At 37.1% G+C, this 144,179-nt stretch overlaps 1 protein-coding gene and 1 pseudogene across 1 annotated transcript; both read right to left on the bottom strand.

Moving 5' to 3' along the window:
* Nucleotides 1–22,413: 22,413 nt before the first annotated feature.
* Nucleotides 22,414–23,444, bottom strand: LOC114219705 (L-lactate dehydrogenase A chain pseudogene; annotated as a pseudogene).
* Nucleotides 23,445–80,637: 57,193 nt separating this feature from the next.
* NXPH1 (neurexophilin 1) lies at nucleotides 80,638–141,460 on the bottom strand. The gene is made up of 4 exons (XM_088018364.1): nucleotides 141,309–141,460; nucleotides 137,369–137,546; nucleotides 116,353–116,421; nucleotides 80,638–81,399 (listed from the first exon to the last, which is right to left on the bottom strand). The coding sequence occupies exons 1-4, from the start codon at nucleotides 141,458–141,460 to the stop codon at nucleotides 80,638–80,640; spliced, it is 1,161 nt and encodes a 386-aa protein (XP_087874490.1).
* Nucleotides 141,461–144,179: the final 2,719 nt, after the last annotated feature.

Raw genomic sequence — 144,179 nt, 5'->3', positions numbered from 1 at the left:
CTGAATTGCATGCTATCTGCACCCTCAATTATATTAGGTGTTGCTAAAGCACTTTCTAATGAGGTTGTACCAATCTATATTTACAATGTGTAGGAGAGCTACTATTTGTTTGTTTTTAAAAAGGTAATTTAGGGCGCCTGGGTGGCTCAGATGGTTAAGCGTCTGCCTTCGGCTCAGGTCATGGTCCCAGGGTCCTGGGATTGAGTCCCGCATCGGGCTCCCTGCTCCTTGGGAGCCTGCTTCTCCCTCTGCCTCTCTCTCTCTCATGAATAAATAAATAAAATCTTTAAAAAAAAATAAAAAGGTAATTTATTTTTTTTAAATTCAATTAACCAAGGTATAGTACATCATTGGTTTTTGATATAATGTTCAATGATTCATTAGTTCAGTATAACACCCAGTGCTCATCATATCACGTGCCCTCTTCAATGCCCATCACCCAGTTACCCCAACCCTCCACCCACCTCCCTTTCTGCAACCCTCAGTTTGTTTCCCAGAATCAAGAGTCTCATATGGCTTGTCTCCCTTTGATTTCTTCCCCTTCAGAGATACTATTTTTTCATAAGCTCATCAACATTTGAAACTGTCAGACTTTTTTGCTGGAGTTGAAAAAGTATCTCACTGATGTCTTATTTTCATTTTCCTGTTTTTTATTGAGAATACATATATTTTCATATTTATTGTGCATATAGGTTCCTTTTCTTTAGATTGTCTCTTTATATCTTTTGCCCATTTTTCCCTTGGCTTGACTCTTGCTAAATGCAAGAATCTTTATATATTCTGGGTCTTGCCGTTTTGGGGGTCCCAAGCATTACACATTTCTTTTCCAGTCTCTGATTTATCCTTTAAATATGTGTACATGCCCTTTTTCTTGGGGCAGGGGGAGGAGAAGGCTTAAATGCAAATTATTCAATTGGTTATAAATTACCCATTTTTCTTTTTGTTTAGTTTTTGTTTCTTTGTTGCTTTGTAATTATTGAGGTTGGATAATCTGAGGCATTATTCTCCAAATGTGGGCATAGAGTTTGAGTCATGCTAGCATCAAAAAGGTACTTAAAAATCATTCTACAATGTAACAAACACAGGAAAATCATTTTTTTTCAATTCTGTAATCTAATTGTATATCTGTTTTTTCCTTCTGTATATTATATAATCTTTGAAAATCACTTTTTTTTCTGGGACAAGAGAGGATCTGCTTACATTAATGACAATCTAATTTTAACTCAGGGAACTTTCGCTAAGTGAAATAAGTCAGAGAAAGACAAATACCATGTGATTTCACTCATATGTGGAATTTAAGAAACAAAACAAATGAACAAAAAAGAAAGAGAAAGAGAAAGAGAGACAAAAAAATCAGACTTGAATACAGAGAAGAAACTAGAGGTTGCCAGAGGGGAGGTGAAATAGATAAAGGTTATTAAGAGTACACTTACCGTGAGCACTGAGCAATGTTGAATTGTTGAATCATTAAACTGTACACATGAAACTAATATAACACTATATGTTAAGTACAGTTCAGTAAATAAATCATGAAAATACATTAAGAAATAAAAAAGGGACTTCTTCATTTTTCTATAGAACCTAGTAAATCAGACCTGTGTATTGACTCAACTCTAGAGGTTATAGTGTCAACTACCAAAGCTGGTTCCAAAGAGAGATAAATAATTTCTTGCTAAATAACATTTGTAATTATAGACCTAAGATAATAATCAAATAGCATGTGTCAAGATCTGTGCTGATTATCAGCAACATCATAATTTAATTCCCTGTCTCACAGTACCCTTCCATGAGCTCAGTAGTGGAAAGGGAAAGTTTCCCCTCTCAAAACACCTAGCATTACTCCCAAAAGCAGCAAGCAAGGGGAAATAAATTTTTAAAAGAGCAAAAAAATGTGAGTAAATGAAAAATTCTTTTTATTCCCCTACTCCAAATCATTTATCTTTAACATATCAAAATCTAAGTGAAAATAATGAATATGTAACAGCCTTAAAATGTTCATGCACTTATTTCTACTAGAAAGGTATTCCATGAGAAAAATATGGGTAATAACTTAGGTATAAACTTTAATATATAATAAATAATAGTTAAATTATCAAGTGATAATTTATATGTACTCTTATAATGGCTACATGTATAGCTTAACTCTGGTTCTGGGCTTGAGATAACTCATGCAGATCTCAGACTCCACACCCACATTTGAAGGTCAGTCCTTTTCTTTTCCATGTTGAGAGCATCCCATTTCACTCTGTGATTTTTCTGGTGCAAATGAACAGATGACACATATGAAAATAGTCCAAGAACCCAAAGGAAAACTAGCAACTGAGCAAACGGTGACAAAAACCAAACTGAAGAAAAAAAATATATAACCTATTTATTATGGGATGTTGTTTCTTATGATAATGGGAGGCAATAGTTAGAAATTATACAATATGAAAAAGGCCTTTTTCAGGGTGCACTTATTTAATTATTTCTCAAAATTTTATTAAATGCCTACCACAAGGTAGACACTGTTCTCATACTCATGGTTCTTAAAAGTCTGTTTGGGATATGGACAGCAAACATAAAAAAAAAAAAAAAAAAACCTATGTAATAAGACAGTAAAATGTGTTATGAGGGGAAGGAAGCCAAATAAGAGGGGTGGTTAGTGCTGAAATAAGGGTGAAAGTTGGGAGGGTGTCTTAAATAGGAAAAGGATTTCTACTCAAATAAAATTTGAGCAGAGATATTTGAAATATGTTTAAGATGCTGAATATACTTAAGAGACTGATGACAGTTGGTAAAATATCCCAAGATTCTGTGAGCAAAGATATGACTACCATGGGTAGGCCCTGTTATCAGTGTCAGTTTGCAGAGTTTAAATTTAAGGGCTTTTTTTTAAATGTGTCACTATATTAGCAAACCAAAATAAAACTTAAATGGCGTATCCTATAGCCATCAACTCTCTCCCGTAACAGGATGAAGGCCACTCCCACAGTTTTATTAATTCTACATTTTTGGTGTCCACTGAAGAGGTAAAAAGGAAAGAGGTGAATGGGGTACTGATCTACCCTTCTCCCGCTCTTCATTATGAATTCTCTGAAGGTTCTGTTTGTAAACATAGTAGAAATAGGGAATTAGGAAATTGATACGAAGAATGGGTTCAAAAATATAGATCATTTTACAGATTTTTTTTTTAAAAGACTTACTCATTTTGAGAGAGAGAGAGAACACATACACAATGGGGAGAGGAGGGAGAGAGAAATTTAAGCAGACTCCATGCTGAGTACAGAGCTCAAAGTGGGGCTCCATCTCATGACCCTGAGATCATGACTTGAGCCAAAACTGAGAGTTGGACCCTTAACCAACTGTGTCACCCAGGCGCCCCTTTCTAAATTGCTTAAGATGAAGTTTATGCTTATGACAAACTTTGACATCTTGCCCTCCTACTGAGAAAAAAAAATGTTTCCATCTGATCATTGAATGATAAGCAGAATTTCCTAAGTGAGGTAGGAGGCAGACAAAGTTTGGGGACAAGCATTTAAGCAGAGCAAACTGAATACACAGAGGCAAGCCTCTATGAACATCAGGAAATGTTTGAAGAGTAGCCAATTGTCCTGCATTGCCAGTGCACTGGATGCCATGGGGAAGGTGGTATGGAGAAGTAGCCAGAAAACATTTCCCATAGGCTTTCTTAGACTATTCTAAGGTATTATCACTATTCTAAAGGTAATGGAAGACCACCAAAACATGTAAGTCAGAATTTAAGCATACTGAAATACTAGAAATGATGATGATTTTCATAGACAATAACAAAGAGAAGAGAATATATTAATATATTTGATAGATAACGGGAAATAGAAAAGTGAGGAAGAAGAAGAATTTTAGAAGAAAAAAAAATCTTCCAAATATTTGCTCTCTAACATTGGATGAATAAAAGCACTTGGCAGAAGTGGTCAGGATGGCAATACCTTCTCTGGTCTGCAATAGACAATTCCTTATAGCTTATGTTACATATTATGGTATTTTATACACTAAATGTTTTAAATTATTATTTCTTTATTTAACTAAATTGAGGTATGTAATTCAATTATAAAATTGAAGGCAGGAGTGGTAAGGGGAATGAAATATTAATTAGGAAGTATTTCCCATCAACCACTTGTTCATGGTTAGATCAAACACATCTAATAATTTCTTGTTAAATTCATCAGTTTTCATTAGAAGAATAATTGTAGCTGGTAAAAGGTAATGGTTACAGCGTGTTACACAATTAACACAGTGTGAAATGAACTAAAATATGTTCTTTATAGCTGATTTTCTGAAAACACCAGATACTGGGTTTAGGATATATAAAGGTAAGATTCTTCCAAACACTATCATTTTGTTATATCAAATCAAGTCTTATTTATATTTCAATTGAAAACTAATTCTGGCATTTAGACATTATAAAAATTGATAATGTTTTCACAGATAACTCAGGGCTAAGGGAACAAAATTTAATTTTTGTAAATGATCATGATGTATATATAAAACACCAGAGGAAATAGCTTAGATCCCTGTCGGTAAATCTGGCTAAGAGGTCAAAACCTAAAGTGTATATTTCAACCCTGGAAACTCAGGTCTTTGCTTTCTATTTTAATGTTTTTTTGTTTATAAAGTCAATGTGAGCTCATTTGAAAAATATGTAAAATAATAATACTGAGAGGAAAATATAGTAATTATTATTGAAATATGGCTTTAAAGCTTTCTGGTATATTTTGCCATCTGCTGTATTATATTATGTGGTATTACAAATGTTATATTGTCCATATAAGTATATGTTACATCAAGAGTGAATCTTTATATTTTATTGTAACTTTTTGTATTCTAATATATTTTATTGTTATATAATTTAGATACAGTATAATACATTGATTTTAAATGTACAATTTGATTATTTGGGCAATATATACAATAGTCTAAACACCACCACAATCAAGTTATAGATTTTCAACACTTCAAAAATTCCCTTTAAGACACTATCCCAGTCATTACTCCCACCCAAACTCCAAGCTCTTGGCAACCTGATCTGCATTCAGTCACCAGAGATTCATTTATGCATCATGCAGCATGGACTTTGAGCCTGACTTCTTTTGCACACAATAATACTTGATATTCAGGGGCGCCTTGGTGGCTCAGTCGTTAAGCGTCTGACTTCGGCTGAGGTTATGATCCGGGGGTACTGGGCTCTAACCTCCCTCAGGCTGCCTGTTCAGCAGGAAGCCTGCTTATCCCTCTCCTACTCCCCCTAATTGTATTCCCTCCCTCGCTGTCTGTTGAATAAATAAATAAAATCTTTAAAGAAAATAATACTTGATATTCATCCATCTTGTTGCACATATCAATTGTCTTTTCCTTTAATTGCTAAAGAGGATTTTATTGTATGGGTAGAAACAAATTTGTATATTCATTCATCTTTTGAAACTTCGGGGTTGTTTCCTGTTCTTAGTTATTGTAAACAAAGCTATAATGACATGTCAACATATGTTGACATGTCTTTAATATTCTGGGTAAATAATCAGAAGTAGAATTGCCCCAGTTTTATATGTTCGTGTTTAACTGTTTTTAACCATGCTAAATTAGTATTCAAAGAGACTGAACTATTGTATATTCCTAAAAGCAATGTGTAAGAGTTATAGACACTTGGAATGAGAGGAAAGATGGCAGAGTAGGGAACCCTATTTCAACTGGTCCCCGGAATTGAGCTGGATATCTACCAGACCACTCTGAGCACCCAAGAAATCAGCCTGAGATGTAAGAAGATCTGGATCTCTACAAACAGAATATCGCAGGCGGTTGGTTTTGAGGTCCGAAGCGGGGAGCCGTGATTCTGCGGGCAGATATCGGAGGATAAACGGCAGCGGGAGGGTGCCTGGCCATGGGGATCCTACACCGCTGGTGAGAGACAGCCTCACTCACTGGGGATGGGGCACAGACTCGCAGACATGTAGTGGGGAAAGGACTTTAGGGCAGCCCCCGGGATGGAAACCTGGAGCAGCGGGGTTGCGCGTGCGAACTGGGAGCGACTGGTGGTTTTAGAAGCACACTGGCAGTTTTAGAAGCACAAAGGGCAGAGACGTGCCCCAACCTAGAGGCAGGGCTGGGAGTGCTGTGGAGGGGCACACAACCCAGGATGCTGCAGTTTATAGCAGCACAGACAGAAACGGAGACAGTGTGGCCTGGAGAGCTCACTGAAGATCAGATTGTGATGTCTCTGCTCTGAGGCAGAGGGTTGGAAACAGTCTCTTCCACTCTGACTCTCGGAAGAGACGCGGAAAGCCACCAGGGAAAGCCGCCAGAGAAAAAAAGCCCCCAAAACTGATTCCCACTGAGCCCATTCCCTGCCACAGGGGGGCAGGGCAACTCCGCCCAAACAGGGTTGCCTGAGTAACAGTGCGGCAGGCCCCCCCACCCAGAAGACAGGCTGAGAAAACAAGAGGCCAGAAACCCTGAGGTCCCTAGAAAACAGGTGCATCTTGCTTGGGTTCTGGTCAATAATTTGGACTCTATACATTCCCTCAAACACCCATCAACAGAAAGACTAGGAGGAGGAACCCCCCCAAAAAATAGAAAAGACTCAGAGATTATGACTTATGCTGCAGATTTTCAAATGGATGCAGATATAACCAAGATGTCAGAGATGGAATTCAGGCTAGCAATTGTGAAGACAATAGCTAGAATGGAGAAATCAATTAATGGCAACATAGTCTCAAAGGGCAGAAATGAAAGCTGAATTGGCAGAACTTAAAAATGCTATCAATGAGATCCAATCCAATCTAGATAATCTAACAGCTAGGGTAAGTGAGGCAGAAGAACGACTAAGCGACCTAGAAGACAATATAATAGATAAAAAGGGAAAAGAGGAGGCCAGGGAAAAACAACTCAGAATCCATGAAAATAGAATCAGAGAAATAAGTGACATCATGAAGCGTTCCAATGTCAGAATAACTGGAATCCCAGAGGGAGTGGAGAGAGATAAAGGACTAGAAGATGTATTTCAGCAAATCATAGCTGAGAACTTCCCTAACCTGGGGAATGAAACAAACATTCGCATTCTAGAGGCAGGGAGGACCCCTCCCAAGATCAAGGAAAACAAACCAACACCCCGGCATGTAATAGTAAAACTTGCAAATCTTAGAACCAAGGAAACCATCTTAAGGGCAGTTAGGGGGAAGAGATTCCTTACGTACACAGGGAGGAACGTCAGAATAACGTCAGACCTATCCACAGAGACCTGGCAAGCCAGAAAGGCCTGGCAAGACATATTCAGGGTACTAAATGAGAAGAACATGCAGCCAAGAATACTTTATCTGGCAAGGCTGTCATTTAGAATGGATGGGGAGATGCAGAGCTTCCACGACTGGCAGAAACCACTAAGCCGGCCCTGCAAGAAATATTAAGGGGGGTTCTATAAAGGGAGAAAGACCTCAAGAGTGATATACAACAGAAATTTACAGGGACAATCTATAGAAACAAGGTCTTCACAGGCAACATGATGACAATTAATTCATATCTTTCAATAATCACTTGCAACGTGAATGGCCTAAATGCTCCCATAAAACGGCACAGGATTGCAGATTGCATAAAAAGACAGGACCCATCCATATGCTGCCTACAAGAGACTCATTTTGAACCTAAAGATACATCCAGACTGAAAGTGAAGGGATGGAGATCCATCTTCCATGCCAGCGGATCTCAAAAGAAAGCTGGGGTAGCAATTCTTTTATCAGACAAATCAGATTTTAAACTGAAGTCTGTAATTGGAGACACAGAAGAACACTATATCATTCTTAAAGGGTCTATCGAACAAGAAGATCTAACAATTGTAAATATCTATGCCCCCAACATGGCAGCAGCCATCTACATAAGCCAACTGTTAACGAAAATAAAGGGTCATACTGATAACAATACGTTAATTGTAGAAGACCTCAATACTCCAATCTCAGCAATGGACAGATCATCTAAGCAGAAAATCAACAAAGAAACAAGAGCTTTGAATGATACACTGGACCAGATGGAACTCATAGGACCTCATTCCACCCTAAAACGATAGAATACTCATTCTTCTCGAGTGCACATGGAACTTTCTCCAGAATAGACCACATACTGGATCACAAATCAGGTCTCAACTGATACCAAAAGATTGAGATTATTTCCTGCATATTCTCAGACCACAGTGCTTTAAAACTGGAACTCAATCACAAGAAAAAATTTGGCAGAAATTCAAACACTTGGAAGCTAAAGACCACTCTGCTCAAGAATGTATGGGTCAACAGAGAAATCAAAGAAGAACTTAAACAATTCATGGAAATCAATGAGAAAGAAAGCACATCAGTCCAAAACCTATGGGATACTGCAAAGGTGGTCCTTAGGGGGAAATACATAGCCATCCAAGCCTCACTCAAAAAAATAGAAAAATCCCGAATTCACCAACTAACTCTACACCTTAAGAACTAGAGAAAAAGCAACAAACGATGCCTAAGCCACGCATCAGAAGAGAAATAATTAAAATTAGAGCAGAGATCAATGAATTAGAAACCAGAAAGACAGTAGATCAGATCAACGAAACTAGAAGTTGGTTCTTTGAAAGAATTAGTAAGATCGATAAACCACTGGCCAGACTTATCCAAAGAAAAGAGAAAGGACCCAAATTAATAAAATTATGAATGAAAGGGGAGAGATCACGACTAACACCAAGGAAATAGAAACAATTAATAGAAATTATTATCAACAACTATATGCCAATAAACTGAGCAATCTGTATGAAATGGGGGCCTTCCTGGAAACCTATAAGCTGCCAAGACTGAAACAGGAAGAAATTGACAACCTGAATAGGCCAATAACCAGTAATGAGATTCAAGCAGTGATCAAAAACCTCCCAAAAAACAAGAGTCCAGGGCCTGATGGATTCCCTGGGGAATTCTACCAAACGTTCAAAGAAGAAATAATACCTATTCTCCTGAAGCTCTTTCAAAAAATAGAAACAGAAGGAAAACTTCCAAACTCATTCTATGAGGCCAGCATTACCTTAATCCCCAAACCAAGCAAAGACACCATCAAAAAGGAGAATTTCAGACCAATATCCCTGATGAATACGGATTCCAAAATCCTCGACAAAATCCTAGCTATAAGGATCCAACAATACATTAAAATGATCATCCACCACAACCAAGTGGGATTTATCCCCAGGATGCAAGGGTGGTTCAACATTCGCAAATCAATCAATGTGATAGAACACATTAATAAGAGGAGGGAGAAGAACCACATAGTCCTCTCAATTGATGCAGAAAAAGTATTTGACAAAATACAACATTCTTTCCTGATTAAAACTCTTCAGAGTATAGGGATAGAGGGAACATTCCTCAAGTTCATAAAATCCATCTATGAAAAACCCACAAAAAATATCCTCAATGGGGAAAAGCTGAGAGCCTTTCCCGTAAGATCAGGAGCACGACAAGGATGCCCACTCTTGCCGCTATTGTTCAACATAGTACTAGAAGTCCTAGCAACAGCAATCAGAAAACAAAAAGAAATAAAAGGTATTCAAATTGGCAAAGAAGAACGCAAAAATTCTCTCTTTTCACAGATGACATGATACTTTATTTGGAAAACCCAAAAGACTCCACCCCCAAATTACTAGAACTCATACAGCAATTCAATAATGTGGCAGGATACAAAATCAATGCACAGAAATCAGTTGCTTTCTTATACACTAACAACGCAACTGTAGAAAGAGAAATTAAAGAAATGATTCCATTTACAATAGCACCAAAAACCATAAGATACCTCGGAATAAACCTAACCAAAGAGGTAAAGGATCTATACTCTAGGAACTACAGAACACTCATGAAAGAAATTGAAGAAGACACAAAAAGGTGGAAAAACATTTCATGCTCATGGATCAGAAGAATAAACATTGTTAAAATGTCTATGCTACCCAGAGCAATCTATGCCTTCAATGCCATCCCAATCAAAATTCCAATGACATTTTTCAAAGTGCTGGAAAAACAATCCTAAAATTTGTGTGGAATCAGAAAAGACCCCGAATCGCCAAGGAAATGTTGAAAAAGAAAAACAAAGCTGGGGGCATCATGTTGCCTGCTTTCAAGCTATATTACAAAGCTGTGATCACCTAGACAGAATGGTACTGGCACAAAAACAGACATATAGACCAATGGAACAGTATAGAGAACCCAGATGGACCCTCAACTCTATGGTCAAATAGTTTTTGAGAAAGCAGGAAAAAACATGCAAAAGAAAAAAGACAGTCTCTTCAATAAATGGTGCTCGGAAAATTGGACAGCCACTTGCAAAAGAATGAAACTCGACCATTCTCTAACACTATACACAAAGATAAACTCAAAATGGATGAAAGACCTCAATGTGAGACGATCCATCAAAATCCTAGAGGAGAACATAGGCAGTAACCTCTTTGACATCGCCTACAGCAACTTCTTTCAAGATACATCTCCAAAAGTTAGCAAAACAAAAGCAAAAATGAACTTTTGGGACTTCATCAAGATAAAAAGCTTCTGCACAGCAAAGGAAACAGTCAACAAAACAAAGAGGCAACCCACGGAATGGGAGAAAATATTTGCAAATGACACTACAAATAAAGGGCTGGCATCCAAGATCTATAGAGAACTTCTCAAACTCAACACCCAAAAAACAAATAATCAAGTCAAAAAATGGGCAGAAGATATGAAAAGACACTTCTCTAAAGAAGACATACAAATGGCTAACAGACACATGAAAATATGTTCATCATCATTAGCCATCAGGGAAATTCAAATCAAAACCACATTGAGATACCACCTTATACCAGTTAGAATGGCAAAAATGGACAGGGAAAGAAACAACAAATGTTGGAGAGGTTGTGGAGAAAGAGGAACCCTCTTACACTGTGGGTGGGAATGTAAGTTGGTACAGCCACTTTGGAAAACAGTGTGGAGGTTCCTTAAAATTTGAAAAATAGAGCTACCCTATGACCCAGCAATTGCACTCCTGGGTATTTACCCCAAAGACACAGATGTAGTGAAAAGAAGGGCCATATGCACCCCAATGTTCATAGCAGCAATGTCTACAATAGCCAAACTGTGGAAAGAGCTGAGATGCCCTTCAACAGATGAATGGATAAAGAAGATGTGGTCCATATATACAATAGAATATTACTCAGCCATCAGAAAGGATAAATACCCAACTTTTACATCAACATGGATGGGACTGGAGGAGATTATGCTAAGTGAAATAAGTCAAGCAGAGAAAGTCAATTATCATATGGTTTCACTTATTTGTGGAACATAAGGAACAGCATGGAGGACATTAGGAGAAGGAAGGGAAAATGAAGGGGAGGGAAATCGGAGGGAGAGATGAACCATGAGAGACTATGGACTCTGAGAAACAAACAGGGTTTTAGAGGGGAGGGGGAGGAGGGAGGGGGGATTGGTTAGCCTGGTGATGGGTATTAAGGAGGGCAGGCACTGCACGGCGCACTGGGTGTTATACAAAAAATATGGATCGTGGATCACCACATCAAAAATTAATGATGTATTGTGTGGTGACTAATATAACATAATAAAAATTTTTTTAAAAGTTATAGACACTCTACATAATCACCAAAATTTGGTATTCTCTTTTACATTTTAGCCATTCTAATATGTATAGAGTGGGATTATGTAGTGGCTTTAATTTGCATATGACTAGTGGTGTTGAATATCTTTAATGTGCTCATAAGTCTTCATATATTTGCTCAGGCAAAGTGTCTGTTCAAGTGTCTGTCTGTTTTTTATTGACATGTTTCTTGTCTTCAAGTTGTAAGAGGTCTTTATATATTCTGGATATAAGTCCTTTATCAAAAAAAATATATTAAAAATATTTTCTCTCAGGGGCACTTGGGTGGCACAGTTAACTGTCTGCCGTCAGCTCAGGTCATGATCCCGGGGTCCTGGGATCGAGCCCCGGAGGGGAATCTACTTCTCCCTCTCCCTCTGCCCCTCCCCTGACTTGTGTGCTCACTTTCTCTCTTTCTTCCAAATAAATGAAAAAAATAGAATAAAAAATAAAAATATTAGAGGAGGAGCAAGATGGCAGAGGAAGAGGAGACGTAAATTCCATCTGGTCCCAGGAATTCAGCTAGATAGTTATCAAACCATTCAGAACACCTACAAACTCAACAGGAGAGCAAAGAAAAGAAGAGCAGCAACTCTGAACAGAAAAGTGAACACTTTCTGGAAGGTAGGACATCGGAGAAGTGAATCCGAGGCAATATATGGGAAGATAGACCACAGGGGTAGGGAGCCACCTCATCCGGCTACCGGCAAGAGATAGAGCAGTGGAGCGCAAAATCAGAACTTTTAGAAGTCTGCTCCAATGAGAGACTTCACTCCAGTAGCTGAGCAGGGGGAAGAACCCTTACTGGGACAGTGTACTCTCAAGACCCTCGGGTTCACAGGAAAATGGGGTGTGCCTAACTGCGGCAGAGTTCCCAGGTATCGGAGCTGGGAAGCCAGCTGCAAAGACAGAGCCAAGGAGTGGGCTCTCAGGTCAGGGTTGCCATAAACTGTGATCTGCAGCACACTCAGGCCACTGCTCTTCCAGCAGGGACCTAACAAGCGGCAGATCCAGGGAGACTCCCCTTCCTCCCCCGGGGTGGGTGGCGTGGGAGCTCACTGCAGGGATCTGCTGGGGTTTAGTGACTCCAAACAGGGTCGTGTGCCAGAGACAGAAATGCTCAGTCACAGGCTGGGTGAACATGGAGTCCAGCCGGAAACCGGGGAGACAGGAGAGATAGACTGCTTTTCTCTGGGGGCGCACTGAGGAGTGGGGCCCCGAGATCTCAGCTCCTCCAGGGCAGAGCTTGGGAGGCTGCCATTTTCACTCTTGTCCTCCAAAGCTGTACAAAAAGCTTGCAGGGAACAAAAGCTCCCAAGAGCAAACCTGAACAAATTACTTAGCCTGCACCCCCGGCAAGGGTGGGGCAATTCTACCTCAGGCAAAGACATTTGAGAACCACTGCAACAGGCCCCTCCCCCAGAAGAACAGCAAGAACAACCAGCCAAGACCAAGTTACCCACCAATAAGGACAGCAAAACTCCAGCACTAGGGGAATACAGAATATAGAATTCATGGCTTTTTTTCCCCTGATTCGTTAGTCTTTCAAAGTTAATTTTTTTTATTTTTCTTTTTTCTTCTTTTTCTACTTTTTTTAATTTTCTTTTTCCCTTTTTCAACCAACGTTTTATCAATCCCTTTATTAAAAAATCTTTTTTATTTTTTATTTTTAGAGTCATATTCTACCCCTTCATTGTAGTTAACCTTATTTTTAGTATATATATAAGTTGTTCTCTCTTTAAAATTTTGGGATACAGTTTCTTGTAACAAAATATACCCTAAATCTCTACTATACGTCTTTGTTCCAGTCTCCTGCCTGAACACTTTCTGTCCTTTTTTTTTTAAATTTCTCTTCTTTCTTTTTTCCAACAACATTTTATCTTATCAATTCCTTTTATTAAATCTTTTATAGGGGCACCTGGGTGGCTCAATCGTTAAGCGTCTGCCTTCAGCTCAGGTCATGATCCCAGGGTCCTGGGATCAAGCCCCACATCGGGCTCCCTGTTCTGTGGGAAGCCTGATTCTTGCTCTCCCACTCCCCTTGCTTGTGTTCCATCTCTCACTGTGTCTCTCTCTGTCAAATAAATAAATGAAATCTTTAAAAAAAACTTTTAAAATTTTCATCTTTACATTCATATCACATCCCTTCATCGTATTAACCCTTATTTTTGTACATATGTAAGTTTTTCTTTCCTTAAAATTTTGGGAGGCACTTTCTTCTAACAGACCAAAATACGCCCAAAATCTACTGTGTGGCACTGATCAATGCACCAGCCTTATCATATTTGATCATATTCTGTTTTTTGTTTTGTTTCGTTTTTGTTTCTTTTTATCTTTTTATCTTTATTTTTTTCTTTTTTCTTTCTTTCCCTTTCTTTTCCCCCAGTTTCAGGTCTTTTCTGATTTATTTAGTATATGTTTTCTCGGGACGTTGTTACCCTGTCAGCATTTTGTTCTCTCATTCATCTATTCTCCTCTGGACAAAATGACAAGATGGAAAAACTCACCTCAAAAAAAAAGAAGAGGCAGTACCGACTGCCAGGAACCTAATCAATACGGACATTAGTAAGATGTCAGAACTAGAGTTCAGAATGACAATTTTAAAGATACTAGCTGGGCTTGAAAAAAGCATGAAAGTTATTAGAGAAACCCTCTCTGGAGAAATAAAAGAACTAAAATCTAACCAAGTCAAAATCAAAAAAGCTATTAATGAGATGGAATCAAATGGAGGCCTAACTGCTAGGATAAATGAGGCAGAAGAGAGAATTAGTGATATAGAAGACCAAATGATGGAAAACAAAGAAGCTGAGAAAAAGGGAGATAAACAACTACAGGATCACGAGGGCAGAATTCGAGAGATAAGTGATACCATTATATGAAACAACATTAGAATAATTGGGATCCCAGAAGAAGGAGAGAGAGAAGCAGAAATTATATTGGCGAAAATTACAGCAGAGAACTTCCCTAATGTGGGGAAGAAAACAGGCATCAAAATCCAGGAGGCACAGAGAACCCCTCTCAAAATCAGTAAAAATGGTCAACACCTCGACATCTAATAGTAAAACTTACAAGTCTCAGAGACAAAAAGAAAATCCTGAAAGAAGCTCGGGAGAACAGATCTGTAACCTACAATGGTAGAAACATTACACTGGCAACAGACCTATCCACAGAGACCTGGCAGGCCAGAAAGGACTGGCATGATATATTCAGAGTACTAAACGAGAAAAATATGTAGCCAAGAATACTATGTCCAGATAGGCTGTCATTGAAAATAGAAGGAGAGATAAAAAGCTTCCAGGATAAACAAAAATAAAGGAATCTGTGAACACCAAACAAGCAGTACAAGAAATATTGAAAGGGGTCATCTAAGCAAAGAGAGAGCCTAAAAGTAACATAGACAAGAAAGGAACACAGACAATATACAGTAACAGGCACCTTACAGACAATACAATGGCACTAAGTTCATATCTTTCAATAGTTACCCTGAATGTAAATGGGCTAAATGCCCCAATCAAAAGACACAGGCTATCAGACTGGATAAAAAAACAAGACCCATCAATATGCTGTCCGCAAGAGACTCATTTTAGACCTAAAAAAAACCCCAGATTGAAAGTGAGGGGGTGGAAAACCATTTACCATGCTAATGGACACCAAAAGAAAGCTGGGGTGGTAATCCCAGACAAATTAGATTTTAAACCAAAGAATATAATAAGAGATGAGGAAGGACACTATGTCTACTTAAAGGGTCTATCCAACAAGAAGATCTCACAGTTGTAAATATCTATGCCCCTAACATGGGAGCAGCCAATTATATAAGCCAATTAATAACAAAAGCAAAGAAACACATCGACAACAATACAATAATAGTGGGGGACTTTAACACCCCCCTCACTGAAATGGACAGATCATCTAAGCAAAAGATCCACAAGGAAATAAAAACTTTAAATGACACACTCTACCAGATGCACTTCACAGATATATTCAGAACAGTCCATCCCAAAGCAACAGAAGAATGTGTAGTCCTGGAATGGAACATTCTCCAGAATAGATCACATCCTAGGTCACAATTCAGGTCTCCACCAGTACCAAAAGACAGGGATCATTCCCTGCATATTTTCAGACCACAATGCTTTGAAACCAGAACTCAATCACAAGAGGAAAGTCGGAAAGAACTCAAATACATGGAGACTAACGAGCATCCTAGTAAAGAATGAATGGGTCAACCAGAAAATTAAAGAATTTAAAAAATTCATGGAAACCAATGAAAATGAAAACACAACTGTTCAAAATCTTTAGGATGCAGCAAAGGCAGTCCTAAGAGGAAAGTATATAGCAATACAAGCCTTTCTCAAGAAACAAGAAAGGTCTCAAATACACAACCTAACCCTACACCTAAAAGAGCTGGAGAAAGAACAGCAAATAAAGCCTAAACCCAGCAGGAGAAGAGAAATAATAAAGATCAGAGCAGAAATCAATGAAATAGAAACAAAAAGAACAGTAGAACAGAGCAACAAAACTAGGAGGTGGTTCTTTGAAAGAATTAACAAAACTGATAAACCCCTGGCCAGACTTATCAAAAAGAAAAGAGAAAGGACCCAAATCAACAAAATCATGAATGAAAGAGGAGAGGTCATAACCAACACCAAAGAAATACAAACAATTATAAGAACATATTATAAGCAACTATATGCCAGGAAATTAGATAATCTTGAAGAAATGGATGCATTCCTAGACATGTATCAACTACCAAAACGGAACCAGGAAGAAAGAGAAAACCTGAACAGACCCATAACCACTAAGGAAATTGAAGCAGTCATCAAAAATCTCCCAACAAACAAGAGCCCAGGGCCAGATGGCTTCCCAGAGGAATTATATCAAACATTTAAAGAAGAATTAATACCTATTCTTCTGAAGCTGTTTCAAAGAATAGAAATGGAAGGAAAACTTCCAAACTCGTCTTATGAGGCCAGCATTACCTTGATCCCAAAACCAGACAAAGACCCTATCAAAAAGGAGAACTACAAACCAATATCCCTGATGAACATGGATGCAAAAATTCTCACCAAAATACTAGCCAATAGGATACAACAGTACATTAAAAGGGTTATTCACCACGACCACATGGGATTTATTCCTGGGCTGCAAGGTTGGTTCAACATCTGCAAATCAATCAATGTGATACAACACATTGATAAAAGAACAACAAACATATGATCCTCTCAATAGATGCAAAAAAAAGCATTTGACAAAGTACAGCATCTTTTCTTGATTAAAACTCTTCACAGTGTAGGGAAAGAGGGTACATACCTCAATATCATAAAAGCCATCTATGAAAAACCCACAGTGAATATCATACTCAATGGGGAAAAACAGCTTTCCCCATGAGGTCAGGAACACGGCAGGGATGTCCACTACCACCACTGCTGTTCAACATAGTACTAGAAGTCCTAGCCACAGCAATCAGAAAACGAAATAAAAGGCAACAAAGTCGACAAAGAAGTGAAACTCTCACTTTTTGCAGATAATATGATACTTTATGTGGAAAACCCGAAAGACTCCACCCCAAAACTGCTAGAACTCATATGAGAATTCGGTAAAGTGGCAGGATGTAAAATCAATGCATAGAAATCAGCTTCATTTCTATAGACCAACAAGACAGAAGAAACAGAAATTAAGGAGTCAATCCCATTTACAATTGCACCCAAAACCATAAGATACCTAGGAATAAATCTAACCAAAGAAGCAAAGGATCTATACTCAGAAAATTACAGAATACTCATGAAAGAAATTGAGGAAGACACAAAGAAATGAAAAAACATTCCACGCTTGTGACTGGAAGAATAAATATTGTGATGATGTCAATGCTACCTAGAGCAATCTACACATTTAATGGAATCCCTACCAAAATACTATCAACTTTTTTCACAGAAATGGAACAAATAATCCTAAAATTTGTATGGAACCAGAAAAGACCCCGAAAAGCTAGAGGAATGTTCAAAAAGAAAAGCAAAGCCAGTGGCATCACAATTCCGGACTTCAAGCTCTACTACAAAGCTGTCATTATCAAGACACTATGGTACTGGCACAAAACATAGACACATAGATCAACAGAACATAATAGAGAGCCCAGAAATGGACTCTAAACTCTATGGTCAACTAATCTGTGACAAAGCAGGAAAGAATGTCCAGTGGAAAAAAGACAGTCTCTTCAACAAATCATGTTGGGAAAACTGGATAGCCACGTGCAGAAGAATGAAACTGGACCATTTCCTTACACCACACACAAAAATAGACTCAAAATGGGTGAAAGACCTCAATGTGAGACAGGAGTCCATCAAAATACTAGAGGAGAACACAGGCAGCAACCTCTTCGACCTCAGCCGCAGCAACTTCTTCCTAGAAACATCACCAAAGGCAAGGGAAGCAAGGGCAAAAATGAACTATTGGGACTTCATCAAGAGAAAAAGCTTTTCCACAGCTAAGGAAACCTTCAACAAAACCAAAAAGACAACTGAGAGAATGGAAGAAGATATTTGCAAATGACATTATCAGATAAAGGGCTAGTATCCAAAATCTATAAAGAATTTATCAAAATCAACACCCAAAAAACAGATAACCCAATCAAGAAATGGGCAGAAGACATGAACAGACATTTCTGCAAAGAAGACATACAAATGACTAACAGACATATGAAAAAGTGCTAAACATCACTCAGCGTCAAGGAAATACAAATCAAAACCTCAATGAGATACCACCTCACACCAGTCAGAGTGGCTAAAATTAACAAGTCAGGAAACGAGAGATGTTGGCAAGGATGCGGCAAAAGGCGACCCCCCTCCTACACTGTTTTTGGGAATGCAAGCTGGTGCAGCCACTCTGGAAAACAGTATGGAGGTTCCTCAAACAGTTGAAAATAGAGCTACCCTATGATCTAGCAATTGCACTGCTGGGTATTTACCCAAGGATACAAATGCAGTGATCCAAAAGGGTACGTGCACCCCAATGTTTACAGCAGCATTGTCCACAATAGCCAAACTATGAAAAGAGCCAAGATGTCCATCAACAGACGAATGGATAAAGAAGAATACATAATATTATATTGTGTGTAGATACACACACACGCGCGCGCGCACGAATATTATGTGGCCATCAAAAGGAACAAAATATTGCCATTTGCAACGACGTGGATGGAATTAGAAGGTATTATGCTAAACGAAGTAAGTCAATCAGAGAAAGACAAGTATATGATCTCACTGATATGAGGAATTCTTAATCTCAGGAAACAAACTGAGGGTTGCTGGAGTGGTGGGAGGTGGGAGGGATGGTTGGTTGGATGATAGACATTGGGGAGGGTATGTGCCATGGTGAGCATTGTGAATTGTGTAAGACTGATGACTCACAGACCTGTACCTCTGAAACAAATAATACATTATATGTTAAAAAAAAAAAAAAGAATATAGTAGGAAGGTAAAAATAAAGGGGGGGGAATTGGAGGGGGAGACAAACCATTAGAGATGATGGACTCTGATAAACAAACTGAGGGTTCTAGAGGGGAGGGGGGTGGGGGGATGGGCTAGCCAGGTAATGGGTATTAAAGAGGGCACATATTGAATAGAGCAGTGGGTATTATACACAAACAATGAATCATGGAACACTACATCAAAAATTAATGATGTAATGTATGGTGATTAACATAATAAAATAAAATTAAATAAATAAGTAAATAATTCCTCTCAGTATGTACCTTCTATTTCACTTTTCTTAATACTGTCTATCAATAATCAGGTGTTTCTATTTTAATGGGGTACAATTTTACAGTGTTCTTCTATTAAGAATTGTGCTTGTGCCCTGCCTAAGAAACTGCTGCCTTCATTTTTTTCCTGTGTATTCTTCTGTAAGATTTATAGTTACAGATTTAAAATTTAGTTCTATAATCCATTTTGAGTTAACATTTGTATGTACAGTTAAAGTTTTGATATCTCCTCAAATAAATTATAAACTTGTTTCAGGGCCATTTTTAAAAATTAAAAATAAAGTACTTCTAAATAATATGTGGTCAAAGAAAAAAGAGGTAAAAAGAAATGAGCTATCAAGCCATGAAAAGAAATGAAGGAATCTTAAACGCAGTCCTTTTGCTAAGTGAAAGATGCCAATCTGATCAAGTAATATGCTAAATGCTTTCCACTATATGCTATTGTGGAAAAAGAAAAACTTTGGAGACATAAAAAGATCAGTGTCTTAATGTTCACTGGTCTTTTATTCTTTAGTGTATAATATGCTATTAATCCAATTTAGTGAAATTTTAATTTTGGACACTGTATTTTCCATCTCTAGAAGTTCCATTTACTTCCTTTTTATATCTTCCTTTTTTAAATTTTTATACATCCTATGCATAACACCTTTTTAATACTTTTGTCTGACAAATTCCACCATCTTAGTAATTTCTTTAACTGCTTCTATTGATTTTTGTCTTGATTTTGCATTATATTTCTTTCTTTATATATTTTTAATTGGACAACTGCTTCTCTCCTTAAATCAGCAAGATTCATAAAATCGGCATGGATTCTCCTTTCTTATGCTGCCACCCAGAAATTGCCTCTAGACAGTAAGCCTGGTCAAAAGGATGGCCCAACATATTTCTCTTCTCTCAGGGAATCTCAGTTCTGTGCTACCTGGTGTTTGAAAACAGTGGTTTGGTTTCATATCCATTTTTTTCTACATTTTTCTTTGGAGAGGGTAATTGCATACTAGTTATTTCCTTAGGGCCAGAAGCAAAAGTACACATTTCTTTCTTTACTCAATTCAACACTATAAATATTTTTTTCTATTATATGAGTTAGGAATTGAACTTGGCTACAAATAACAGAAAACCTAAGCTACGATGGTTTAACCATGAAAGGATTCTTTTGTAATGGGCAGAAGACACGAATAGACATTTTTACAAAGAAGACATACATATGATCAACAGACACATGAAAAGATGCTCAACATTACCCATTATCAGGGAAATGCAAATCAAAACTACACTGAAATATCACCTAAAATCAAAAACACAAGAAACAAGTGTTGGTGAGGATGTGATGAAAAAGGAACCCTAGTGCACTGTTTGTCAGACTGCAAACTGGTGCAACCACTGTGGAAAACGATATGAGTTTCCACAAAAAAGTTAAAAATAGATCTACCTTATGTTCCAGTATTTGCACTACTGGGTATTTACCCAAAAAATACAAAAACACTAAATCAAAGGGAGACTGGCATCCCTATGTTTATAGCAGCATTATTCACAATAGCCAAATTATGGGAGCAGCCTAAGTGCCCATCAATAGATGAATGGATAAAGAAGATGTGGTGTGTGTGTGTGTGTGTGTGTGTGTGTGTGTCTGTGTATATATTATTTGGCTATTAAAAAAAGAAATAAAATAATAATAAAATAGAAATAGAAAAAAGAAATAAAATCTTGCCATTTGTAACAACATGGATGGAACTAGAGAATATAATGCTAAGCAAAAGAAGTCAAAGAAAGACAAATACCATATGATTTCACTCATATATGGAATTTAAGAAAAAAATGAGCGAAGGAAAAGAAAAAGACAAACCAAGAAACAGACTCTTAACTATAGAGAACAAACTGATGGTTATCAGAGGGGAGGTGGGTGGGGGGATGTGAAACAGGTGATAAGGATTAAAGAGTACACTTGTTACAATGGCACTGGGTGATGTAAGGAATTGTTGAATTACTATATTGTACACCTGAAACTAATATAACACTGTATGTTAACTATATTGCAATTAAAAATTTTTAAAAGAGCAAGAGTTCTTTTTTCACACAGCTAGAAGATCAGAGACAGGCAAAATAATTCTGTTATGCCAGACCCACAATGCCAACACAAATATAGGCTCCTTAGAAAATACGACCACCCTCATTATTGCTGTCTTGTGAAGAAGGCAAAATGGTTGTTCTACCTTCATCTTTGTATCTGTGTTCAGGAAATGAAGGGGAAAGACAGATGGTAAGTGCTAACTGAATGTGCTCCCACCTAGAAACTTCTCACATCTCATTGACCAAAATTATTTCACATATCTACCGCTTGGGATAGGGAAAGCTAGGAGGTATAAATCTGTTGAAACCCAGAACATTGTCAACATTTCCGTATCAAACAGAACAATCTGGAAGCCACATTTCATTAAATATTCTACAACATTTGCAATATGTGGATTGTATTCTATAGTATAGAAATACTATAATCTTTTTTTTTCACCATTCAAAATTTATTTGGTATTTTAGTTGGTATGACACTTAGTTGGCTGCATTGTCTTTTTACATTATATGGCCATGTACACTATATTCTGACATACATAGTATACAAAGTAAGATCCTTTAGGACAGTTATGCACAATACACGCAATATTGAATTTATACACTGGATCCCAGAATGTGACTGACTGGAAAAGATGGACTAGGCATGTTGGGTGTTGGGGGAAGGAACCTGAAGTGACAGAACACACAGTAAACACACATCTGGTGTGCAGAGCAACCGCAGCTCTGGCAGTGGAGCCTCTGAGACGGTGGGGCTAACTTACGTTAACCAATTTAGGGCTACAAAGACAGGTATCATCCAGTACCAGGATACAGCTGCAGGGTTTGGAGAACCATTCCTATTTGGAACTTTAGGAAACTGACGTTTTTTCTTAGGCCATTTTAATATTACTTGAGTAACAGATCAGATAATAAGGACAATATACACAACCTCCAACTAAAATCCTGCTATAGTCTAGACAGTGAAGTGGTACATTAGAAAACTTTTAAAACTGCAGCTCCTTTTGGATCCCCCAAAGTGTATCTGCACTCTTCTTCAAACGGGCTTCCTCCTCAGGAGTCAGAGTCACCTTCACAACATCTGAAATTCCATTCTGTCCCAAGATGCAAGGGACACGAAGGAAGACATCATCTTTAATTCCATAGAGACCCTTAATCATGGTGGAAATTGGATGCACCCGCCTAAGATTCTTCATTATACTTTCGGCCAGATCTGCCACAGACAGTCCAATGGCCCAGGAGGTGTAGCCTTTCAGTTTGATCACCTCATAGGCACTGTCAACCACCTGTTTGTGAACCTCTTTCCACTGTTCCTTATCTGCATCAGTGCCTAAGTCAGGGTGCAGATTCTTCAGAGAGACACCAGCAACGTTCACTCAACTCCATACAGGCACACTGGAGTCTCCATGCTCCCCAAGGACCCACCCGTGACAGCTTAATGGGTGAACTCCCAGTCTTTCCCCCATTAGGTAACGGAACCGGGCTGAATCCAGATTGCAACCACTTCCAATAACACGGTTTTTGGGAAAGCCACTTATCTTCCAAGCCACATAGGTCAAGATATCCACTGGATTGGAAATGACAAGCAACTTGCAGTTTGGGCTATATTTTACGATATTAGGAATGATGAACTTAAAGATGTTCACGTTACGCTGGACCAAATTAAGACGGCTTTCTCCCTCTTGCTGACGTGTCCCAGCTGTGATAATAACCAGCTTGGAGTTTGCATTCACATTATAATCTTTGCCAGAGACAATTTTTGGTGTTCTAAGGAAAAGGCTGCCGTGCTGGAGATCCATCATCTCTCCCTTCAGTTTGTCTTCCATGACATCAACAAGAGCAAGTTCATCTGCCAAGTCCTTCATTAAGATACTGATGGCACAAGCCATGCCAATAGCACCAACCCCAACAACTGTGATCTTATTCTGGGGTTATGTTCTTCCTTAAGAAGATTCTGAATCAGCTGATCTTTGAGAGTTGCCATTTTGGACTAAGAACCAAAAGGAATCAGGAGTGCACGTCGGGCAGGCCGAAATACTATAATCTTAACTGACTCCCTACGATTCAACATTTAGATGTCACCTCAGGTCTCAAGCATTTTTTAAATTTTTTTAAAAATTTTATTCTAATTCTTTTACTTATTATTTCTTTGAGAGAGAGAGCACATGGATGCATGCGTGAGGGGGGGAGGGTAGGAGGGGCTGAGGGAGAGAGAATCTTAAGCAGCTACACCCCCAGCATGGAGCCCGATGGGGCTCGATCTCATGACCCTGAGATCATGACCTGAACCAAAATCAAGAGTCAGACACCTAACTGACTGAGCCACCCAGGAACTGCCCCCCACCCGTTTTTTAAGAGGGCAATAAGTACAGGTGGTTTATATATAAACTTATTAATTATCAGGAAATGAGAAGCCATAGTAGAAGTGAGAGAAAAGATTTTCTGGGGTTTTTCCTCACTCCTTGTCTCCTCATGTCAATGAAATAAATTATCTGCCTTTCATAATGATTTCATTTTTAAAGAAGTATGATAACCATAAGAATGAAAATTAGTCAACACACTTAATTCTAATCAGGTGGATAAAGATATAAAAAATCGTATCACTTTAAAGGTCCCAGACAATCCAAGATAGGATAAAGTATATTTTCTACATATGTGCTAAACTGCACAAATATCAATCATAGAATCAGTGAACCACTGAAGCAAGCAGTTCATGTAGAAGTAGCTTATCAATGCAAGCAGTTACTATCCAAAAAAATAGAGATAGCATACTCACTGGTACTTGTCGGATCTTCAAAGGTTCCATAATTTCTTTCTTGTTGACTACATTTCTTAGTATTTGTAATGAAAAATTTCAGTGGTGTACAAGTACATAAAACCCCAGAGACTATAATTCTGCAATGAGAATAAACATCTTAAAATCACAAAAAATAGAATGGGAATTAAATAATCAAGCCAATTACAAACTCAGCTTTTCTTATCTGAGGCTCAGAAATCAAAGCCAGTTTAGAGAATTTAGGTACTACTATAAATTTTTCTCTATTCTGCATAGATTTCCTATAGAAGTCTGAGAGATGAGCAAGTTGCAGCATTGCCTTATAGTGCCTGCTACATTTCCTGGCAGCTGAAATAAAATGAGTCAAATCTTGACGGAAGGACCCCGAAAAGGTTTCAGACATGCTATTTGTAATACTCATGAATGATTAAATACAAAGAGAATACACTGAATTCTACTATACTTGCTCTTGCACATTCAGACTCAGCATTAATGCTGTTGTAGGCCAAATGACATCACTTGCATATATTTTGAGGTATGCTCAGAGCCACATCATTTGGTCTGACAAAACTACTTCACTTAAAACTGCTGACCATGCATTGAGTATATTTTTTTTTGGTCTTTGACCATCCATGATGGCTTAGTTTAGCTATTATTCCTGAGTAATAGAGTCTTTTTTTTTTCTTGTTTTCTTTATATTTCCTGCCATTTTTAAAAATAGTTTCAAGGTGAAAGCATCTGTATGGCAATAGGTCGTCATCTATTACATTCGCAAAGTTATAACCTGCTGTTTTAAGAGATGTGGTGGTATTTAATGGTGTTTAGAGACTGGAGGTTAAACTTTAGTTGAGATGAAGTCAAAAACTGCCTTTTTATTCATTTACCATAAGAGGGAGATGTTCATGAATCATACTGTTTTCACTGCTCAGGTTGTGAACATATATGTTGTGCAATGACAATCTAATTTAGCATTTAAGAAGCAATTTCCATATCTAACTTATTTAATTACATAGTTAGATATTTTCCTATTGCTAAGTCAATTCCTGCTTTGTAATGCCTTTGGTAACTATCTTTAGCATGACATTCATGCCCGCTCTGATCTGACCCGTTTCTCTCTGTAGGCTCATTTCTTAACACTTCTTCCTCCCATGAAGTTGCTGTCAGTATAATGGTTCTCTCCTATGTTTGAATCTTTGATCATATTGCATCTCCTTCCTGAAATACTTACCTTATCTTGCCTGCCCAAGCCTTGTGAAGACCTACTTGTCTTTCTGTATTCTGGTGAAGTTTTACTCTTGGAATGAAGCCTTTTATGGTTAGCCTATGGCCCATCTTAATAAACTGACCATGTCCTTCCTTGTGTTTTGCTTAAAACTTAATAAATGCCTCTTGAGGGGTACCTGGCCAGCTCAGTCTATTAATTCTCCGGGTCATGAGTTCAAGCCCCACACTGGGCATAGAGTTTACTTAAAAAATAATAATAGTAATAATAATAAAATAAAAAATACTTTAATATAAAATAAAATATTTTAAAAAATGAATGTCCCCTGAGTAAATGAATTAATATACAAAGAAATCATATTTGGGACATAGCACTATCTTAAAATAAGTCTGTAGTTCCAACTAGATTTTTTTAATGTAAATTTCTGCTTCCAGGAAATTTTCAACAATTTTTAAAGAATTTGAGTATCTTTCATGTGATAGAATGATGATTTGCCCAGTGTAGATTCAAATTAAATATAAGACATGATGTTTATGCCTAAAAAATTAAAAATGTAATTGAGAAGACTAGCCTACAGCATGGTTATTGTTAATTGTTCCAAAATATCAACAGTATAATGGGGCTTTAAAATATCTAATCACTAACATCTGAAATAATATATTCCAAAATATTAAGGGACTTTCTGGGTCATATAATCATGGTAATTTTAGTTTTATTTTTCTCTATAATTTTCTAATTTTACAGGTTTCCTTCATTAAGGATGAATTATTTTGTAATGTTCAAAAGATAAAAATACACTTTCTGACAAAAAAAATGTAAAAGTTAAAAACATCACCATTTTAGTAATGCAGATTTGGAGCTGGAAAACACAAATTGATAAACAATATTTGGAAAGGCAATTTGGCAATATATCAAGGCACATAAAAACTAAATCATACTATTTGACACATAGTTCCCCACAAATATACTAAAAGTTATAAAAACAGAACAATGTCCATTATAATGTCGAGTTATAATAACTTAAGAAACAGATGCAACACTAATGCTCCAAAATAAATGAATGATTTAGATTATATCATTTTGTTGAATTAATCTGCACTCATTAAAATAATAAAAACTACAGAAACACAGAAAAACATTAAACACTTAAAAACATCATATTTATTGTAAACTATGGCTACAATAATATAAGGTAAATGTTGGTAAAGATGAAAAATATGCAAAATAAAATATAAAGTTATAGAAGGTGCTGTTTTTGTTTTTAAAATGTTTCTCTTAATGTCATGATTTTGTTGTTGTTTTATAACTTGATTACTATAACTTTAAGTAGAAAGTGAAGGAAACTATGATGCAAATAAATCATTTTCTATTTTATTTTGTATTTTCAATGTAAATTTTAAATTCCTTATATATGAGCTGTGTTCATATTTAATGCAGAAATCAATGTCACATATCCAATTTGTACTAAGTTTAATATTACCCTATATTGTAATATTGCCATGCACATGGTATTATAATATTTAGAGCACTCCATTTTATTTTATGTTTATTCTACGATCACCTATCAGACATTTCATGAGTGTATTTTGTGTAACGGACATAAATATCTTCAAATAGAACCACCAAAAATTTCGCTAGGATATTTTTCATGTTCTCTCTCAAAATCTTACTACATTATCGCCTATAACTTCATCTCACTTCCTGGTTTATTGAATCTTAATCCATTATCAAATTTGGGAGAACTCCATTGTTAAAAATTCACTCATTCCTTATACTGTCTGGCCATTATTTTGGTTATCTCTTAAGAAAGTAAATTTATAGAAATAAATATTTGGCTGTTCTTGAACAAAGCGAGAAGAGTCACAGAATCACTTCTGTGAAAGCAGGAAAGCAGACAGCCCTGGAAACCTAAGAGACTGAGACTAAGAACCTGGGCCTAAGTGTCTCTTTGCAAAGCGTGTACACATCTAACACCGGACAGATAAAACTGGACAGGATGACAGATGAAGGGAAAATTCCCCAGTGGAAGAACTGTTTCCCCACTCTTACCGAGCAGGTGTACTGAAGACAGAAGAGATCAGAAGCCAAAAAATTCAGGAATTTGCAAATTGAACAGGTGAAAATGTAACTGGTGATAATTGAAAGCTAATTATCGTCAGCTAGCAATTGGCAACCAGGTGCTCTGAGTCACCTAAAAGGCAAAGCAGGGAGGACTGCGAAGAAATTTGCTTTTGGCTCAGATGAGATAAATGAATTTCCTGACTCAAGTTTCAGTATTGGAAAATGGTTAGTCTGTCTGTTGCTGCTATGTTTTAGCGTGTCTAGGAGCTAACCACCAAAGAGCAAGTGTTGCAAAGCTAAGTAATTATGGTTTGTGTATAAGAAGTGCCTTATATTTTTCTAAATTGCCTTTTTCCAAATAAGTAAAGGCAGAAATATAATAACCGCCAAAGCCACATCTGTTGGCTGTAGGCCATCCTGGGAGCATAGCTTTACTATTTAAGCAGTGCTAAATACAAAAAATTCTAGGAAACAAAGGCTCCAGGCCTATTGATACATTTTATATATTCCTCACAGGCATTTTTTTTAGAAGCTGAAGATTATTAGATAAAGTTACGTATTCAAAGTCATAAAGCTAGGAAACAGTAAATTTAGAATTTGTACTCAAAAATTCCTGATTCCAAAGTCCATGTCTTTTATTATACCATCTTGCTTTTTGATGGAAAATTTCCCTTGCTTAAAGCACTAACAGGCTTGCGGAGCCTGGGTGGTGGAGTCGGTTAAGCCCCCGACTCTTGGTTTCGGCTCAGGTCATGATCTCAGAGTCATGAGAGCGAGCCCCACATCAGGTGCAGTGGGGAGTCGGCTAGAGATTCTCTCTCTCCCTCTGCCCCTCCCCCCTGCTCTTTCACACACTCTCAAATAATCTTTTTTTTTTTTAAAGCAGTAACAGGCTTTCTTTTCCACATTAACTCCCTGTAACTCCAAATATCCCAAATTATAGGGCATCCCAATATTTTTAGTATTTATGTTTAAGTATCACATTTACATAGGAAAGCATACACATCATAATTATATTGTTCAATGAATGTACATTCCATGAATGTTCAGTGAATGCATCCATCTAACTCTGCCCAGGCAAGAAGCAGAGCAGTAGTAGCAGCTCAAGAGATTCCTTTGTTCCCCTCTCAGACACCACCTTTCCCCTCAACAGTAATCAGTGTCTGGACCCTAAAACAAGACATGTTTCCTTCAAGGAACTGAATTTTATACAAATGGAACAATACAATTTGTACACTTTGTTTCAGCTTTCTTGTCCTTGCTTTGGGGTTATAAATAATGTGTTCATATTCACTGCTATCTAGTATTCCATTATATTAATATATCACAACATATTTATCCATTCTACCTTTGGTGAACGTTGAGATGGATTCCAGTTTTTTAGTCTATTACTATTAATGCTGTGAACACTTTCTTTAATGAACATACGTATGCATTTCTGACAGTTACGTACCCAGGTATGTTACTATTGAGTCATAGGGTTTGGCTAGTTTCAGGTTTTCCAGTTTATCAGTTCTCCAAAATGGCTGTACCAATTTACACTTCTACCAGCAATGCATGAGAGTTTCAGTTACTCCATAACCCTGGCCAATTCCAAGTACCTGTCATTTAGTTTTAGCCATTCTGGGAGGCAGCTGGAGCTCACGGATTTCAACTGATACCTAATGAGGTTAAGCCCCTTTTCATATCTTATTTTGACCATTTGAATATTGTCTTTTGTAATGTACCTGTTTGAGTATTTTCCCCAATTCTCTTATTGACTTATAGAAGACCATTATATATTCTCAATAAGAGCTCCGTTTTGCCATATAATAATGACTTTTGGTGAAAAAAAGATTTCAGTTTTATAAAAGTGTAATATAGCTTTCAGTAAAAAGAAGCTTGGGTTTTTTCTTTTAGACTTATTTATTAGAGAGAGAGAGAGTGCAAGAGAGCAGCAGAGGGAGAGGGAGAATCAGACTCGCTGCTGAGGAGAGAACCAGACTGGGGCACGATCTCAGGACCTGGGATCATGACCTGAGCTGAAGGCAGATGCTTAACCAACTGAGCCACCCAGGTGCCCTGAAAAAAAAACCAAAATGTTTTAATTTTATAAAAGTATAATATAGCTTTCTTATTTTTAAAACTTAGGCGAGGTACTTTCCTCTATATATAAGAATTCTTTGTCTGCCCAAAGCTGTAAGTAGGCTCCCTTACGATCATTTTTCTAAAATTGTTCATCATCTCTTACATCTTGGGGCACTTGGGTGACTCAGTCGGTTAAGCATCCAACTCTTGGTTTCAGCTCAGGTCATGATCTTGGGATCCTGAGATCAAGACTGAATCAGGCTCCACACTCACTGTGGAGTCTGCTCTTCCCTCTCCTTCCCCCTCTGCTCCTTCCCCCACTCACCCTCTCTCTCTCAAAAAAAAAACAAAAACAAAAACAAAAACAAAAAACTATAATCTCTTACCCTCTTTAGAAAATCTGTAGAATCTCTTTATCTCTTTTCTTATTACTGATATTGATGTTGAAATTTTATAGCTCTTTCCTCTCTCCATTTGCCTTGCTAGAACTTTGTTAATTTTATTGATCATTATAAAGAATTATTGGATTTCTTGACCCTCTCTATTTTAGGTCTGCTTATTATTTTATTGATATTTGCTATGATCTTTATTATGGTCTTCCTTCTATCTTCTTTAGGTTTAACTTGCTGTTCTTTTACTGATGTATTGGGATGAATACTTATTTTTATTCTTATTTTTAATATATTTATTTAAGGCTATAAATTTTTCTCTTAGCCATCATTTGCTGCATTCTACAAGCTTTTAAATGGTATTTTTTCATGATCTTTCAATTAAAATCTTTTGTAAATTTCATTATTATTTCTTTAACCAATAGCTATTTTAGAAGAGTACTGCTTAACTTAGAATTTTTAATTTATCTTTATTTCCCTCTTTTTTATTAATTTCTAGCTTAATTTCAATGTTAGAAACCATAATCTATAATATTTCAATTCCTAAAGATTTATTAAAGCTTGCTATATAAACGCTATGGGGTCAATTTTGACAAAATTTTCAAATGGCCTTGAAAAGATGATGTATTTTGCAATTGTTGGTTACATAACACACATATTTTTCTGTTTATGTGTGTATATATTTATTTAACATATAATTATATGCTTGTATATAAGATATATGAGTAAACTTGTATATTATATAAACTTGTATTAATATAATTACATACTTGTTCATTACATTCTTATTTTTTTAAAGATTTTATTTGAGAGAGACAATGAGAGAGAGAAAGAGAGACAGCATGACGGGGGAAGGGCCAGAGGAAGAAGCAGACTCCCCACCGAGCAGGGAGTCCAATGTGAGACTCTATGCCGGGACTCCAGGATCATGACCTGAGCCAAAGGCAGTCGCTTAACCAACTGAGCCACTCAGGCGCCCTGTTCATTACATTCTTGAATATTCAACACACTTATCTTTTATCTGCTTATTCTATCATTTTTTAAAAGAAATACATTCAAATCTCAGACTATGATTATGGATTTGGTTAATTCTCTCTTACTTTATATGTTTTGAATACATGTTATTAGGAATATGTGAATAAAGAATAACATGTCTTCCTGATATATTAACCTTCTTTTACTTTAAATTATGCCTCTATCCCTAATGTGTCTTAGTTTAAAAATCTACTTTTTATGATATTAGGTAGCTGTACTAAATTGTCCATCTCTAGAATGTGTTTTAGCTTAAAAATCTACTTTTTATAATATGAGGTAACTGTATTAGCCTTTTCTGGTACCTTTTATAGTTTTACTTTTAACCTTTCCATGACTTTAAATTTAAGCTATCCCTCTTATAAGCAATATTTAAATAATTTCCATTTTTTTATTTAGTCTGGCAATATTTTTAATTATAGTATTTAGTCAATTTATGTTTAATGCAATTATTGATCATTTAATGTTTAAATATTACTATTTCATATACACACAAACACATCTGTATATATCCATATATAAATGCCACAATGTATATATGTATTTTTAAGATTTTATTTTATTTTATTTTGACAGAGAGAGACCCAGCAAGAGAGGGAACACAAGCATGGGGAGTGGGAGAGGGAGAAGCAGGCTTCCCGCTGAGCAGGGAGCCTAATGCGGGGCTCGATCCCAGGACCCTGGGATTATGATCTGAGCCGAAGGCAGACACTTAACGACTGAGCCACCCAGGCGCCCCAATGCCACAATATATTATTTTTACTTTGATCATTCAGTATTTATTTGACTTTACCCACACAGTTAATCTTTCATAAGTCTTATACAATTTGGTAAATCTCTCAATGGCTTCAGATTGTTTTTGAATTCAGTGTTACTAATTGTTCTTCCTGGGATATTTGGTCTGATACCTTATACTCTACCAAAGCTAGTAAACTGAAAAGTAATTTATGAACTGCAAGCGGCACCAGGGACTCACTATAGAAAGAAGAATCAGCAGTATCTTAAAAAAATAGAACTCATTTAAATATTGGAAAGATTTAACAGTCAAGCCATGGATTTTATATTATTTTATTTATTTTTTTAAAGATTTTATTTGAGAGAGCGAGTGAGTGAGAGAGCATGAGCGGGGGGGAGAGGCAGAGGGAGAGGGAGAAGTAGACTCCCCACAGGGAGCCCGACGTAGGGCTTGATCCCAGGACCCCGAGATCATGTCCTGAGCCAAACGCATACACAACCAACTGAGACACCCAGGCACCCAAGCAGAGGATTTTAAAGTAGAGTTTTGCCTGCAATTAAAGTAACTGTGCAATTTCTGACCCAAATTAAAAGATCTCACAAAATAGAATTTATATAAAATTTGTGGACAGAATATTCACTATGAGTTTCTCTAGAACCTTCCTTTTTTCTATTTTTTAGAACATGTTTCTATTCTAATTTAAAAATACATTTGTCCTAATTTTTTCCAGCCTCAATGAAAACTGTATTGTACTTCCATCTTAAATTTTCAGGGGCGCCTGGGTGGCTCAGTCGTTAAGCGTCTGCCTTTGGCTCAGGTCATGATCCCAGGGTCCTGGGATCGAGCCCTGCATCAGGCTCCCTGCTCAGCGGGAAGCCTGCTTCTCCCTCTCCCACTCCCCCTGCTAGTGTTCCCACTCTTGCTGTCTCTCTCTCTGTGTCAAAAAAAAAAAAAAAAAAAAAAAATTTTTTTTTCAATTACTTATGAACATGTTTCTGTAGTCCCAGACATACACCTTCATATAGCATATTATATTGTGTTGATAATGTTGCCAGTCTTTTGTGCTAGGCTATAAGCCTATCATAAGAGACAAAACCATGCTACATATTCTATATCCCCAACACTTAGTACAATAGGACCTCCATAAACATTCAGCAGTTTTAAAACCTTTATGCATAAATAAGATGAAATCAGAGAGGGAGACAATCTTAAGTATAGGAACCAAACCAAGGGTTGCTGGAGGGAGGTGGGTGGAGGGATGGGGTAACTGGGTGATGGCCATTAAGGAGGGCACGTGATGTAATAAGCACTGGGTGTTATATGTAATAGACGAATAACAACTCTACCTCTGGAACTAATGATACACTACATGTTAACTGAATTTATATACAATAAAAAAAATTTTTAAAGAAAAAAATAAAAAACCTTTAAGCAAGGATAATCATCAAAATAAAATATTTTGCTAAATTATTAAATATTTTTAGGTAATTTCTCCATTTATTCAAAACTACTTGTTCAGGATTGGGCACTGAGTATAGATAATTCCTTTGAGAAGATGCGCCACAAAAGGTTGTTGTTATTTTCGGGGTTTTTGTTGTTGTTTCAATGGTGGTGATCTGAACATGCTTAACTGTCACTGAAAATAATCCAGCAGAGGAGGAGAAATTGGGAGCAATTTAAAAAGAGTAGGAAAATAAGCAATAGCATACAGTTTCTGAGAAGACAGAAGGAGTTACTTTAGACTTAGCCAGGAGCACTTGGGCCAGCTGTCCCATTGTATAGGAGAAGAGGATAATGGGTAGAAAAACAATTAATTTTGAGAATTAGTTCTCTTTTGTCCATCCCTATTGCTTTTGTTCCCATGTATAGAAAGTAAGATAATACGCTGACACTAAGGAAGTCAAATTGGGAGTGGGATGGTGGACATTAGAGAATTGAGAAAAGTGGAGAAACTTTAAAATATCAATATGGAGGAGCGCCTGGGTGGCTCAGTTGGTTAAGCATCTGCCTTTGGCTTGGGTCTTGATCCCGGGGTCCTAGATCAAGCCCTGAGTCGGGCTCCCCACTCTGCGAGGGGCCTGCTTCTTCCTCTCCCTCTGCCGGTTGCTCTTCCTGCTTTTGTTCTCTGTCAAATAAATAAATAAGATCTTAAAAAAAAAAAAAAAATCAATATGGAGGGTGGGAGGATTGGCCAGAGAAATGAACCAGGATTGCTGAACAATACTAAAAGTTGAACTGAAGTTAAAGGTAATGAATTGATAGAAGTAGCCATGTTTTAGTATATATTTTCTCTAAAATCTTTGTGCTACCTGGGCACGGGTACAAATAAAGCAGACAGCTGGTTCATTCAGAAATGGGATTTTGCCAGAGAGGTGTAGCAAAAGGAGAGGGAAAAGGAATGATGATATTAGTGAGAGTTTTTTGTTTGTTTGGTTTTGCTCCTGCTTTATGTAGTAGGCCTTGGGATTTAAACTGAGTATGTGGGTGGTAAAGAAAGATGGAAGCTGGTGAACTGGGAAATGAGGCAGGGGATGGAAAGAACTGAAAAGATCTAAGAATAGACATCATGAGAATTATTGAAGAAGTAAACTGGAAAGAGAGATTTGGGCCAGAAAGTTGAATTCTTGACTTAGCAATTATAGGATGGAGAACTTATGGGACAAGATATGACTATGGAAGTAGGTTGTTGAGGTGCAGAGGAAAAGGCAGTAAATGGAAATGAAAAGGTCAATGGACTGACAAGTGAAAGTGGTCTACCTTCTATATAGATGTAAAACACTTGAGATTATGGAGCTCCTGTAGTTCAAAGAGAATGAGCCACTCAGCTTTACTCCTGTACTCTCTACTGCTTCAGACATAACCTCTGTGGAACCCGTAATATCAAGAGCTTAAAAAAAACATTTCAATTAGTAAATGATCTTTCAGATTTTTTTTTTTAATTCTTTTCCCTTGTTTTCCTGTGAATGTCAAAGTAGACAACTGTTCATTGGAGAGGGTATCATTTAGGGAGGGTAGATCCTGAAATGAGACCACATGTGAAACCACAAACACATAAATCCTGTGAGAACCAGTTTGCATATTTTCATTGTTGAGCCACTACTTCAGGATCAAAATGACAGTTCCTATCCAGCACCAGCACCTCTACTGTTACTTCACCCAAAGCTAAAAGTGGTGTGAGCAGAAGACCATTATCCTTCACCCCCAGGTATAACCCTGGATCACCTACAGAGGAAAGAAAACATTCCTGTACCTATAAATCCTCATCATTACATACATACTAAAGGGAAGAAACTTCAGAAAGCTTTTGGCCACATGAAAGGGGATGTGTTAAATGGGCTGAAGTTTAGATGATTTGTTTTTGAGACATTTATATTCTCATTATTAAGGAAGCAAAGTAATAGACTAAAGGTAGAGTTTGTGAAAAAAGAAGAAAACAGAACAAAGAGAAACAAGACAAATAACCACTTCTGAATTGCTAGCAGAAGGTGAGGAAAGGTTAAGTACCAAGCAGTTTCCAGGAAAGTTTCATAGAACTAATTCAGCTTGTTCTACTTTGGCGGAGGAAAATGCAGGTCTCTGTAACCACGCCAACCATTTGGGAAGAAGAGTGAGTCCTCTTGCTCTACAGACAGTAGGTCACAGATATGCCAGGTAATGCTGGATTATTTAAGGGTTCATTATCTTCTTCATGAGTTTCCCCTTAGATCTTTTCCTTATTCGTGTCTATGGTTTGGTCATTTCACTGCTTATTAGCATCTAAATTAAAGAGTTGAAATTTAGGTTAAGTTGAGATTTATTAGATGCTCTGAGGGAGGAAAAAAAAAAAGGTGGGAGAGTAGTATCAGGTTCAGGAATAAGGCTCAGCTGGGCCAATTATTTTCTTCCTGCTCCATGCTCCCTTCTTGAAGAAATTCTCTATTCTCTCTTCTTAGACATCCTCCTCTATACACCCACTGAGTGGACACTGTCTCATGTGACCTAGCCCCCTGGCCTTAAATGATGGAAGTGGGCTAATAGTCGACTCAAGATGAACCAATTAGGATTTCTTTCCTGCAACTGTAGAATTGTGTTACACAGACATCAGCCATTTTTTTAATTTTATTTTATTATGTTATGTTAATCACCATACACTGCATCATTAGTTTTTGATGTAGTGTTCCATGATTCATTGTTTGCGTATAACACCCAGTGCTCCATGCAATATGTATCCTCCTTAATACCCATCACCAGGCTAACCCATCCTCCCAGCCCCCTCCCCTCTAAGACCCTCAGTTTGTTTCTCAGAGTCCATAGTCTCTCATGGTTCATCTCCCCCTTCGATTCCTCCCTTCAGTTTTCCCTTCCTACTATCTTTTTTTTTTTTTTTAACATATAATGTATTATTTGTTTCAGAGGTACAGGTCTGTGATTCAACAGTCTTACACAATTCACAGAGCTCACCATAGTACATCAGCTATTTTTTACTGGGGACTTGACTGAAGAGATTACATCCAGTCCAGAGTAGGGTCTCCCATTCACACCTAAACAGAGCCAGTCTTTAGACACAGGATAATTGAAACAAGTACATGGAGAGAAGCAGGGCTTAGAGACCATGCAGACCTGGGGGAAGAAATAGCAGAATGACTGACTTTTCGATTCCTCATTCTTATAGCTCACAATACCTGCTAATAACTCCTAAGTCTAACTCCTTTGCAAAAAACCCTCTCACTTTATTTCTTTACTTTTTTAAAGTATTTATATTCCAGTTAGCTACCATACATGTACTATTAGCTTCAGGTGTACAATATAGTGATTCAACACTTCATACAATACCTGGTGCTCATCACGACAAGTACACTCCTTAAACCCCCATCACCTATTTCACCCATCCACCGCCCACCTTCCCCCTGGTAACCATCAGTTTGTTCTCTATCGTTAAGAGTTCGTTTCTTGGTTTGTCTCTTTTTTTTCCCCCTTTGGTCATTTGTTTTGTTTCCTAAATTCCACACATGAATGAAATCACATGGTATTTGTCTTTCTCTGATGGACTTATTTTGGTCAGCATACTACTCTCTAGTAGTAGTAATAACTCTCCATGTTATTTCTTTACTTTTTAAGTAAGTTGAGTTTTATTCCTTGTATCTCAAGAAGCTTTATATATACTTATGTATGTACATATGTATGTGACTGGAGTACTAAGCCAACTTGGGGCCCAACCAGTATTTGTGATAAAAATAAATTACTTACATGTATCAGGAAATGATATTATGTCATATATGAACTAAAGAGTCACTGAAGATTTTATTATATATTTATTATATATTTATTATATTTATTATTACTTATATATATATGAAAAGTTGAAAAAGTGTTTTAAGGGGAAAGAATCTGACAGCTCTATGAAGGACGAATTGGAGGAAATGTCTGAATATTTGATTAATAACACTGATATACTCAGCACAAGGTGGCTTTAGATTTGATTTCATAATCAGCTGCATATTTCACTTTGGGAAAAATTTAAATTACATTACAGAGAGAAATAAAATTTGAAAGACATAAAAGATATAATTGAAGAGGTAAAACAAATCTACCAAGGAAGAGAGACATGAGCAGGAAAGGAGGCGTCTTTATCACTGAGACTACGACCTGAATCCCAGAGACATACACCTTCTTGCCTCACCGCAAGCAAGATCACCACTATTTGGATGAAAAAGCAGAGAAAAATTCTGATCTTTGGCTCCAATCATGAATTATTAATAGCAAAAAGAAATGTTACCTACATTGACTACACTATTGCAGTACACCCTTCACATCCCAATGTCCATTCTCCAACACCACCATTGCTCCAGTGCCAAGGCCCATAAATCCCATCACTGAGTCATATAATCTCTCTCACACACTCATCACTACCATCACCAGCATTTGCACCACCACCACGTGATGTTGAATGCTACCCCTCCTAACCATAACAACGTGCCTGACAGGATTTGACCTATGAGGTCCTTGAATAAGATTTAACAATGATCGTCACTGCTGACAGGATAAAATCTCAATTCTTTAACAGGGCATGCAAGGTTCCTTGTGATCTGGCTCCTGCTCACTTCTCCAGCCTCATTCCACACCAATCCCATACACTATGGCCTTGTTCTAACTCATCTCCATTGTCATAACTCAACATACTCCCTGTCACCCTGTCCCATTGCACATACTGTACATTCTACCTGGAGTGTTCCACTGATTCAGCTCACCAGGCCTATTAGCCACCCTTAAAAATTCAATTCAGATTCACTTCCTCTGGGAACATTCATAAATTGCCATTCCCTTCCTCCTCTTGGGAGACTGGGCAAGGCATAATCGCCTATTTATTGTATTTTCTCCTCTACTTGACTGCAACTTTTTTACAAGAGGGACTTTGACTTTGCGCTCTATCCTTCCAGTATCTATTTTGATGCCTAGCCCATAAGATATACATATCAGTTTGATGGATATTAATTTAATTAATTTCTGTTTGGTTTTGATAGCTAATATCTTTAACAAACTCACTTTGGGCCTTCTATTTAGTAGGATTACAATTTAGCTAAAAGCTGTTTGGGTCTTATTTTGAAGCTGACTTTTTTTACTGGATTATTTTTAGTCATAACAACATGTATTATTGATATTAATGTCCTTCATGATCCAGCCATTCATCTGAACTTTGCTCTAGAACAAAGTCTCTCTGCGCAAATGAAACATAGTTTTTAAACGTTAACGATATTTTAATAAGGAAAGATAACAATTCTATACAGGACAAGAAATCTACTCATTAGCTTTATAATTCTAACATTTTAATTAGCAGCAGAAGTAAAAAGACACAGCCTTTTTTATTTTGCCTGGTTTTATTTTGCCCATAGGATACTGTTACTCTTTCGGAGAGGCAGTTTTGTTTGTATTAGCATATCCTGTCAGGTGTCTAAAACCCAACTCATTACAGAGTTTTGCTAATCTTGGGAAATTCTGCTCCTCATCTTTATTAAGAAATGCTCTCCCAGGAAAAAGACTCCCAAATAGAGAAATCCAACATTAGATGCAAAGCAGTATAATTCCGCTCAAGATGGCCTTGAAGATGAAGCTCATTCATGGATTTTAGCATCCATGAAATTGAAGGAATAAACATACCTTGAAAATGGTTTTATTTTCTTTTAGCAAGCAGGATAGTACTTTCTTGCTTTGCTGCTTCTTGAAAGTTTTTGGATCTTCAAATGGCATTAAAAGCTAGAGAACGGAAAACAAAAACTGCAAGCAATTGCCCAGCTAATGTGTGCCTCGGATGAAAAGTCGGGGAAAAAGTAGAACATCTTCAAAGAATGTAATCAGCTTGAAATGAGTGATAAAAATTCGAGTATCTACCAGTGCAAATTTGTACAACAAATTGCTATCAGCCACGTATGGCCTAGGAACGTACCGGCTATTTTCAAATCATTTTGACTTTCAATAGAAAAAATAATCACAAAGACCTCAAAAATATTTTTTCAGGTTTTTCAATACCTAACATATATAGATTTATGCAACATTCATAAACTTCAAGTAAATTCTCTTCTTAACATAGTTATCCTTTTAGTATAAAACTTAAACCATTTTAGAGTAGCATTTTCAAAGTAAACTGGTGGGATGATAAGTGAGGTTTCTCAAAACAAGAAAACATTAAAATAAAGATCTGAATAAACTAGATTCTATGTTCAACAATATTCAGAAAACTGAGTAAGCAAAGCTAAAGAGTTTTCTTTATTGTTGAATGCCTTGCGCAGACCTTACTGGATCAACATGCATTGTGAACCTACATGAAGGAAATGGTTTTCCAAACTCATTTGACCAGTAAATCCCGAAGTACCACAAGAGATGACTCTTCCGCAACATTTCCCTAATAGAAGCCATATTAAATTATTTGTGACCAAATGGTAATTAAAATCACACAATCTTCACTGAATTTTCCCTCTGTGTTTATTTCACATAAGTTGCTATTAAAGTGTACTGAAGTGATTCAGGGACAGCCAATCCTCAATATGATGTCAAGAGACTTCTTAACATATGGTCTGACCTGTTGGCTTAGAAATAAATAATATCACTAATGTTGGAAGAAAATAGAAAATTTCCATGAGGTCCGTTCTGACCAGCATTTTCACTATTTAACTCCACAGTTCACCTCTTACCCAAATCTACTTCCATTTTTTCCAACCAGATAGTGGAGATAATTATTCTCAATCCAACTCTATTTTGGCCCTAAAACTCTAGAACTCTCAATCTTAAACCACTCATTTAGTAACAAGATCCCCACATTACTCAAAGATACATAATGTTCTCATCTCTCCAGATCTACTAAAGTCCTTGTAATGTCCCTGTAATGTCACCACAGAATAACCACTCTCTTCTAGAATATGACTAGATGGGCACTTAAATGCAGTTAACTTGTCTGTTTGTATCTCACTGGTTTTGTTGTTGATTTTTTTCTTTCTTTGAGATTTTAACTTTAGAATAATGTAAGTCCTAAGAGGGTGGGGCTTTTTTGTATGTCATACAAATCAATGTATCCACACTGCCTAAAACAGTGCCTAGAATATATTAGATAGTATAAAATATTGTTGGGTTAATGAATTAATTTTAGAAAATAAATTCGCTTATCTCTGTGATGTTTGAAACCTCTTGTATTACAAAAAAAAGAAAAATTGGCAGAGGCAAGGGAGATTGGCCATTCTGATTTTACTCAACATCAGTTGGATCATTATTGAGTTCCCAGGCTTATATATAAATTCTGCCCTTTACAACTATAAATCTTATGCCAACTGGTATCACCTTGCCCTTTGAAATACAAATAAAATTGGCTTTTGTCAACCAAATGTGAAAGAGTATCTCAACTTTTCTTAAAATTTTGGGGGGTTTATATCCCTCCTAGTCATCACTGGTGTCAGGTTCTTTCCTCTTAATTGGTTCAGTTTGTCTTGCTGTCCAATATATATTGTTCCTTTTCTTCACTGAACCACTCCATACTGGAAAGCATCTTGATTCTTTCAGTCTCCAAAACAGCCACTGAAATAAGGCTATGTGTGCAACTGACTCTTACTGGAGATTAGAGTCAATGAATGAGATTTACATCACAGCAGAATAATGAAAAGAACTGAAGACTCTATCTCAGCTCTTAAAATTCCTTTGGGCACCCCACTACAAGGAATGTGCAATTGGACATTCTTTTTACAGATCCCTGTGTTCACATCAGGTCACCCTTCCCTGTCTTGCTACTTATTTCTTATGCAGAGATTTGAATGCAGGGATTAGTGTGATTTTATCCCATTGCTTTCTGAGAATTTAAATGAAAAATTCTCAACCAAACTCATTTTCAAACATAATTTTTCATTGTTGAACACTGTCTAATTCCACCTCTCCTCATACCATCTTCAGATAAATGCTCATCCAGGGCTCTAGCATAAAATTTGGAAATGGACTTCTGGGAGCCTGAGACTTGTTTGGAGATGGATTTTTACTTGCCTCAGGACTGATGGAGGTGGAGCCATAAAGAGAATTGAGTCATAGTCAAGGCGGAACTTTTCAGAACATTCTTTAAATGTCCCATTTCTTTATTAATCCATTATAAAATCATGCAAACATTTTCTAACAGCATCTTTTTTTTAGCTAAGTTTATTTTGCCTTATGAAAGGATAGAAAAGAAAATTTGGAGTATGGAGAAAAATAAAAGAAAAAAATCACCCTATTAGCCTACCTTCAAATAGGACCACATTAATCATCTTGGTATATTTTATCCCATTCCTTTTTCCATATAGGTCTCCTTTAGGCAAAGTTATTAAACCTTTTATGTAGATTCACTGACAAATTCTACTTTTTCACTTATCTTAAGCATTTTCATAACTTTTATATTTTTAACATCTATACAATAGTTCAACAAATATATTATAATTGACTTAATGATTCTCCAAGAACAGATTTATGTCCCATATTTTTCCACTGAAAATAACACTTCACTAAACATATCTATACATAAAATTTGTTCAACATTTACGATTGTTTTCTTAGGACTCATCCTCAGAACTGAAATTAGTAAGTCTAGAAATAACATTTTTAAGGCTTGTGATACTTATTGCCAATTGCTTCTGAAAAGGTTTTATTATTTTTTCACATTATTGTGTTTAAAACTTTACTACTTCAGCTTTTTTTAATTGATCTGAACCAAATATTTGCTGCTACCAAGGCTGTTGAACTTGAGAATACCAGAGCTGACACAAAGCCTGGATGTGGCATGAGGTCAGTGGAGGCATCTTACCTCTTCCTCTCTTTGACTGGCATGACCCCTCTCTTAGTTACAGAACAGTCACCTTGCAGGCTGTTTCCCAGTTACTAACAAAACATTGTATTTTTAAATGATGGTCTTTGGGGTCCATTGTTTATCTTTGCTAGGCTATACAATGATACAGTTTTCTTTTGTAACTTATTTCTAACAGCAAAATTATACATATTTACTGTGAAAAACTGGAAAAAATATAGAAAAGTAAATGGAAGAAATTCTTAATTACTTGTAGTGCCACCAATTAGCAGTAATCTCTCTTAACACTCAATACATGTCCTTCTGAATGTTTTGAAACACACAATGGTACATTCACAGCACTGCTAACAACACATCACAATAACCAGGACCATATTACACAAAGAGCCTGCAATTCTGAGTTGTTCAGGTAACATTCTAATATGAGCCTTTCTCATGCCATTACATACCCTTTGAAAATATGAATTTAAAAGCATGTAGTATTCCACAGTATTGATATACCATAATTTATTTAACAGTTCTGTTATTAGACATTTAACCTTTTTTCCTTTTCATTTTACATGGTCTTCTTGCATGTTAAAAGATGTAATAAGGGTCCTTGTACATTAATCTTTGTATGGAATCCAAATTACTACCTAAGGATAAATTCTTAGTGAAGAATTTTTGAGCCAAAGTTTATGAGCATTTTAAAGCAAATTTCTGAGCCAAAGTTTATGAGCATGTCAGTACAGACTTTCAAACTGTCCTTCAAAAGGTTTATACCAATCTATGTTATGTGTTCTGTTACAAGAAGGAAATAGATGGCAAAAATATAAAAAATGAGTAAAAATTAATGAAAATTAACTAATATTTAATAACACCACACTATAAGCATTTGGAGAAGTACTTCATAAAAGCTAAAAAACGCAAATATGCAAAAATACTTAACATTGAGTCTGAAAAAAATTTTTTAAAGGAAGCAATAAGAATTTCTTTAATTTTTAAAAATAAAACTAAACCAAGAGATGCTTTCTTATACACATATTTTTGTCTTGTTTTAAAATTCATTACAATATGTAGTACTTTTCTTCCATGTCATTTTTAATATTTTTTCCTAAAATTATTCTGAAAAAATTTATATAATAAAACAGGAATCTTGGTCTTTGTGGACAAAATTATACTGCTTAATCCATTAAAATAAGCAAAGTGAGTATAGCTTCAAAATGTATGAAATACTTTTAACATCTCAAGATTACAATTTATATACAAGAATGTATATTTTAACAAAACACTCTTTCAAAGGAAAGGAGAAGGAAAGTTTTCACAGAGCAAGAGGTGCATATATCATCTGATACCACCTACATCTCTTCACTCCTACCTGTTCCTAATCTCTCCATGCCCCTTGCCCCCTGGCCACCACAATATACTTCCTGGTATACCAAGAGCTATTCCTAGGACAGCATAAAGAATGACGTCAGCTATTAGCACAAAGTATCAGAGCTTTTCAGTGATTAAACACTAAGACCTCTCATTCTATAACTAAGAAACCCTTAATGGAGAGACACACAGTGTTCTCAACCTTCCTGTGAAGAATGCACAATGAGAAACTATTCAGCAGCAAATACGAACTATTCTTATGGAAAAGGAAAGATGAATCAGGACAGGAAGCCAAGAGTCCAGAGGAAGGAGCCAAAAGCCTAGAAACCCACTCCCAGGAAGCAGAACTGGACCCTAGATAGAGCTGTCAGCATGCACCCAGCTTTCAGAATTGCTTGGAACTGAGGAGGAGCAAGATGGCGGAGGAGTAGGAGACCTAAATTTCATCTGGTCCCAGGAATTCAGCTAGCTAGGGATCAAACCATTCAGAACACCTACAAACTCAACAGGAGAGTGAAGAAAATAGCAGCAACTCTCTCAAAAGAGAAGCGACCACTTTCTGGAAGGTAGGAGGTGTGGAGAAGTGAATCTGAGGCGATATTCGGGAAGATAGACCACAGGGGGAGGGAGCCTCTATCAGCCAGCTACCGGCAAGTGATAGAGAAGCAGAGCACAAAATCAGAACTTTTAGAAGTCAGCTCTGCTGAGGGATGTCACTCCAGTGGCTCAGCGGGGGGTGGAAACCTCGCTGGGACAGTGTGGTCTCAGAACCCTCGGGATCACAGAAAGACGGGGGTGCGTGAGTGCGGCAGAGCTCCCAGGTACTGGAGCAAGGAAGCTGGCCACAAAGACTGAGCTGAGGACTGGGCTCTCAGCTCAGGGATGCCATAAACCATGATCCGTGGCACAGTCAGGCCACTGCTCTTCCAGCAGGGACCGAACAAACAGCAGATCCAGGGAGACTCCTCTTCCTCCCACTGGGGAGGAGCAGCGTGGGAGAGCACCGCAGGAATCTGCTAGGTTTAGAGATGGCAAAGATTGACTGCTTTTCTCTGGGGGCGCACTGAGGAGTGGGGCCCTGAGATCTCAGCTCCTCCGGGGCAGAGGTTGGGAGGCCGCCATTTTCACTCTTGTCCTCCAAAACTGTACAGAAAGCTTGCAGGGAACAAAAGCTCCCGAGAGCAAACCCCAGCAGATTACTTAGCCCGACCCGGTAAAGGCAGGGCAATTCCACCTTTGGCAAAGACATTTTAGAACCACTGCAACAGGCCCCTCCCCCAGAAGATTAGCAAGAACAGCCAGCCAAGACCAAGTTTCCAAATCAACCAGGGGAATACAGCACATAGAATTCCTGGCTTTTTTTTACCAAGATTCTTTAGTCTTTCAAAGTTAATTTTTTTAATTTTCTTTTCTTTTTCTATTTTTTTTAATTTTTCTTTTTCCCTTTTTCAACTAACATCTTATCAATCCCCTTTTTAAAAAATCTTTTATTTTTCATTTTTAGAGTCATATTCTATTCCTTCATTGTAGTTAACCTTATTTTTAGTATATATATAAGTTGTTCTTTCTTTAAAATTTTGGGATACAGTTTCTTCTAACAAAATATACCCTAAATCTCTAGTGTATGTCTTTGTTCTAGTCTCCTGCCTGAACACATTCTCTCCCTTTTTTTTTCTTTAAATTTCTCTTCTTTCTTTTTTCAACCAACTTATCAATTCCTTTTATAAAATCTTTTATAATTTTCATCTTCACAATCATATTCCATCCCTTCATTGTATTTACCCTTATTTTTTACATATATAAGTTTTTCTTTCTTTAAAATTTTGGGACGCAGGGGCACCTGGCTGGCTCAGTCATTAAGCTTCTGCCTTCGGCTCAGGTCATGATCCCAGGGTCCTGGGATTTAGCCCCACATCGGGCTCCTTGCTCAGCGGGAAGCCTGCTTCTCCCTCTCCCACTCCCTCTGCTTGTGTTCCTGCTCTCACTCTCTCTCTCTGTCAAATAAATAAAATCTTCAAAAATAAATAAATAAAATAAAAAAATAAAATAAAATTTTGGGAGGCAGTTTCTTCTAACAGACCAAAATACACCCAAAATCTAGTGTGTGGCACTGATCTATTCACAAGCCTGATCCTATTGATCATATTCTTTTTTTTTTTCTTTTTCTTTTTTCTTTCTTTCCTTTTCTTTTCCCCCAGTTTCAGGTCTCTTCTGATTTGTTTAGTGTATATTTTTCTGGGGTTGCTGTTACCCTGTTAGCATTTTGTTCTCTCATTCATCTATTCTCCTCTGGACAAAATGAAAAGACAGAAAAAATCACCTCAAAAAAAAGAACAAGAGGCAGTACCAACTGCCAGGGACCATATCAATATGGACATTAGTAAGATGTCAGAACTAGAGTTCAGAATGATGATTATAAAGATATTAGCTGGGCTTGAAAAAAGCAAGGAAGACACTAGAGAAACCCTTTCTGGAGAAATAAAAGAACTAAAATCTAACCAAGTCAAAATCAAAAAGGCTATTAATGAGGTGTAATAAAAAATGGAGGCTCTAACTGCTAGGATAAATGAGGCAGAAGGGAGCATTAGTGATATAGAAGAACAAATGATGGAGAATAAAGATGCTGAAAAAAAGAGATAAACTACTGGATCAGGAAGGGAGAATTTGAGAGAGAAGTAATACCATAAAGTGAAACATAAGAATAACTGGGATCCCAGAAAAGAAGAAAGAGAGAGAGGGGCACAAGGTATATTGGAGCAAATTATAACAGAGAACTTCCCTAATTTGGGAAAGGAAATATGCATCAAAATCCAGGAGGCACAGAAAACACCCCTCAAAATCAATAAAAATAGGTCAACACCCCAAAATCTAATAGTAAAACAAGTCTCTGCGACAAAGAGAAAATCCTGAAAGCAGCTCAGGACAAGAGGTCTGTAACCTCCAACACTAGAAATATTAGATTGGCAGCAGACCTATCCACAGAGACCTGGCAGGCCAGAAAGGACTGCCACGATATATTCAGGGCACTAAATGAGAAAAATATGCAGCCAAAAATACTATATCCAGCCAGGCTGTCATTGAAAATACAAGAAGAAATAAAAAGCTTCCAGGAAAAATAAAAACTAAAAGAATTTGTGAACACCAAACCAGCCCTAAAAGAAATATTGAAAGGGGTCCTCTAGCAAAGAGAGAGCCTAAAAGTAACACAGAGCAGAAAGGAACACAGACAATATACAGTAACAGTAACAGTCAATAAAATGGCAATAAAATGGCACTAAATTCATATCTTTCAATAGTTACCCTGAATGTAAATAGGGTAATGCCCCAAGCAGAAGACACAGGGTATCAAATTGAATAAAAAAAACAAGACCCATCAATATCCTGTGTGCAAAAACTCATTTTAGATGCAAATACACCTCCAGGTTTAAAGTAACGGGGTAGAAAACCATTTACCATACTAATGGACATCAAAGAAAGCTGGGGTGATAATCCTTATATCAGACAAATTAGATTTTAAACCAAAAACTATAATAAGAGATGAGAAAGGATAATACATCATACTTAAAGGGTCTATCCAACAAGAAGATCTAACAATTGTAAATATCTATGCGTGTAACATGGGAGCAGCCAATTATATAAAAGCCACTTAATAAGAAAATCAAAGAAACATATCGGCAACAATACAAAAATACTAGGGGACTTTAACACCCCCCTCACTCAAATGGACAAATCATCTAAGCAAAAGATCCATAACGAAATAAATGCTTTAAATGACACACTGGACCAGATGGACTTTACAGATATATTCAGAACATTCCATCCCAAAGCAACAAAGTACACATTCTTCTCTAGTGCACACGGAACATTCTCCAGAGTACATAACATCCTGGGTCACAAATCAGGTCTCAACTGGAACCAAAAGATTGGCATCATTCCCTGTATATTTTCGGACCACAGTGCTTTGAAACTAGAACTCAATCACAAGAGGAAAGTCGGAAAGAACTCAAATGCATGGAGGTTAAAAAGCATCCTAGTAAAGAATGAATGGGTCAACCAGGAAATTAAAGAAGAATTTAAAAAATTCATGGAAACCAATGAAAATGAAAACACAACTGTTCAAAATCTTTAGGATGCAGCAAAGGCAGGCCTAAGAGGAAAGTATATAGCAATACAAGCCTTTCTCAAGAAACAAGAAAGATCTCAAATACATAACCTAACCTTACACCTAAAGGAGCTGAAGAAAGAACAGCAAATAAAGCCTAAACCCAGCAAGAGAAGAGAAATAATAAAGATTAGAGCAGAAATAAATGAAATAGAAAACAAAAGAACAGAACAGAGCAACAAGACTAGGAGCTGGTTCTTTGAAAGAATTAATAAGATTATTAATAAACCCTTGGCCAGACTTATCAAAAGAAAAGAGAAAGGACCCAAATAAATAAAATCATGAATGAAAGAGGAGAGACCACAACCAACACCAAAGAAATACAAACAATTATAAGAACATATTATGAGCAAATATATGCCAGGAAACCAGATAATCTGGAAGAAATGGATGCATTCCTAGACATGTATCAACTACCAAAACGGAACCAGGAAGAAAGAGAAAACCTGAACAGACCCATAACCACTAAGGAAATTGAAGCAGTCATCAAAAATCTCCCAACAAACAAGAGCCCAGGGCCAGATGGCTTCCCAGGGAATTCTACCAAACATTTAAAGAAGATTTAATACCCATTCTTCTGAAGCTGTTTCAAAGAACAGAAATGGAAGGAAAACTTCCAAACTCGTCTTATGAGGCCAGCATTACCTTGATCCCAAAACCAGACAAAGACCCTATCAAAAAGGAGAACTACAAACCAATATCCCTGATGAACATGGATGCAAAAATTCTCACCAAAATACTAGCCAATAGGATACAACAGTACATTAAAAGGGTTATTCACCACGACCACATGGGATTTATTCCTGGGCTGCAAGGTTGGTTCAACATCTGCAAATCAATCAATGTGATACAATACATTGATAAAAGAAAGAACAACAAACATATGATCCTCTCAATAGATGCAGAAAAAGCATTTGACAAAGTACAGCATCTCTTCTTGATTAAAACTCTTCACAGTGTAGGGATAGAGGGTATATACCTCAATATCATAAAAGCCATCTATGAAAAACCCACAGCGAATATCATACTCAATGGGGAAAAACAAAGAGAGTTTCCCATAAGGTCAGGAACACGGCAGGGATGACCACTATCATCACTGCTGTTCAACATAGTACTAGAAGTCCTAGCCTTAGCAATCAGACACCAAAAAGAAAAAAAAGGCATCCAAATCGACAAAGAGGAAATCAAACTCTCACTCTTTGCAGATGATATGATACTTTTCGTGGAAAACCCAAAAGACTCCACCCCAAAACTGCTAGAACTCATACAGGAATTCAGTAAAGTGTTAGGATATAAAATCAATGCACAGAAATCAGCTGCATTTCTATAGACCAACAAGACAGAAGAAAGAGAAATTAAGGAGTCGATCCCATTTACAATTGCACCCAAAACCGTAAGATACCTAGGAATAAATCTAAACAAAGAGGCAAAGGATCTATACATGGAAAATTATAGAATACTCATGAAAGAAATTGAGGAAGTCATGAAGAAATGGAAAAACGTTCCGCGCTCCTGAATTGGAAGAACAAATTCTGTGAAGATGTCTATGCTACCTAGAGCAATCTACACATTTAAAGCAATCCCTCTCAAAATACCATCAACTTTTTTCACAGAAATGGAACAAATAATCCTAAAATTTGTATGGAACCAGAAAAGATCCCAAATACCCAGAGGAATGTTCAAAAAGAAAAGCAAAGCCGGTGGCATCACAATTCTGGACTTCAAGCTCTATTACAAAGCTGTAATCATCAAGACAGTGTGGTACTGGCACAAAAACAGACACATAGATCAATGGAACAGAATCAAGAGCCCAGAAATGGACCCTCAACCCTATGGTCAACTAATCTTCGACAAAGCAGGAAAGAATGTCCAATGGAAAAAAGACAGTCTCTGTAACAAATGGTGTTGGGAAAACTGGACAACCATGTGCAGAGTAATGAAACTGGACCATTTCCTTACACTCCACACAAAAATAGACTCAAAATGGATGAAAGATCTCAATGTGGACAGGAATCCACCAAAATTCTTGAGGAGAACACAGGCAGCAACTTCTTTGACCTCAGCCACAGCAACTTCTTCCTAGAAACATCGCCAAAGGCAAGGGACGCAAGGGCAAAAATGAACTATTGGGACTTCATCAAGATAAAAAGCTTTTGCACAACAAAGTAAACAGTCAGCAAAAACCAAAAGACAACCGACAGAATAGGAGAAGCTATTTGCAAATGACATATCACATAAAGGACTAGCATCCAAAATCTATAAAGAACTTATCAAACTCAACACCCAAAGAACAAATAACCCAATCAAGAAATGGGCAAAAGACATGAACAGACATTTCTTCAAAGAAGACATCCAAATGGCCAACAGACATATGAAAAAGTCTTCAACATTACTCAGCATCAGGGAAAACCAAACCAAAACCTCAATGAGATACCACCTCACACCAGTCAGAATGGCTAAAAAAACAAGTCAGGAAATGACAGATGTTGGCGAGGATGCGGAGAAAGGGGAACTCTCCTACACTGTTGGTGGGAATGCAAGCTGGTACAGCTACTCTGGAAAACAGTATGGAGATTCCTCAAAAAGTAGAACATAGAGCTACCCTACGACCCAGCAAATGCACTACTGGGTATTTATCCCAAGGATACAAATGTAGTGATCCAAAGGGGTACATGCACCCCAATGTTTACAGCAGCAATGTCCACAATAGCCAAACTATGGAAAGAGCCATGATGTCCATCAACAGATGAATGGATAAAGAACAACACAATGGAATATTATGCAGCCATCAAGAAAATGAAATTTTGCCATTTGCAACAACGTGGCTGGAACTAGAGGGTATTATGCTAAGCGAAATAAGTCAATCAGAGAAATAAAAGTATCATATGATCTCACTGATATGAGGAATTTGAGAAACAACACAGGATCATAGGGGAAGGGAGGGAAAAATGAAACAAGACGAAAATGGAGAGGAAGAGAAACCATAAGAGACTCTTAATCTCAGGAAACAAACTGCGGGTTGCTGGAGTAGAGGGGCAGTGGGAGGAATGGAGTGGCTAGGTGATGGACCCTGGGGAGGGTAGGTATTATGGTGAGCGCTGTGAATTGTGTAAGACTGATGAATCACAGACCTGTACCCCTGACACAAATAATACGTTATATGTTAATAAAAAAAATTTAAAAAAAAGAAAAAGGAAATAATCTTTCTTTTTGGAGAAATTAGCAAGGAAACTATTTACCTAGAGTAACATAAAATGGTATAATTTGATTAAATCCAAGTTCATTAGCATGAAAGATACATTCTCAATATTGCACTAGGTTCTACTGGCTTATAGTAAGCCATCAGGGAAGTATGCGTTCTAGTTAAACAAGACTGCACAAATAACAAAGAGTCCCACAACATAAAATCATATGCCAAAAGAAATGGCTCAAATATAAAGGGAAGAAGAAACTGGGTAATTTGCATGTTTTTCAGTTCAAGATAGACAGTCAACTCAAATTATCCAGGAGTGAAGAATTTTTGAGTACTGTGCTTTGCAACTTTAGAAAACATTTCCATGTGTATGTTTACCGTTCTCCTCAGAGTAGTCCACACATCAATCTTGCTACTAATCCAGATGACAACACATTATTCCTTTAGGCACTAACAACTTCATTTCTCACTGGAAAAAAAAAAAATGTATTAAAATAACTAATTCTTGGACAGACTCCAGTGAAGCAAATAGTTGTGGTTTTCTTACTCAATCTGTAGATAATTTATAGCAAAAGATACCTTTACTAATACTGTGGCCAATGTATGGTCTATTGCAGAGAGAATAGGAAGGTGTAGTGATATTTATTAACTATAGCTAAAGTTTTAGAAACAGATAGATGCATACTATCATTAAATGTCATCCAGATATGTCTGTGTGCACATTTACTATAATACATATGGACCTACAAAGAGAAATGTGTTCTTCCAGTCATCAAGGATATACCCATTTTATACAAAATGACAGCTATCTAAATCATATGGGACTAAAAAACTACTTATTACCTACACTGAAATTACTGTTGCAAAAGGCCTATGAATGTTCAGATTTACAACTTCAACATGGGCAGAAAGATGGATATACTAAATGAATACCACTACTGTTGACTGCATAGGTGATGTTAATATGATCTAGGATCACAAACACTGATTAAATCCAGGATTTCAGAGTAAAAGCAAATTTAGGCTACACCACCCAAGTTAGGCATCTAGTCAATGCATAATTGATCTGATAATGGAACATGCTTCTTCCTTTCTCACTCTGGCTAAGGAGATCAAACCCATTATCAGTCTCCAGGCATGTGGTTTATATAAAAGAAAGTAGCCAGCTGCTCATTCTCACCTGTTAAAATTTGCTGAGTTCAGTTAAGAGTTGATCATGTTTTTTTGTTGTTGCCATTGTTTTTTGGGTTTGTTTTTTTGTTTGCAAATAATAATAAAATGGAGATCTCATCAGTAATCAATAACCTACCATTTTCAGTGTTTCTCCAATTGAAAATTCCCTTGCCTACTTATTTTTTTTGCACTTCCCAACAGCCTATTAAGCAGATTCTTTTAAACATGACTTTACTGCAAGTTTCTAATCTTGCTCATAACCTAGGCAATAAAGGCTTAGGGAATGGATTAGGCATTATAGCCTAAGATGCCACTTATATCCTTAACCTGTATAGATTGTCTTATTGCAGACAATTTATGCAAATATTAATCTGGGGCCAAATGGACAGTAGGCCAAAGGTTTTCATGTATGGCCGCACTTCACTTGAACAGCTTTTAAGAACAACTGATGCACAGGTTCTATCCTCAAGATACTCATTTAAGTGATGTGAGGTGGGGGTCTGAGTATCCCTATATAATTTTTAAAACTCCCCTGTCAAATCTAATATGTAGGTGGTTGAGAACTGCTGGTTTAGACTAAAGGTGCATTTATGGACACATAAACATAAGTAGTGAAAAAACAATTATTTATGAATAACTTCAGCTCAAGGACCTTCAGAAGCCTATTGGCTTGCTTCTGTGAACTTTAAATAAACAATATGTATTGTCATTGACATTACATTTGTATTCTTAGGGGTTAAAAGATACCCTGTACTAAAATCAATCAGAACAGTTAGTGTTCAGGGAGTATCCACTTCATGTAAAGCACCATGTGAGGTTATTCTATAAACTTTATTGTACTCAATCCTTATAACCCTCAGAGGTAAATTTTATTACATCTATTTCACAGATTAGGAATCTGAGACTCAAGAGAGGTAAAACGATTTGCACTAAGTGAAACCAAAAGAACTTAAAAAGCAAATCCATACAGAATATCTTTCCCAACATCCCTCTCCTTTACGATTCTATCTCTAGTATCGCAAACAAAAACTAATTTGGCTTCATATCTACACATTGTGGACTCAAGTCAACACAGGTCAGAGTGTGAGAACTGTCCTCCTCAACTAATTAATATAAAGAAATAAATGCTGACCAGATTGTCTGTATTCCAGCTTTAAAAAGATGTCAATAATGGAAGCAAACTTTAAGAAAATATCCTCAAAACCTTATATTAACTACTTTCTCTCCCTCTTGGTAGACTTGAATCCAAAATGAGATGCTTCCTGCCTGCTAAAGAGCAGTAGAAACAGAAAGATATTTAAAGCCATAAATATGCTTTGGGGTGATGGTTTACAGGATTTACTCGCACATAAATCACCTCAGAAACAGAATGAATCCCCATGCATTTCCATACAATTTTCAGCTACTAATAAATAGCAACCCTGAGCAAAAACACTCGTTTTAAAAAAAAGTGAAAGAACCCAAGACAGTAGAATCCTTTACTATCAGTTGATACACAAAATTTGTTCAGGTATAAAAATCTTTCCTCCAGGCAGAATGTTTCACCAGCCTAGCTTCAGCTAAAGGGGATGTTTCACCCATAAAATGTCATGCAAATGAGTAGAAGATGAACCTCTTATGAGTAAAGCCCTTAGCACTGAAGTTATCAAATCACTTTTAGAGAGATTGCATTATCAAGTTATCTCATTCCTGTTTCGCAAAAAATAGCCTTTCAGAAATCAGGATCAGGTTCATGTTTATTTTCTTCACAATCTCCAATAAAGAACCTCTTATAGAGTCGTTTTTAATATACTGGTTAGTGAAAAAATATGTCAATGAAGCCTTTATCTTGAAATATCAAGTGAAAGAGAAAATTTTCTAGTATTTATGGAAAAGTGATATTCTTCTATTCATACCATGCCAGAATTTTTCTAGAAAGTTAATACACCTCAGCACCTTATCTCAAAGTCAAAGAAATGAACTGGATTCAGGTTCAAGGAAAGCATCTGGCACAAACACACTGTACTTCCTTTTTTTGCATGAATCATTAAGTCATTAATCCAGAAAGAGAAAATATGCCTAAAACATTTATTCTCAAGAATGTTAATTTCCTCATTATTATGAAAATGCTGAAGTTAGCTTTGTTTGTTCTTTTTCTTTTCACTTTTCAATTGACTGCACTGACCCATGTACATGGACTCTGCATTGTATTTAATGAGAAATAACACCACAGCGGAAAGACTAACAGAGGAGGGGTCAGAAGTCTCATGTTCAACTCCCACATTTCTTGAGACCTGTACCTTGATCCAATGATGTAACCTAATACCTCAATCTCCTCATCTCTCATATTCTGATATTAGGGCTAACCTGAGAAGACAACTCTGATAACAAAATAAAATAACATACAGGAAAGAATTTTAGAAATTGAAAACACTATTTTCCAAAGCATGATCCAAAGAAAATTGGTCCCATGAACTAGTCTATGAAAGAAATGACAAAGGTCAAGTAAGTTTTGAAAATGTTGTAAGATTAACAATTTCTATTTAAATTTTAAATATTTTAAGAACTTCTATAGTCGTAGTGAGGAAATCTTTTAGCAAAACTTTTAGCCCAGTATTTCCCCAACTAATGTGACCATGCTATCTTTTGACTGTGAGTGTTTTCCTTTACAGGTGCAGCTATAGAGTATAACTTGGAAAATGATGTAGAGTACATTATAAAAAATACTGTGATACTTTTAAATTAGGATTAATCTAGAGCAAAGTCAAATTTCAGTTAAATATATTATTAAAATTGTTTTACATTCACTGATTAGAACAAAGGTGACACCCAAAATGTAATAACCAAATTTTAAACACATAAAAAATTCTCAGTTTAAGAGATGTTTTGATATGTGATTTCCCTCATATCATCATTATTATGAGTGGTTATAAAATAAATTATTTTCTTCATTTTGTTCTAAACAATTATAACCCCCAACTGTTTCTTTTAATGGGGGAAATATAAGATCAACTTATTCACGAATCTCTCCAATCTTTTTTTTTTTAATATAAACCCTATAAAAGAGAGAACAGCTCTCCCCTGCCACCACTCCAATACAAATCCACAGGGAAAAATCTATCTACTCCTAGCCTTTCTCTGCTCCCTCCTTATTTCCACTCCTGAGGAGCAGAATGGTATACCCAATAAGTAATGGGAAGAATCACTGGGCACACTCAGCTCAGCTCCACCTTGCTTCTATTTGAGAACAGCCTTGACTTTTAAGAGCAGGAATTCTTCTCAGCTTACTCAGTCTTTCTTGGACAGGCTGTCTGTATGGAGAAATGTACTGCCCTGACTACTAGATACATCAGCTTAATTCTGGGCTGTGAACATCACATGGATTTGGCTCTAACAATAAATCGCATCCTTACAGAGAGTCACTATCAAAGAGAGTTTATTTTTTGACCTCCAAATTCATTTTTTAATTTCTCAAATTGTATAAAATCTGAGTAGAAAAAAATTATGCTATTTTGGGAGTCTCTCTTATCAACCCCAACAATCTCACAAATTCTCATCAAATCCTAAGCTAAAAAGAAAAATAAAAGTTATCTACTTGCTGCACAAAACATGCCCAGAAATGAGATACTCTTGGAAGAGAACATCAGCTTCATACTAGTCTGATACTTTATTTTATTATGTTATGTTAATCACCATACATTACATCATTAGTTTTTGATGTAGTGTTCCATGATTCATTGTTTGCATATAACACCCAGTGCTCCATTCAGTATGTGCCCTCTTTAATAACCATCACCAGGCTAACCCATCCACCCACGCCCCTCCCCTCTAGAACCCTCAGTTTGTTTCTCAGAGTCCATAGTGTCTCATGGTTCATTTCCCCTTCCAATTCCCCACCCTTCATTTTTCCCTTCCTGCTATCTTCTTTTTTTTTTTAACATACAATTTATTATTTTCAAGTTGAGTCTTCAAAGTACTTTGAACTGATTAGGAAAATTCTTTAAAAAAATCTCTATATAGATATATATAGTGAAGAGGTTCAGGACAGTCTCCTCCCCCACCAAATGTGCCATTTTGGCACACGGATTATTTTGAGCTGAAGGCAATCCAGACCCTGGGGGCTCAAGAGAAACTTTTGCCCCTGTCTTAACTATACAGAAGAATCTCAATTGGAAGTCCTTTCCAGAAAAAGGGTTATTAGTATAGATAAATTTTATCTGAGTGACCCATCTGTATGGCAGAGCAAGCACCTAATTACCAAACATCTGCTCTTCTTCTTATTGTCCTGTGAATTACAGTCCTTTCTCTGAAGTTCCAGACCCCCACCCCCTTCTCCTTAGTTCAGGAGGACATATATACCTTACTTTGCTTGACTGTTTTTGGAATTCCCATGTCTTTGTAGATTCCCTATACATATGCTATTAAATTTGATTTTTCTCCTATTAATCTGTCTTATGTCAATTTGATTCTTAGTCCAGCTAGAAGGACCTTTGAGGGGACAGAAATTCTTGCTCCCTGACACTAGATATCTAAATATATTGATATGGAAATACAAATAGAAAGAGCTCAGTAAGGTCACTTTTTTCCCTACAGGAATATCTTAAGTCTGAGATTCCGCAAAATCTTTTGTTCTTTGTCCTAGAACCAAGGTTGAATGCCTAAATTAAGGTTTCCAGTTAGTGTTATATCTTTCAGAGTATGCTCAGTTTATTTTTATGCCGTTTCTAGTCCCGTATGAAACAATTACATCTGCTCACCTAAAAGCCCCGATTGGCTTCCTTCTTTCCTAATCTCATTTTTCCACTTCCCAAATAAATACTCAAACCCTTGTTGCAGGATCTGCTGAAGGGTGAACATATACTAGAGTGCCTTCCCATGCTATCTACAGGCAAAATATCTTATTTCTTTGCCAGGGTTAGCAAAACAATATACCTTACATATTATATCATGCTTATATCATGCTTATATTATATATTGTATTATACTATGAAATATTATAGTACCAATCATAGGATATAAGTTACTTTTACCCCTCTACAATATGTCAATTCTTTTTTGTTTTTCTTTTTTTGGAGAAATAGAGAGAGAGGGCATGCGCAGGCATGCAAAGAGGGAGGGGAAAGGGGCAAAGGGACAGAGAGAATCTCAAGCCGACTTCACCCTCAGTGCAGAGCTTGATATGGGGTTCAATTTCACGACAGTGAGATCATGACCTCATGACCTAAGCTGAAATCAAGAGTCCAATGCTTAACTGACTAAACTACCCAGGTGCCCCTACAATGTGTCACCTCTTAAAAATATTCATCTTGGTGCTTTTAGAACCTAGTAAGATACGTGGAACACTGTATATGCTCAGTAATTATTTGTTAAATGAAATTTTAAAAATATAATGGCAAAAAGGCAAAACTATGGAGATAGTAAAAATATCAGTGGTTGCCAAGCATTAAAGAAGTGGGAGGAATAAATAGGCAGAACAAAGACTGTTAAGGCGGTAAAAATACTCTATGATACCATAATAATAGATATATTATCTTTATAACATTTGTCCAAAACCATAATATGTATAACACCAAGAGTAAATCTTAATGTAAATTATGGACTTTGGGTGATTATAATGTATCAGTGTACGTTCATCAATTATAACAAATGCACCACTCCAAAAAGGAAGGGATGTTATGTATGTGGGGACAGGGCAATATAGGAAATCTCTGTACTTTTCCTTCAATTTTGCTGTGAACCTTTAATTACTTTAAAAAAAAAGCATTCATAAAAAAATTTAAATACAACTGCAATAAATAAAGAGCTTAGTATTTGAATTACTATTTGATCTTTTCAATACTTTTTTTTTTTTTTTTTTTGAGAGGGAGAGAAAAGGCAGGGAGAGGGAGGGGGAGAAAGAAAATCTTAGGCAGTCTCCATGCCCAGTGTGGAGCCCTACGCAGGGCTCAATCTCACAATCCTGAAATCATGACCTGAGTCAAAAATCAGGAGTCAGACACTTAACCAACTGAGCCACTCCGGCACCCCATGATCTCTTCAAATATTTCTAATAAAGTGAGGAATTATTTACATGTAAGAAAAAATACATATCTTCTGGGTAAAGCTAAGCAGTGGCTAAAAAACAGCATACTATGCCAAAATTATAATGCCTTCCCAGTTAAATCTGTGGTATTTCACAAACTATTTTTATGTGAAAATCCATATGTTTCTTAAAATAGGTCTTTCCATGCAATTTATGCACTTAAGGTGAAAAAAAACACTAAAAAATAATAGTTTATCTAATTTTCATAGCACTAAAGGTTTATATTTTGCACATTATGCCCTAGTACAGCTAAAGTAGGCTAGGTACAGGTTCCTATTCTAATATAGGCAAATGCTAGAGTAAATAATCACCTTGAGGGAGAAAAAAGCCACAACCTAGTTGTGTCAAACCTCTGCCATTGCTAGTGGGGATTTAGTATAAATGTTATATCATGGCCCCTTGATTCGGAATAAGGGTATAATAAAATGCAAGTGCATTTCGAAATGCTAGTAATTCAGATACTACTGTATAACATTACGTACCTAGGTCATCACAATTAAGTATTTCATGTGCACATTATTTGGAATAAACTGCTTATATCACCTTCTTCAAATACAAACTCAGAGTTCTCTATAAATTTAGTTTTCAACTTTTTTCAAATTTATTCTGCTTTAACATATTTATTATTATTATTTCTTAGTCTAGTTGACACACAATGTTACATTAGTTCCAGATGTACAACTTAATGATTCAACTTCTCTGTATCCTATGCTGTGCTCCCCACACGTGTAGCTACCATCTGTCCCCACGCAATGCTATTAAAATATCATTGACTATATTCTCTATGCTGTGCCTTTTATTCCCATGACTTATTCATTCCTACAGAATTTAATGAAAGCATCAGAACAAATGTGAAGTGTAAAAACGTGATTCAGAAGAAAGCATCTTCTACAAGGAACGAAAATCTTCAAACTAGCCTTTGCTTCTCCAGTTTTCTCAAAAGATATGATGAGGTAACCTTCTGCAACAGAGGTAACACATGCAGGAACTGAAGCCTGAAGCCTATTGGGGATAACACTCTCAAAAGCTGGGGGTAAAGGTTTTTTTATTGAAGGAGAAAATGAGGAACACATCACAGTACTAACTGTATGGCTATCTTTAAGGAACAGGGTAAAAATAAAGCCATAGGTAAGTCAATGATAAAGGGATAAAAAAAAGTACACTATAAAAATGCTAATCAAAGGAAAGATGGAGTGGCTATATTAATTTTTTAAGTGTACTTAAGATTCCAAAATATTACTAAAACTATAGAAGGATATTTCATATTGAAAAAGTTTTAATTTTTCAGGAAGACACAACATTGTAAGTGTGTATGTACATAATAATTGAAATTCAAAATACATGCAGCAAAAAAATGGTAGAAATGAGAGACAAAATAGATAAAACTAAAATTAATAGTTTCAGTCTTCAATACTCTTCTATCAGCAATGGAAATAAGTATACACAAAATTGGTAAGAATACAGAATACTTAAATAGTATCAACCAATTTGACAGAACTGACATTACACAACAGTGTAACAAACAATAGCAGAACACATATTCTTGTCAAGTACATGTGAATCATACACTAAAATAGACCATACGTTGACTCATAAAATAAATCTCAGTAAATCTATAGAGATTGAAATTATGTAAGGTATATTCTCTGACTGCAATTGGATTAAAGTAAATATCAACAACAAAAAAATGTTTGAAAAATCCACAAATATTTGGAATTTGAACAACGTATTTCTAAATATACTGTGGGCTCAAAAAAGTAATGGAGAAACCCAGAAAATATATTGAAATAAGAAAAAAATGAATTCAAAACACATCAAAATATACAGACATATAGATCAAAGGAACAAAATAATGTCTAATAGTAGACCTCATGTATACTTTCAATTAATTTTGGTAAAGTTATCAAAATAATTCAACAGGGAAAAGGTAGTCATTTCAATAAATGTTGCTGGAAAAACTGTATGTTCATGTGGAAAAAATATTTCAACTCTTACCTCACACCACACACAAATGCTAACTTCAAATGCATTATAGATAAAAACCAAAAAGGCTAACACTATAATACCTCTGGAAGAAAATAGAGAGAGTAGACAAAGATTTCTTAGGCAAGATACCAAAATTCATTCACCATAAAAAATGACAAATTGGATTCTGCTCTTCTAAAGACACTACTAAGAAAATGAAAGGCAAGCTAAGACTGAGAGATATTTGCCATACATATCTCTGACAAAGGCTTGTAGTCAGAATAAATAACTTCAGGGGCACCTGGGTGGCTCAGCTGGTTAAGCAACTGCCTTCGGCTCAGGTCATGATCCTGGAGTCCCAGGATCAAGTCCCGCATCGGGCTCCCTGCTCAGCAGGGAGTCTGCTTCTCCCTCTGACCCTCCTCCCTCTCATGTGCTCTCTCTCTCTCTCTCTCTCTCATTCTCTCTCTCAAATAAATAAATAAAATCTTTTAAAAAAAAAGAATAAATAACCTCAACTTAATCATTTAAAAATGGGCAAATGTTAGCAGACACTTCACAAAATGAAGATATATATAAGTAGCAATAAGCATCTGAAAAGATACCCAGCATCAAGAGGGATCCTGAGGGAAATACAAATTGAAATTAAAATCATACCCACTAGAATTTCTAAGATTAAAAAGAATGACAAAACCTAGTGTTGGGGAAGACAACTGCAACTCTTATAGACTATTGGTGGGAATGTGAGATGTATAAAAGCACTTTGTAAACCAGTTTGTTCTTTTTTTCTTAGTAAACATATCTTTATCATGCAACCCAGCCATTTTACTCTAAGGTATTTACCCAGAAGAAATGGAAATGTAGGTCCACACAAAGGCGGTTCATAAGTGTTCAAAGCAGCTTTATTCAAAATATCTAAACACTGGAACCAACTGAAATTTCCATCAACAGGTGAGTGAATAAGCAACTTGTATTATCTCTACACAATGGATTACTACTTAGAAATTAAAAAAAAAAAACTATTGCATCATAGAACACACCATTAATGAATCTCAAAAAACATAATGCAGAGCAAAGGAAGCCAGGCAAAAAGACTACACGCTGTATGATTCCTTCTATATCAAATTATAAAATACAAAAAACTACTGTCTAGTGAGAGGGCATATTAAGTGGTGGGGAAGTGAAAAAAGGCATGAGGGGATGTTTTAAGAGTGAACTATACACCTAAAATTATTGCACTTCATTCTATGCAAATTATACATCAAAAATGTGATTCTTAAAATCTATATTCATAAAATATAAATTTTATATTTGTGACTGAGAGCAAGCATCATGATCAAATAAAAGTTTTGCCATTTACATTTGTCTTAATGTGAATTTTGCAGAAGCATTTCCTGAGACAAAGATTTGAATGAAAGTAGTTTATACTGGAGGTGATTATAGGAGGCATCAGAAATGGAGTGAAGAAGTGAGGGAGGGAAGGGAAGAAATTCAATAAGATGTGCTCCATTAAGCAAATTATTACTGAGGGGTTTGGCAAACAAGTGTACAACTCACACATATTAAAGTTATCCCACCTGAAGATCGGTGGTTGAGGGCTCCTCTGGTCATCGCTGGAAGCCTGTGCCTGGGTCCCTGCAGAGCATTATTTCCTGGGCACTTCTTGCCTGCTGTACAGGTAGCATAGCAGGGGCTAGTAAACAGAGAGCCTTCTGGAAAAGAAATGCAAGGGCTGGCAGTTGAAAGTTGAACTAATACAGGCTGAAGTGCTGAGGGGAGTAGGGATTTGGATGGGACCCTGTCAGTGCCGCTGCATTACGAGAAAAGAACACCCAACAACTCAAAGCACATTGCTGATTCAGAAATTTTAGCCATATAGATAACTAGAGTTAAAGACAACTTTGGATTCTTTATTATTTTATTTCCACTTTGTTTTCAAGACCAGCACATTTTTTACAACAATAAAGACATAAGCCACAGGAACTGACCACAAATTTGAAATTCAGGTTTATGCCATTTGAATATGATGGAAAATGTGGAATATCATCAAATTTAGTCATCACCAAATTAAATACACAACAGTGTAAAGAGAAGACAAAATAGGAACCCAATTTAGAAATATTCTAATTCTTCTAATTATTCTTTCCTGCCATGGTCTTTATTTGGCAAAGAACTACATCTTCCCCCATGATCAATCACTAACAGCAATATTTTTAGGGATAAATATAGTATTTAAGACACTTAACTGAACTACCAAACTATTATTATGCAACAGAAGAACACTAAATGTTATCTGAGAATCCTAAGAGAATTTAAATTCCCACATAATGAAGTGGAGCAATTAGACTTGTTATTGCTTTGTTTTGTTTTTTAACAACTTGAGGAAATTTAGCATCAACCATTAGAGCCATAACTGTCTATTCAAACTCCACATATATTTAAATTTCTAGATGAATATGAATTCTACATATTTAATCTCCAGGCACAATCATTTTGAATCAGTTGTCCCACTACAGTATATCTAAATGAATTAAATACATTAGCCAGTGCACAATGACACACCCAACTACACAATCCATTTTTTTTTCTAGCCGTATGAATTATTACAGCATTTCCATTTTGTAATTTGTAGAGTCCATCTCAGTTTTCAAAGTTGTGATTGCACATTTCTAAAAAACCTGAGCTCTGGTCTAATGTTAGTACTCACAGATTTTGAAGTTTTTTTGTAGATTAACAGATAATTCCGGTGCCAACACCTGATTTTCAAGTATGTCTCAAATATGTTTGCAGACATTTTAGGATGAGATAAATACTTTCAAAATTTAAATTATTGTTTTATTTGTTCAATTTTTTTCAAAGGCTTAAGATAGATACATTAAAAATGTTCTTTCTTTTCTAGCCACATTAAAAATAAATTTTAAAGTTGCAGATAGTTAAATATAAAATAGATACACTTTTAAAGTAAACCTACGTAACATCTTCCTAAATTTCCTTTTACTGATTGACAGCTTTGGCTCCACCCATCAGATCACAATTCTTGGTCATCCAATTTTGTTGCTCTTGAACTTATTTACTTTAAAAACTCCTTTTTAAATATGATGGAGAATAGGATCTCTCGTCCAAGAAAGAGGAACATACACATAATTTGGGGAGTTTCTTAGCCTCCATAAAAGCCACCTCTGGAACCCCTGCCCTATTTGCGGATTATATGTAGGTCTGCTTTGACGTGAATTGGGTATCATGGGTTTAAAATTGAACATGAAGAGATTTATATGTTATACTTTTCTATTTACTTACTCCTTCCAATTTACATAAAGCAATTTTTCTCTCAAATTTTCAACAATGGATTATATGAAGTCTTATACTATGTGAAAGAGTTCTTTGTACATTAAAAAAAAAAACACCTAAAGAAACTATGCAAATCTCACCATGCTTCTAAGAACAATAAAAGTAACTGTCAGAATGAACTAAAAGCAGCTATACAGATTTTAAAATATAAAATCAATTCTTTCCCTTCCATGAGTTCCAAAGAAATAGAGCAAACTTACTAGTTAACAGAGGTCAGAAGGTGCATGTGTATCTGTAACTTCTAGTGAATTGGAAACGTTCTAAAATGTTTGTTTTTATGGACAAAAAAATAGGGCATCATTGACTCCTCTCTTTCACACATCACAACCAGTCCAACAGTCAATCCTGGGCTCTACCTTTGGAATATATCCAGAATCTAATGATTTCTACCATTATGGTCTAAATCTGAGCCTTCATTGCCTCCTACCTGCATAATTACAGCAGCTTCATGCCCGGTATCCCTGCTTCCACTCTTCCCCCAAATACTCCATTCTCCATAGTTTGGTCAGAGTGGTCCATTTAGAACATAAGTCACATCTTATCACTCATCTGCTCTAAAGGCTCTGAAGGTTCCTTTCACATTTATTCATAGGTAAAGTTGAATTCCTGCTTCCTTTCTTAGCTCATCTTCTAAGATTCTCTCCAGTGCTCACTCTGCTCCAGCCACTCTAGCTGGTTTGCCTTTGCTTAAAAGAATACAAAAAAAAAAAAAAAAAGAATACCAAACGAGCCTGTGATTCAGGTATTTATGAGTGCTTTTCCCTATCCACGAAATGCTCTTGCCATTAAATACACATATGACTAGCCCCCTCACTTCCTTCAAATGTCACACAGAAGAGCCACTTTTCTAAAACAGCAATACAAAAAATAAAAATTAAATTTAAAAAACCAATAAACCTCTGTACCCTCTCTCTGCTTTGTCTTCATAGCACCTATTATACTAGACATACGATATATCTATTAGGTGAGTGCTATCTTCTCCCACTAGATTCTAAGATACATAGGGCATGGACCTTGTCTATATTGTTCCCTGCTGTATTCTTAGGACCTATACCAGTGTACGATACATAGTAGACATTCCATAGATATGTGTCAAAGAATAAGTGAGTACTTGTCTGAAAAGTTACACAGACCACTCTGTACCACTGCCTCTTGGCCTCCTTCATGTTCCACTCCAGAGGCCCTGGAGCCACCTCCTTGGAAATTTAGGGATTCTTGGGACATATTTGCAAATCATGACTCTAGTCTAGAAACACTATTTTGCAGATACATAAGTAGGAGCTCCCAGGGAGAATGGGGGAAGTATAACTGGAATGTGATAAAAAGAGCATTAGACTTGAAGCCTGATGAATTAGGTTCAGTCCTATTCTCACTGCAGGGCACTTCCCTTGGCAGGGCCCTATAAGATATCTTAAACATTCTATTCCTTTTAGTGTGTCAGTGTTTGAAATCAATTTCTACATTTAGCCATAAACTGTAAAAATGTGAATGAAAAAGGGAGGAAAAACAATGCTTAAAGGTGTGAGTTGAGAGGTGCCTGGGTGGCTCAGTCAGTTAAGCATCTGCCTTCTGCTCAGGTCATGATCCCAGGGTCCTGGGATGGAGCCCCACATCGGGCTCCTGGCTCAGCGGGGAGCCTGCTTCTCCCTCTCCCTCTGCCTGCTGCTACCCCAGCTTGTGCACTCTCTCTCTCTGTGCCAAATAAATAAAATCTTTTTAAAAATAAAATAAAAAATAAAAAAAGGTGTGAGTTGAAAACATTACCTTCTACCTATCTCCTTCGCGTTTCTATAATTATCCCTTTAATCCAAAACCATTATTTATAAAGATTATTTAAACCAATATAAAGTTAAGGACCATATTGGATGGAAAACAACATAAAGGTCACAAATCCTCTTTCTTTTAGTAAATCCCTTTGTCCTTAATGTAGGTATCTCCATATTAAAACTTCTCTGTTTCAGAATGAGTATACTAACATTGCATGTTTCATATACTATATATCAAGAAATTGTATTACATGAGTGAAATAGTATCTAGCAGATGTTAATTTCAAGTCACATAATCAACTGTGGAATAAATGTAATTTTACCTTTCTATAACCTAATTTTTATCTTATGCCCAAATTCTACCATATGGAGAACACTAAAATCTCAGCCAACTGAGGATAATTTCAATCTATCTAGGGGTTCTCCCAACCTGTTCCCAAGGTTGCATAAAACTCATGGGGCATGTATAATGCCACGGTGTTGGCAGGAGATGGTACCTGATTCCCAGTCATTATCAGTTCACATTGGCCTCTCCTGAGACACCTATCCCATCTGGGCTCCAGCAGCCAGGTCTGGGTAGATTGCTCCTGCATACTATACTCCTCTCCACCTCAAGGCCTTGTGGTTACACTGGGGTCTGCCAAGTTTATGACACTGTTGTATAAAAGAGAAAACTTTCTGCTGTTCTCATGACACTTTTTATACCTCATTCCTGATGGCCTAGATACCCCATACAGCCAGCTCAACTCTGAAGCAAGTTTTGCTGCTTCCCCAGATTCCATTCCAAAATGAGAACCTATTGCTCTCAGATCCTCAAGCCGAGAGCACAAGGCTTTTTCCCATGATATAATAGAACTCAAGCCAAAAGAAAACAAAACAAGAAACAAAGAAACTCTTTCGGTGAAACCCAGTAGCCCTGCTAAATTTTTTAAAATAAATTTGAAGGAGCCTCAAAGGCCTGAATGTGGGAAGCTATAGTTGCCCAAGTCAAGGAAAGCCCACATGGTCCAGAGAAGTAAAGAAAAAATTTGCACCTGCACCCCAATGTTCCACATTAGCCAAACTATGAAAGGAGCCAAGATGCCCTTCAACAGATGAATGGATAAAGAAGATGTGGCATATATATACAATGGAATATTACTCAACCATCAGAAAGGATGGATATTTACCATTTGCATCAACATGGACGGAACTGGAGGGTATTATGCCAAGTGAAATAAGTCAATCAAAGAAAGACAATTATCATATGGTTTCACTCACACGTGGAATATAAGAAATAGCACACAGGATCATAGGGGAAGGGAGGGAAAACTGAACGCGAAGAAATCAGAGAGGGACACAATCCATGACAGACTTTTGACTGGAAGAAACAAACTGAGAGTTGCGGAAGGGGAGGTGAGTGATGGGTATTAAGGAGGACACATGATGTCATGAGCACTGGGTATTGTATGCAACTAATGAATCATTGAACACTACACCAAAAACTAATGATGTACTGTATGTTGGATAACTGAATTTAAACTGAAAAAAAAGAGAGAAAAAATGTGTATAGAGGCTTGAAAGCACGTACTTAAAAAGGTCCTGCATGAGTAATATCTAACAGATATCAGGGAAAGAAAAAAAGAGAAAAATCTATGAACTAAAGAAAATAAAGAATTCCATTTGTAAATGCAACTACTCCCTTAGTTTTTTATAACTTATGTAGAGTAAAATATTAGACATATTTTAGACTTGAACACAAGTTTTATTTTAATGATAAATTCAATTTTCCCTAAAATTTGGGGGAAAATAAAAAGGTAGATATCAGGGTCAGTTAACAATGAAGGAAGCGCTCATAAATTATTTATAACATGATAAAATTTGAGCAGGACTCTAGTTAAATCAATGGAGTATAACTTGCCTTTATACAGTGCTTTCTCTTAAAGAATATATTAATTTTGAACATGAGCACAACATGAGTAAGAGAAAAAAATCGAAACAAGTATCACGGTTAATAGAGGGCAGGGGTACAACAGGCAAAAATATTAAGATTACTCCAATTCCTGTTTTGTGTATAAAGCTGGGTCTCTAAACAACTTGAGGAAGTAAAGCAAGAAAATGGCTATAATCCGTTGGTGCGTTTGTTCTAAGAGTAAGATATGACAAAGAAATAATGAAACCTGTCCGAAAAGAGGATTGAGCAATCCTTCCAAATCCTCCTAACCAATTAAATTTTATGTAGAAAATACCATCAAGTGTTTTTGTTTTCCCTTTGTGAAAAAAACCTAATTCAAAGCCTGTAATAGCAGAATTGCAGAAAGACAAATGATGAAAAAGCATAGAGTTGACTGAAAATCGTATTAAAAGCACTTGACTTATTTTTGAGGAAAAAAAAAAACTAAAGCCATGTTGCTGAAAATTTCCTAAACATACAGTAGGATTTCCCTGAAAGGATTTCCTAGGCAGAGGCTAGGTAATTCAAAATTAGATTATAGCACTGTTCATCCCTGACCATCAGATTTCATACTCATCAAGCTCAAAGACACTTCTGCCCTCAAAACAAGAATGATTTCACAAAAAGTGACTTCGGAAACCACACTGGCTACCACAGTAGATTGGCATAGACAAGCCATTGCAGAGCTGGTTTCTGCCCAAGCCAGGGCCAGGGCTGAATTTGCCACAGGATTCCGAGGCATCCTTAAGCTTTTGTTGAAGAAGAACAAATGGATTAAATGAATTATTCATGTCTTTTCCATATAGTATACTCTGCCTGTGTTCCTATTAAATGCGCTAATTTCGCATATTTTTGTTCTGCAATTTGAAAAAGAACAAAAAAATGGGAGTAATAAGACTAACAGTTTAAAAGGTCGCCTTTTAAACTCAGGGCGCCTGGGTGGCTCAGTCGTTTAAGCGTCTGCCTTCGGCTCAGGTCATGATCCCAGGGTCCTGGGATCGAGCCCCGCATCGGGCTCCCTGCTCTGCAGGGAAGTCGGCTTCTCCCTCTCCCACTCCCCCCTGCTTGTGTTCCCTCTCTCGCTGTGTCTCTCTGTGTCAAATAAATAAAATCTTTAAAATAAAATAAATAAAAAGTCAGGCTCTGGAGCCCTAGAGATGGGATCGCACTCCTAGATGTTATCACTTAAGAGCTGTGCCACTTTGGGGGAGCCTGGGTGGCTCAGTCAGTTAAGTGTCTGACTCGGTTTCAGCTCAGGTCCTGATCTCAGGGTTGTGAGACTGAGCCCTCTGTGGGGCTCTGGGTTCCGCATGGAGTCCGCTTGAGTTTCTCTCTCCCTCTCCCTCTGCCCCTCCAGCTCATGCTCTTTCTCTCTCAAATGAATAAATAAATCGAAAGAAAAGAAAAGAGAAAAGAGTTGTGCCACGGGACTGGTTAATTCATGCCTGGGGGCATCAGCTTCCTCATCGCAACAGGGGCCCTGACTAGAGGGCTGTAGAGCACAAATGAGGGAGGGAGCACATTGAAACTTCTCAGCACAGTAAACGGCTCATCGTTAAGTGTTCAATAAATATTAGCCATTACAAGGGACTTGCACCCCTATCTCTTTGGGGTGAAGGGAGCAGTAAGAGAAAATAACATTTGCTTACCTCTCTGAAAAAGTTCCCGGGCAGGGTCGGGTTCAAATGATGACACAGGAAGCTCCCGAACTCTCCTCCTCCCACAGACACTGAATTACTGCTGCCTATGGAACAATTTCCTCTGGGAAAAAACCCTCAAAACTAGCCAACTAGCAGAGCCACTCCTGCACACTGAGAAAGGAGAGGGAAGCCACACTGAAGAGAGCAGGAGAGGCTCACACACAATCTCACCATAAAGCCCACCCCGGCATGGCGAGCCACAAACCGGAAGGAATGCAAAATCTGGAGTTTCTCTCTAAGGAGCTAAGTTTTATACCTCAGGGCGGGCACCCCAATTTTTTAAGAACTGCACTGAGACACGAGCCTCCAAAACATCCAACCTGGAAAACGACCAGGCTTGCCTCTGTGAGACCCACAAAGCTGTGCGAACTGAGGAACGACTCTTAAAGGGCCCGTGCCCCGCCTCGCCTGCTCCAGGGCCCAGCACAGCGGGAGCCGTGTGAAAAGCGCCCAGACTCTGTGTGAAAGAGGCTCATTGGCTAATGTTAAAGCACGGGCCTGAGAGGCGGAGATACTGTCTGGGACGGAGGGTAGTGGGAGCCATCTTTACACTCTCCCCCTGCCTTGTTGAAGCTGGCGGGCTCCATCTTTTCTTTTCTTTCTTTGTCCCCCCCCTTTTTTTTTAACTTACTAAACTGAAAAACAAATGAAGACCAGCCTTAAAAAGTCCCTGAAGACTTCCAATTATAGAATGAATAAGTCACAGGGATAAAAGGTACAGCATAGGAAATATATTGTAACCGCATTGTATGGTGACTAATAGTAACTACACTAGTGGCAAGCCTAGCCTGACTATAGACTTGTCAGGTCACTGTGTTGTACACCTGAGACTAATGTAACATTGTGTACAGCTGTATGTCAATTAAAAAAAAAAAAAAACCTCCTTGAGCGGACAAAAGCAGTTTAGTCATACAAACAGAGCTTACTTTAGCTTATTTTGCAAAACTAACCTATCCTGAGTCATTTCTTGCTTATGCCTCTGAAAATCATAAGCAAAATTTAAACTGCTTCCCAAAATTGATATGAGGTAACCACTAACCAATTCCCTATCATTTAAGAAAATTTGAATACCAGTCTCTGAAGAATAAGCGGTCACTGCCTTCTCACTACATAAGCTGCTTTATAACAATATACCCTTGAGCCTCACTCCACATTTTGGTTTAAGTGTTCCTGGTTTGTAAACTTTTTGGTGTGTGCATAATATACTAATTAATACTTCAGTAATTCATTGTTTTTACTTATGTTATTTCTGAACTTTTGACAGTTCAAGGCATCAGAAATGGGATCCAAAGAGGACCCTTCAATGACTCAGGCCAGTGAGCAAAAAGGTGTTGGTATCCGCAGAGGCCATTGAGTTCACTGCTTTCTTGCTGACCCTGGAGTTTGAGGGTAAGTCTCTTTGACCCATGCTCTGCTCTCTTTGCGTTTTGAGCTCTCCAACTTTATTATGCATGACTGTATTTTGTTTGATGAATTTTCTTGGTAAGCCACCCTATTCTGTTCAAAAGTGGGGAAAATACATGATTTGGAATAGCTGTGTTTTAGAATAGCTATGAAGGAATAGGTCGCCTCATATTTAAGACATCTTAGGGAATCTAAAGGCAAAGATGGACTCCACCTAGTCTAAAACACTTTCTTCACCTCTGTCAAATTCCTGCTTCCACAGTGTATACCTAATATGAACCAGGATCTTGTACCTTTTTAGAGAATTAGGGAACTTTGGATAATTTGGAATTGTAGTGGAGAAACTTTAACTTATGTAAGTCTGTCTTAAAGGACATCCTTGACAAGAGAGAGTGTCAAACCTCTCAGAGAAAATGGAATGCATTCTTTGATTGGTATCCAGAAGCTTCTAAAAAGATGAAATGACTCCAAAAATAGCTTTAAAAGGATTCTTACACAATGCAAATAAAAATCTTTAGTAATCAAATTTGGCCATCTGAGCAGGTAACCTTAACTTCTTTGTTCATCTTCTGGAAACACAATTTGGATCCAAATGTTCTTTTATAAATTAGTAAGTTATGTTATAGCTAAAATTTTAGAATGAAAACTGTAAGATCTCTATGTCTGTAGGTTTATGTATGTCAATGTACATATATATGTATATATTATAGATATGTGATGTTTTTCTACCTCAGATGGTATTGCCAAAAATTAATCTATAAAGAGATCTATTTAATTGGCTTTGAGAAAAATAAAAGTTTATATAAAGTATTTCTAAAACTATCAGAAATGTACTAACCCAAATGTTTTTCAAGTTCACGTGATCTGAGACAAACTTTGATAGATAAAAGCTAACTTAAGTTTGTTGATTTAATAAAAACAATAATGTCTTCAGAATTGTCAACATTAATGTAAGGCAAACATACAACATTTTCTACCTGGGTTTAACTAGGTAAATAAGCTCATGCTATCTATATTACAAAATTTGTCAACAAAAATAAGTTAAGATGAGCTATTTGATGTCTAATCCAAACATAATTGTTAAAAGCAAGTAATTCAAATAAATGCAAATAAAATTTTATGCTGTTAAAATAAATAATATTGATTTGATGGTCATTATCAAAATTATTTCCAAATAAAAAACATTAAAATGTTAAACATAAGTTTATCTTCTTTTGTCTTTTTTAAAATTTTTACAGAAAGAAGATATTTGGATCTATTAGTAAACATGATCTATGTCACATTGAAAAATTTACTAGAGAAAGAATATACTTCAGAAATTAGTAAATATATTTATAAATTTGCCAGTCCACAATTGCTTCCTAGCAATTAAGGATTCTAGGATTAAGAATTAAAATATGTAATAAAACTATTAGAAATAATAAGGGTAAAAGAAACAATGGTGTATGAAAAGTAGGTAAGGAAAATAGTATGTTTTTTTGGATAAGGAAAGGTATGAAGAACATGAGGGGTTTTCTGGGGGGAAGGAGAGGAAAAAAGAAAATAACTTTGTCTTAAAATACAATGATTGTTCCAGAATGAAAAAGGGGGGTGGGGCAAAAGATGAATGGACATTAAAAAGTTGTAGAAGGTTTGTGGAAAAGGAATTTTGAGAGAGAAATTTTATGTGTGGTCAAGCTAAGATTGGAATGGATTTATTTAAATTTTTTGGAAAAGGAGTTTTAATATCAAAAGTGCACTGGTATAAAATTAGAATTTGGTTTTCTCTCTGTTAAAAGAACAAATTTTTCTTAGATTATTGGTCTGCTCTTAATAAGAAATTTATAAACAAAGATTTTTCTTTAATGTAATCTGCCTAGGAAACAACGATTCTGTGTCTTTTCAAAATACTTTGTGTTCAATGTTATCTTTATCAGGTTTTTGACTACTTAAACAAACAAAAAATGAGTCTTCTCTATTAAAAGAGCTAAGGTGTTTGTTTTGTTTTGTTTTTTTACAGCAATGTAACTTTCTGTATTTGACTTAGAATCTTTTGACACTTTGGCTGAATGGATAACTAAGCATTGTTTCACAGTGACCTATGATCCTATTTGATCAAATGTTTTGAATCTTTTGACATTTTTAGCGAACTTCCCCAAATCAAATTCTAAATGAAGTCTTTTTGCCCTTGAGTGAACTTGGGATTTTCTAGAGGGTTCCTAGAAGATCTCAAAAGAGTTGCTCTCTGTCCTTATAAAAAGAGAAATGTTAATTTCTTTAATCTTATTTGTTAAATTTCATGGGAAATGTCAAATAAAAATAATCTTAGATCATATTTATATGGGAGATTTGGGTAATTAAAATAAGTCATTCAAAAATTAAATAAAATTCCTAAAATCCTGATGTGTTCCAGGTATAATGTTATCAGTTAAAATTTTACTTATTGCTTTACAATGTATGTCACAGAAATAACCAAATTTCCTTATCAATCACATTATAATAAGCTCACACCAGATCTTCAACCATGGTCATTTTTAAGTCTTTTATCATCTATTTCAGTTATTGTTTTACTCTGATCTTTTTGCAAAAGCGTTCCTACAAAGTATTTATACCTTCAAGGAGATTCTTAGAAAAGACTGACAAGCACAGGATTCTGATAACTTTAAGATCATAACACTGAAACTGGGTTAGAATTTCTAAAATTCTAATAGAAAACTGATTGATTCATAAAGCTGCTAACCCAAGATGAAGCAAAATAATTAATTATAGGAGACTGAATCAACTGATGGAGGTGATTGTAATTTTTATGACTTCATTTACAACATTGCTGGTTCTTTAGTGCTTTGTTTTCCAGATTTAAAGACTGACTCATGGAGAAATAGAAAATCTAACAGACTGATTACTACTAGTAGGGAATTGAATCAGTAATCAAAAACCTCCCAAAAACAACAGTCCAGGACCAGATGGCTTCACTGGTGAATTCTACGAAATATATAAAGAAGAATTAATACCAGTCCTTCACCAGCTCTTCCAACAAATAGAAGAGAAGGAAACACTTCCAAACTTGTTTTATGAGGCCAGCATTCCCCTGATGCCAAAACCAGGCAAGGATACCACAAGAAAAGAAAATTACAGGCCAGTATCCTTGATAAACATAGGTGCAAAATCCTCAGCCAAATATTAGCAAACTGAATTCAACAATATATTAAGAGCATCATATACTATGATCAAGTGGGACTTAATTTCAGGGATGGGAGAATGTTTCAACATCTGTAAATCAGTCAAAATTATATACCACACTAAAAAAATGAAGGATAAAAATATGACCATCTGAATAAATGCAGAAAAAGCATTTGATAAAATTCAGTATCCATTTATGATAAAAACTCTCAACAAAGCGGGTATAAAGGGAACAGCTAATACTCAGTATTTCCCCTAAGCTCAGGAACAAGATAAGGATGCACATTCACCCCAATTTTATTCAACAATGGAGGTCCTAGGCAAGAAAAAGAAAGAAAAGGCATCCAAGTTGGAAAGGAAGAAGTAAAACTGTCACTATTTGCAGATGACCTGATATTATATATAGAAAACCCTAAAGATTCCACCAAAAAACTGTTACAGCTAGTAAGCAAATTCAGTAAAGTAGCAGGATACAAAATCAACATACAAATATATATTACATTTCTATACACTAAGAACAAAATATCGAAAGAGAAATTAAAAACATGCCATTTACAATTACATTTAAAAAATACTTAGGAATAAATTTAACCAAGGAGATGAATATTCTGTACACTGAAAGCTATAATCTATAAGACATTGGATGAAAAAAACTGAAGAAGAATCAAAAAAATTGAAAGATATTCTATTATCATGGATTGGAAGAATTCATATTATTAAAATGTCCATACCACCCTAAGCAATCTACAGACTCAACATGATTTCTATCAATATACTAACAGCATTTTTCACAGAACTAGAAAAATAATACTAAAGTTTGTGTGGAACCACAAAATACCTTGAATAGCCAAAGCAACCTTGGGAAAGAACAAAGCTGGAGGCATCACACTCCCTGATTTCAAACTAAATTTCAAAGCTATAGTAATCAAAATCATATTAGCATAAAGACAAGCACATAAATAATGGAAGAGAATAGAGAGCCCAGAAATAAACCCACACACATTTGGTCAATTAATTTATAACAAAGGAGGCAAGAATATACAATGGGGAGCATACAGTCTCTTCAATAAATGGTGCTGGGAAAACTAGACAGCTACATGCAAAGGAATGAAACAGGACCACTACTTTTCACCATACACAAAACTTAACTGAAAATGGATTAAAGACTTGAATGTAAGACCTAAAACCATAAAACTCTTAGAAGAAAATATAGGTGGTAAATTATTTGACATTAGTCTTGTAATGATTTTTTTTGGATCTGACACAAAAAACAAAGGCAACAAAAGCAAAAATAAACATGTGGGACCACATCAAACTAAAAAGCTTCTGTGTAGGAAAGGAAATCATCAACAGAATGAAAAGACAATTTAGTAAATAGAATAAAATATTTGCAAATCATATATCTGATAATGGGTTAATATCCAAAATACACAAAGAACGCATACAACTCAATAGCAAACAAACAAAAAATCCAATTAAAAAATGGGCAGAAGATCTGAATAGAAAATTTTCCAAAGAAGACATAGAGATGGCCAAAAGACACATGAAAAGATGCTCAACATCACTAATCATCAGGGAAATACAAAGCAAAACCACAATGAGATATTACTTCATACCTGTCAGAGTGGCTACCATCAAAAAGACAAAAAATAACAAGTGTTGGCAAGGATGTGGAGAAAAGGGAACCCTCATACACTTTTGGTGAGAGGGTAAATTAGTGCAGTCACTATGGAAAACAGTGTGGAAGTTCCTCAAAAAATTAAAAATAGAACTACCATATGATCCAGTAATTCCACTTCTAGGTATCTATCCAAAGGAAATGAAGACAAACTCAAAAAGATATATGCACCCCATGTTCGTTGCAGCATTATTTATTTATAATAGCCAAGATATGGAAACAATGTAAGTGTCCATTAATGGATGAATGGATAAAGAAATTGTGTGTGTGTGACACACACACATACACACACACACACACACACGCATGCAATGGAATGTTATTCAGCCATAAAAAATAATGATCTCTTGCCATTTATGACATGAATGGATCTTGAGGGCATTATCCTAAATAAAATAAATCAGAGAAAGAAAAATACAGTATGATCCCCCTTATACTGGAATCAAAAACCAAAACCAAAAACAAAAAACCAAGCTCATCGATACAGAGAAGATATAGATTGCCAGAAAGAGGCAAGGGGTGGTAGACAAAATGGATGAAAGGGGTCAAAAAAGTACAAAATTTCAGTTATAAAATAAACAAGTCATGGGGATATAATGTACAGCATGGTGATTATAGTTAATAATACTGTATCACATATTTAAAAGCTGCTAAGAGTAAATCTTCAGAGTTTTTATCACAAGAAAAAATTTTTGTAACTATGTATGGTGATGGATGTTAACTAGATTTATTGTAGTGATCATCTTGCAATATATACAAATATACAATCATTATGTTGTACACCTGAAACTAATATAAACTTATATACCAATTATACTTCAGTTTTTAAAAAAGTCCACGAAATATTTCCAACCTGATTAGGTGATGTCACTTGGCCATGCTTTCTAACTGAAAACTTTCATAAGTTGCAAAAAAAGAAATTAATTTTAAAATTGGGTTTCAGAAAAGTGACAAAGTGAATTTTGGCAGTAATAGAAACAATGGCAGATATTTTACTTGCGAAAAATTACTTGTTTGGCAATAGCACATTCCAACAACTTTCTTGCATTATTTCTTTAAACAGTCACAATCTCAGTGGCCAAGTTTACTTCTGTGTTTAAATAAAGGAATTTGACCATCAGAGATCAGTAACATTCTAGTTGTCTCTTTGGAGCCCTGACAGAGAAGTAGGAAAGAGGAAGCTAGCTGCTGCCAGGTGAGGATGATGTGAGCAGTGCTTTAGCTGTATGTCTAAGTCACTAGTTAGAATTTGGGAGAATCAACACCTGGCAACTCTAAAGGCACCACCAACGGCAATAGCCACTCAGCCCCCTCTCCCCCCCCCCCCACAGGAGGTCTCTAAGCCTTCTGAATCCATCACTTCTGGGACCTTTAGAGTCATCCTCCAATCCATCAGTGATAAAAGGCATGTTCCTGCAAATGTAGAACCATAAATATTAAAGTGCTTTTGATCAAACTTGCGGCACTTGGCCAGCTGCTTGACACTGGTAGTCTCCTAATTTTAGACTATGTCACTAGACTTTGTTCACACCAACAACTTGAAACTAAAATTCTCTCATGAGAATAGTGTTCTTTGCCACCCTAGTAAAAAGTAGTTGTAAATTTGTTACTTAAAAATATTTCTGATAGTATTGGATATAAAACACAATGATACACAACAATTTTAAATTAAGGAATGTTTTCTTTATGCTCTCAATCCCTGAAATCAGTCTTTGGTATGCATGGGACTCCTGAGAAAAGCCTGCTGTAGCAACCAGCTTTTCAGGATTCAATTCTGGCTTAAAGATACTCAGTTTTTGTCTCCTATAAACTAGGTAAATAGTAATCATCTTTTAAACACATTCATGTTTTTAAATTTTGTATTTTTACTGCATCTACTAATTTGCATTTTATTTAAATAAAAATGTAAAGATAAATAATATATATAAATAGGTAAATAGATTGATAATTGAATAAATATCAATAAATATCTGAAACTGGTACAGCAGCCAAAGTTTTCAAAGGCTTATAAACCCAGCCATTTGAATTTGCTTCAGGCTAAAACTTCGCATTCAAAGTTGATGATGGAGATGCAAATTGCTTTTCCAAAGAGCTGTTTATATTGGTTAAGCTGTTTCTTACATGTAAAACAGTGGGGAAAAGGGAAAAGACAGAACACTTTCTCAGGCTTCTCGTGATTTCTTTTAATCTATTCTGTGCAAAAATATGGCTTACAGTTTATTGCTGAAATGTAGGAACATGAAGAGTCCCAGTCCACGGTTTTAAACTTAACAAGTATCTCAATTACTTGCAGAATAATTACTTCCAGAACTTTAATACTATTCTATTAACAGTTATACCCCTTCTACTCATGCGGAGAAATTCTAACAAGAGCCAGGGACTCAAAAGTGCCCGACTGAAACCATGCCATGACAATGCATTATTTTTATCATAAGTAGATAAACCAGTAACTCATACCATTTTTCTTCCATGAGGCAAGAGGCTGCAATATTTCCTCATAATAATTTCAATTTTACTAAAATGTTTCTGAAAAGAACAACAGGTAACAACAAACCCATGTTTACATCAAGTGCTATCTATTTCCCCCTTGCAGGGTTTTTTTTTTTTTTTTTTCTGTATCTTAGCAAAGGGGTGAAATAGTATTTAAGATTCTAGAGAAGATGATTTTCTTAGTGCAACTTAAATTTAATTTCTCCAAATAACAAATAGATTTCTAGCATAATTAAAACTTAACTAACTAGTTTGTTAAATCAACAAGTTGGTCTAATAAAGTTTTAATCTAAACCTTAGAATCTTCATATTCATCATGATCCTTGTCCAGAACAGGAAGAGTATATTGGATACAAAGTCCTACATCATCATGACTTTCCTATATTACAGATGGAGGTGTTGATGATGTAGCAATTTGAGTAAGTGTGTACAGGGCCAGAAAAAAAGAGTACTGAAAGTTTGGATTTTAAGAAATTGAAATTCTTGTTGGAAGTTTGCTACATTTTCTTTTTCTTTTAAAGAAAAACTACAGAAAAATAATTCAAATTCATTGGATGTTTGTTAGGTATGGTCTGTATGTTTATAAAAATGTAAAAGCAACATTTCATGGGGAGGTTAGAAAGCAGGGCAGATGGGTGGAGACTGAAATGTATTTTTATCTCATCTTGAATTTTGAATTAAAAAAGGAGATTAGGGGCGCCTGGGTGGTTCAATGGGTTAAGCATCTGCCTTCGGCTCAGGTCATGATCCCAGGGTCCTGAGATCAAGCCCCACATCAGGCTCCCTGCCCAGAGGGGAGTCTGCTTCTCCCTCTCTCTCTCCCTCTGCCTGCTGCTCTCCCCGCTTGTGCTGTCTCTCTCTGTCAAATAAATAAATAAAATCTTAAAAAAATAAAATAATAAAATAAAAAATAAAAAAGGACAGATTAGACCACATAATGGAAGTCACAGTCCACTAATCAAATGGTCCTAAAAAAATTTTTAAATGATTTTCCCCTTCTCATTTATTCTCCTTTTTGCTAAGCACAACTAACTTCTAAGGATCATTTTGATAAATAAATCCCAGAATAACAAGATTTATCTGTAGCAAATATGTCCCACGGCTGGAACTCATGAAGCATTTATTGCCTGTTGTGCCAGAGAGAGTCTGTTCCAACATTAGCTTCTAAATTCCATGGCAAATTAATTAATACGTTGATAGAAATGGTTGTCTAGATATATTGGAGAATTTTGAGAGATGGACATTTAACAGAACGATGTGTCTTTGATTTGCAGTTGAAGGCTCTCTTTAGTCAAATCAGTTGCTGAGTTCTCACTTTAGAACTCTGTGGTCTTATGTTCCCTGTAGTACTTCAATTATTTTCTGTATGAAAACATACTTATCCCTATGCAGCATGAAGGGAAGATGAGAACGGGTTAGTGTTTTAATCTGGCTTCTTTGGTTAACCTTTGAGACTCTTCATATCTCAATCCCCCACTTGTGACTTTAAAAATGGGTTATCTTGCATATTTCTTCTTCTGTTTATTTTGCTGGGATTACATACAGTAATTATGTTTTAAAAGAAAGCTTACTGTCCATAAACAATGCTACATAGGTAAGTTGATCCCATTTGGTGTAAGTATATCGGACACCATAGCCCTTCACTGCTACTGTAATTTTCTCAGTTGAGTGATTACAGTAGAATCAGAGAAAGTCAGCCACAAAAAATTACCTTCTTCTCGGTCTCCCTGCTAAATAGAAACTACACAGGAAAAAAAATAGTTATAATATTTAGGAGACCTCAATCATCTCTTCTGCTCACTGATTTTTGGTATTTGTGAATCACTAGCACAACAATAAACCAAAAATGTGTGCAACGCCGTATGCCACAACTGCTTTCCAGGCTTGAAACTGAAATCCTAAGTTGTTTTGACTGAGCAACTAATAGCAATTTAGATAGTTCTGTACAAATTTAGAGACATGAGATGCAAAACCATTACTGTATTCCATCACATTCTTCTTGTCAGAACCACTTAAATCACCATCTTACACAAGCACATATTGAAACTCAACTTTAAGCATTTTATTTTTATGTACATTTCATTTTGTCCAGAAATAAAATATCTAAATACAGACAGACTGTAATGTTGTATATGTATAGCTTTCAACAATACTTGAGCTGAATAAATGCTTTGTACATTAAGTTTGTCTTCTTAATGGAGGTCACAGCTACATTGATAAAATGGATTCCTCATATCCTTTTTTTTCTTTTTTAACCAATAACAAGCAGAGACAAGTACAAGTTAATATTAATAAGCAGCTCAAATAACACTGGGTTAAACTATGTACAATACAAACCATTCATACAAATGAAGACTAGGATATTGAATTTGTTACAATATGTGTAGTAAAGATAAGACAGACACTTATAACTTACATGGTGTCTGTCAGGCATTTCCCTTCTTATATAATGATCAGAACTTGTTTTAAGCAGCCTTAGCTGGTCTCACTTTGCAAAAGTCCAACGACTGGTGATGAAAGCTGTAATCCAATGTCTGCCCACATGTAAATTCCAAATGTTTGCTCATCTTTACTGAAAACAGGCTCCCTCCATAGAAAAAAAGAGCCATCTTATATTACCTTGAATGTGCCTACTATATGCTGGAAAAAAGTTACTACACTTTGTTGTGTTCATAAAATAAAGAATACTGAGCTCTAAAGACACATTTTTTTTTTTCCATTTTAACAAGCATATACTCCTACAGTAGTATTTACCAGTACAGCTACTCCAAGCAGTAGGAATGCATGAATGGGGATTATTGATTAACATGTACTCAAGACTTTAAAAGAGATTTCCATAACAGCAAGTGTTAGAAACCATTCACTGTCTAGTTAATCCTTTTGCTTGATGAAAGTTTATCCTAAACCATTATGAGTCAGACAATGAAAGCCCTCTTGACAGGAATCATGACAGATGCAAGCTGAAATGTATAAGAATGTGTGTTTGTGTACATCTATGTGTGAGAGCATGTCTTCAAGTGTGCCTTTAAAATCTGTGGTGATTTACAACTATACTGAGAGATGAAGCTGACTGGGCAGAAATTACATCAGATTGATTTCCACTAGCATATTTGCAGCCAGTTGACAAGAGCAGCAGTGTAGACACATTCCAGGCAACAGATGTGACCTTCTTCTTTGAGGTAACAGCCCTGTCATATGACCTTTAATTCCTCAGGCTTCAGTCTCACCCATGTTCATCCTCATCCGGAGGGGAAGTAAGGTGTGTCGCTGTGGTAGTTGTAGTCGGGGCACACTTTCTGTACTAGTTTATAATCTGTACTATAAAAGGAAATGTAAATACAGATCACCTTAAAGGGCTTGGAGCAGAGCCAGGATACATGACTTTGGGTCTGCTCCTGGTAACAGGTTTTTGAAGGATCATAGTTGCAGAGTGTGTTCTTGGTAGCCTTGTCAACCTTTTCATATTCAATGCGACAGTTAAAGGACTTGGAATCTTTGGCATCAATCACGGTTTGTTGTGCCAAGTCGAATTCCACTATTTTTGTAGGGGGCACCAAGCTGACAGATACATTCCCTTGACCAGTGGAATTATGCCTGAAATAAACACTAAATGTCCCATTGCCATGATCTACAATTTTCCCAGTTATCAACAGGTTTAGCTTCACTGTTTTGATGTTGGAATGAAAATCACCCCATCCAAACATTTTCTTAAACTTGCCCGTCTTAACAATGGGCCTTCGCTTAGCCCTGGGCCGAGGCTCTTGGAGGTCTGTGGAGTTCCTCAGCCAGTCCCAAAGGTCTTGCTCAGAATAAGGTTCTGGGGTATCATATCGCAGGTCTAAATCTGTATCATTTTCTTTGCCACGAAAAGTCTGTGACAGGAGTCGGCTGATAGACAAGTCTTTGCTGCTTTCTGTCCATATGTGCTTTAGTGTGGATTTGCTGCTTCCTGATTTTAGAAGTTCTGACTTTCCCCCATTTGTTAAATTGGCACATGTGACCTGAAAATGGAACAGAAAAATGGTGTTTACATCTCCGTATCTGAGAACACCCAACACACAGATCCAAGCCCTTTCTCAGAGGCTCAGAATTAAATGACACTTCACTTAAATTACCTTTAGCATCTGGCCAACATTTATTTATTAAGACATGATAAAATACAACTTACATTTTTATATGAGATGGGAGAGAGGAGATGTACGTGGATAAAAACCACTAAACATGACTGAAAGACTATATAAAAATATTGACTTTGACAAGGAAAAGACCACCTAACATGAGTAAAGCAAACTGAATTCAAACAGAAATCAAACTAATTATTTCTTAGCACCAAAATCCAAACACTTTTAAAATAAAAATTTTACAAATCATTGTTATTTTTCTACTTCAAAATTACCATAAGCTTTAAAACTGTATGATTTTCAGAAACACGTCAACCAACATCCTAAAGACTTTTGGTAGTTTGTGCCACAGTCCTATTAGAAAAGTCAGTTCTGCAAAGACACTCTAGTATTTTAACTGGTCAAAACAAAACATGTTTATTATCTATTATTAGCATGGAACATATTGTATAAGACATAATGTTTTTCAAATCATACATCATGTGTTAAAAAAAAAAAGACAGTAGGAAGGGTAAAATGAGGGGGGGAATCGGAAGGGGAGACGAACCATGAGAGACTATGGAATCTGAGAAACAAACTGAGGGTTCTAGAGGGGAGGGGGTGGGGGGATCGGTTAGGCTGGTGATGGGTATTAAAGAGGGTATGTATTGAATGGAGCACTGGGTGTTACAAGCAAACAACGAATCATGGAACACTACATCAAAAACTAATGGTGTAAAGTATGGTGATTAACATAACAAAATAAAATTTTAAAAAAGACATAATGTTTTTGCCTTAAGGGGTTTAAAATGTGGTCTAGGAAAAAGGACATAAATGAAAACATCTAATACACAACATCTTAGAGATAACTGACAATCTAGAGAAACAAACAACACATGGTCACTTTAGGTTGGAATGTGAGAGTCACATTCAGAAACCATCCTCCTGGGACCCTGGTCTTGTCTCTTTGGGAAGATTTAGATCCCCAACTAGTCCAGAGATTCAGAGGAACCCTAAATCTAACTTACTGACCAAACATCCAAATCTGTACTTGCCAAATTAAACAAGCATTGTCCTTAGCACAGCTCCTATATTTATGCTTAGTATAGAAGAAATAAAAGAAAGAAAGAAAGAAATGAGTATCTACAAGCCTAAAGTTAAAGCAGTGACCTCTGATCCTGACAGGGAGGCCTCAAGGAAGTAGGGAAGACAGCCAAGAACCCACAGGAATTAAAACAGCCAATACAAAAAAAAACCTTTTAAGATGACTGAATGCCTATAGGGTAAGTCTGCCAAAGAGAGTCCCACACTGCCCATTAAGAAGCCAAGTTTCACAATAAACCTCCATCTTCAGTCCTATCTCAGGCATGAGCTTGACTACCACTCAGCAGCTTCATTTGGACCCTCCAGTCCCCTTCCAAACTGCTCTCAAAATAAGAGGCCATTGCTGGAAAGCTTTTAATTCAGGTCTACTAGGAATTAGAACTGCATTCTAGAGGTCTGTCTATAGACTCAGGCATGAAGGCCTAAGGTACAACTCTGGCCTCAGAATAGCCTTTTACTCCATCACTTGTGCTAAAAGGAAGGGCATAAACTTTAGAGCCAGTCTCCCTGAAATCTATGCTAAGCTCTGCCACTGCCAAGCTGTGTGCCCTTGGTCAAGTCATTTAACATCCCTCTACCTCAGTTTCCTACATCTGCAAAGTGAGGGTAACAATGGTGCCTCCCTCATAAGGTAGCTCAGACATGGAAACAGTTTGATTAAATTTAGCTATTTTTATAAATCCCAAGCTGCTATGTGAAGACAACTAGAGAAAGGAGGTCACCAAGTGGTACATATGGAGATCTGTTTGGAGGGTAGCTTTGCTCTTGATTACATAACCAAGTACTCAGAACCTACATGGGATGTGTTTCCCCAGGGATATACATGCAAGAGGCCTTGGTAATCTAAGCTAGAACAAAGTCACTTAGATCTGTAATGTTGCCTTTTCACAAATTCCTCAGGATCAATGAGCTTTCCCACTGCCAGCTGGCAAATGGTCTTATCTCTACCCAGTTCAAATTGAGACAATGTGAGTGGTATGAAGCCATTCCCACGTGGGAAAAACTACCAGCTGAAGCTGGTCTCTTCCCAGTAATGCTGAGCTTAAGAAACCCTGCAAGTTTAGTCCCACATGAACTCATCACCTCCGAGAGAAAATGGATTTATACCTCATGACTGCACCATGAAAAACCAAGACTATGATATTGGGTAGGCTAACACAAAAGCTCTGTCACCATTTCAAGCTACTAGCCTGGGTCCAGTTGCAACCACTGTGATCCTCAAGGCAATTGTGATGCCTTTATAGAAAGTCTGGAAGGCCATTGTGCACAAAGGTTAATAGAGAAGAGACAAACACTGACCAATGGAGAATCAGACCCTAGGGATGGGATGAGGTGCAGAAATAATGTGTGGATTGTGGTGGAGGTGCCACATCTAACGGAAGTAAAGATCACCCTCCTAAACACAATCTCTAAACTCTTAAACATATCAATACCCAACCAAAATGAACAAACTTGCGGCAAATATAGGGAATTGAAAGAAGGTTGTGTTTGCTGCTGAATTTTTTTTTAATTTAAATTCAATTAGCCAAGGTATAAGTACATCATTAGTTTTTGATATAACGTTCAATGATTCATTGAGTGTAACACCCAGTGCTTGTCATATCACGTGCCCTCTTTAATACCCATCTTTCTTTTAGTGCTAGGTACTTCCCTTTCAGTTCTCCTCAACCCTCAAATTGGTCTCTCCTCTTTTCCCCCTGCACTCAAACCATTTCCTGTTTGCAAATCCCTTTCATTCCAAAACATTCCAGAAATGGATCACACTCAAGCAGTATGTGAGCAGTAACAGCAAAGTGGCCGCCTTATCAAAATTCAATTTGTTTTTTAACAAGGACTAAATATTAAGTCTTAATGGGATGAGATTGAGAAGGAAATATCCGTTGGGGAGGGGGATGATGCATAGAAATGTATGAGCTTTCTGAAGGGAAAAGCATGAAATTTCCTACCTATCCTCTCTACCTGATAAGTCAGTCCTCTATGGAACAATTTTTACTCTAATCTGAAAAGTATAATCCTTAGTACTTCCATAGTTAATATTGTATCATTATAATTTACAAAACAAAAACAACTACAGTTCTCCTACTAATTCACTGAAAGAAGTGCATTTCAAAATAACTTTTTCTATAATGGTAGCTATAGTATAAAATTTAAAACAAACAATTTGTAAGAGTAGTACAGCTTTTTTAGGTTAGGATTTTATTTTTTGTGTATTTGTTTTATTTTGTCTCAATGAAATCTAATTGATTGGTCAAACATCCAAATCTCTACTTGCCTGACTATATAAATGTTGTCCTTAACCCAGCCTCTATATTTATGCTTAGTACAAAAGAATTACAAGAAATAAATGCATGTCCTATTCTCAATTTTTACCTGGAATTACATAAATAGTTTCCTATTCTTTGGGTGACAAGAAAAATAAATACAGGCACGTATTTGGTTTCGGTACTTGTATCTCAGCATCAACACAGTTGATTAGGAGAGGGGCTGTAATGAGACACATCCATGGTGCACTGGCTCATGAAGCAGTAATGAATTGTCCCAAAAGAAGGAAGTGAAAGGGAATTAGAGTGCAATACACCAGCAGCATATGAGGAGTGAAAGGAAAAAAATGTAGAAGTAGGAGATAGGATTTTAAAGAGCCAATCTATTCAGAAAGGATGCTAAGACTGACAGGCAGATAAACCTCTGAATTTCGGGTAGAACAGATATTTAGTTCTAAATGATACTCTCCACAGCTGTAGTGATTATGAGTGTGAGTTCTGGAGCTAGATGGCCTGAATCCTAATCCAGGCCGTGATCTGTAACAGCTACGTGATATAGGCAAGTGGCTCAACTTGTTTACACTTACGTTTATCTCTTCTAGAAAACAGGAGAAGAACGTCTCCCTCCTTCATAGACCTGTTTTGTGAATCAAGTAGGACACTCTATTTAAAGCACTGAGAGCAGTACCTGGGCCATGGTGAGTGTTCAACATTATTATTACTATTAACATCAAATATTTTAACCTCTGAATCTCACTGGATAATATTTTTGTAAGTGAAAAATAATAGGATATGAAACCAAAAAAATATTTTTATAAGAAAATCTCTCTTTTACATAACCAAAACTGTGAAGCTAACAATTAAAAAAGAAAGCATATACTTTTAAAAGTTCTGGTGTGACAACCAAAGAATATGGCAAGTTGAGTAGATAGTAAAACTCAAGTTAACAAAGAATGAGCATAAGTTCAGCCGTTAAACTGCTCAACTACCAAATGCAAAGCATTTATTTGTAATGCAAAAGCCTTGCAGTGGTGCTGTCAAGAAACTTCTCCAGAACATCTCAGTTTGAGTACAGAATCAAAGTAGGTTTAGCTGTAATTGTCAACAACCCAGTCTTGAATATTCTTATTTCTCTCTTCCCTTCCCCTTTCCTTTCATTTAGGTTAGGAGAGAAGCAGGGCAAAGTCTAAAAGATTATCAATCATGAAAACCCAAGAAGTGTCCTTAGGAAAATCCCCAGACCTGTTGAGCATAAGTAATCCTGACTTATTTTGTTTTATTAGTTCAATAACTATATAGTGAGACTTTGCTAATATTGAGTCAAATAATAGGAATACAAAGCTAAATAAGACATGGTCCTTGCCCTCAAGAAGTTCACAGTCTAGTGGGTAAATCAATTAAGCAAGTAACAATGAGATGTGACTAACACTATGTACAACATTCTAGTAGTCAGAATCAAAGTTGAAAGGTAGAGAAGATGTAACAGTAGAAATAATCCTGGGATCTAGGAGATAAAAGACACTTAGGAGTTCAACAGAGAGAGAAGAGGCCAAAGGAGATCCAAGCGTAAGGAACATACTGTGTAAAGCACAGAGCTGAGAAAGGGGCATGTTAAATATAAGAATGGAAAATAGCTCCTTACTGCTGAGCCTCAGGGAGCATTGAAAAGGAGGAAAAGGAGAAGTTGTAAGAAGTGGGTAGAGATTGAAGACGGTGGACTAGGGTCAAATTGTGATGTTCCTACTAAGGCATTTGAACTTAAACTTATAGGTAGTGGGGAATCACTAAATTTTGTTCTGTTTTGCTTTTGTTTTTGTTTGTGTGTGTCTGTTTTGCTTTTGTTTATTTATCCTGCTTTTAATTAGGTTATTCTGGCTCTAGAAAAATCACTGAGTAGACATTGAAGGATGAATTGGTAGGGAGAGACCCTGAAGGAAGAATGACTAGTAGAATGATTCATTACATAACTAATTGTCATACTTCATTTGAGAAAGTAAAAATGAGACTTCACCAAGGCAATGGCAGAGAAAAAGAGAAAGAAAAATGGATATGAGATAGTTCAGAGGTGGGATTAACTCAGCTTGATGACTTTTTGACTAAGCAGGAATATGAAAAGTTGAATTAATGAGTTTCCTGGCATCTGCAGAGAATACAGAAGTAACAAGTTAGCTGGAAAATATAATTAAATCTCAGAGGAAAATTGGAGGTTGAAGCGCCTGCAAGACATTCCAGTGATGCTATTCAAAGAAAGTTGGTAACATGGGTCTGAATGTCTGCAGAAATGAGAGGGATAGTGATGTTGATTTTGTAGTAGGAACGAAATGTATTGTTCAGATAGAACATGGTGACACAGAAGAAGGTTGGTAACAATATCTAATGCCAGTGCTCTGAGGACAAGCAGAAGAGGAGCCAGGATAGGTAGAGACAAAGGAGGATATTAGAAAGAAAATATTATTGTAGAAACAAAGAAAAGTGGGGGAGAGGAAAGGCAGGCATAGGCAGATTCAAATTCCAAGTAAACAGGGACACCTGGGTGGCTCAGTCAGTTGAGCGTCTGCCTTCAGCTCAGGACATGATCCCGGGGTCCTGGGATCGAGTCCCACATTGGGCTCCCTGCTCCACGGGAAGCCTGATTCTCCCTCTGCCTCTGCCTCTCTCTCTCTCTGTCTCTCATGAATAAATAAATAAAATCTTAAAAAAAAAACTTCCAAGTAAACGTTGAATAGTATAAACACTTGGAAAGAAGCCCCTTGACTTTTGAATCCACTACTAAAAACTTCTTGATATTAACAGCTACATGCTTTAGAATTAACCATGTTCTTAGAAGGTAGAGCCAACTTCAGGCCTTTTCTTTTCAACAAACACTGAGCATACGCTGTTGTGCCAGGTACAGTTATGGGAACAGGAAATTAAAAAAAAAAATCCTTTGAATCCACTACTAATGACCTTACTGAAGCTAGTTTTAGTAGTGGTGAAGAGATGATGCAAGATGAGAAAGAGTAGCTTAATCCATCTACTCCCAGCTGCGGTCAGGAATCACTGGCTGACTCGTTCTCTCATATTGCTTTGCATCTTAAGAATTTTCAATTTTGAAACACATAAATATACACATAAAATTGAAAGATTTTGAGCCCTACTGAATAAAAAAATATCATTAAAAAGAAACCTTACATCCAGAACACCTTCTACTGTTGATATTACAAACATAATAAAAGAGTTTCTTTTTCAAAGTCACCTAAAGATTCTTTGATGTCAGTATATCTGAGTGATAACAAAAGTGAAGACTATGGCATAAAGATGAGTACAAAAGAAAAAGCTGACAACATCTAATGAACCCAATTCCAAAAAAGGCAAAGCATTGTAAAACTTTTTCTACAAACAATCTATTTGGTATCAGTGAAAACACCAAATACACTTTCTGCCTGAATATAATTTTCCATGTCAAAAGTCACCACACCCGTTCCGAAGGAGCTGGTTTGCCAGTCCAATGATACCATTTCCACAGGTTATATGTGTTGTCTGTCTCATTGTTTTAGAGACACTGAGGATCATAAAGATTGTTAACATGATTAGATGGATGCAATTTAAAGTACACGTGTATTTAAGAACATCCAAAAATAGGTACAAAGAGAAGGGTCATTTCCTTCAACCATAAACAAAGACAGAGCTTGGGTTTAACATGAAGTGAGATTGCCTGGGGCAGGACCTGTGTATGGGACTAAGGAGAAAAGACTGCCATTGGATGGTGGAATGTAAGTATATAAGAGCTGCCACACTTCGATCTAACTCCTCTGTATACTTTAGGACCACACTTTCACATCGTTTCCTCTATTATCTTTCCATTATAGGCTTACAATCATGATGTCAATACAGTATCATTTAAGATACTGTTGAAAGATACCACTTTTGGAAAACAAACCACTCCTCAACTATACTGCCTCCTCAATTATTCTCTGGGCCTTATGAGACAGTATATAAACATTTCACTCCTTTACTTATACTATATCCAATGAGAGGTGTCTCCAGATGTTTATATAAAACCTCTTTTTATAAAAGAGCAATAAGATGCCTTTTAATTTCCTGCACGTTTCACTGTCGATCTATTTAACTAACCTGCACGTTTTACTGTCGATCTATTACTATTCAATATAAATAATTTCAAGATTACTTTGAAAATTATGTATTTATTTCATCAACTGTATGAATACTTAAGCCAAAAATTTTAAACAACTTGATGCTTAAGCAATATCTTTCAACGGTGAATAACTAATCAACAAAATGGTCTTGCTCTATGATTACTTCATTTTGACAATTTTGTGATTTGCTATGTTGAATATATGTTGCATACTCTTAACTGCTATTGGATAAGGGCATACCATATTCCAGTCGTGGTAATTAGTATTTGATGTATGACACTGTATTTAATTTAAACTGGGACTAAGGAGAAAAGACTGCCATTGGATGGTGGAATGTAAGCATATAAGAGCTGCCACACTTCGATCTAGCTCCTTCTCTGTATACTTTAGGACCACACTTTCACATCATTTCCTCTAATATCTTTTCATTATAGGCTTACAATCATGATATCAATACAGTATCATTTAATCCAGGGGCGCCTGAATGGCTCAGTTGGTTAAGCATCAGATTCTTGACTTTGGCTCAGGACATGATCTAAGGGTCATGAGATCGAGCCCCACCTCTCTCTCTCTCCCTCTCTAAAATTAATTAATTAATTAATTAATAAACTACACACATTCACTCGCACTCACACACACACACACACACACACACACACTTTAAAGACAATATTGTTATCTTTAGCTTATACATGGGGATACCGAAACTCAAAAAGAGCTTGACCAGATCATTGCTGTTAAGTGAAAGAGCTACCCCTAGTTACTACACAGGCTATGTCCTTTACTTTTTAAAATTATTTTAATCATGCAATTCTACATTAATATATGTTTATCAGAACATTCAAATGTTATAGAATTTATGAAGTAGACAGTAAAAGCCTGTCTTCATTATCAACCCCCGCTCCCTTACAATCTCACCCCTCTCTCCAGAGGTAAAACTTTTCAAAATTTTGGTGTATATTGCTTCTAAATATCTTAGTTTTCACATATACATATTATATATATAGTGTCATATTTTATGAATTACATATATTTTATGTATATTTCCCTATCAATAAAATATCTTAGAGATGCATACCTCTTAGTACATCCAGGTGTATCATCTTTATTAAAGGAGAATATAAAATTTTATAACATGGATGGACCAGACTTCCATTTTTTGTTTACCTTTTGTGATAGATCCTTAATCATTACATTGTTTCATAGCCCGGTTACCTTCAGTTGTTTTTTAACCTTGATTCTACTACTTTTTCTGCCATTGTTGTTTCAGATACCTCACTCTCTCCTCTTTTGAGCTGGATTTTAGTCTTCATTGATGTATGGATTTGTGTGATTCTTTTAGAAAGGGTTCATAGGGGATACACTAAGTTGTCCATGCCTAAAAAATGTCTTTACCATAGGTTTACACACTGGGTAGAATATTCAAAATAATAATAATAATAATAATTAACAATAATAATAGTTTTTCCTTTAATTCATTTTGTTCTGCTTAATTTTTTTCTCTCCAAAAAAAATTGAATTTCCTTTATTTCAGGCATTATAAAATTTCACAAGGGGGCTACATGTGCCCAAGGCCTTCTCCAGCCCCTTTCTTAGCTAGTTTAGAGAAAAATATGCAGATATTTCTAGACATATAGGGCTCTTTTTCATCAAGTTTTCCTAAGAGGACTATTAACTCTTTGAGGGATGTTCTTCTATAGTATGACATTTTGTACCTTGGGGAAGGGAGTACTTCACATAGAGTAATCACTCCATACATTACCTGTGTGATTTATATTCTTACTTACATCTATTTCAACAGTGAAGGTCATTGTTCTTTAGTCACAATCAAGATGGGGGGTGACCCTTAGAGATTTCTCTCTTACAAGTTTTGAGTCTGCACTTGACATTGACAATACCTGGAGTGCTTGTATTATATATGATAAGCCAGAGGAGATGGGTTAGTGTTTTAATACATCAAAAATACATCATTTCCTTCTGTTGCAAAGCAGTACTCCAGGAGCAACAGTGCTGCATTAAAAATGGAAAAGCAGAGAAGGAGGGTGCCTGGGTGGCTCAGTTGGTTCAGCAACTGCCTTCGGCTCAGGTCATGATCCTGGAGTCCTGGGATCGGGTCCCACATCGGGCTCCCTTCTCGGCAGGGAGTCCGCTTCTCTCTCTGACCCTCCCGCCTCTCGTGTGCTCTCTCTCTCAAATAAATAAATAAAATCTTTAAAAAAAAAAAAAGCAGAGAAGGAACTCTGTGCCTCTCCTTTAACACAGTAGGTGCTGGGAGGTTGTAGTGCATAGAAACTAAGAAAATGGGCTTTGCAGTCAGAGATTGAAGGCTAAATCCAAAATCTGCTACTTTATCACTAGTGATCCCTTAGGACCACATTTTCTGTAATTAGATGATACCTCACTCATTGGGTTTTCATGAAAAGTAGATTTCATAAATAGTACACATAAAGATATGGGAAATAGTATGAGTTCAACATGTGAGAGCTATTATGCTTGGCTAGGTTATGAAACCCTCAAGAAAAGGAAAACAAGGTTTCAGAATGCATACAGCTATTCTATTCCTGGTTCTCACTGGAGACATTACATCTGCTCAAATGATCCAAACAAAGGGAGATGGAAATCAGCATAATTATAACAGCTCTGTGGTCATCTTTAGCAGTAGGTGGTAAGTGACCAAGCTGATTATGTTACGATGTAGTATTGGCAAATGTGGGCAATAATTTATCTTTAACATAGTAACTTTAAGAGAAGGCATTCTGACCAGCCTGAACATTCCATGTCATCCTCAAAAACTAGAAACATGGTGTTTCTATCAGTGTGAAGAATCCTCAAATGGCTAAGAATTTTAGGTATGTTACCCCATGAGTTCTCATGCTCCCATGGAGGATGGCTGACTTCTAACATAGGGTTCTAACTATTCCCTACATTACTGTACTGGAGACTGTTCTGAGTCATGGATAACTGGGCTCTTCACAAGTTTGTATAACCATTATCATTAGCTTTCCCTTTGATTCCTTTCCTGTAGATACTCTTATAAAAAGTGTATTTAAAATGTTCTTGGTTCTTTAACCGCAGAGGAAAAAACATGCCTTATGAAGAGCCATGAACTACTGTCTCTACTCCTGAGAAGTACACTTTTTCATCCTGTGAAAATATTGTCCCTTCCTTCATCCTTACTGTATAAACTTGTAAATTTTGACACATAAACACATTAATATTGATGAGAAATTAAGAGTAATTATTCCACTTAGCCCCACTTAACCCATTCTCTCAAAGTGTAATTTATGGATTACCCAGGTTTGCATTGCAAAAGTTGCTTGTTGTTAGTATTTTATATTCCTTCCATTTTTTAGAAGATTTTTATTTATTTTTGCAAGAGAGAGAGAGAAGGAGAGTGCAAGTGCAGGAAGGAGGGGCAGAAGAAGACACAGACTCCCCACTGAGCAGCTAGCCAATCCCAGGACTCAGGATCAGGACCTGAGGTGAAGGCAGATGGTTAACCGACTGAGCCATGCAGGCATCTTATTCCTTCCATTTAAAATATATAAGGAGTATCTAGTGTTAAGACCTCTGGATATGTGGTTAATATAATGAACAAAATATGTAAAATAACATGTTGAAAGACAATTTCTGGACTGAAATAAAGCCATTTCAGCATCATTTTTGTCATTACCCTTAAAGAGATTTGAATTTGTCAGTAAATCCAGATGTCCTTGAGGAAAAGAGAAATGTTGTATATGTAAGAATAGCTGGTTAGATCTAGGGTCTTTCTTTCTGAATTGAAGGTTAATATGAGTGATTCTCCATAAAAAGGCTTATTATGTGGATGCTAATGAAGGTTTATAGCTTCTTAAAGTTAAAGTGCATGCCTATCTAGAATGGACCAAATGAGAAAGGATTGATTGCCTTCCAACCCTATTTTCAGCAACCTATATCTACATACTGAGGAGTAATAATAGTACACCTTATCCAAGAGAAGCTCAAATTCCTGAGGAAATAATGACTTTGATATTTTTTGAGACAATATGCCTACTTACCCTCTGATTATTAAGATCTTGATCTGGAAACCTTCTGATAGAGGAAAAATACATTATATAAATGAAATGACAGGGGCACCTGGGTGGCTCAGTCGTTACGTGTCTGTCTTCAGCTCAGGTCATGGTCCCAGGGTCCTGGGATCGAGCCCTGCATCGGGCTCCCTGCTCCGAGGGAAACCTGTTTCTCCCTCTCCCACTCCCACTTCTTGTGTTCCCTCTCTCGCTCTGTCTCTCTCTGTCAAATAAATAAATAAAATCTTTAAAAAAATAAATGAAATGATAGAAACTAGTTATAGGGAAATATCATCCCTGTGCCATTTAGATCCTAAATAGGTTCAAAAATTCTTCTAGGGTATCATTCATATCAAGCCATAATGTGTGGGCGGCACTGCTCAGAGCTTTCCAGGTACAAAGTGGACAGCAAGCTGGACAACCAACCCAGAAATACGATAGAGGGCTAAGCTCCCGGAAATACAGTCCCTCTATACTCCCATAAAAGTCCTGTGGACTGGGAATCTCCTACTTCCTGAAGTGCAACAAATACAATGTTCTGATAAGATATAAAATCTAGCAAAGGGAATGGACCCCCTCACCATCTCATCAAAAGTTGATGATGCGCTGGAGTTTGACTTACGTAAAAACTTCTGACATTGAGTAAATAAATATTTTTGGATCACGCCTTGACCAAAGCAAAATGCGGTCAAAGCACATACACCTAGAACACCAGGCCCGAATAGCTCTTCAACACAGCTCAAGGAAGATACAGCTTATGCACAGGGAACTTCAAAGGCCACTGTGTCCACACACACACACACAAACACACACACACACACACACACAAAATAATCTCTTGAAAGCTCTTAAACTAATCTGTTTTTTTTTTTCTAAAGCCCCTCCCAAAAGATTAGCATCCACTCTTTGATTTTCTTTCTTATAAGATTCTTAGCACTGGGTAAACACACTGTATCCTCCACAGATCTCTGACCCCATTACTGCCAGTTTTGGAACCAGTTGCGCCTGTTGTCCACAGACCTGGGCTAGATTTCACTTTGGTCTTGTCCTGTGCCTCTCCCCTATTCCCATGGCATGTGGAATCTCATACCAAAGAGCCAGGTACTCAGGAAAAAGGATATTTAGGCAGAGATATCTCATAAACAAATAAAAAGATGGCTTCTGGATCTAGGTGCTATAGCTTTAAGTTGATCAGATATAGTGGCATGCCTGGAGTCCAGAAAGAAAAAGACTTGGCTTTTATTGTTAGGGAATTAAGTAAACAATGCCACTAAATCAAAGAAGGATGTTCACCCAAAGTTTATGGTATAGGAAGAGACAGGTCATGAAAGGAATGGGGGAAACAGAGCCCCAGAATGACAGGATGCTGTAAGTGAAGTCATAATAGGGAGTTTGGATGAAAATGTGTGTGCAGTTACAGCTCTGAGATCCCCTTCACCTTTAATGTGCTTTTTTTTTTCAATTTGTATCAGATAGCTGCTTTTTATTGTTCCTTTTTTACTTTTATTAATTTTTTCATTTTAATTCCCATATAGTTAACATACAGTGTTATATTCGTTTCAGGTGTACAATATAGTGATTTAACAATTCTATACTTACTCAGTGCTCATTATGATAGATGTACTCTTTAATCCCCATCACCTATTTCACCCATCCCCCCACCCACATCCCCTCTGGTAACCATCTGCTTGTTCTCTATAGTTAAGAGTCTGTTTCTTGGTTTATCTCTCTCTCTCTTTCTTTTTTTCCTTTGTTTGTTTTGTTTCTTAAATTCCACACATGAGTGAAATCATATAGTATTTGTCTTTCTCTGACTGACTTATTTCATTTAGCATTATACTCTCTAGCTCCATCCATATTGTTGCAAATAGCAGGATTTCATTCTTTTTTATGGCTGAATAATATTCCATTGTATATGTATATCACATCTTCTTTATCCATTCATTTATCAATGGATACTGGGGCTGCTTCCATAATTTGGCTATTGTAAATAACGCTGCAATAAACATAGGGGCACATATATCCCTTTGAATTAGTATTTTTATATTTTGGGGGTAAATACCCAATAGTGTGATTACTGGATCATAGGATAGTTCTATTTTTAATTTTTTGAGGAACCTCCATACTGTTTTCCACAGTGGCTGCACCAGTTTGCATTCCCACCAACAGTGCATGGGGTTCCTTTTTCTCCACATCCATGCCAACATTGTTATTTCTTGTATTTTTTATTTTAGCCATTCTGACAGGTGATATCTCATTGAGAGGGGATATCTCATTGTAGTTTTGATTTACATTTCCCTGATGATGTTTGAACATCTTTTCATGTGTCTTTTAGCCACCTGGATGTCTTCTCTGGAGAAATGTCTGTTCATGTCTTTTGCCCACTTTTTAACTGGATTATTTGGGGGATTTTTGGTGTTGAGTTGTGTAAGTTCTTTATATATTTTGGATACTAACCCTGTATTAGATATGTTATTTCCAACTATCTTCTCCCATTCAGTAGGTTGTCTTTTAGTTGTGTTGATTATTTCCTTCACTGGGCAGAAGCTTTTCATTTTGATGTAGTTCCAACAGTTTATTTTTGCTTTTACTCCCCTTACATCAGGAGACATCTCCAGAAAAATGTTGCTACAGCTGATGTCTGAGAAGTCAAGGAAGAGAAAGTCAAGAGAAGTCAAGGAAGAGAAATTACTGCCTGTGCTCTCTTCTAGGACTTTTAAGGTTTCAGTTTTCATGTTTAGGTCTTTAATCCATTTTGAATTTATTTTTTTGTATGGTGTTTATAAAAAAGTGGTCCAGTTTCATTTTTTTTTGCATGTAGCTGTCCAGTTTTCCCAACACCAAAAAAAAAAGAAAGGAAAAGACTAATGAACTTTAAAATGACTTATTACAGCATTAGTAGTTTGCATTGCCATGAACACTGCAGATATAAGGTATCACAGGATAAATGAAAGAAGGACAGGATGTAATTGTAGACTTTCCTTCCCTGGCATGTCCCTACACTCACTTATTTCCAAACTCTAAGAGGTAGTTTAATTATCCTTTTTCAAAAAGAGCTGGGTAACACTCTAGTTGCCACTAGAGGGCACAGCTAGGACATCTGACAGCTGTCTTTATTCATGGTGCTGAAGTCAGGCAGAATTGTCAGCAAGGGTCCCAGAGCTCTTTGGGAAAGAAGAAGGTGGACCAGGAAACTTTGTGGTCACTGCTGACTGACACAGCCCCTGGAAGCCACCTCTTCTGTGAGCTGCAGAGACCAGGAAGGAGATACTGTTGCTCAAGGATCTACTAAAGAAGTCGTCACCAACTAATGAAGCTCTTGTGAGTCTTCAATTCCTGATAGAGGGTGTGTTCAGGAATAAGGCATTTATAATTATTTATTTGGAAATAGTCTAAGTCAATGCACCCTATTTCTGTATCTCCAGCCTCATCTTGGCTACTCTTTCCTTTGGCCTCAGAGTTCTGATCACATCTGAACACATTTTTTATATGTTCTCTTTCTTCCAACTTCAGGACCTTTGCAAGGCTGCTTGCCCATCCTTGGAATCCTCGGAATCCATTCCCATTTGCTTAATTGACTCCCACTCATTCCGTAGCCTAGTTTAAACTTCATTTCCACAGTGATCTTTGGTCCTCGTAAAGCACCCTGTACTGTTCATCCATGAAAGTAATACTATTATCTATATTCCTTCCTTCCTTCCTTCCTTCCTTCTCTCCCTCCCTCATGCCCCCTCCCTCTCTCCCTCTTTTCTCTTTTCTTTCTTTCTCTTCCTTCCGTTTTCTTTCTTTCTCTCTTTCTTTCTTTCTTTCTTTCAACTGTCATCTCCATGGTAGAGACCCATCCAATGCCTTGGTAACTATTTTTTTTACTACACTTTATAAAATGCCAGGTTCCAAGTAGGTGCTCTACAAATGTTGGCTGAATGAATAAATGCATTATTGAACGGAGTGTCCACCCACCCATAATAATATCCTTTTGCAGATAAGCTTGCCCCATAAGCAGATAAACAGCTCATTTTCTGCCATAAACATGCTTATGTTGTAAGCCTCCATGGAGGCTTTGTGTAATTCTGTAAACATACACAGTGATAGAAGAGAAAAGATGATATTTTTCCAAGAAAATACAAGTCAATGGCCCCGACAGGCCATTACAACCAGTCAGAAATTTCTTGGAAAAAAATATCCAAATAACTGTATTTTCATTTAAATAAAACTAAAAAGTGAAGAAGAACAATATTGCCTAGATTAACATAACTGCATTTTGGAGGTTTGACAGACATCAGAAAAACTTAACGAAACAATGAGTTGCAGTCTCTTGGGCAGCAAGAAAGTTAGTGTCATTCTCTGGATTTTCTTTCTTGAATTTCCAGAAATTTGATCCTAAAGATAGTAATGAAAAAAAAAATGCTGATAGGATTCTAATAGCAGAAGTTCCTTCAGTGAGAGAGCCTGCCAAATTTTCAGGGTAGGGGGGACATTTTCTTTGCACTATTCAAATGTGCATTTGTACTGACAAATAATAATTACTTTGAAACAGACAGGCATGTGTTAGGCTATTTCTTTGCACAAATGCCATTTGCTTGGAAAATGCAGTGCGTTTTATAAATGCGAAGCAATACAACCATTTTTATGGGTGTGTTTGCAAAGGCTCAAAATTGAACTGTTAAAAGTGTCCATTAACAGTACAAATTAAATTGTTATTAAAAAATGTGAGTCTTAAAGGCATTTTTGGCTTTCCTCTAGCCTTGATAGATTGTAAATAAACAGGAACCCAAACTCGGAAGAAAGATTGTAAATAAACACACTATAGCTGTGATATTTCTGCTTTGTGTCTGTTTCACAAAAATCCACAACTGAGAGTAAGAATCCTGAAACACCTGAAGCTGAAGGGACCTCTCTGGACAATGTTTTATAACTTAGCAAGCTGAATCCCACAGGGCTGAAGTTACTTGCCTGAAGTTTACAAGGTTGTTAGGGGCAGAGTTAAAACTGTAGTGAAGGTTTTCTGGCATCTAGTCCACTTTTTTTGTGTGTTCCAAAGTTCACTTTTATTGAGAGTTGGTGCCTTGTACCTCCTTCAGAGTTTATTGAAGCTCTAGAAATCAGGGTGTCAACTTCAAAAGAAGAAACTGGCTTATCTTTGCTAAAGAGTTTCTTCATTTTGTGAAAGGAAGGGCTACTTTGGAAATATAGCATCATTTGCCAAGCCTAAAACAAAAGGCACTAATCTAATGCATTGCAGATACAGCTTGGGAGCCCGTCGGTTGACCGTGTACACAACATACGCTCAGACTTTCCAAGACTTAAGTCTGAACAGTGACTGCTCTGCTGCAAAAAAGAATCACAATGAGGAAACCACCGTCACAGGTTTAAGCAAATTACAACACAGAGGGAATTACTCTTTCATCTCTAAAAAAGAAAGTGACACATATTTGTTTCCAAAAACCTTGTCAATTTCTATTTTTCAGAAGACTTATTTTTTTACAAAAGCAAAGTTGAAGCAAAAGTTTGTCAGAGTCTCTCTTTTATAAATCCATCAACAAGCATTTGCTAAGTAACTTATGATCTCAAAAATTTTCAAAACTTTGGGAACTCATTCTACTCACTTCAAATCCTTCTGTACATCCCTGCTCATTCTAGAAAACCAACATCAGTACTTTTTACTCTTTAATAAATAAAGGTCCTAGTATTTTGTAGCCCTCTCCTTCCTGCTATGAGCTTTGAGAGTCAGTGACTCTCAACAGGGAATGCTAACGGAAAGCCAGTAACATGAGCTGTAATCTTGCTGAGGATCATGTTGGAACTGGTGTGTGTGGGGTGGGGGGTGGGGTGCGGGGGGGGGGGGCGGCTGGAATATGTACAGTATTAAATGGCATATTTGAAATGTACCATTGATTTGATTTTAGTCAAAATATTTATTTCATAATGTGACATGTTAAAGGAAAATGTGAGATTTACGTGTTTTTCTAAAAGAAGAGATTAGTTGTGAACAGTCAAATGCATTTTTAAGTGAGATCATCCTTTACTAAGTGATCTTGGTTCTTTAGATACACCATGAGGATGATCCATCTTAATCTGAATCTGTATAGAAATAGTATTTATGTTTATATTTCTGTAATTTTAAAATTTTGATGTAATTTCCAAATTACAGAAAGTTATAAGAAACATACATATGCCCTTTACCCAGAGCCACTAATTAATTTCATTCTATTACTTTATTGCTCTCTCGTTCTCTTATGTATGAATGAATGTATGTATATATGTATATGGATTTTTTTCCAAGCTGTTTTCAGAGTAACGTGGAGACATTATGCCTATTTATCCTTAAAAGGGTTCTGGAAAAAGTTCTAATCAGAAGGAAAAAAAAATTTGTAACTACGTATGGTACAAAATGTTAGCCAGACTTATTGTGGTAATCATTTCACAATATATATAAATACCAAATCAATGTCAATTATACCTCAATTAAAAAAAAGAGGTCTGAAATAGCTCCTAAGAAAAGTGGCATTATCTTATATATCTATAATACAACTATCAAAATCGGGAGATTTAACCTATGACTTAATCTATAGTCAATATCAAATGCCATCTATTGTTCCAACAATATTCATTACATGTTTACTAATTTTTTGGTCCAGGATCCAGTCCAGCCTCATGCATTGCACCTACTTATCATAACCCTTTAGCAGCCTTTCTTTCTGTTTATTCTTTATATTCTTATAAAATGTAAAGATTATAGGCTAATTAATTTGTAAAATGTTCCTCAATTTGTCTGATGTGCACTGAAAATCATTTTATAATAAAGTTCTAAGGCTTTTAATTGACAAAGATGATAGTGGGGAAGGAGTATTCCTTGATTTGAGGGTGTAGGAAGCAGTGCTTTGGATATAGGTGCAGAGAGAATAATATTGTACTATGCTAAAGCATATCCTTGTAAATTATTTAGACTAATATAGTTTTACAGATAATTAATTTGCATTATATATAATTGTTTTACTATTTTTGACAATAAACTCATTAAATTTTGCCATTTTGTGGCCTCTTTCACTTAACATTTTGTTTAAATGAAGCTAATTTTTGTGGGGTTATTAAAAAATCTATTTCCTGTGTTCACTAAACTTATCAGTTCAAGGATGACATTCTGTTGTTTGAATCAGAAGATTTTTAAGTAATATTTGCAGAGTGTTTATCATTTTCACCACATAATCACCATAATATTTGCATAATGTTTATAATTTTCACTATATGAGTGGACTGATGTCCAAAAACCTTCCTGGGATGTAGGTACCAATAACTCAGTGATAGATTGTAGGAAACCAAGGCCCACTGGCAAAAATACTTCCTTAGAACTGTGCATCCAGGAAGGAACATTCAGATTCTGGCCAAAAGTCCAGGGTAGTTCTGCCATTACCAAAGAAAGGTGGTAATACTATCTGTTGCTATTTAACAGAACATGGTTATTCAGTTCCTTGAATAGGCATGAGCCAATTGACTTTGATCAGGAAGGGGTATCCTCACACTTCAACCTTGCATAGGGAACTTCTATTTCAAGTATAATCTAAATCATCATTCCCCAAAAAGAGCTAACTAACAAATCACATTGTTTGTTCCATACCAGGTGCTCAGGTGTACAAATAATGAATTGATATATATATAAAGCAGGTGCTTCATGCCAAACGGCAATGTCAAAGCCGTAGTCTTAAACCTCAATTTTCTCATTGTAAATTAGAGATACTAGTACCCTGCCCCACCTTTATTTTGAGAATTAGAGACAATGTATATGAACGTTTCTTCTCAATAAATGGTAGATATTAATAACAATTTCTTTAATTCGTTTTATTTTTACTCATCAAGATGGCTATATCGATCCATGTAGTTAACTTGGTATTAAAGAATTTAATTTACATAATTTAAATTCATGTAGAAAAAATTGCACATTTTAGGTGTCTTGGCATAGTGGTAAGAGTGTGGACACAAGCCAGGCCATGGGCTCACATCCCAACTCTTAAGGCAGATGCCCTTATCCATGGGAATTGCCTAAATGATGACTTTCCAAGTCATTTGGCAACCAAAGGACTGTTACCCTCTTGAAGTGGTAGTATTCCAAACATAATATGATTTAAACTAATAATTCTAGTTTTAGAAGTGAAAGTATGACTTTACAAAGGAACCTGATTCAAACCCCATAGATTCTTGCTATTTGTTTTCTTCCTTCCTGCCTTTCTCTTCTTTTTTATGATACAGAAGACAGAAATACCACCCAATGTCCCCATCAGAGTTGTACTATCCAAGCCGTGACATTTTTGATCTATTCTTTACATAGCATCCCATTAGACTTCCAGAGAAACCCTTACTTTCTATTATGTCAACGACACCTTTGCTGGCCTGGAGCCATCATCAGCTCTCGGAGCACTGAACCATGAAGCAATATCTCCGTAACTAGGCCAAATAGGCCATGACCTGACAGGCTATAAAGTGGTCATTATCTCCTATTAAATCTGAAATTTGTGCTTCGCATATTTTAAAACAACTATCCAGTTGTGCTGGAGAGGTATATCTGCCGAATGAATAATGAGATTTTTAGGAGACTATAAAGGGGACCAGAATGCCTTCTACTGTGCCAAAAACAAAGTCAATTCAGATTTTATTTTCTCTCCTCCCCTGTTTTTATAACCTCACTATCTGGCAGTCTGACCAAAAATATTTCAATAACAGATAAATAGACTTCTGTTGCACAATTTACTGTATAAAATCAAGTCTGGGTTGATGTAACATGGGTGTCAAAGCATCCTGTGTTGTGCACGGTGGGCTCCTTTCTCACACAGTTGGGTAGGAAGCTGCGGGTGGTCAGCACCTAATATTTGCTTTGTTTGGCTGATGCGATTACAAAGAGAGTTTTATAAAATGTAAAATGACTGAATGAGCCACTTAAATGTCAAAGCTCAGAAGAAATTTGCTTTTATGGTTTAAAATGTAAGTGTTTTTTTTTCCCCCTACTCCCTGGAGATGTCTAGGTAACTCATTTCATAGAGCTTTAATGGTAGAGATGCAAGTGACTTTAGAAAGATTTGGAATAGGATTGAAATATAACTATATAAAATATCCTATTAACTGTTACCCCGTTTTACATTTTGAAGAAGATTTTTAACTAAACTCTTGAAGCTCAGTACCTATGATGTCATTAAACATTTTTCACTTCAGTGGATTGTGACTGGAAAATTTGCAACTACTCTTTTCAGCAGGGGATTAAACTTTCAGGCAATAAATTAAAATGGGTTAAAATGTCTAACAGAGTTTTCAGATGAGTGCTTTATTCAAGTAGCACAGAGACATGTTAACTTTGAAATGAAATTCTAGTTAGGTAAATAACTTTTGTCAAGAAGCTATTGCTCAGGTGATACACTGCTCTAAGCCTACTTTATTAATATTGGTTTGCGATCTTCAGTACGGGTGCAGAAAGGAATTTTAAATGCAATTAAAGCTGAGCTAGAAGGCCACACAACTACGTTTTAATCAAAAGCTGAGTTCAAGCCTGCTTTACATATAATATGTGCAAAGAAAGATCCCTTTTTCACATTAAGTATGACTGTATAAATACCCTATTTTGAGAGAGGCAAGTGCATTTCAAGGAGAACTGCAAAGGAAGAACAGTGCCACATCATAAGGAATGACAGAAGCACCTAAAGAAATATTGTGCTAGGAATATATTAATATATTATTGAGTATCAATAGTTACGATTTTTTAAACTCTGAACAATCAAGCCAAAATGAATGTGTAGATATGTGTGTGTATACACACACATATTAATATTAGTTCTGTATACACACACATACATGTTTACAGACACACAATCCAATTTTTTTATTTTATGGTTTAATATTTATTAATCTCAAACCATTTAAAACTAGATGTGAACATTGTAAAAAGCAAGATGATTGTCATTATTCAATCCTATTCACAAGTAGTAGCATAAAAAGGGGGCAAGAATATGGAAAATTAGTATATGTGGAGGCATCCTTAATTCAAGAGCCCCCCTAGGTCACGTTTTTATGTCCCTTTAGGAGCCTATGAAGGAAGAAAAAAGAGAGGGAGAAAAATGCAGGAATAGCACAACTTGAGTATGAGAAGAAATGGCTACATTATCCTCTCTCTCTAAAATAAATAAATAAATCTTGAAAAAAAATAAAAGGAGGAGGGGTGCACCTGGGTGGCTCAGTGGGTCACACATCTGACTGTTGATTTTGGCTCAGGTCATGCTCTTAGGGTCCTGGGAGAGAACCCCCAGTAGGCTGGCTCAGGCTCAGCATGGAGTCTTCTTGGGATTCTCTCTCTCCCTCTTCCTCTGCCCCACTCCCCCCGTGCACATGTGTGTGTGCTCTCTCCCTCTTTCAAATAAATAAATAAATCTTTAAGAAATGGCTACATTTTCAATCACATTCAATCAACTATTTGGCATGTTAAATGGGTAACAACTGTATATGAGGATGGGTGCTGGGGCAACAGGGCATTTCCTGGAGGCTTTCTGCCGTGCTAGTCAACTCTTTAGATGCTGGACCTTAGGGAGGTGAGGAATTATCCTAGTGGAAGGGCCAGAGACCAGAGTGGCCAGAGTGCCCAGCAGAGAAGTGGGGTGGGGTGGGTAAGACACGCCAATGGCTCAGGGCAGTGGTTATTTACCAACTAATACAAAAGTATTTAAATATTTTAACACTGGTGCATACTAGCTTAATATCCACTCTGGTTTTTTTTCATAGTTACCCTTCATGGTTCATCAGCCTAGAATACAAATATATCTCAATACCCATTTAACTCCAAAAGCCAAGGAATTCAGAGTTTTTTGAACACCTGGAGACGCCGGTTCCTTCTCTCCGTCTTCACCACATGAAACCCCATCAGTGCTCAGCCTCACAAGGCACCATAATCTTAATATGCATATGTCAATCACATTATATGTGCCCAGCACTAAAATTTTCTAATCAGGATTTCAAGTCCCAGTAATGCTGCTAATTTGAGGACACATCTCCCTTCATCTCTCACCCCAACTGACTACTCCTATTTCCCACCCCACGCTTGTAGCCTTATTGTATTCTGATTACAAGTCTGCCATTTTCCTGATCTGAAATGTTCTCTTAAAGACTCTTACCTATTCTGGGTTACTTTCTTTTTCACAACCTCAGTTGGCTTCAAATCAAGACTCTGTACAACATTCCAAATCACTTTATTTGGAATTAAAAAACAATAACTTTGGCATTTTTACCTTTTCGTAACTGATTATGGCAGCCTTGAAGGAGACCTGGCGCAAAAGTTAGAGAACCACGAGGTCCAATCTGACTCTGCCACCGCGTGACTGTGAGCAAGATGAGATGGTCAACCTCTCTGAGCTACAGACTCCTCATCTGAAATATTAGTGATGCTAATAATATAATCCATAGAGCTGATACAAGAGGTAAATGTGACAGTGTTTGTGAAGTGACTGGAAAGAGTGATTATTTGATTCAGAACTGTTATTATTTGAAGGGTCTTTTTAGGTTTTAGTTTAAACTTTTAATATGTGCTTTCCCTCTTTCCCTCATTCTATTGCAGTCTTTCCAAAGGCAGATTAGTCATCTAATTCTTCATCTCTTCCCAGGCACAGAGGAAAGAATTCTCCATTCAGTGGGCACTCTACCAATATTGACTGACTTTTCAGAGAAGTTGGAACTGCTCATTTGTCTGAGGAGTTGATTTACTTTGCTATCTTAGAGTGTCATAAAAATGTGGCAGTATGAAATCTGGTGAGATTATGATAGTTGCTGACACAAATATTTATTGTCTAGGTGAAATATTTAATGCATGCTTAATTCAAGAAAACAGCTTTGTAAAAATATTGGCTATTTTTCTGGAAAAGAGCAAAAGAGAGAATTGATCCTGAAATTAAGCATACTGAAGTCAACATTGATTTAGGGACACATACTTAATTGTGTTCATTGTCCATCTAAACATATAGATACTTGAATCCAGTGCCTAAGAGACAGTACCAGCGCTGCCGTCACATTATACACATTGCTAAATCGAACCCCACCTCTCATCTCTCTTTTGGCAGAGGACAATCTTGAGCTTTCAGAAAAACAAATACAAAAACAAAAACAAATATGATCAATCAGAATCTCTGGTTGTGAAACCAGAAAGTGAATGGCAGATAATATAAACATAACTGTGTCACAACTGGAAGGTATTCAAACCAGTATCCCTGACCCCAGCCCTTCTCTGCTCTGATCCACCTTCCATACTATAACCATATTATTCTTCCCAAAATATGCTTTCAACAGGTCAACTGTACTAAAAAAAGTCACTGATTTCCTAATCTCTATAGGATATTACTTAGCCTGGCATTCAAGCTCCTCAAGGATAAGACTCCTATCTACATAACCCTATTTCCTATTATCATTAAAACATATCCTCAGTCCTTCTCAGTTCAACTCCTTCTTGGATTCAAGTCTTTGTTCATTCTGCAATGATGTGCATTCCACACCACGCACATGAGTCCCCAAACACACAGACCTTTGTACACTCCCATGCTCCTTCACAATACCCTTCCCCATACCCCTGCAAAACATGCATACTCTTCAGGGTCAGCGTCAGTCTTGCCTCCTACCATGAATCATGCCAGGTCATGCTGATCTCCCTTTTTCTGAACATACACAGGCCTTGCTGACACCAGTTATCTGACATTAACCTGACACTGCTTATAACATGACGTAACTTTTTTTAATGTGTATGTCCTATGTTCCCAACCAGATTACGAGCTTCTAAAGGGAAAAGTCGCTGCCTTCATTTCAACTTCCATGCCTGCCTCAGTGCTCATTGGAAGGATACAGTAAATCTTTTCATGAAAAATCATACAATTTTGCACAAATATATTTAACCCACCGCTGGACTAGCAACACAATAATAGCTGACTTAATTCAAAGTGAAAACAAAGAAAAGGCAAAGAAAACCAAATATACAAACATCTAGAAGGCTACTGGGGTCAATAAATAGGTATGTCAGTAAAGTTTTGGCCTTCATCTCTAGGACTATTGGGTATCTAGGTCACTCATATAAGTCATTATTTAGAAATGATTCATTCTTCAGTTTTCCTTTTACTAGGAATACTCCTGGGATATGACTTGAAAGTTATTTTGCTTTGTCTAAATTTAAAACTGCTGAATACGGAGGTATAGCAGGAGGATATAGGAAATAAAATTTATTTTCCATGGAATACAGTATCCTTGCATTATCACAAAACCACGTTTGACATGCTTCATTCAATAACCATGTAGGCAAACCTGAAAAGATTTATGTGCTAGGTAGTTGATCACACTTGGCCTTCAATGCCATTTGATTAACAGGTTTCCCCTTAAGCCTGTTACTGAAAAGGAACTCAAGGTTTAATTCCCCAATCCTAGATAAAGATACCTTTTTTAAATGTAAAATGTGAATTGTAGAAAAAGGAGAATGAACCCCACACATGAAAAAACCACCCTTCCCACTTTACAAGGAGACTTGATTAAAAGATGAAAATCCACCTCAAGACTTCCAGATAGGCACGGAGGCCCATTTGCCCCAGCTGCCTGGAGATATTTTAACAGCAGGCACTTGGAGCTTTTAATGACAATCAGGTTGAACAGTGTGGTATCAGGAAGCTGCCCAACCTGCCTGGCTGCCAGAATAAACTGCTCAACTTCATCGCGCCCCTCCTCCTCTACTCAAGAGCTGAAACACCCCCACCAAGCCTCAGAACTGTTCTCAAAACCAGTGCTGATCCTTAAGGAGAAGGCTTTAAAAACACCAACGCAACCACTGCTTAGTTATTCAATTTGTTCATAAGGTAAAGGAGATTCTTTTCTGACCCCTGCAGTGATTAATTTATGTCCTGAAGCATAAGATCTGATTACCCCTCTCTTAGCATGTATAACGTGAGAGCTGTATTACTGGTCATAAAATTACGCAGCCACAGGAGTTGGTTCAACGGCCTCCTGAGGCAGTAGGTTCAACGATTTGGCTGCCTGCTGGTAAAGATATATAGCCTGACATTAACTCAGAATTTACCTGCTATTTGTTTTATCAGTACATATTTGATGTAAATGATTTCTGAATTCCTAGAAAATTATTATATACCCAGTTTTCAAAAAAAGGACTAGAAAAATAATTTGTCCACAAAAGACTTAAAGACTGATATTCACCAGTGTGCTCATGAAATGGGGTGTTTTAATTGAAGTGAATGTTCTGATTTAGTCAGAAATCTTTTGGGTTTTCCACTCTTGTTTAAAATCTTTATAAAACATATTAGTTCATGTTTCTGGCTCAGTAAGTACAGTAGGTGTGCTGAGCATGATTAATACTTCTCTGATAACCATAACCCCCAGAGTGCCTTCAAGATCTTCATAGTGAACATTAATTATGATGCTCAGAAGGGTAGGTGGTGAAGAGTGAGTGGTCTAGGTTTGCAATGCTCAAACCATATAACAAATCCTAGAAATATATAGGCTGCTGATGTTGGATTTATTTCTTTATATTTTACCTCATTCCACAAAATATTTGAGGCATCCAATATGCCACATAACAATTTTTTGAAAGTATCGAGGCAAAAGGAAAATGTGGACAACACACAAAGGAACAAGCAAAAGGTTAAGAAAAGTACTTTCAAAAAAGCCTGCCATATAGTACTCAACAAACGTAACATGAGCTGCAAGACGTGGCTAAGGCAAAGAGAGAAATGGGATAAATAAGATAAACCACAACATTCACGATGTTCACGAAATGGAAAAACAGGTGTAACCAAAAAAAAAAAAAAGCCAAAACACTTGCTTGGGAGAAATTGATTTTTCCCTTGATTATGAGTACTCATCAAATAATTTTATTATTTTATAATAAATTTTATGATAAAATAATTTCATGAGAAATCTCAGGTTAAAGACACTCCTGGGTGATGTTGTCCAATGCTTCTCATGCCTTATGGATGTGCATATGGATCACATGGGGATCCGATTGAAAGGCAGATTCTGACAGTACATCTACAGTTAAGGCCTGTGATTCTGAATTTCTAACAAGTTCTTGGGTAATGTCAGTGTTGCTGGTCCATGGGCAATAAGTTGAATAGCAGGATATGCAGAATATTAAGGATTTTTTTCAAGATTTTATTTATTTATTTGACAGAGGGAGAGAGAGAGAGCACAAGTAGGCAGACAGGCAGGCAGTGGGAGAGGGAGAAGCAGGCTCCCCACCGAGCACAGAGACCGACGCGGGGCTCGATCCCAGGACGCAGGGATCATGATCTGTGCCAAAGGCAGATGCTTAACCGACTGAGCCACCCAGGCGCCCCCAGAATAATTAAGGATATTCTTGGTAGCAATCTATCAATAATGAACTTAATTTCCTCTAGCATCCCTCACGGTATGCTTGAGAGCATAACATCAATGTAATAAGTGAAATTCTGCAAAAGTAATTTTTTGAGGTGGCATATAAAAACATGCATTGAGGCACACATATCTCTTAATATCTACTTTGACCCAAAGGCAAAATTTAAAACACCTTGACAAGCAAAGGGTGAATGAATCAGTCATCTTTCTTCATGTCAGTGGAATGAATAAACTAACAGGCATTAAGTTCCTCATATGTGATGATTTTTTCTGAATGAAGAAAAGAATTAAGAATTCTTCATAGACTGGGTGCCTGGGTGGCTCAGTTGGTTAAGCGACTGCCTTCGGCTCAGGTCATGATCCTGGAGTCCCAGGATCGAGTCCCGCATCGGGCTCCCTGCTCAGCGGGGAGCCTGCTTCTCCCTCTGACCCTCTTCCCTCTTGTGCTCTCTATCTCTCAAATAAATAAATAAAATCTTTAAAAATAAATAAAGAAAGAAAGAAAGAAAGAATTCTTCATAGACTATGATTTGGCTCTTGTCACTATAGTGATTCAAAATGTAGGACAAATTCTTTGTAATAACATGTTAAAAATATTTTCAGTTTTAAATTAATCCCATGTAAAATTTGCATATTCATATACACAAATGCATAATAAATTATTTAAAGATTTATGTTTTCTATCCAAGCAAAGTTTCAAGCATTGATCATCTTCAAAAGAAAAACAAAAAAGCTTTTATCTGCAATATTTAAGCAATTATTTTAAACTATGTAAAAATAAAGAATATGAAAGAAAAAATTTTTAAGTTAATTGATTCTACATTATAATTTATTTCTCTTTTGATGTAACTCATGAAACAGTAGTATTACAAAGTTAAAAGTAGCCTCCTTTTAGAAAAGAAGGAATTGGAGCTCAGGGAGGTTAAATAGATGACTTTGTCAAGGTCACACAGCTAACAAATTCCAGAGTTAGGCCTTTGACTATAAGACCAATGCTGGTCTCTCATACATCACACTGCTTTACTATCACTAACTAAGTTGACCTACAGACCGCAATATCATTGTGATTCAATATAGTGATAAAAAGATTAAAAATGGAAAGAGAAGCATATTCCATTCACTCACTGAATATGTACTGAGAACCATTAACATGATAGCCATTGACTTGGAAGCAGAAGAGCAGTATGCAATAATGGATAGGACTGCCAACTCCTCATTGGATACACAGTTTAGTAAAGGTAAACATGCATTTGTAATGTGTTCTTACAATACAGCCTGGGGAGTGGTATGCTACAAAGGCATATAAAGCATTGTCAGAAATTAAAGGAGGTGATACTTGAGATGGATTTTGAATGTTAGCTATATTGTGGTTGGTAGAATAGAGAAGCTGGGTCTTCCAGAGGCACAAAGGTATGGAAAAGCATATTGTGTTGAGTAATGCCAAATACGTTCCTTCTAACAATGAGAAATATGGATGGGGAAAGAGTGAAGAGCTAGAGAGAGATGGAAATCAAGGATCCATGTGGGTTTCTGAGCTTAAATAGTAATAGTCAACCGAACAGAATCAAGAAGTCATTAATATACCTTAATTTTTAGATAATTAAAAAAGATCCAATATAATCAATCTGCCCTTAGATGAGGCTCCCCCTCTCCAAATGGGTATGGTGTCATATTGAGGACATAGTGTTGACCTTTGTGGTTATCAGGTTAGTCACTCAGGACTGGCAGTAATTAGACCAGTCTTGGTAAGGGATGTCCACGTTGCTGAGCCCAGGAATAGTCTCTATTTCTGTGGCCTGTCTACAGGCCCACTGGGCAAGAATGAGAGTGGCTGAAAAAAGAAGCAAACTGAAGACCAGAGTAGGGGTCATCTTATCCACATGATTACTCAGAGCTGGTTCTCTGGTAGATGCCCTTTGTTGAACATTCACATAGAATACAAACATCTTCACACTCTGACCTGTCCAAAAAGATCATGAATTTACCTCAACCAGGTTAAGCACTCTTTAGCACTCAAATAGGCATAAGAAATTCCCCCATAAGGCCCTAATTATGCAATGGAAGGGGAGGGGTAATACAGCAGGAATATGTGCAGTAAAAGTCTGAGACACCTGTTCATGCCTTTTGTATCTGCTTAAGCATGACCTCAAACTTAGATTTCCATTAATGATAAATTATAACTGTTCATGCCTAACTGAATACCCAGCTCGTGATGGAAGCTAAATTTGCATACTCATTTGATGGTCCAAGATCAAGCATTCCAATTGTACCAAGGCCTAATCATCTTCTGGGAACTGTTTTTCAGAAAGATATATCTGTAGAAGTAGACACTGCTTTGTTCCAAACCCTGGCAATCATAACGGCAATTCTCCTTTGTCAGAAGTTCCACAAACATCTCTGTTTTCCAGATATAACAAATATTATTGGATCTGATGGCTCATTAAGCTCAAGCAGGAGAGCATTTTGCACTCTTGTGCTACTAACTGCAGAGCCTTTTCTTGCTTCATTTTGAATTACTCAATAGATATGGTAGAGCAGCACATTTGGGGTATATGCTGTCTCCCAAATCCAAATTCACCAACCGAACTTTGTACCACTATAATCTTTGAGAATTAAATTAAGGCAGAGAGAAGGAGTATTGACACAACCCTAAGACAAGACTACAAAGATGCACTGTTGATGGTATTAAGTAAAAGCACACTGCTGCTGGTGATCTTTGCAAACTGTTCCACGGAAAAAAGCACTTTTTAGATCAATAGCTGTGTACCAGGTCCAACGGACTGTGTTGGTTTGCTTCAGTAAAGAAACCACATCTGGAACCACAGCTGCAAGTGGAATCACTGCCTGATTACATTTAAGATAATCTACAGTAATTCTCTAAGATGCATCCATCTTCTTCAAAGTCCAACCAAGTGAATTAAGTGAGGACACAGTGGAAATCACCACCACTGCATATTTCAAGTTTTTGATATTAGCACTGATCTGCAGTCTTCCTAGAGATGCGGTACTACTTTAGGTTCACCATTCTGGCAGAGATGGAAAGTTCCAGAAGCGCACACATGCCCTTTCTGTCAGAATAACACTCACTTCAGGGGAGCCTGGGTGGCTCAGTCAGTTAAGCATCTGACTCCTGATTTTGGCTCGGGTCATGATCTCAGGGTTGCGGGACTGAGACCCGCATCAGGCTCCAAGCTCAGCATGGAGTCTGTTTCTCCCTCTCCCTCTGCTCCTCCCCTCCCTCACTCTCCCCCCCCAACTCTCTCTCTCTCTCTCAAATAAATAAATAAAAATCTTAAAAAAAAAAAAAAGAATAACCCTGACTTCATGAGTCAGGGCCAGTGTGTTGAACTTGACAGTTTCCATATAAGTGTGTTCCAATTATACACAGATATTAAGGCAATACTCACAGGGTGGTTTTATGAACCCACTGAGGGGATAAGGTTTGTCTAAAACTATCTTTGTTAATGCAGGATTGAGACTTCAGGCAGGTTTGCATAAACCTGCAGGTACATCATCAACTCTTGTGCCCTAAACACCTTGCTTGTTTCACCCTAGTCCCATCCCTGTGTCACTTGACCCATATCTCCACTTTGACTGGTGGACTGCATTATTATTTTGGGACCCCATGAATTAGCATACATTTAGAGAACATATTTAGTAATCTCTAAAAATTCTGGGTATTTTCCTCTCCCAAGTACATAGTTGCCCTGGTTAGTGGCCGTAGGTCCCTTTGGGGGAAAGCTTGGAGAAAGATTAAGCATATACTTGTGGCAATATTTCAGGGTTCATTTTTAGGAGGACTTGGCCTCTAGATCTGTGAACTGGCTTAGTCTGGAATCTTGGTGACAGACCAGGACCTTCTCTCAAGGTGACTCAAGCTTCTGGTCACCAAATCTAGAGTTTTATCTTCTTAGAGTTTAAAGAGCATTTAATAAGGTGCCTGTAATCTTTTACTCCTATGGATACCATAATAATTATTTATAAGCAAAATACCCATGCAGGAAAAAACTATACTCAATGCCACTTTTCCTCGGCTGCCTTCCACTAATTCTGTCATAGGCACTGCCACTTGGGCCTTTCCCCTCCAGAATTCCAACATCCCCACTGAACTCAGAAAGCCTATCTCAATGCCAGCATCTCCCATGATCATCACTGGGTTATAGAAGACAGTGATCTCCAGGGTGTTCTACCTGTTAATATATTCTCAATGCCTAAATTAATGTCCTTGGGGCTCTCGCTGGGAATACAGTATACATGTGTGGTGGTGGTGGCAGGGAGAGATTGATTGTGACAATCACATAGGAAAATCTACTGCAAAATATCTACTTCCGTACGCCTTTTGATTCCTTCCTTGGTATTACGCCACGGTAGTGCTAGAAGTTTTGACTTCACTGAATGCAGACTACCATTAACTCAAAGTTCCAGTCAGTTAACCATATTTGTAGAATCACTTCCAACTGCACAAATTAAAACACTACATCATGAATTTCTACCAAGTTTATCATACCAATAAATTCAGCCTAATCCAGTTGTTAAGTGTTCCCTCTCAGTCTAAAACTCTTAGGAACTATTCAATATAAATTAGCAAAATCTTACAGTTATTCTGGAATATAAGCTACCTCATCCTGGATGAGACTTTACACTTGTTCCCATGGAGTATTCTGAAAGCTGATTCTAGTGATGGGTCTAGAGACAATAGGAGATGTTTGGGATGGGTCTTGGGAAGAATGGACATCCCCTTACGTGGCAAGGGCCCTGGGCTAACTAATTACAGGAACATCAAGCATGGGAAGCCTACTATAATATTCGGTCTGTTTTTAGTGAGGCTAACTCTAAAGCAAAAAGAAACAAGAGAATCTTTTTAGGGCTCTTTTGCAAGTCCTGGTTCTCTCTAATGGTGATCTGAAACAAGGGTTTAAAGACATGAGTTTGTTGTTTTCTCCTTTAAGCTGCCCAGTGTAGCCATAAAAAGCCATCCCACCGCATAGGCTTGGTACTCATTATCATTGCCATACAAGTCAAGTTCAGTATCCGTTTGATCTCCTCAATACTTCACTGGATACTTCATCACAGGTAATAGTTTAATTGTGTGCCACTGCATACCATAAGCAGGGAGGTCAGCACTACTTTCAAGACGAATGTACAAACAAACCAGTGCCCAAATATCATCTTTGGAAGTGTGTTACCAGGACCACTTCTGGTACTAAGCATGCTGTCATGCAGCATGCTGTCAGGAAAACCAAACAAAACCAAGTATTTCAACAGAGAGCAGATAGCACGGGAAACTGATTTCACAGGTACTGAAGAACTAAAAAAGCATGAAAGGAACACTAAAGTAGCATGGACATAATTATAAAGAACAGCTACCACCTCTAATGCTAGAAAAATAGAGGACAGAGGTTGTGACTATCAGGACCCAGAAGCTGATAGAAGGCCCTGGGATCCAGAGCTCTGAATAGAGGCACTGCACCACTGGTGCTGGTAGTTCTGTGGAAATATAATGGATGAGACCAAAAGAAGCTTCTAGTCAACTATTGCTTCATGTATGCTGACAGGAACAGCAGGCAGAATATTACCCTCCTAATATCCACCTACTGGCAGAACCTAACAAGAAGCCAATTGGTAAAGAAAAGGACTCTGAGTCCTAGCCCCCTTACCACAAATCACAGCATGGGAAGGTAGCTTTAGAGCCAAGAGACAACAGCTTCATAACCAATATACTTTTATATGAAGAAAACAAAACCACAGAAAAACTACATGGGGTCAGGAACTAGGTTTTAATCTCAGCCACAGCTCTAATGAACTGCAAGAATTTTAGCAGGTAATTTCACCTTTCCAAGCCTCAGTTTCACTTAAAAAAATCACTATAACAATACCACCCATGCCTTCCTGGCAGGAGGCATAATGTAGGCGCAAGCACTCTGAATAAGTATAGAGTACTATATAATCATAAGCTTGTCTCACCATTATTATCTATACTAAAGGGAGCCAGGAAAATAATAGATGAATGAAACTCATAGATAATCTTAAAATCTTCTTTTAGATGGCTTTATATTCTTTTCCCTCTAACCAGTCTTTACAGGACACAGGTAAAATATCTCAATAAGCTCCATGTCTAGCCTTCTACAGAGTTGCTAACAAGCAGTAATGTGGATCCAAGGACAGTAACAGGGGAGAATGAGAGAATATCAGGAGCTTAGCTACTTCTCCAAATGAATGGCCAGTTTGAGGAACTGAAACATGTTCACAAACTATTTATACATAACCTGCTCCTCTTGAAAACTGAACTTGAAAATTTAACTATTGCCTACACAAATAGTAAAAATTATAGTAAATAGTAGGCCAACATAAAACAAATAACAAAATTCAGAATAGAAAGGGTTTTGCTTTTGTTTTTGTTTTGTTTTACCCTGAGGTCACGAATAGTTATTTGGAAAGGAAAGAGTTAACAGATAAATTGGTACATTTGATTTGTACCTTGGTACATAATGTTGCAAGTTAGAAAAACCACAAAATTTGGGGCTCCTGGGTGGCACAGTCGGTCAAGCGTCCAACTCTTGGTTTCAGCTCAGGTCGTGATCTCAAGGGCTTGAGATCAAACCCCATGTAGGGCTCTGCGCTCAGCACAGAGTCTGCTTAAGACTTTCTTTCCCTCTCCCTCTGCCTCTCTGCCCCACACTCCCACTCTTCCCCCACCCCAGAAAAAATAAATAAATAAATCTTAAAAAAAAAAAAGGAAAAAGAAAACCACAAAATTAAATAATGAATACTATAGTGCTTACAGATGCCTATCTGAGATTTTTGGGTAATTGCCCACAAATCAGAGTTTCATTCTAGACTAGACAGAATTAACAGACTTGATGGTTATTATTTTAGAATTTTGAATGAAAATGAATTAAAAATTAAAATGAAGAATCTCTCTGAAAGCATATGAGCACTTATTCAGCCAATGAACATTTACTATCTTCTTCATGACAAATGCTACGTTCTAAAGATACAAGAAGGAGGAAGAGCTCTGATATCTACACAAGTGCTGAGACGCAGTGTGAGAACAATGACCTTTACCAGAAGGTTCTAGGAAAGGACTCTCCAATATGACATTTAAGCTGAATCTCAAAAAACTTGAGTTGGCAATTTAGAAGGCAGTAAAAGGGCAGTAAAGAAAAGGCAGCCACATACTAGGCAGACAATAAGAAGTACTGCACTGCAGGACTTGGGGATGCAAGGGTGCGAGTAGAGGGTACAGCAGCCAGAGGAGATAAAACTGGAGAACCCAGGACCAATGCATGAAGGGATGTGCTACAGCGCTGAGGAGTTTGGGCTTGATTCTGTTGGAAGCAGGTCCTGATGACATCTTTAATAGGGGATGGAAATGATCTAATTTATTAATTTGAACACGACAGCTTTAATACTCAAATAGAATGTGAATTTGATTGGAGAGAAACTGGGGTGGAGAACTGTTGCAGTTGTCCTGGCAATAGATGGCAAGGACCTGTGTGCAAAGCTGCAGAAGTGAGAATAAAGGAGAGGAGTCCGGTCTGGAGATGCTCCTTATCTACACCAATAGGAGATGCATGTGAAAGAGGGAAGGCTGGAAGAGAATTCTGAGGTTTCGATAATGGGAGATTAAGAGTGGAGAGAGTGGCAAAATCTTCCATTCAAATAGAGCAGGAGTCAGCAAACTTTTTCTGTAAGGGGCCAGATAGCTCAGGCCATTTTAAGAAAGCCAGACGGTCTTCATCACAACTACTCAGTTCTGCTTTTGTGGCACCGAAGTAGCCACAGGCAACACATGAACAAGTAAGTGTGGCTGTGTTCCAGTAAGACATTTTTATGGACACCAAAATTTGAATTTCATCTAATTTTCACAAGCCATGAAATATTTTTTTCATTTTCTCTTAAAGATGTAAAAACTATTCTTACCTTTCTGTAAGGCCATCTAAGAACAGGCAGTAGGCTAGATTTGGCCCAAGGCCCACAATTTGTCAACCTCTACAACAAAGAAAACACAGGATGGAATAGCAGTCAGGTCAAGTTTAAGGTGCTATGGGACAGCCCTATGAGGGTGTCCAGAGGCAGGTGTTCAGGTATGGACCTCAGCAAAGGGAATTGTCCCAAATGCTCTAAAAACACTGCTCTTCGTGGCCATAAAGAACCAAAATTGTGTGAGAAGGCAAATACAATAGAGGAGTGAAAGACCATATCCTACCCTAATGCTGCTTGTAAAGTACTTTTTAATTGCAGGTAAAGCAACATTTGAGGATTTTATATTATCAAACCCAGACACTTATCTCTATAATAGGCAGTTAGAAGCCAAGGCCAAAGAGCTAAAGCATTTATGACAGAACTTATAAAAGTAATGAAAGATGATAGAGTACAGGAACTGTCCAAGAAGCAAATAATGTTTCATCCTTTATGGGTGAAAGACAGAAATGAAGCTGGATTTAATTTTAGAAGAGGAATTTCATTTGTTACTTGTCAAACGCACTGATGCCAAAAGATAAATAGAAGTCATAGAAACCTCCTTCTTTGGCAATATGTAACACTACTCGGTAACATAATGCTTGTTAAGTAACATTCAAACCACTCATAAATGATCCTAAATAGAAATGGTTGACAATTCAATTTGATAAAGAAAGGATGACAGTGTCTCTGGTGTCTCATTGGGACAGCTTTTGGGCATGTGTTGCCCTGCCTTTCACAGTCCGAGTAATGAAAAGTAAATTTATCTTGAGGTTGCACCTCTTACTCAGTTGTGGTGCAGTATCTCTGGTCCACACTGGATTTTTAACAGATGAAATATTTCCTAAACCAAGTAATCTGATTCTGTGGAGATAGCAACCACAGGCAGTGTAATTAATTTCTTTTATATCTTCAACACAGTAAGAAAGTGGATCTTCCCTTTCTATCCATAACACAAAGCCAGACACAAATCACCATGAAGAGCAAGGTGCAACGTGAAGATTAAGAAATCTCCTATGATGTGGATCCAAGCTATTCATCGCCTCACAATAAAAGTGAAATGTTAAAACTCAATCTTTGACTACCATGTCAATTTCCAATGCAAAGTGGCCCAAACAAAAGAAGACATATTTAGTATTTTAACTTACATTTCCCCGTTGTCAAAACCCTATCAAAAAATCCTTTGATATAGTAACAAAATATTGGTGATGTATTCCTAGCAACTATTTTTCTAAAATGTTGCGAATTCTTACATTAAAATTAAAATGCTTTGGTGACAGTCCCTAGAACTATGGCTCACAAAACTGTCATGTCTGTTCAAAATTACTTTTCTACATGAGAATTACTGCCAAGTTAATTCCTTCTCAGTTATTCTTCTACAGAATAATAATACTGTTGATATTGACACTAAAGAGAACATTTTACCAAGTGAATTTCTACAAAGGGAAATCAGAGATAAAAACTGAACAGCTTTTCTAGTAAACAAGTATTAGTTCTAGAATCTTAAAGTAAAAATCCGTATGTGTTTTGCATTTGTAATAGTTACGAAGCATTCACCTAACCAATAAGAGGTAAGCTTGTGATAAGAGGAAGATAATTAAAAACAAATAGAAACTATTTTCAAGTTTAAATTAGAAACCATGATAAAAACCCATCCTTTTGTGCAAGATATAGCCCAACAACGAGAAGTGGGGGGGGGGGGGAAGAAAGCCCAAATCAGGATTTATCTTTCATATAATAGACCAAACAATTATTGTATCTCTTCTTACCATCCAAATTTAATTATTTTAACCACTAAATTGGCTGAATTAACAACTTTATTACCAGTAGAGGGACAGCTTTAAGATACTTTCCCTGGGCTAAGAATGTAAGCAGGACACTCTACTACAGGAAATAAACTTCTGAAAATAAAATACTTACACTGATGGGTATGATGTAATGAATATGGGCTTTGGAATAGTCTGAACTGGGTTCAAAATCAGTATCTGTGGCCAATTAGCTGTCTGTTCTTAGAATAATTACATTGCTCTAAGAGATTATCAGATCTAAGTCTATCTAGCTTAACATCAGTTATCACCAGAAACCTATGTTATCCATCATTACCTAGATCTGTGGTTCTCAATTTATCACATTAGTGGTTCCCTTTATATAACAATAGTTCAGCACTCTGAAATAGAATTCATTGATATTTTAACCTACACATTTTTCAAAAAATCAGTATAGTGTTCCATAAGATGTACTTCAATATGTAAATGTATGGGTACTACTACTCTCCAAGACATGTTGGTATCAGACGCTTGTACCTATACAAAGAACCATCAATACGATGACACAAATGCAGGTAGATATAGATGTGAGTTACTGGCCACTTAAATACTATGGAGGCACTGCCATCAACGACTTGATTGTCCAAATTAGTGAACAGTTGCTGGCAGAGTTCTGAACAAAACAAGGACAGTACTTCCTTAAATATACACAATACTTACATTCCTAGAAAATTGAGTAGAGACTAAAACTATGCACAGATGACTTATGTTATGTAAATATGTAAATTTATATTTCTATAATGATAAGTAGATCCTTCACCTCTCTGGCTCTAGTTGGATGTTCAAAGAGCATATGGAACATGGGTGTGAAAACGTGTGTCTGTGCAGAAGTCACCCACACATTGCAAGGTATCTCAGATCCCTGGCTCCAATCACCTTCTAGTACATTCTTCCCTCCTCTTCCACCCTTCCTCCCTGCACCACCCTCTCCCCATCAATTCTTTACCTAACAGCCAGAGTAATCCTTTGAAAAATGTTGATCACACTGTGTTACTTGGGCTAAACCTGCCAATGACTTACTGTCACCCTCAGAATACAGTCCAAAAATTCTTTTGCATGACCTTTAGACCCTGAATGATCCTGCCTGAGGCCAACCTCTGTGACCTCATTTCTACTGCTGTCTTTCTTGCTTCATGCTCCAGACACACCAGTTCTCTTGCTGGTCTTAAAACTCATCAAATTTAGTCCAGACTTGGGGCTTTGCATCTGCAGTTCTCTCTGAGTGGAACACACCCACCTGATCCTTTCTCTGGCTCCTGTATGCTAACTGACTTCTTCACCTGGATGGTGTATTTCCCAAAATGGAGATTTGGCTCCCTCTTTCAAATCATCATCCTTTCCATCTTACCAAGCGGCATACCCAGTTGTTCAGGCTAAAATCTCTGACAATTATCTTCTTCTTACCCCAGTGCTTCTGTTCACCTAATAAATAAGTACTTTTGGCTCTACCTCTGAAACATATCCCAAATTTATCACAGCCACTGCTACTATTCCTGTTTGAGCCACTATCATCTCTCACCTGCACCATTTCTGAGCCCGCCTAACTGCTCATTTATGCTTCCATTCTTACCCTCTATAATCCTTTCTCCACACAGCATCCAGAGTGATCTTCAAAAAGATAGATCACATCATGTCACTCCCCCTTTCAAGCTTTCCACTGACATCTTTCCCATGCTTAGAATAGAACCCAAACTCTGGGCACCATAATCTATAAGGGCTTTGACAATCTGATCGCCTTGCCTCATCATTCACCTCTCTTCCGCTCACTCTTTATGCCACTAGCCTTCTTTCTGGTAAAAGAACAAGTCATACTCATTCCCACCCTAGGACTTTTGCTCTATCATGCAACTATATGCCTGGAAATTAGTGCAATATATGATCTGTATGACTGGCTTCTTCTTACCATACCGGTGTCATTTAAAATGTCACACCGCCAGAGAGATCTTTCTTGAACTACCAGGTCTAAAGAATTGCCCATTTACTCCGTCTCACGATATCTTTCTTTATTTTAATCACAGAACTGATCAATATGTGACATTTTTTAGTTGACTTGGTTATTTATTTATTATTATTATTTAATATTAAAGGTGGCACCATGAAAGAAAGGACCTTGATGAAATTAGCTGTAAGTCTGTACACAATGCTTGAATAGTCATTAATCAGAGTGAACGCTGAAAAAAAAAATCTGTTGAATAAATAAATTAATGAGTAGCTCAGTACTCCAGACAGATCTTCCTGAAGAAAATTCCTTAACTTTATGATTTTCAAACTATAGGACATGTATCACCAGAAAACGTAAGTTTGTTTGGGGCTAAATAGCTCAAACCACTGGAAAATGTGGCATATATTCCCGAAACATCAGTTCTATGTGAAAGTAATTTAAAACAATACATTTATATGAAAATAGGTAAGAATATGTAATGATTAAAGTATACTACTTCTATCAATTTTTAATATAAAACAAAAATTCTGTGATTTTAGCAATTGCTAAACACTATGATTCCAAATCCCCTGACACATGATGTTATTCTCCCCAGTTTTAAGGAATACACTGATATAAAAAACAAAATTAAGAAGCAAAGGAATGACTCCATGAACAATAATTAGAGCAAACAGTAGGAAGGGAGATTTTAATTTAGGCTCCTTTTTAATGCTCTATTTTTAAAATATCACCAGAGAGATAAGCAAAGTTTCCTATATGTTGGGTAATTTCCATTGTTCCGAATTTTAGATTTGGGAGGGCTTTTTTTTTTTTCCTTTACAGAAAAGCTTTGAGTGCTGTACTTCCTGTCAGTAGCAGTAAATGTTAACTATGGCATCAAATGCTTGGTGTATTTGAGATCAAGCTAGAAGACCAGGACCAAGACATATGCAAAACTCCTCAGCAAAGAAAGCCAGAGTGGCCTCACATCTACCTAATCCTAAGGAAACTAAGAGGTAAGGGTCATCAAATAGCAAAGTAGTTAAGTCTGATGATGACAATCTGGTAAGTAGGAATAAATAGGTGTTCAGCAAGCATTTAGATCAGCAGTAAATTGTGACTTCCACTAAAGCAACGATGACATCTAGGAAGAAAACATCATCACACTAATAATCTTGCTCCACAAACTGCATTCTGTGATATAATAAGAACAAAGCCTGGCATTGAAAACTATCTCTATCAACGTCTAACAGTGTGACTTTGACCAAATACCTGACCTCAGTTTCATCATCCGTGATTCAGAGATAATGATACCTGGCTCCTAAGGAGATTGGGAGGATAACATGAGACAGTTTACACCACAGACCTAGCACCCACCAAGCCCTTAAATTGTAGCTATTATTGCTGTAGAATAATGCACCTACTGTTACAAAAATTAAAAGTATCCTATTCTAATTCTAGATTTAATATAAAAGGAAGTTTGGTTTAATATTAGCAATGAATGTTTCATGTTTTTTCTAGAAGAAATTGTTTTAATAAAAGTTGATACCCTAGTTCTGCCAGACATCCAAACTTATATCCAATACTTTAAAAAGTCTAAGCCATTTAATGCTTGGTTTTAAAGTAGTAATGTATTCAGAGATTTTCTCTGCTAAGTGGACTGAATAATCAACACAAACCCAAATCCTGTCCTAAAGTATTCATTTTTAACAACTTAGCACTTATTTTATACTGTATCCTCATTTTCTTCAACTTTTTTTCATGTGTATATCTCTAAGAAGTTAGCAAGCTACCTGAAGGCAGAGGCTAGTTTGTGTGACTGCTTTATATGAGTTTCTAGTTACACTGTGGTGAGGTATGGGTTGGCATACGGAGGGGAGTGAGATGAATTTTAAAAAAAGTGTCTAACACTGATCAATTATAACATTATGAATTCCTCTCCTTTTTTCTTGTTAGAATGTACAATAATCAAATTATGGATCAAATATCACCCTATGAAGAAAATAGACAATTGTTACTATAACTTGTTTAAGCAGGAATAAAATATTGAGGATTCAAAGTTTCATGGTTTCTCCAGTTTGACATGGTGCTAGGGCTAGGTCCAGACTAAATTTTTAAAAGAGCTTTTTCTCCACTATATTACAGGTTGAAAAAGAAATCACCATCCCAAAAAATAGCATCCAGTAGGTCCCCAGCACCATCCTGCTGTATCTTCTTTTGGGACATATAAAGATCATTTTCCCAAAGAAAGCTGTGGTTCTTTGACAAACTCACATGACATGGATGACAAAGGACAATTCAAACTTCCCCCATGTGTGTGTAATGGCACCTGAATCACAAAGACAACCCTACAACCTATGCTTGGGAGGGAGTGGAGCCATGAATGTTTTTCAACAGCATGGGTATTTTCATAACCTGCAGCTTGAGGAAATGACCTACAGGAGTGCATCTGGTTTGCCCCAGAATGTTCCAGGAGTGACAAGCCATCATGAGTACCCCCATTAATCAGGGCTTGCTGGGGGCGCCTGGGTGGCTCAGTTGGTTAAGCGACTACCTTCGGCTCGGGTCATGATCCTGGAGTCCCGGGATCAAGTCCGGCATCGGGCTCCCTGCTCAGCAGGGAGTCTGCTTCTCCCTCTGACCCTCTCCCCTCTCATGCTCTCTCTCTCTCTCTCTCAAATAAATAAATAAAACCTTAAAAAAAATCAGGGCTTGCTGGTAGATTCATTGCATATTTGGTAAATAAGACACTGCTTTTTTCAGAAAGTCATTTTTACAAGCTTAATCTTGACTTGAACCTTCTTTCATAAAGCACTAAGTTTTCCAAAGATATATATTTCCAATTACATATGGAATGATTTCATGAGTAACAGGAACCATAAGAGGCATGACCATGTATTTTGTTGTCTGGGACAATTCTGAGAGCAAAAAGGGAAACTATTAATAATTATTCCAAACAGAGAGGAAGAAGTCATGCATTTATCTTGGGAGAAAAATAGTTCAAAGCAGGCATATACTCATTTATGCAAATTTGAAGACTAAAATTTGAATGGTGCAGGATAAAACGATTTTCTGTGATGGAGGAAGAGTGATAATGAGATAATAAGTGTTGAAGGAATGAAAATAGCAGAAAGAAAATAATATTTATCCATACCTTGCTTTGGGCCAAGCTTTTAAACAATAAAAACTCCAACAACAATAAAGTAGTGATAATATGTTAGACAGCAATCTGTGACATAGTTATTAGTCCCGTTTTTCAGATAAGGAAACCAAGGTTAAAGAGGTTAATTCTCTTGCCAAAGACACTTAGATAAAAAGTCAGAACTTGGATTCAAACAATGTGCCAGCTCATTAAATTTTTTTTCCAAGATCACTCTGATTTCAGCATTACATTTCCATTTTATAAATGAGGAAACTGAGACTCAAGAGACAGTGGCCTGTTGGCAAATTCACGTATAATACAGAACGTGGATTCAAACTCAGGCCTGCCTGGCTCTAAAGCCAGTGTTTTTTTCTACCAAAGTGTCGACTGGGCTTTTGTTCAGAGACTAAGGTTTGTTTGGTTCACTTTGATTTTTGTTTTTTTGTTGTCGTTTGTTTGCTTACTTGTTTTTTAGGGGAGTGGGAAATGGAACTCTTCCCCTCTTCTTGCTTTGACTTTGCTAATCTCCATTTCCACTCTAAACTTTTCTCTCCTTGTCTCTCACTTGCCTTTTTGTTTTTTTTCATCTCACTCTTTTCTCAGAGCTCCTTCTAAATATTTAATCAAGATGCCTGACCTGGGCTTGTTGGAAACCTTAGCTTACTGGTAAGGAACTTCAGTGATTTATCCCTCACATCACTTACAGGCTGGGTTTTGTCCAAGGGGTGATTTGTTCAAATCCCCCTTTTTCCTATCCAGTTCATTCAGCATGGGTCTTCTCATCCTCCAAAGCAACTTATGCCCCTGGCATCCCTTTCTGCCATACTTGTCCTTCTTTCAACTTGGCTTGAGAGGTTATCATATCATCACTCTTTTTTAAACAGCATGAAAATCTATAAACTACACATGTACACAAATGATGCAGGGAGTCAGGCTAACACAAAGCATTCCTTCAATAGGAGCATATTGAGAGGCAACTATGGGGGATTTTCCTACACTATTACATGAGAAAGTTCAAGTATCAGTATTTTAGATGAGAGGCCAAGAAAACCAAGGAAGAACGAGGTTGTATGGCAAAGGCACATATAAATCCTTCTTGAGTTCTTTCCTAGGAAGTCTTGTTCTAATAATCAGAAAGAAACAATCTTCTGATGCTAAGTCATTGACTATTATATCATGTAGGCCATATTCGAAAGGCAAATATCCACAAAACAAGACTTTTCTCCTTTCCGCCTATTTCCCTCCATCCCTGTCACCAGCACCCTAGTACAAGCCACTGTCAGCTCTCACTGGTGGCACAATAACTTTTCGGTGGTCTCCGGGCTTTCACCCTTGCTTCCTTATGGTGGTTAATTCTCTACCAAGCAGCCAGAATATTTTTTTTAAATATGCTCATCATATCATGTCACGCTTATGTAACCCCCTCCATTATATCCCATAGCAACTTAGCATAAAATCTGAACTCCTCTTACTCGCTTACAAGCACCAATAGGACATTGCAAGCCCTTCCTAACAACTTCTCATACTCTCCTTCTTGCTCACTCCAGCTCCCCTGCCCTTCTTCCAGTGCCCGGAATGTGCCAACCTAGTTCTGGCCTCAGGGCCTCTGTGCCCACTATTCCTGTTGACTGGAATGGCATGTCCCCAGATATTTGCTTTGCTGATGCACCTTGTCACTCAAACCTAGATTTGAAAGTAACCCCCTCTAAAAGACCATCTTTAACCTAAAGAGCAGCCACTCTGTTACTCAAGCATAGTAATCTTGACATAGCATTGCTACTTTCTGTTGGTTTATCTATTTACTTGTTTTGTAGTTGTTTACTGCCTGTCTTCCCTAATAAAAACATAAACAACCAGATTAGAGAATGTGCCCATCTTACTTGTCATGGTACCCTTGTGTGTAGAAGAACACTGGTGTGTAATAGGACTCAGGAAGCATTTGGTGAACAAATAAATAAATTAGTCAACCAATTTATTTATGAAATTTTGCTCTACCTTTATATGATAATCGTAGTGGATAAAAAAATGTTAATTTCTACTTTTCAACTTAAAAACATGTATTTGGCAGCAAAGATCTTTTTCTTATAATTACATATGATTTTAACAAGTATGGTCAAGTTGTGAAAATTCCTTGGTTCTTTTTTGTGGGGGCTACCTCAAAAAAGTTCCAGAAAGAACTCACAAAAACTACAAACCCTTGCATAAACATATCATGAAAAACTAGTGAGCCTGTAATCTAGGCTTGGGCCTTCATTGAGGCTGTGACCACATTGGTTTAGGAAACTTTCTGATAACATGATATCAATTATGGAATACAAAATCCTGCCTCTAGAATATTGTTGTATGTGCCCCCAGTTGAACAATTTTCTATAATGCAAGGCCAGGACACCTTAACTCTAGAGAATTAAGACTTCATTGATGGCACAGAACAGGTTGAATGACAAGACTGAATATTTGCTTACCAATAAAATGTTTAATTAAAAAAAAAGCAACCCTCACTGAAAAGTTAGAAGGCATCCTCCTTAAGGAATACATGCTATCTTCCAATAGGGTTGGAAAAACACTAGGGCTGAGTGAGCCAGATGTCACCCCAATCCATTAGAGTCACAGTCAAGTGACTCTCCCAATTGTTAACTAAAAAGAAGTCTCTGGAGAAAAGGAATATGTCACTCCTTGAGGAGACCTTATTCAAATATGGATGTATGGCAAAGAAGCAATGCAAGAGCTTATGAGAACAGAGATCCATCCAAGCTGGGCAAAGGTAATGTTTTCAAGAAAGTCAGTAAGCTAGGAGCAAGAGCACCAGAGGTGGGTTCACGCCCAGGCTGCACATGACCCCAGGAAACCTCAAAGGGAAGCATCAGGGCACTGATGTTGACATAGCTGTCACAAACAGGGTAAAAAAAAAAAAAGGATAAAAGGTGAAATATCGATAAGCAGAAATAGCCAAGGTTATTTATTTCCCAGTTATGTTGTGAAAAATTCCAGCATATAAGAGGTAAACCACACAAAATTTTCACAATTAGAGCTTCTTTTGTTACAAATCCACTCCATAATATTTGATTACATTGACAGTTCTTGGCTTAACTAAAATTATTTTTGTCTGAACTTATATGTACCTATCAGCATATGCTGAAATGTTTGTTGATCTCCTTAATTCCCTGCATTCATTAGTATTCTCCCTTTTCTTGTTCTGTGTTATATATAATGACATTGAAAACCACTCCTGTTCAATCAACCAATATTTACTCCTTCTAAAAATATTAATCACAGGTGTCTTCCAAATCAAAGCAACCAACATGTACGGTAATTGGTTTTAAGATATAAGTAAGACAGCAACGCTGTGCCCGAGAAGAATAAATAGCTCACCAAATTCCCCTGTGCATAGTATGTATATTCCATTTATTGAGTAAGAGACTCTCTGTTGCCTCTACTGTCTTTAGTGTTCAAACAAGGTTTCTAAGGTGGGAGAAACTACTAAACAAGATAATCAGGTTTTAGGTTTAAAGAATAACCTAAATCCTTCTCATTCTTCTGGCAGATTTTAGCAAGGAACTCAGTAATAATTACTAACTTTGGAAAGCCTGCCACAGGGAGATGAGTCTAGATTGCTTTATTAAAATAATCCAATCTTCTTTCTCAAAATACCCACATTACTCTATTACAGGAGGAAAGAACTTGAAAAAGGCATTAAAGGAAGGGAAGGAAATTCACATTTACCTAGGCTTATTATGCTCTGTTAGTAAGGTAACAATAAGCCCTGATTTGCCTGGCACAAATCTGTTCTATACCTGTTGTCCCAATGCAATTATTAATAGTACTGTCCCTTTTTGCTCTCAGAAATGTTGCAATTTAGGCAGTAAGTTATATGGTTACCCTGTGTGTTATATAGCAAGCACTATGTTCATGATGGATCCATAGATCAAAAGAGAGAGAGTAGGGAGAAAGAGAGAGTAGAGAGAAAGATCTTTCTTTCTACCCTGCTCTGTTCCCCAGAGCAGACTGGTATGAGACTTGGCCAATCAGAGGCAGTAGCAGGCAATGGGAGAGTGGGAATAAAGAGAAGTCAGGATATTTATTCCCTAATCTCACTCCCTGCCTGGCTATGGTCTAGCTATATCCCTCTACCACAGGCCACAGCTTCAGATGCCTCTCTCCTACAGCACAACGCTATCTCCGGGTTCTGCAAACTCTACTCTCCTCATTCCTTCAGAACTAGGTATAGCAATGTCTCCCCGCTGTTGCTAGCCCCAGGATGCTTCATAAGACTGGGTGTAGATATCCTTTAACCTTGTAAAATAGTCTCTTCCCTCATTTCCCCATTAGAGTGTACCCTGTATTTTCCTCTAGGAAGCTGACTGGGAGAATGTTTTTCTCTCACTCTTCCTCTACGCAGAAATCCTATGTGATAGAAAGCACATGGATTTTACCTGAAAAAAAAAATATATATATATATGGCTCAGAAAGCTACTTTATTTTTCCAGCTAGTGCATGATAAAAGAGATTCAAATCTAGGTGCCCCTGATTCTGAAAGCTCTGGGTTATCTTCCTATATCAAGTTAGTCAAGCTATGTACTCCCTTCCTAGATTAGACAATGAAGGATTCAATAAGCTCTTTGCAATTCAATGATATATAAACATATACTTATTCAACAAATACTTTTTTAAAAAGTGACCAGTATAAATTAGGTAATGTGCTAATTGGGGAAAGCACTAGAAGAAGTCAAAAGAAAGGCCATGGGGAAAAAAAAGGTACCCTGAACTATTAACTGAGGTCAGTTTTAAAATGTGACAGTACAGCAGACAAGAGCTTCTTTAGAAGGATGTGCCTGAAGCAATAATCCAGTTTTTTAATATTTATCAATTACAGTCTGATAAGTTGAAATCTTTGTTGTTAGCTGTGTACTAACAAGGAAAATCTATGTGCAATTTCAACTTAGTTTCTCGGTAAGACTGTCAGATGATGAGCTGGATAAGAGCAGGACCCATAGTTCCCCTTCTCTAGCTTGGGTTCCTTCCATTATAAGAATGACTCATCTCTTGATGAGTGCCAAAGTCTTAAAGTTAAAAGAAGGTAAATCCAGGGGGGGGCCTGGGTAGCTCAGTCGGTTGGGCATCTGACTCTTGTTTTGGCTCAGGTCATGATCTCATGGGTCGTGGGATTGGCCCCACGTCTGGCTCCATGCTCAGCAGGGACTCTGCTCGAAGTTTCTCTTCTTCTGCCCCTCCCCCAACTCTCTCTCTCTCTCTCTCAAAAAAAAAAAAACATTTATCCAATTTGAACACAATACACTAAGTTCAAATAACACGTATTTTTTTAAGATTTTATTTATTTATTTGACAGAGAGAGACAGTGAAAGAGGGAACACAAGCAGAGGGAGTGGGAGAGGGAGAAGCAGGCTTCCTGCTGAGCAGGGAGCCCCTTGCAGGGCTCGATCCCAGGACCCTGGAATCATGACCTGAACCAAAGACGGATGCTTAACAAACTGAGCCACCCAGGTGCCCCATAGCACATACTTTCTATCATACCTTTAGCCTGCTGTGCCGGGACCAATGACTTATGACCTTTAACTATACTTCCCAGTTCTCTTAGGAAACTTTGGATTTGAGAAATCTACAGTTGAGTTTGGATTAAGGAGAGGAGAACATGCAAAATAAGAGTGGAAACATCAACTTAGGATATTGTGGTAATTGCAAAAAAATGAGAATCACACTTACTGAGATACATAATAGAAGAAACCACACTGAAAAAGTTGAGTTATCCATAAGATATGCAAAGGAATTTATGACATATAATGAATCATGAGGGTTACACTGGGGTTATTAATTATGTTAATATTATTAAAAAGTTTGTATTTCTATTTTCAAGTTTCTGAATAACTAGTTTTATCCATTTTGAAAACATCAGATCCCAGAGCATCTATCAGCTCAGCATGCTCTATATTTTGAAGATAGCTTTTTACACATAGAGGTCTGCCAAAGTAAGCAGGGGTCCCCATCCAAGATGCCAGGGAGAAACAAGACTAGTGTGCATTTCATTATGAGCACAAAGAGCCACATTAGTTTTCAAACACAGAATCTTTAAATTTCTTGACATAAAAAAGTTAGACTAAGATTCTCTTAACCCACTTATTTGACATCAAGTTAATTATGCACATATTTGTACCTTTTAGGGGAAAAAGGTGACACAGGCCAATGATTCCGATTTCACAGTTGTAGAGAAATGAAATTTCATTTATGTGTGTTAAATCTGACCAACAGGCTTACTTCCAGAAAGAAAGAATTGTCAGAATGTGTCAGCAGAGAGGTACCTGTATCCATAATAAAGATGCTAGCAAATATTGAACATTTACGTGTGTCAGCACTCGACCAGATGAGATACAGATATCACCATATTTCTCCTCAAAAATTTCATCAAGGTTATTGTCTCTATTTCACAAAGGAGAAATGGAGGGTCAATGCAATTATTTCACTTGCCCAAGATCACTTTACTCCTAAGTAGCAATGCCAGTATTTAAACTCACTTCTCCCTGATTTGCATCCATGTATTTTGAGGGAAAGAAATGCCCAGGGACATAAATTTGACACAAAGAAGAACCATGTTTCTATAGCTAAAAAAATGAAGCTAAAATGTGTTTCAATACATCATTTTTCCCAACCAAATGTCTTCATGGTGACTTCTGACAAGTTAAAATCAAATGGATAAAATGAATAACACTAGATGTAAAAGTAATCTCCCTCAATATGAAAAGATTTGATGAAACTTGGATTCCCCATCTCCTCATTCTAGCACTCCTCTTCCTTGGAGTTCTTTCCCCTTGTTTTTCCCCTAGCTACATAAGTGCCCCCATTGGCACCTCTGCTGGCACCCTGGCCGCGCTCAATTCTCTAAAATCCACACCTAACCGTATGATCCCAACACACTACCACCCAGCCCTACCTCCTCATAGTTTATCTGTATGGTGTCCTCAGCACCTGAGCACTGATGGGTCACATACTATGAAATCTACCTGAAGAAGCACTAGTGTGAGGGATATTTTAGCATATAGTATAACTTTAAGTCAAAAAGGGGGGCTCTTTTTTGAGATGGAGAGACCTTTACTTAGCACTTCCCAAACCATATCATTTTGATAGTGATTTACTTTGTCTTCATGGAATACCTTGCCAAACAGTGCAACTTCTTGCCTGCTTTTTTTTTTTTAATTTTATTTATTTATCTGAGAGAGAGAGAGAGAGGCAGAGAGAGGCAGAGAGAGAGAGAATGAGCAGGGGAAGGAGCAGAGGCAGGAGGAGAAGCAGACTCTCCACTGAGCAGGGAGCCCGATGGGGGACTCGCTGGATCCTGGGACTCCGGGATCATGACCTGAGCGGAAGGCAGACACTTAACTGACTGAGCTACCCAGGTGCCCCCCCTTTTTTCTTTCAAACAAATTTTATAGGCAGCAAAATCAGAATAATATGTTTACCATAACTTGTAAGTCAGGATAAAGTGCAGCATTTTGGGCCATAAGTACAATAATGATGTGAATGACATAAGTAAGCTCAAGTTTATCATAAAATTAAGTTGCATGTGGTATTCCTGACACAGCAGCGTTCCCATAATTCTCTTCTCTTCTTTTATTTAACAAGATTAAAGGAAGGTAAATGAGAGAAATGAGTTTAAACACTAAAGGCAGGTAATGTCACTTGTCCTTTTGCCATTAGCACATTCATGGGGCTAACCGTCTTTGCTTTTCCTCTTACTTATCAGAGAAGGAATCCAATTCTCATATGAGCAATTGCATAAAGAAATTATACTTTTTCTATGTGCGTATGACCATCTCTTCTTCCAGATCTCTCCAATGGTCCTACGATACAGCCAGGCACTTTTCTGATATTATTTTCCCAAAGGTCATATCCAAGTGTAGCAAATACACCTGATATTTTCTACATTATTTGCATGTAATTTGCTTATGCCTAAACAGACTGTGATTTTGAAGAGCACAAATCCAATTTAAATTTTCCTGACCTACCACAGTGAATGATAACTGCGCTTTCTGAATTTTGACAGCAGCACAGAATTTTCATTAGATGTAAGTAGAAAACACCAAACACTTGAGGAATGAAACACATTCTAAATGCAAACTAGAAGCAGGAAGCTTGTAGGCATAAAATATCAGGCGTTTTCACTAAACTTAACATAATACCTAACAAGGAGCTTTAGAAGCATCTAAACAAATACTTAATTAAACAATGGCTCTTCTTGATTGAGTTGGGAGAGAGTAAAGGGTCCATTATTTATTTTAAGAAGCCAGGAATACCTCACTACTTCTAACATATCCTATTAAAAAACAACTCCTTTGGTTTAGGATTATATGAGCTGTTAAAAGCAAATAAGCTTGATAAAGGAAACCCACTGAGAGTTACCAGCTTATTAAACCTTTTTGTGAATGAGTTTAATGGAGCATTACCAAAGCACAGGATTTGAAGGAAACAGGCAAAAACTGCTTCTGAGAGAAAACCCAGGGCCACTGGCCAGAGAGGGAAGGGACAAGAGAGAAGGCTACGGAACCAGAAGTTAAAGTTCCCCCCTTCAGTCCTGCCCAGAACAAGCCCCAAATACACTTAATGCTGTTAGACATAGCAACGTAGTGAATTTCAGTCTTTTAAAACTCACATTCTAGATCACCTGCACTCCAAATCAAATCCACTTACTAGTTTTGTTGGAAGATATTTAAACAACATAGCAAATACATGCCATGGAAGATTCAAATGTCACTGAGGGGGTGAAATTAACAGATTTCAAAGAGGTAGGTAAAATGGTTCCAAAGGAATATAACAAACAGCATAGGAGACATTGGATATTGAAAGAAGTGATTTGGAATTTTCTTCTCACGGTGACAAAAGTAGGTTTTAAAATGTAATTAATGATCGGGTTTGGTTTGTTCTTTAAAGTGAAACTTCTTCAAACACCTGCAATCTCTTCGCACAGTCACAGATCTGTAAGTATGCTAGGTTGTTAGACAAAAACGAAGCTCTGAACACCCAGGGTCTCCAGTGCTTCTTACTAGGAGGCCTAGATTTTCTCTTGTATTGTGAGCAACAGTCTCTTTTTCCAACATACAAACCATCTTGGGACATACTGAAGGGATGAGATTAAGAATTAATAAAATCAGACTATAGCCTGAGAGAAAACAGTCAAGAAAGTAGAAAGACTGAACCTAACCTTTGGCACCCCAGTCTTACATATCAAAGGCCAAGTTTCAAAGCCAGGATACCAGTTAAATGTCTTCCTGAAAATAAGTCCAGGTATGAGGAAACATAGACACACTATCGTGGTGATCACAGCTAATGGCAAAGGTGTCCTGAAGGCAGAAATAAGAAATTAACAAGCCCAGAAATGGCCTGATCTGTAGGAAATTGCTTCCTGAAAAGCCAAACCCGTGAGCCTCACTAGAGGCACTTCACCATTACTAATCCAGCCCATGTTTTCAGCTCATTTCCCAGGGATCTCCTTGACATGTCGGGTACACCAAGCTAAATTATTCACTGTTCTCTAAATATGATCCAGTTCTTTCATCTCTCTGTGCTTGAAAGGCTGCTCCCCACCAAATTTCTACATCCAAACCTATCTGAACTTTAGGCTGTGACTCACATGCCATCTCTATAAATATGAATCACACCAGAAATAAGCTCTCTTAGCTGAATTCTTAGGATAATCATTATTTTCTACCACAGTGTTTCTTCTTTTCTAGAACACTGTACATTTCTCATTATCTCTATTAATATTTAAATTCCTTTGGAGTAGATTTTTCATACTAAGTATCACAGTGTCTTGCACACAATACATGTCAATAAATATTTGTTAAATGAATGAATAAATGAATGAATGACAAGTTCGGACAGTCTATAGGAAGAAAAGAGATCAAGGAGCTGGGAAAAAACAGCTTGTCGTTTTTTTCTAATTAAAAGAGCTTTAAGAATTTAGGGAATAAAAAGGCAAATCCAGAAATGATCTTGTTAGTTGTAGCCTCTTACTGGAAGAATATAAACTGTATTGATGCATTTTTTTTCTGCCAACCGCTATAATACTGCAGTCATCTGACCCATTTCTGTCTGAGAATCCTAAATTGCAATGACAAATATCATAGAATATTAGATCTGGGAAAACTTTGGACATGTAGCCCCGCTCCTTACTTCAGGGACACTGGGTTGGTAACTGACTGAGGAGTAGAGCCCAGATTCCTTGACTTGAAATCAAGAGCTCTTTTTGCTCTAAAAAGCTGCCTCATGGTAAATCCATCTTTTCTGATGTCTGAAAATATTCAACATCACATTCTAATGACTTGAACTGTAAAAAGGTTAACAGGGTGTGCATTCCTTCAAATGGCATATTTTGTGCTACATTTCTGAAGAGGCATCACTCATCCTTTATAAATGCTACAATGATTTCTTCTGACTACTGGTCAATGCTTCTATTTCTTCCTGCCCAGAGTCTAGTTGGTGGGTACTCATTTCCATTAAGCACTGGGGCATGAGATTATGTTTCAATTTTGTATCTGTGTGTTGATCCCACTGACGTTTATTTCAAATGAAAATTTGTTTCCAATGGCATAAGAGTATAAGGGTAGGAAAGGAAAGCCTTGCCTCTTATTTTTATGATCTCTATATAGACTAAAGACATTTGCTAAAGTGAAAGTAATCTCTTATAAGTATTCCAAAGTCTTATTAAACACTGAAATTTAAATATCAAATCACTTTGTTAGTACTGTAAAGAATTTCCAGAGGAATGTAACCCCAAATCCAGTTGCATATCAGAATCTTACAGGATTCTTTTTAAAAACACAGATTCTGGGGTGCCTGGATGGCTCAGTCAGTTAAAGGTCCAACTCTTGATTTTTGGCTCAGGTCTAGATCTCACGGTCCTAGGATCAAGCCCCACATCGGGCTCTGCACTGGACATAGAGTCTGCTTGGGAATCTCTCTCTCCCTTTCTCTCTGCCCCTCTCCCCACTCACGCTATCTCTCACTAAAATAAATAAATAAAATCTTATAAATAAATAAATAAATAAATAAATAAATAAATAAATAAATAACACAGATTCCTGATCTCAACTAAAACCGATAAAGTCAGAATGCATCTCCTAACCACCAACCTAGGAACCTGATTCCAAGGAACTTCTGATGCATAGTTAGGTTAGGGAATTGCTACTCCAAAGACCTGCACCCCTTATAGAAGTCTGAATTTTCTTCCCACCTGTGCATTTCCACTCAGATTTTGCTCTCATTGCACCGGCCACCTTGGCTGGGAGCTGCGCATTCTCACATTCCCACCCCAAGTATCCAAGTGGATTTAATATCCCTGTGTTTGGTTTAGGCCTTAGACTCCGACCTCTGCCTCTCCCCAGGATCCTGAGCAACCACACTCCATCCTCATTACCTGCTCTGCCCCTTGCCGCCCTTTCAATAAGGTAGGTTCAGCCAAGTCTACGGCTGAAGGTGATCATCACCATTACTCCAGGACTCATCCGAATGAGCCTTCTGCTGGCCTAATCACCCATCACTCCCACTCTCCCCCTCCTGCGTCTTCCCTCTGGCTCCTGATAACTATCTCCAGGATTCTTCCTGGTTTGGGATATCAACTTTCAGGTTTCTGGAAAAGGCACATAGCTTCTACCAGTCTCACTGCAATGAATGAAGCACATAGCTAGATGAGCTCCTCCAGCCTCCCAGTGTAGGAGATTGAGCAAAAGTGGGTGGGGTGGACAAAACGGAATGTCTCCAAGCCATCCAGGACCCAGCATGACACAGTACTGATGTTTCTTAAGGATTGCAACTTCCCTGAAGTAACAATCACAAACTTCTTAACCTAGTAAGATAATTAAGGTTGCATGTTTCCATAAATCTAAAATCCTTAGACATGACCGCTAATACGGAAGAAATGCCTCATCTCACGGAATTGCCCTTCACAAGCCACATCCCTCTCAGAAGTCCTGTGACCTTACTGTCTAGTCATGGAGACTCATGGTCTGCTGATCCAGTGGAGGTGAGGACAATGGCATTACCCAGCCTGAGGAGCTTTCCCCACTCTGAGTAGTTTATTAAATGTCATATTAAAGCATATGTCATACATATACATTATAACAAATATGAGGTCCCTTTGATCTTTGGGAAGCTAAAGTAATTCACATCACTGGTAAAGTTATCTCAAAATATCTCAAAATCATTTAATTTTCACAGAAAGAAATACAAATCCATTCTAGTTGAAATTTGGTATTTCTGGATCATATTATCACCTTGATCACAAAATATGTATTTATTCACAAAAGGTGGTATGATATGATAGAAAGAGTGCAAACCTAAAAGGACTGCCTTATTATTATTATTATTAATTATTACTCTGAAACTAAGTGACTTGGAAAGGCCACTTAATTCTCCCACAAATACCTATTTATCTAACAACCTAATATGTGATACAATAAGAAATATATGCTTTTTCTTCATCCCTGGTTCCTGGCAGAGAGTTCCTCATACCCTTAGGATTTCCTGAATGATAGAGGGGATAGGAGTCTTCTGTTATTCATAGCCCAAGTCCTTTCAACAATACCTGAGTCTGTATTATTGCGGTGACTTTTGGAGGATGAAGGCTGATTGCCAGAGAAACCAACCAAATGATTAGGGGGTTAGACCCTTCAGCACCTCCTAGACTCCCCAGGACAGGAGAGGGCCTGCCCATCATCAATGGCCAATGATTTAATCAATCACGTCTATGTAATGGAAATTCCACAAAAACCCTAAACAAAGGGATTCAGAAACCTACCAGGTTGATAAACACATGGAGGATTTCAGGAGAGAGCATGGAAGCTCTGCACCCCTTCCCTATACTTTGTCCTATGCTTCTCTTCCACTTGGCCATTCCTGAGTTGTATCCCTTTTCATAAACCAAAAATAGTAAGGATAGCACTTTCCCTAAGTTCTATGAGCCATTATAGCAAACTAACCAGGCTGAAGAGGGGATTATGGAAACTCTTGATTTACAGCTTGTTGATTAGAAGTATGGGTGACAACCTGGGGCTTGCCACAGGCATCTGACATGGGGCTCAGTCTTGTAGGACTGAACCCTTGGCCTGTGGAGCCTGTGCTAACTCCAGGTACTTTGTGTCAGAATTGCAATGTGTCAAAAACTCAGAGGTGTTGAGAGTAGAGAAAGAGGGTTTTGTTTTGTTTTGTTTTGTTTTGTTTGCTAATATAAAGGGATGGACAGGGAGAGCAAAATCTGTAAGACAAGCACTATACATTAGAGCCATCTCTGTTACTAACCAGCTGTGTGACTCTGAGCAACCCACTTTACCTCTCTGAACCCTAGTTTACTTACCTGTAAAACAAAGGATTGAACTAGATAGATACTCTCTTCAGGCAGTCCCAGTTGAAGTATTCATAAGGTTTTCTGATAGCTTCATATCACTGTGATCCTTTCCCAGCACGAACATTCCATTAATAGAAATTTCCCTCATGGATTATGTGGGAGCTGTTTTAGCACTTCTTTGCTTATAAAAGATGCTGATAGCAGGTATTTTCAAATGAAGCTACATCATTAAAAGTGGCAGCTCCAGGTGTTACATTCATATGAATAACTCTTACAATGATCTCTTGTATCATGTGAATCCCTTGCTTTGATTATTGCATGATAATTCTACAATTTCCTTAGTCACTACTAAGTCTCTTGACAAAGTACTTCACTTTTTGAAATGTACCTACACCATCTTCCTAATTCTATCAGGAACATATTTTTGTTTTTGTTTGGCTTTAAAATGCTTTCCTGTCATCAAATGAGTTTTACTTAAGCGTCTGTGTACACTACCTAGAATTTGCTCTTGAATTATTTGGAAAAATCATCTATAAGACGTGAAACTTGGTATGTGCAATGCAATTGGCAATCTTAGATTATACTGTTTGGAGGAACAAACTCCCTATTTCTGTAACTTTAGCTGTGGCTGACCACCTGATGTCACACAGCCCATGTATTTTCCACTCACGATGCTCTCTGCACATGACGTTCCCTCCATCTGAAAAAAACTCTCCCTCCCCCCGACTTCACCACCTACATACCCTTATCATGTTTAATACATCTCCAAATCCCCAGTACCTGTCATAGGACCTTCTGCGTGAAATGTTTGAACTGAATTTTGTACAATTACCAACATAGACAAACCCACAAGTGGTGCTGAATGAAAGATTTCTCACGCTAATGATTGTAACCACACCATGAATGATTACAACCCCATGTCTGAAAAAATAACAGATTTTCAAATAGCTGAATTAGCTTAAATCTTAATGAAGAGACTGTAACAAATAGAGCATGATTATGTCCACAAAAAAACAATCCTTCACCCAATTCTGAGGCATCTGATCAAATATATACTTACTTTAACCAAAGGACTTTCAACTTACACCAAAAATAATAAGAATTAATTTATGACAAATAAAAATTAAGGGAGAAAACTGAAAACAAGACTAAAGTCTAATAACAATTCTTCTGTGACTGAAGTATCTCTTACCTTACCTGATAATGGTTTCTCAATTAAGCACATTAAATTGATTAAGATAAAATTCTGGCCAATATATGATATATACAAAGATAAATAAAATGCAGGTTCTATTTCATAAAGATTTCTAGTACCTTGAAAATATATTTGTCGAGTCTATAAAGGTGAAAATTGTAGTGAAATACACCGAAATGTAAATATCTCTTAACGTGTTAGGGGACACTGCGATATCATGGTGAGTTGAGTAAAGGAAAGATAAATCTAGAAAAGGGAACCAAATTACAGCAGGAGAGGACAATAAGAAAGAAATAGATGTAATTCTAGAATCCCAGCAACTCTGCAGTGGGGCCACTCTAAATAAAGACAATGACAACAACAAAACAAGAAAATTATTTATTACAAGTAGTTCATGTGCAGACCACAAACCCAGAGGCAGCGGTGGCAGTACGCAGTTGCAAATGGCAGAGGCAGCAACCAGTGCAATGTGACCCACTACCCAGCAGGAGGCCCCGTGGAACCCGGGAGAGTCTGTGATTCAGCCAGAGCAGAGGGATGAGAGCAATAAGAGATGGCAATCCAGGGGCCATCCCTGTCCCTGAACATGAACAGAGCTGCCCACTGGTGCAAGCAGCTCCAGTGCAGACTTCAGTAAGCAACAGTGGGGGGCAGTTCTGATGCAACTGGAGAAAAACCACAATGAAAAGCAGAGACCGCTTATGAGAAACTCCCAGACTCCCAGAGATATTCTGGAACCTGGGAAGGTATCTCAGAGAAGCAAAAAAGCAAAATCGAAGGTCCTAAGCAGAATACAGGAAAAGGAAATGTTTCTCTACTCAGGGGGAGGGATGTGAACTCAGACTTTGGCAATTAGACCAAGCAACCAGTGGTGGGTTTCAGTGAGCCTTCGGTGTAACTGCCAGCATAACTTTCGCATGCATCCACAACCTGGTGAGCCCTGTGTTTCCTTGGGCTACTAGACAACAATACCAGCAATCTACGAAACTTAGGAAATCACCTCTGTAGAGAGTGTTTGAAATAAGGATAAATCCTGTTCAACAGAGGATCTCAGAAATTTCCTCCAATTCCACTTACTCTCCTACAATATTATTCTTCATTTTTCATTAGAGCCATATAAAATCGAGATGCTTGTATTTTCTGATGCTAAGGATTATTTTTTATAACCTAATATAAACTATAACTGTTCTGCACTAATTCTTTGGGCAACTGATTGGTACTATAATCACACTGATGACATAATAAACTGGACTGAGAGTTCATTTTACTGATTCATTTTATAAGTTTCAAATAAACCTTAATTAATATATTGCCTGGAAAAATGCATGGTTTTATTATCAATACAAATTATCTTGTTTTCATAGCTAAATTTATCTTTGATTTTCTTGTTCTAAATTAAATATATTTGAGCACTTCAGTGTGAGGTCTTGTTTCTCTGGAAACCAAGAATAGGGAGATAGGTTTATCTCTTCCTTTTTCCATTTCACAATTATGGGATGGGCTCCATATGGCCTGAAGCTTTTGTCAGACTTCACATTCTAATACCTTGATCATCTGGTTCTGTGCTATCATAGTTCTTCTTTTCCTCTCTGGGGAACTTCAAGTCTGTTGCTGGCATCTGTCCCCTGCTTTTCCCTGCAAATGTCTTAGCAAATAATTCATCTAATATCTACTGTTCCTATGAACAAACTAGCACTTTCTCTTTGGTCTGCCATTTCTTAAATGTACTTCTAAATGTCTTTTCATATCTTATCTTAAAAAGCTATGCAGTTTCCATATTAACACTCCAATAACCTCCTATTAAATGGAATCCAACTAAGACATTTACTTTCTCAAGAATCAAAAATTCTGACAAATATAATAACTTTAGAAAATTTTTAGTTTTGGTTTTGTTCCCTAATCCTGCCATCATCAATGTGGTTAAATGTAGCCTATGGAGTTTTTTCAAAAAAATCGACCCTTCCTAATTGTTCTCTTAGTTTCATTAAGTCTCAACACCAGATTAGGAAAAATAAAGTACATCTATAAATTTAGTGCTCTCCTGTTGTCAAGACAACTCTGATCTATCAGGGCACTGCAGATGAATACCACATTCAAACTGTAACACTTTTGGAGACTACAAGTTAAATGAGGCTCTTGAAATAAACAAAATATAAACATCCAATATTTGCTCAAAACCATACATTTACACCAGGGTTAGCTTTTCTGCAGTGATCCTTACACTTAAGAATAATAAGTAAACATTTTTGGTTCAGAGCCTTTTTTCCCCATAATCACTTTGGTTGGCTTTTTTCCAGTTTTTGGTAAATAATGAGATTTGAAACAACAGAGTATAAAACTACACGTTTGCTTCTGGCCTTTAAGTCCCATGTCATAAAGTATTAGATTTATTGAAATTGATACTCTTGTACCCAGCTAAGCAACTAACCGGTATGTCAGAAGCACTGGGAACCATATAGATACAGCCAAGCTCTATATAGATAAATACGCAACTCCTTGAAACCTTGAGTCACCAGCCATCAATTATTTTTTAGTAATGTAAATGAATATATTCAGAATTTCCTCTATATATCATGCATTTCCCTGTATAATATTTTAAAGATGACTATTGTATTCCAGTAATATACAGACAAAAAGACCTTTTTGTCCAAAAGGTCTTTTCCAACATTTTTTTTTTCCTAGCTAGAATAAAAATCACAAGTGTGTAGGTGAAGACTGATTTGGGGCTCTCAGGTGGATCACTCTGCAAATGACTTCAGTTCACTGCTACATATTTTAGCTCACACACTCCAACTAAAGTACAGAGGTCCAGAACTCTGTCTTTTGTTCTGATGGAATATTTTCAACAAAACTCAAACAATATTTTAAGCTAGTTCTTTTGTGCTTTAACACAGTAGAAGCTTAGGATAACATGCATTTTAAGAGAGTCATAATCCTTTTTGGTTATTCAATCTATAACACTCTTTCTCAAGGCCGTATGCAAAGTATAGAAGAACTGCTTTGAAACGTTAATACCCAATAAAACTTTACACATTTTTTTAACTAGCACAAATATTAGTTAAAAATCTGTGTCAGTGCAACACTGACCACAACAGTTAAATTGTTAAATTGATTAGAAAAATATCTAAGACTGTGCCTGCAATTGTAAGGCCCAGCCCTGGAGGTTGATTAGTTTACACAGCCAAGCAGCACAGAAATCTTTTGTTAATTAGAAGTAGATGGAGCCAAGAGTGGGAGGCAATGAGTGACAAAAAAGAGATTAGATGGAAATGTGTGTCCTTGATTAGAGTTGAACTGACTAATTTACTGGAAGCCATTTAAACCTTATTAATGACCTTTAAGATATAGGAAAGAGACCCATCCATGGTTGTCTACATAAGTCCTTCATATTTTTGTATTCAATCCCCTTTTTAGGGAATGTACCTCCCCCTCCCCCTCCTTTAGCTGGATAACTTCAGAAGGCTCCATAGATGACCCATCACCCTCACATGCCCACGTGCTCCCCTAGCATCTCGTCCTCATCACGCTGTACTGAAGTCATTCGTTGGTTCTGCAGTGACCAGTGAGCAATGTGGAAGCAGAGGCTGTATTCTCTATCTACAATCCCAATGGCTGGCTCAGTTGCTGACACACTGTACATGTTCAACATCTGATTGCCGAATGAATGAATGAATGAATGAATCTTCAACTTTAGGAAGGGAGCAAGAATTGCAAGGAAGTTTTAATCAGGAAAAGGGAGACAGCACATTATCTACTGATTCTCGTCCCTAACTAGAAGGGGCCTAGTAGGACCCAAAGTTTTTCAATACATGTTGTATGTCAGGCCATTGCCTGTCATCTAGGCTTTTTGAAGGAAGTATTCTCAGTGCCATTTTAGAGATGAAGAAAACTTACCAAGAGAGTTAAGTAACTTCCCCAATGTTACAGTAACCAAATGGAAGATCTGGAATTTGCATCTAGGTCTCCCTGACTCCGGAGTTCCTATTTCCTCCGCTATGCCCAAGACCAGGAAGATTTAGCCTACCTTTGCTTTGCTCTATTTTAGGACTTACCCAAGCAGACCATGTCCAAAAAACGCTGTCAGCAATGGTAGGAAAAAAGTCAGGGCTGCTCTGTCACTAAGTTGGCTTAGAAAAATCACATATTTCATCTGGAGCTGAAAATACTGGTAGGGGCTTGGCTATGAGATACCCCTTGAAACACTGGCATCAGTTTCTAGGTCAGTTGTTCCTGATGAGCACTGGCCCATACCTCATCAGAGTTGACGCCTGGAATCTCATTAGTTGCATCCCTTCTGTGATAGGCCTCCAGAGAGCATGATTTACTCTTTGGTGCATGCTGCTGGCTGTCAGCATGATTCACCCAAAATTGACAAGAACCTGCTTCATTAACGCAGCTACAATCCCACCTCCCTGTCACTATGGTCACATTTTACCAGTTTGTCTACTGATCAGTTTCTTATGTGCTTCTCATCTCTGGCCTTCTGCTTTTTTGAAAGCCCAGGGCCCCGAATTCCTTTAGAGTGAGTTTACTGCTCTTTCTGCTCCCAAAGCTTTGCTTGTCAAGCCTCAGACCTTCAGTGGCTCTTCATCCGAACATACCCTTGTTTCTTAATAGAGATTGATTTACAAGAATGGACTTTATTTTTAAATATGATACATTTTCTGAACATACCAAAATATAGAAAAGGTCCACAGGGTGGCATAACAGCAATCCTCTCAGGAAATGAATATAAATTCAGAGAGACAAAGTGACACAATGAAGAATCAAGAAATTCCCCCACGCACTCAGTGTGTGTCTTAGGCAAGTCACAAAATCTTTCTACTCTCCAGTTTTCCCATTTGTACAATAGAAATATTAGTATCTGCCTTGCAGATTTGCAGAAAGGATTGAATTGAGCGTGTGTGTGTGTGTGTGTGTGTGTGTGTGTGTGTATGGTGTGTGTACCAGGGACTTAGAGTTACATCTTACAACAAAATAGAAGTGTGATTCTTGTTTTCACAATAGATTTATACCTCCTTGAAAAAAATCATTTTTTTAAATTTAGGCACAACCCAATACTGATAGATTCTTACTCTGCCATATGGAGTAGCTCTCCCAACTACAGCTCTCTATAACGTCTTTGTCAATGAATAAATAAAGTACTGATAATATTAATCTCCTTATTTTAGGCTCAATTAGTGGCCTTTTCTAATCTTTGAAGATATTCAGTGTTTAATCAACGTTAGCTATAAAACAATTCTGGGAAGGTTACCAAACATAATCATTTTCAAGTAGCACTATCATCCTATAGCTACTACTACTAATAACAATAACAATAGCACCTAATAAATATAAAAAACTTATTTTTTGTCAAGCACTGCTATAATCCCTTTACATGTATTAACTCAGTTAATTATCATGCATGCACACAAACTATATTGCATGGAACGATTATAATCTCAAATTTATACATGAGAGCATGAAGTACAAAGCAGTTAGGTAGCCTGCTTACAGTAATATAGCTACCAACTGAGGAACCTGGAATACAAAGCCTGACACTCAGCTCCAGGACTCATGGTCCTAACCACATGCTACACAGCTTCCCTAACGTGGAACGTGGAAAACACCACAGGCAAAACTGATACTTGGCTTTTACAAAACAAAACAAAACAAAACAAAAAAAACATACAACTTCAACCTACACTTGCATTTTTAAGAATATGTCCAAAAGATTTTTCTCCATGGAGGACTCCAATTCAGGAAGATTTATTGATTACCAGAAGGCATCAAATTATATTTGAGAACTTAATGCTATTGTATTTATTTGTTTTAAAATATATATCTCAATTGAAACTATGTTAATAATGCTTGTTTTTTTATTTTTAGCTATCTCTTTCAAATATCTTTTGCTTTTATTTACCATATATTTATTTTTCGATAGCCATTTTGTATCCCTTTTATCAGGCTTAAAATAATTATGTTCAAATTGGCAGTAATATTCTGACACAACATATGAAAATAGAACAATAATGCCTAATAATTATTGAGCATTCATTCCGTGTCAGCAACTATTCTGAGGTGTTTTCCAGATACCACCTCATGTTCGTATCAACTTTGAGAGGTGAAAGTTATTCCAGGGTTTTCACAGGAGGAATTGGAACTTGACAAAGGCAAGCCCTATGCTCTGTGGCAAAGCAAGACACAAACCCAAGAAAGTCTGATACCACCCAATCCCTGCACTTTTCACTCTGCCACATGCCTCTTCCCTTAACAGTATACAAGGGAAAGAACCGGTGGTGGGGCTCGGAAAAGTAACACGGAAAGAGATAGCAGAGAGGACCATGGGACATGAAAGGAACAAAATCCTCAGTGTTGGA

Source organism: Eumetopias jubatus, unplaced genomic scaffold (assembly GCF_037043125.1).
Source record: "Eumetopias jubatus isolate StellerSeaLion01/CBP00866 unplaced genomic scaffold, mEumJub1_p1.0 scaffold_14, whole genome shotgun sequence".
In the NCBI taxonomy this organism is placed as follows: domain Eukaryota; kingdom Metazoa; phylum Chordata; class Mammalia; order Carnivora; family Otariidae; genus Eumetopias; species Eumetopias jubatus.
The sequence above is the reverse complement of the archived record's forward strand: the minus strand, read 5'-3'. Positions and strand labels throughout refer to the sequence as shown.

Bases quoted from the DNA above. Each gene is read 5' to 3' on its own strand.
- NXPH1 (XM_088018364.1), bottom strand. From the start codon at position 141,460: ATGTACAGTGTGTCAGCAACTGAGCCAGCCATTGGGATTGTAGATAGA. The intron at 137,547-141,308 runs GTGAGGGTGATG...TTATTTTTTCAG, and splicing joins CTAGGGGAGCACGTGGGCAT to ACATGGGGTTGTAATCATTC. The intron at 81,400-116,352 runs GTAAGAATAGTT...TTCCATTTTCAG, and splicing joins TTAGATGGCCTTACAGAAAG to GTCACATGTGCCAATTTAAC.